The sequence below is a fragment of the Brienomyrus brachyistius genome, chromosome 3 (genome assembly GCF_023856365.1).
Source record: "Brienomyrus brachyistius isolate T26 chromosome 3, BBRACH_0.4, whole genome shotgun sequence".
Classification (NCBI taxonomy): Eukaryota; Metazoa; Chordata; class Actinopteri; order Osteoglossiformes; family Mormyridae; genus Brienomyrus; species Brienomyrus brachyistius.
In genome coordinates, this window is record NC_064535.1 from 25,393,490 (window position 1) to 25,537,668 (window position 144,179).

Here is a 144,179-nt window from a genome sequence, read left to right on the forward strand (position 1 = left end):
GTAAATGTAATCTGGTTATTATTACAAAGCAGCTGATGGTCACTGGTGCTTTCACCCACAGATGTTCCAGAAACTGAGGTCGGAAGGAGACATTCCAAACAGAATGTTTGGCTCAAAAAACTAAATTGTAACTCAGAAAACCATCCCTGTGAGTCTCACTTCGTAAAAAGACCCACACGGTCAAAATGAGATGAACCCCCGTATGTCTCATCTCAGGTGTTTTCACCCACGCTTCCACACCCAGCTTCCGCACAAGTGAGATTAAAGTCACAGTTTGACGAGGGGCCAGCGTCGGCCGCCCGCCAGATGACAGCGCTCTAGCGGTCAGTGATTTCTCCTTAGTTTTGAGGGAATCATAGCTGTTGCTAAGAGGAGGTGATGCTGTAGGTAGGATGAAGGTGGCTTCCCCATAATGTGCCCCTGTGTGACCTGTCGGGGGATTCGGGAAGTTTTGATTATGAGAACCGTGCAGGTAATGCAGACAAGCTGCGGCTGTGGGTTATGCCATTTGCCATTTGCGGGGGGATCCTGGGCAGGTGGGTCACTCTTAGTCATGACTGTAAGATCTATTTTGTCCTTCCCCCCCCCCCACTTGGGTCCTCTTTGATGGATATGGTCAGGATCTGGAGTGAGTAAGCTGATCCTAGACCACCACCTGGGTACATGTTCTGGGACATGTCGTGATTGCAAGCAGATCCCTGGCCTCATGCTTTCTGTTCTGAAAGTGAGGCAAGCAAGTCACTTCATAGGTCTTTACATACCTCAGTACACCAATGGGAATTTGAAGAAGGAGCACCAATCTGTCCCTTAGCAAGGACTGGAGAGTGGGACAGCGTACCGATTCTGCGGGCAAACTCACGCAATTACAGCCGATTTTTAACAGATAAGTAAACGTCAGCCTGCTCTGCAGTCAGACCTTTAAGGTTCCCTCGTTCCCCTCGCAGTGTCGAACTGATGTAAATGGGTAAATGTCTCCGGCAGCTGTAGCACTGAAAGAGTATCAGCACATTAAAACCATTATAAGCACTTTTTTCCTTCTTTTTTTCGTCGACCAAGGATTTTCTGGGCTGGCACTGATGGTACTGAAAAATCGCTTTAAAACAGAACTCGTTTATCTCGGGGTGACGAAGTAAGCAGAGTGTGATTCTGAATCCTTTATTGTGTTTACCAGCCCTTTCGACACAAATCCTTCCGTTGATGCGGTTAAGCAAAGCCCTCAAGTGTGAAGCCGCACAGCCTCAGGATGAAGTTGTGTTCCTGTGAAATGCACGTGAATATGTGTTCAGTAACACACCCGTAAAAGTAACATTTGTAAGTATTCTTTTGAACAAAAATTGTTCATAATGCTTTAATGTAGTAATCTATCCATTGTCGCAAAAGTATTCATCCAGTGCAGTATTGCAGAGAGTCTGGATCTTATTTAGAGTTTACTGGTCATTGTTGACACACCACAACAAAATGTGTCCTCTGCATTTAACCCACATGTGACATCGTGACATAGCAGGGGGCAGCTAATTCAGCGCTCAGGGAGCAGTGCTTGGGGGCGGTACCTTGCTCAGGGTACCTCATTGGTGCCTTGCTGGTCGGGGATTCGAACCTGCAATCTTTCAATTACAAGTGCGCTTCCCTAAACATTAAGCCACCACTGCCCAACTCATCCCAGGAGGCTTGGGGTGCAAGGCAAGGGGACTCCCTGGAAGAGAATGCCCGACCATCACAGGGCACACACTCATACACATCACAGCATAAGGGTGATTTTGAGACAAGAACTTGTGTTTTTGACTGTGTCAGGAAGCTGGAGCAGCTGGAAGGCCACGCAGACACATGAGGAACTTGTAAACTCCGTACAGAGCGTGTGCGGAAATCAAACCCACAATCTAGGAGACGTGAAGCCAACAATATAGAATTATAATAATGCATAAAACAGGACCTGTCCAGGAGAAGCAGCTAGAAGATAGATGGTTGGATAAATAAAAGAGGATATTGGATTAATAAAGGGGGATGTTGGAGACAAACTGCCTTAAGGCACGCTATAGGATTACTTTTAATTGGTATCTCACATGTACATAACCACAGAACCCAAGCTGTCCTTCTCTTCCATTCCTGTGTGGGCTGTTCAGGTTATTGGTTCTGTCTCACCACCTGCAAAGCTGATTTGAGCATCCAAAGGCTTAATTAGTAATTTAATTATCCCAGAGGCTAGGGATGGGGGTGGCACTTCAGGAATCACACGGATGAGTTTAATCCTTCGCCAGCGCCCCAGCTGTCTTGGGATCCCTCCGAAATGCGGAGGTGAACCCCTCAGCTCTTTGCCCTAGAGGGGTACTTCATATCCCCCTCACTCATTGGCTTGTTGGCATGTCGAGGAAAGATAAACACCTACCTGCGAAAATGTGCGTGCTGCATGTGGGTATAGAAGTCATGTGTAAAACAGCTCCCGTTACTGCACTACCCTTAGTCATGATGAAGGATATCTCAATTTCCTCCAGTAATGGAGTGAAAGAGACTAGTAAGGTATGGCTTTGATTGATGGCGAACTTTTTTTGGACATAGCAGGGTGGCTGGCTCACCAGGTAGCACTGTAGCTTCCCACCCGCGGGGTCATGGGGTTGATTCCCGCCTGTGGTTCGCTGGTTCTAGCCCTCCTCTTGTGCCCTGCAAAGAGCTGGCATCCATTCCAGGGTGTTCCCTACCTATCATTCCTTGAATCGGGTCCAGACCTCCCACGACCCCGTACCGGATAAATGGGTATAGAAGATAGATGGATAGACTGTAAAATTATACGCCTTCCTGTCCTCCAGATGATGACATAACAGGGAAGACTGCCGTCCAAGTCCAAATCAGGGGGTGATAATGATCACCTTGGCTCAGCAATCGCTTCAGCCATATTTAATTTATATATACTGTAGGGTATGCTGTGGAGCTTATAAAATCTTTACACCTTAAGTCGCTGTGCCCATTCGGTTAACTGTGTTTTATTACCGGCACGTAATTCTTCCCAAAGCCACTTCTAATAATCTGATTGCTGTGTAACTCCGCCTTGCCCATCCTCCCCTTGTGTTCATTACAAGCCCATGTTTCAATCCAAAGGCACTTTTATGTTCCCAGAGGCAATAATTAGGCCGGCTGAATTTCTAAACCGTGAAGGGAATGCCCGGAAAAATGGGGAAGAGAAAGAGAGAGCGCAGGGCTCCATTTTGAGTGCTATGGGTGTACGCATGTCCTTTGTCCCAAGTGGTGCTATGAGCAGAAGCTCCCCCCAAAACGGAATAGTGCATTAGCGCTCTGGGATACTGCCGCCCCACGCCATCCACCCTCCGCACAAAGACAAAGACCAGCCTCCCAGATACGGCACAGGAATGCAACTCTGCCCTGCTGCTTGACATACGCACACAGTTGCCGGAGACTCATTATCTCTCTGGCTCGGGGATAATTACCTTTACTGAGAAGGAGTTCCTCAGCAGCTTACGTCATTCTGTCTACGGCTGCTCGGAAAAGTGAGAACATTGCAAATTGGAGGGAGAATAAAGGCTAACGATAAGGCCTTTGTAAGCGCAGAAAACTTTCACAGTAATTAAGAGATCCGAGGCCTTTGTAAGATACAAGGCCTTCGAGAGGAGCTCCAGTTAATGGCTTTCGTTGAATTAGCGTGTTGTGGTGCCATGATTAGAACAACATGAAGAAGTCCTCCATTTTGGAACATAAGAGAAGCAAAATCTCCCTAAGTTGTACACAGTAATTCAATTGTTCAATTTGCAATCACAACAAAGTAATTAAATTAACCTAATGAAGTTGTAAAAGTAGGATTTGTGGTAAAAGATCCTTGTGGTATCTTGGCTGGCGCTTATTTATGATGCGAGAGCTGTGAAGTCAGAATTAGTCGACGAGTGACTTTCTCCTGTCCTTCAGAGAGCTTCTCCCCAGTACGTGGTTCTCCGTAATGGATCATTCTCCAGCAGGCCGCCACGCTCACGAGCACTGCTGCACACGTGTGGGCCTGGCGTGGGAAACCAGTGTCCTGCTGTGTCAACCCCCAACTCCCTGGTGAGATTTCTGTCTTGAAAAACGATGAGGGATTTCAGTGGGGGGAAACGAGGGGGGAATTGGCACGTTGGAGAATGTGCTCTCTCTCCGAATGCTGCCGGAAGCTTCTATCCCTAACCTTGCTATTACGGATAACAGTGGCATTGATTACAGCATTTCCCCGAGTCAGACGTATATGGCCTTTCAGAGATTCCCATAAAGGCTGCAGCTTTAGAAGAATCGCCATGGTAAAGACTGTATTTAGAAAACCCCCCAGGTGGCCCCTGTCACACTTTTAATGGCTGTTATCAAAAAAGCCCAAATCGACAGCCAGGTTGAGGAAGTTTCGCCCTGTACTCACGAGCAAGGTACCTATTTGGTGTCCTTTGCTCTTCTCAAACCGAGTGTCAGAACGGGCATGCCGTGGCACCCTCCTGGCTGTGCTTTCTGAGCCATAATGCTCGCGGGCTGGACGTCTCCCAGTCTCCGGGTTCCCTGCATTTCTGGAAGAGAAGTAGTGCTGGGCTGAACGTTATGGTCTTCATTCTCTCTAAAGGTGGTAGCTGGGCCTTGATGGAGTGCCTCAGGGGTGCAGATGTGAAACCCTCGCACACCCCCCTGGACTTCCCTTCTACATTAGCACCCCATTCTCAGTCCAAGATGGAGATAATTGAAGTAATAATTCACACAACTGTAATGCTGAGGGAACCGGGTATGTGAACAGAAGGCTTTCTGGTTAAAACCCAGGTGGTACTCAAGTGTTTGAATACCATTGTCTGCTCAAAACCATCCATCTTTCCGCCACTTATATGGGACCGGGTCAGAGTCTGCTAAACACCTCCATTAACTATTCTAGACACGCCTGCATTCAAACACAGCTAATCTATTGGTCTACCACAATGCCAGATGTCCAAGATGAAGATTATGTCATTTTTGTGGGAGAAATTCAGTTTCCTGGGGCTCTTTGTTGTATTCTGGTCTGACCCAACTGCAACCTTCAGCTTTTCGCCTGAAGCCTCCTCTGTTTCTTCTTCTACTTTATAACCTAGTTATGCATTACCATGTTCCCTGCTACTAAGACGACATTAGAACTTTTCTGTGTTCCATTCAATCTTTTGGAGGATTAGGTTAATCCAATTCTGATTTTATTATATGGTTTAATAAAGAGGTATTTTGAGTGTCTCTTCATTAGCTGCGACCGTCACATTCCTTGTTGCCGTAGAAATGAAAGCTCCACTTTCGGCAAATGCCATTCAAAAATCGCAAGTATATTGTCATTTACATCTACATCAGCCCTTTGGATTTATACCACTAATCCATTTTTAGAGTGAACTTCAGCATTTTAAAAGGTGCTTATTATGTCAGATTACATGGGATTTTCTGATTTTTTTTTTTACATAATATTAACGTTACTTCATCCATACTCCATTAAAACAGATGGTAGTATATAAAATACATAGTTAACGTAATGTGTATAGTAAGCCGTACTGTTACCTTTGGGATGCATACGCAATGTACATAATACATTATTTGTGTATGGTATTATTTTATATTATTTTTTAAGTATACGCTATATAGAGAAAAGTATTGGGACACCCGGCCATTACACTTACAGGAGCTTTTATGACATCACATTCTAAATCCATAGGTGTCAATATGGAGTTAGTCCCCCCTTTATAGCTATAACAGCTGCCATTCTCCTGGGAAGGCTTTCCACACGATTTTGGAGTGTGTCTGTGGGAATTTTTGCACATTCATCCAGAAGAACGTTTATGAGGTCAAGCACTGCAAATCAAGACTTGGCTCGCATTTTCTGTTCTAGTTCATCCCAAAGGTGTTTGATGGGGTTGAGGTCTGGGTTCTGTGTGGGCCAGTCAAGTTGTTCCACACCAATCTCACCTAACCATGTCTTTATGGGCCTTGCACTGGGGCACAGTCATGCTGGAACAGAAGAGGGCCTTCCCAAAACTATTTCCACAAAGTTGGAAGCATAGAATTGTCCAAAATGTCTTGGTATGCTGAAGCATTAAGAGTTCCCTTCACTGGAACTACTAACAACCCCATACCATTATCCTTCCCAACTTTACAGTTGGCACAATGTACTCAGGCAGGTAACGTTCTCCTGGCATCTGCCAAACCCAGACTCATCCATCAGACTGCCGGACAGAAAAGCATGATTCGTCATGTTTCCATTGGTCCATAGTCCAGTGGCGGCGTGCTTTACACCACTCCATCTGACGCTTGGCACTGCACTTGGTGATGTGAGGCTTGCAGGCAGCTGCATGAAGTTCCTGGCACAAGGTTTTTGTGCTGGGATTAATGCCAGAGGAAGTTCGCAACTCTGCAGTTACTGAGTCTATAGAGTGTTGGAAATTTCTATACTGTATGCGCGTCAGGACGTGCCGATCCTGCTCTGTTACTTAAGTGACCTGCCGTTCCATGGCTCAGTTTCTGCTGCTCCTAAATGTTTGCAATAATACCACTTACTGCAGACCATGGGATATCTAGCAGGGAAGAAATTTCACAAACTCACTTATTGCAAAGGTGGCGAGAAGTTCTTCAGAATGACCCATTCTTTCACACATGTTTGTGAACCTGACGGCATGTCTAGCTGCTTGATTTTATACACCTGTGGCAATGGGTCTGAATGAAACACCTGGAATCACTAATTAACAGGTGTGTCCCAATACTTTTATTTTTTACACCATATAGTGTGTGTTTTCTTAACATTGATTCCAGTGCCCAAAATAAAATTAATTATTGAGTTATTTCTTCTCTTCAGTGACAGAAAACATGTACCAAGGTTACTCCTGTAGTCCATCTGGATGTCTTTGAAGGTTGTGGCTGTTTTCCAATGAAAAATTAGATTCCTTTTTAAGCCTACAGCCGATCACTGGAGAAATGTCTTTCTGTATCTGATCATATTGAATTAGCAGATGAAAACACATGTATGCATTTCTGATATTGGTTTTTTTCCCAATCATAAGCATTGTGGCTTAATTTATACTGAATGAAAAGTGCAATATGATAATGTTGTCAACATTGGTTGGGATTCTGCCAGTCAGTGTTGCTGTTTTTGCTAGTCGCTATTGTCATTTTTGATTGGATAATGAATTTCTGTGGAAGGGGCTATCCCAGCTGAGCGAATGTTGAAAGAACCTTTGGTGATGTGTGAAACTAGGGAAAACCTAGAATGTACCAGTAATGATATCCACTGGGTCTTCCCGAAAGAACAGAAAAATGTTCTCTCTCTTTCAGAACATCTGCAGAGCTAAATCCGTGTGTCAGACTACTTCTTTTTTAATCTATTGTCAAACTGTCTTCCTCGCTCTCAGTGAGGCATATGCTTCTGGCAGTAATTAATTTTCCATTGATTCCTACCTCAGTTACCAGTATCATGGCTCAGTAGTTTGTGGCAAAGAAAGAGATGTTTTTTTTTTTTTTTAATTGAAATACTGATATCTGAAATCGCTTAAGGACCATCGAAAGATTTTCTTTGGAGGCTGAATTAAGCCAGTGAGTGGGGAACAGATGTACGACGGCTCTTGTGTGCGGTGGGGGGGGGGGGGCAGTGAACCCACCCCCAGAATAGTGATTCTCGTCATCCAGTCACTAATCCCTATTCGCCTCTTCCTGGGTCTTCCAGAAACTGGATTTGAGAACACAAATCAAAACGCACAGCCATAGAGCAGCCTCTTGCCTCTACTCTCAAGCATCTATTTCAGTTCTTATCTCGATCTGCTTTTGTCCCACTTATTCACTATGTTGCACACTGTTTGTATAGAAGAATGTTCTAGAATGCTTCCCCTGTTATAATCTTACAGGTCAGTCAGAGGTGGTGTTTTTTTTAAGTTATAACGCTACCGGACTCCCCTTTGGGGCCCCAAAGACCCCAGATAGGGGATCACTGTGAGTTACATAACGGGTAACAGGTTATATAAACAGATTAGCTACAGTAGCAAGTGGGCAGTAAGGCGGCTGCTTGTACTCTGCAGGTGATGCCGTCAGAGTTTTCTGCTGTGTCTGTATGAGGAAACAACAGGGTGCATTATAGCGATAGAGCCCCAAAACTCACTCGCCTATGCAGTGCTTCCAGTGGTCTTAGGCAGTAGAAACCACAGCTCATTGTAGAAGAAACTATGACAGATTCTTGCACATGCAAGAAAGCAAAGGGCCAGTTTTACAAACTAAAACAACAGGAATGTACTCAGTAGCTGTATATCTTGCGTTGACATATAATTTGTATGTGTCCCTTTAATGCAGAGTGAATCAAACAATCTTATTGGACTGGCCCATGTTGATTTGTCATCCCGTCTAGCATGTACCGCCTTGTGCACTGTGGCGCCTGGTATAGGGTTAGGGGCAATTCTAGGATTTTTTTAAAGGTGGCGGCCTTAGAGGGGTCATAGGTCATACAGAGAGGCCAATCTTATCATTAGCTAATGATGTGTTTTGTATCGGTGAGTGACAGAGGAGGGGGCACTGTGGGGACCAATCAGCTTTCAGTTGGGGCCAGCATTCCTTTTGGTGTCGCCTCAGTATATGCACTTGCATAGCCCCCTCATGTCCCTGACCAGGATAAATGATTGGACAATAGATGGCTGGATGGATGGATGGATGGATGGATGGGTGGATTGTTTGGGTTGAGGCCTGGCACCCTGCTTCAGGGGCACCTTACCTAGTCTGTGTGCCCAGTAATAGGCTTGCTTTGGCCCTGCACTGGATAAAATTTAGTAGAAAATGGATGGATGGATGGATTGATGAATAGGACTGGAAAGACAAGGTGTAGAAGCCCTAATACTGGATATGTGGAGAAAGGTACCTGAAGCTTACACTGCATTATGTGCTGCAAAGTGGGCAGCTTTCTGCTTTTGGTCGACCGTAGTCAATGGCTTTCTTACTGACTGTCACGCTATTGTCGTGGCCTATAATATAACCGACTGGAAAAAACCACATCGGCGCGTTTTCTGCCACATCTGCCTGCAGTTTATCAACGTCTCAATTAAAAGCGCGCTCCCTCCGTTGTCTGCGTGGCGGCGTGTTTCGGGGACGCGCCGCGGATGGGGCCCGTGTCTGCTGATGTGTGATCCCAAGTAATGAGACAGGAGTCTTACAGCTGTCATCACTCTTGATGCCAGAGCGTCTCTGCGGAAACGGCAGACTTTCCGGACCTGGCAGATTAATTGTCAGCTCTAGATTAAGTTCACTCGCGTCCGGCCCGCGAGCTTGGAGACGCCGTCTGGGCCGCTCCGAGGCTGGAGAATCACCAGCAGGACTGTCAACCTCGCTATGGATCAGAAATGAACTCACTGGTGGGGCGATTCATTTCATCTGCTGCGTGACAATATGTGAGCAGCTTAGCGCTATTAAATTTGGAGAAGGTAACACCTAGATCTAAGCAGACTGCAGGAAATAAACATGTGCTGTTGGGTGCTGGAAAAGAATCCATCAAACTCTTTGTGTTCAAACAGAAAGGACAGTTTTGCAGTGATTATATGCTCAATGACTAGTATTATTACATACACATACTTTTGAATGGAAACAGGCTGCTCCTCTGAACAGCCAATCATGTAGCTGCAGCTGAATACACACCACGCACAGATAGGGCCAGCAGGTTGACTTACTGTTTGACCAGGCATCAGAATGGCTAAGGAGCCTCAAATAAGTGATTCTGAACGTGGCGTAATTGTTGCGCCATATGTGGCAGTTCCACTGTCTCACAAACAGCCGCCCTCCTGGGATTTTCACACATGACAGCCCCTAGAGTTCACAGAGAACGGTGCAATAAACAAAAATGTCTAATATGATGCAGTTCTGTGGCCAATCTCACATTATTAACAAGAGAGGTCAGAGGAGAAAGACGAAAAGGGAATTAAAGTTAAAAAGAAGACCACATGTGTAAAACAGTTCAGTACGACGATGCTGTGCAGTGGTTTTCTCTGAACAGTCAACCCGTGTACCCTTGAACGTGAGTTAATACAGGGGTGGGACCACAAGGGCACTGCCCCCAGCTGATTGGTCGCTGAAGTTCCCTGTCACTCACCAATTCGAAACATATCATTGGTTAATGGTAAGGCTGGTCTGTCTGTATGAATTATGGCTCTGTTTACACCCCCCACCTTAAAAAATCCTAGGATCTCCCCTGCCCTCGAAGCAGTTCTAGAGGCATTGTGAGTGCATACATACATATGCACACATACATACATGTAATCTGATGTTTTTGTGGGAAAATACTACTATGTCAGCTGCATTTTGGGAGTCAGTCTAATGACATTTGGCTCGGTCTCTGGAGAATCTCTTGGCTTGTAGCATCGCTTATGGGTATAAAGAGAATCTGTTGTGTATCTTTGATTTATCAGGGTTTGGAGGTCCCTTCTGCCGCCGCCCTGGTAATAAAGTACAATAACAATAAGAAAATAACTCATTCCCACCATCCATACCCCTGAGATCTTGGTCTAATGCGATGAGCTGACAGTCCCCCCCCCAGTTCATGTTAGGCAATGCGTGGATGGTTGGTGGGGGCAAGATAGATGAAGTGCTGTCCATCTGGGTGGTAGGAATGGGCTTTCAAGCTTTTTGAGAGGGGGGGTGGGGGTCCCTCTCAGTAAATTGTTAATGATCAGTAAGTTTGGCAAGTGGGGAAGGGGGGGTGGTTCCTTTATAAATGTCAGCCACCAAGGTAGGGGGTTCGTAAATTTTGCCTGAGCCACCATCCCCCGTCGAAGGGGGCCTGACTCTCGCATTTGCGTTCGTCTGTTGCACGGCCTGTCAATCACTTCGGGATGGTGGGCAGGGCAGCCGTGGTAGACGGGAGGAAAGGCGGACGGTCACAATTTCGTTCACCCCCCCCCCCCCCAGTGAGACAGCCAGGGACGGGATATGCATCATCAAACCTCTGATGCCATTTTTTTCTCTTTAGAAAACATGGCCTGCAGTGACAGGTGAGATGTTGCTCATCCATAGGAGTAAATAGAAGAGAAAAAGATTTTAATGGGTTACACAGCACCTGATGGATGTCATGCAGCATCACTGGTGATGAACTTGTCGTGGGTGTGTTGGGAAAAACTACGACTGAGTAGGGGGTTCTGCATTTTTATCACCAGCTGTTCAAATATAAAATTTTAACTGAAGGTTTATGGCTTTTTAATGAATCATAACTTTCGGTTGAAGTTAAGGGGGATTGAAGTACCTGAGTTCATTACTATACATTGAATGAAAGAGCGATAAGAAAAAGCATCATGTCACTTAATTAAACTCACTTGAGTATGAAGCCGTGACATGCTACTTTCGTTATGCTCTTCCTTGAGCCTTGAAATTTATGGCTTTTCATCACCAACAGCACTCCCCCCCCCCCCCCCCCCAAAGGGCAACATCCCTCATGAAGAGAAGGGGGATATATATATGTTACCAGGGAGCACATCAAGAAAGACTCTTCCGATGAGACTGCTTGGGTCATACTGAGGTGGCTGCCTTGGGTTGGCCAGGGAAGGGGACGGAGCTGATTGGCTGGCAGCAGTCGAGTGGAAAGAACTACAGCATGTGGAAAGAATTTCCCATTTCCCTTAACTTGGGGAAAATGAGCTACTACATGGAACCTGACATCGATTACAATGGAGCATAACAGAATGGTCACAGAAGATTGCCTTGTAAGCTGTCCGCCTGGACGATCTTCTGAAAACAGACGAAAAAGCGTCTAGCTGGCTCTTCTATAGACGTGTCTATAATTACACACACAAGAGGTACAATAACGAAAACTCAGCTCATTGGTATACAATTGGAAACAGATGCTTTTAGTTGAATAACCAAGCATTAGTTGCCCACTCCTGTTAGAGGCTGACCTTCTGGTTCCTTGTAAAGTTGTGTTAATTGTTCCCACTTAACCTTGATTGCTTTGAAAAACCAGCAGTCAGGTGGTTTCACTTGAAGTCAGCTGACACCCTTGACCTCATTGGAGGCCCATGAAGATGGTGGGCGGAGTCACAGTGAATTTTTCTATCCTGCGCTATTATCGCTGCTAATACCTCCCTTCCTCCCACTCTTTCTTGTTGTCCCATTTCTTCATCTTGCTCTCATCTTCTGTCTCTTTCTTTCTTTCTTTCTTTCTATGGCTTGCTCACTCCCTCTCTCCCCTGGCCAAGCTGTCAGCTCAACGGGAATCGCATCACGCCCCCAAATGTACTGACAGATGCCCCAGAGGAGGGATAAGAGGTACAACAGTGTGTGTGTGGGGGGGTATTTTAAGTGGGCTAAAAATCGTTGGCTCATCGCTGTCCCGTTGAGCCCCAGTTTAGATCCAAACTAACACTGACGTGCTGGTCTTAGTTTTTGTCTCCGCTGTGGGATGTGATCTTGTGATGCCACAATCTGTTGGTTACAAATCCTGGGAGCCCCTTATTTAATATAATAATATTTAGTAACACTTTACATTAAGTGCACCTTCATAAAGCATTCATTATGCGTTCATAGAACATTCATAAGCAGCATGCAAGTACACCTTAACATCCAAACATCCCTTAACAGCTTTAATATACTTTAGTAACAAACATTATATGATTATACAATTATAATGTTTGTTATTATTATACAATGTTTGTTATTAATGTATATTGCAGCTATTAAGGGATGTTAGGATATAAACGTATACATACATGATGTTTATGAATGTTTTCTTAAATACTTAATGAATACATTATGAAGGTGTACTGAGCGTTTTACAAATGCAATTTGAAAGCATTATGATGGTTCAGTGGATGTAAAGCGTTAACTAATATTTAATATATTATAATGCTGTGCATGACTGAGTTAAAATAACATATGTGGGGCTCCTTATGCAGAGTCACGGCATCACCCTCTTCGAAATCTTGCCGAAAAGAGCCAACTCACAAGGCCCTCTCTGTCCTTGGACCCTGCCAGCCAGGAAATACATTCTGTACAAGCCCCCGTCTGGCAACATCACCCCCCTCTAGTAATAATCGCAATCACATTTCGATTCACATTTCGATTTGCGGGAAAAACAGGTTACGGCGATTCCGTCATCCCTCCTCTTCACATTCACCAGGGGTAATATTCTCAGTCCTGCCGCTCTCTAGAGATCGCCGTTATTTCTCGAGGCGAATTGCAGAACTGTGGAAATGTGACCTGTCTGCTTCCTGGGACGTCGCTCGAGTTTCCAGCTTTCTGTCCTATTACATGCTAAACTTTATTTCGGCCTTTAAATCTGGAGTTTGGTGGCTGGTAAAAAGTCAAAAAGATTGGTGACCAATACTCTGAGCTGCAAGTTACTTCATTTAGCGGGTTGTTAGAATCGTAGCGGAGCACGGGCCTCATTTTATAGGAAGACGTTTAATTTAAACAGGACTTTAAGTCACGCTGAGCACCAGCATTGCTGGCCACTGACTCTTGAGAAGCAGTCAAAGGGTTTTTGTTTTGTCCCATAAAAAAGGAAAAGAAACGGGCATTGAATTGGGGCGACATTCCAGGTCCCGTTCCTGTGAATTATCCCGCACCACATAAAATGCAAGTGAGGCCGGAGAGACACAGTAACATGGCGATGGAGGAAACAGATGGACGTAGTGAATAATTCATACACGGAATATGAGAGGGAAACACGAGACAGGCGGCTCCACCAGAGACCATGAGTCACGCCGACGGCTCCCCATTACATACATTCCTGCCCTAATTAATGTTTGGAATCTGCATGAAAACTGCGAGAGAAGTGCGACATAGCAGGCCTGTTGACATGGGGGATTTTCTTTATATGTTATACGCGTGATCCATCTTTTCATCCACAAGCGCGATCAATGCTCTGGCAGTCGTGCTTGGACCTGAAGACGGGCACGGCCAGGCAGGCTGGGCCAGCACTATATACGGAGCCTAAAATGAGTTTTTTTTTTTCAAAATTATACTGAAAAATAAATTCAGAAGGAAAGTGATGAAAACAGACAGTAAACCTCATACTAGGGGTTATGGGCAAAGGCATCTGACTGGAATAAGTCTCACTGGAATATAGATGTGTGTGTGTGTCTGTGTCTGTGTGTCTGCGTGTCTGCGTGTGTGTGTCTGCGTGTCACAAAGCAGAGGAAGCAACAGCATTTTGAGAGATGAGAAGTACAGTGTGTTCACCGCTGATGCCGACGTGGTATGTGAACAGCTTATGGAAGCACGTATCGATCAACCAAGCTGTTCATGGCCTCCTGTCATCAGCCACAGTACTGGAGTAATGGTCATCTGCACTTCTCTATGTAGAGGTTATATGTTCTCCCCATATTTCATGTGTTCTTTCCAGGTTCTCCAGTTTCCTCTTGCGGTCCAAGAAATGCATTTAGGCTACCTGGTACCTCTGTGTTTTTCATACTTTGTGTGTGTGTGTGTGTGTGTGTGTGTGGGGGGGGGGGATATGGTGCAGTGTTTTTACCACACTGTGGGGATCAAATATAGTAAAACCTCTTAAACCTGTTACTTTTTAGTTTGTGGGACATGTTTCGACTTCAATTTTATAAAAATCTCTGAATACAACCAAAACACTAAAAACTTGTATTTTGTGTATTTTGTTTGGTTACTTATGATTAAGGTTAGGGCTGGGTAGGGGTTGTCATTTTTGGGATTAGGGTTTTGCCCCTAGAAATTGATGCATGGCTCCCACAAGGATATGAGTAGAGGTGTGTGTGTGTGTGTGTGTGCCCTGCTTTGTGCCCTGCTTTGTGCCCTGCTTTGTGCCCTGTGCTTCCCAGTCCCTGTGCTGTGGCCCCACATTTCATAAGCGGTTGGAAAACATGATTTTCATTACTGCTGCCTGAAGCATCTACTAATTGTATGTAATTTATAAAATTTGCAGATCTGGATATTGGAAGCATTCTGGGTACTTTTGTTATAGGGTACAACTGCAGATCCCGGCTGGGATTTTTGCTGGTACCCCAGTTTTCGGTGTTAATTGTTAGGTTCCTTGTGCTGCCTAAGAGCCACTTGTAAATCCAGACGACGTGGCAGATAAACATGGCCATTAATCCCGCTCATCTCAGCAGCCTGGCAGCCGTCCATGAATTTGTGGTTACCCATTTGCGGATTTTTTTCCCCACTTGCTTCCTCCCCCCCCCCCCCCCCACATTCCCTCTCATTTCTTGGCTGTCACACCCTAGCCCCACCCCTTCTTTCCCCCCCTCCCACTCCTCCTGACACACCTCTTCCCAAGCAAAGTGGGGTGTCCCTGGAGTGACCTTTCTGATAATGAGCTTCTGGTCACGAGTCGTGCTCGGTGGGGGGTGGGGGGTGGGGAGCTCTCGGCACGCCGCGCCCCCGCCGCCGAAGAACAGCCCCATTCCCAGAGCCCCCGTGGAAAAGGCAGCCGAGAGGAAGAGAAACTGAGGGGGGTTAAAGAGGGACGAAAGCGGCAGAAAGGAAAAAAGAAGACTTCCACACGCAAGGCGCAGCTAGCGGACCTCTTGCCCAGAGTGAGTACCTCGAGTCAGGGAGACGATCGACCCGGGCGGGAGGGAAGGAGGGCGGGCTTCCGTGGCAGTCGTCGAGTCTTGCTAAGTTCCATGACCGGTGCAGACGAGAGTGCAGAGGTGAGACTCAGGCATCCTTGCATAGCCCCAAGGCTGCAGATTCAATTTCAGTCACGATCAGCAAGAGAGAGCAGCAGGATGCTGGAATCCTCGGGCCGATTCAGGTCTCCACAGATCGCTGTTGGGTCCAAACCCACCGTATCTTTTATCCCACAGGTGCTACCCGGCGTTTTCTTTCTGGAAGTCCGTTTAATGTCTCAGACCGAAGGGAGCGTGCTTTAGAGAGTTGAGAGAGAGCTGAGGAGAAACTGAAAAGTTTCACTTTTTTACTTGATAAAAAATCCCGCGCCGTTCTGAACATCTGAGCTTTACTTGAATTTTATGAACAAAGACATGATGAAAAATTTTTTTTTTAATAAAATCAGTTCCATAGAGATATATATTTTTTATTTTAGCCTCACCACGTATTTTTCTAGATTTTAAAACAAAAATATATGAATCGTCTTAACAGAGCAGTGGTCTGGAAATGTACAGAGTTATGACATCTTGGAGATCGCTGGAGATGATTTTTAAACAAATCATTAAAAACTACCAAACTTTTCTTTTGCACCATCATGTGTAGCCACACAATGTCTCAGATAATTTGGAAAGTTTCTGCGAACCTGACTAGTCAATCTATTATATTCTATTATAATTCTTGTCAAAATTTCATAACCCTTTGCTTTATTGCATTGGTCACTTTCTGGAAAGAGTACATTATTTAAGAAGATGGTGTTAGCATTATGCATTTAGGCAAAAGTATTTTTTATGCTACCTGTACATCAACATGCGAGTTTGTATGCATGTCTTCTTTAAAAAAACAATAAATGTCTCCACAAGGAGTGATACAATTTGTGTCAGGCCGGACTGGAATGAAAAACTAACAGAATCTGTATTGTTGCTTTACATTTGTAATGGGGGAGACGACCTGTGGTTGTGTTGCTATAGTTATATGTACCCAGGCCACAACAACTCAACCCTGACCAGCAGTTACCCTCTGCAACCGTGTTCCTACTGTGCAGTAAACACACTCGATGGGAACAGCTTTGCTTCTTTAGCTCAATGCCCTCTGAAAAGGCCAGTAAAGAAGATTAGGGGCTGGTGATTCAGGGAAGAAGTGAACAGTGGAGTCAGCGATAATCTGAGCAAGGTTGAGTTCACTAGAGATGCTGCTGGCAAAAATCTAGGTGGAAGTGTTTTTTTTTTTCTCTCCAAACATTGAAAATTCCAGTATAACAGAGTTAATCCAAACTCGGTTTCCTTGGGTAAACACATCTTCCTTATTGACTGTTCGCTGACTGCTTACAGAAGCGTTTTTGATAGGGCTGCTGTAGGACTTTGCCGCGTATATCTATAATGTCTTGTGAGATCCCGCGAACGTCATGTCATTTCCCAATCAAAAGGCCCTTCTGTGCAGGAGGTGCACCTCTTCAAAGGATGACCGGAAAAGGAGCCATTCGCCAACAGGGCTGTGGGCACGGCTACCCTGAGAGGCTGCTTTTGGGATGCCGAACGGCATCCGGCACTATTCACAAAGCCCCAGAATTCTCCTCCGCGGACAGGCAGACGCGCTCGTGTGCGAGGCTTCGGGGACAGGGTGCGCAGCGGGTGGGGGGTGGGGAAAGCCAGTGAAGACAGCGGGCCCCCGAGGAAACAGGGGGACCACTGTCAATGGGGGCCCATTCTGAACATGGCCGAGATAAATCGGGGGTCAGGGGAGAGAGAAAGAGAGTGGTGGTAGGGTAGGGAGTATGTGTGTGGGGGGGGAGGAAGTGCACAAAGACTTCCACATTGAATTGCTGGTTTCTTCTTGTGCTGGAGACATTGACCCTCTCTCATGTGAGCGGAACAGAAAAGCCCTTGATGGTTCTGCGGCCTCCTCTTGGAATAGAGCCAGTGGCGATGGCTGCCAGGGATTGGAATCACACAGAGGAACAGCTAATGTGGACCACAGGGAATCGCAGGAGTCTCACCAGGCTGTTAGCATAGAAGCAACATAGCAGCAGGCATAGGGTAGCATTTCTGCGCACAATATCACCAGCCTGAGAAGTCCTGCAGCACTGTACCGCATCAAGTAATGGCCTGCTGTTAGAAACATTACCATTTTCGGCTGTAAATTTAACCTGCGTCTGCATAAGGCATTCAATGTTCAGCCATTGCGGAATGAGAGAAGAAAAAAAAAAAAGGTGGATTAGGAATAAGTGATTCCAGATTCCAGATGGTAACTCAACCACGCTCACGACATTTAGTGCACATGTCGTATAAAATGCCGTCCACATGCTACAAGTGATGATGTCATCCCCGGAACCACCATGAGCTGTATCAGAGCAGCCCAGTGAAAGAGACTGAAAGAGTGAGAGTGAGAGATTTACCACTCGGGGTGACTGTGGAAATCTTCTCCCTATTCACTGAGGGAACAGTGAAATCAGTCAGGCTGATGCTGAAGCAACCAGAACAATTGAAATGTGTTAAAACTTCCCCAAAGCAGTCCTGGGTGGGGGGGGGGGGGGTTTGGAGTTGCGTGATGTGTGTGCAGCCTTTTTAGAGCAGAGAATGACCTTTGAGTACTGTGGAGGGCCCCCCTTTGTCAATGGAGTGCCGAAAGCTCCCTGAGTCCCACCTCTCCATCTTCGCACGCTCTCACCGATCCTGCAGGTTCTCATGACTGAACGTCTTCCGACGAGACATTGCAGTGACTTGCACAGGCTATGTTCTTCAGCCAGTACCAAGCCGACCCTCCAGAGATGTCCCAAAAAGAGGACTGTTCTAAGTACAATCGAGACAAATCCGGAGTCTGCACCAACCAATTTTAACCCACACAGGACACAGCCTGCAGTGCTTGGCACCGGTCCTCATGTCCCGGGTGTGAAAGGGCTCCTGTTTGCACACGCACAGCCTTCTGCTCTCCGCCCAGGTGCTCTTCCTGGCAGGGGGCCCTAATTGTCAGAATGGACTTATGTTCCCAAACACACCATCATGTCCCTTATCACCTCTTATCTTTCTGTTAAGCCTATCAGCTTGCATCTCTGCAGGGGCCCCGAATCCTATTCACGCATCGCAGAGAACCCAAGATAAAAGGTCAGGGGCAACATACCGTGCTCTGATTGGCTGATCAGATAGAATGACTTCAATAGAATGTAAACAGTCCTGCATACAGTACTGTGCAAAGGTCTTAAGCACTCAAAGAAAAAGATGCTTAAATGATCTTCATATTGGCGTAAAACTATAATATGTCTGTCAAAGTTTAGCCGTTTTGAAACCTCTCTGACAGTCACCCCAGTGTTTGCAGTGACCATCCAATACACCCAATTATTCGTTGACTTGACTGCTACACCATCTTATTTGGCCAATCAAGACCTCATTGAGTTATTAATCTAATTAACTTAATTAATGAAGCGAGATGGTGGTGGAATTTAACAAATACGTGGAATGGCTGAGGTGCCCCTGAGGAGAGGTTTGGGACCTGAAGCGGTGATCAACTAGTCATCCAGCAAGATATCAGTGATTTTTTTGTAGAACAGGAGAAATTATTATTATTATGTTGTTATGTATAGTTTTTTGTGTTACTTCTTTGCACATATTCTAATGATAATTTGTCTTTTTTTACGCAAATATGCACAGATAAGTGGCTGAGAAACATAACCTTTGACTGCTTAAGACTTTTGCCCAGTACTGTAATACTAGATGCTGCACGTGAAGCTCACTGGGCTGGGTAGCAAAGGTGGGCTCCAGTTTGTTTCTCCCATAGGTTGTTCTGGATATGGAAGCTGTCCCTTCGCTTCACACTCAGCCTGGTATGTTTGTGTCTGTGAGCTAGAGCTTAGTGACCTGGGTGCTGTCGAGAGGGTTGGGTAGGGAGGGGGGGCTTGTTTTTGTTTTTCTAATGAAGTCAGAGGCACCTGAGTCATCAGGGACCAGCAGTCCTGGGTGCTTGGAGGGGGAGGGGGGGGTGGTAGAGAGAGGAGCAGGCGAAGGGGGCTGCAGCAGGGAGATAAAGAACCGCACAGCTGTGTTTGCAGTCCGCCGTTCCGCGAGGTGCTATGGAAGAAGAGTGATTATTCATAAGCTAAATTATTTAATGTGCCTGTCTCTGCGAGGACGATTCAGACACATCTTCAGCGGCTCGTGATTTGTAGGCAATCTGAATGTTTTAGTGGCTCAATCTGAGGATTTACAATCTATCTGAAAAGAACTATGTGACATTGTGATATATCCCCACGTAATATAACACAAAGCTGTACAAACATAAATGATAATCCTCTGTGACGGATCGCGATGAGTTAATTTATGCGCGGGTGCGCGCGTGAATATAATTTCCTCTTTTAATATTCAGTTATGTAGTCATATATTCCAGTTTTAATTTTGTAAAGACCGTCACATATGACAGCAACATAATCACTAACTGAGGAAATCAGTATATCAGTCATATGAACACAAAATAAACACAAACTTTATCATGTATTTTAAAATCGCACATTATATTTATTATAGCTTAGCTAACCCTGTTTATTGAGAAAAATATATGAATAGGTATTATGTACGTATGTATATATATGTATATTTAAAATTTATTTATTCTTTATTTAGGTTAAGCGCATGAGGATTCTGCTGCAGATCTTCATGAGATGCAACCTCGGTTATTTGTCAGTGTCAGTAACTGCTCAGTAACTTTCAGCATCTCCACTGATCCACCAATACATGTTTCCCCATACATACATGCATTCATATATTACTGCTGTTGCAGTGTAGGGTCACTGCGACCCTGGAACCAGTGTCCGGAAGTACAGGGCACAATGCAGGGGTCACTGGATGGAATGAAAGTGTAACTCTTCATGTTTATTTTCGAAAACACAGTCCTGACTAGCCTTGGACTCTCACTTTGGCAAACTGTATGCTGTATTGGTTATATGCAATAACACAATACTTAAAACTGCAAATAACATTTATAAACACAGATGCAGATAATGGCTACATAAGTACGCATTCATCTTTAAAAGTGATACATGCTGCAATTCATTGTTGTAACAGCGCAAATGCGTAGTTATATTATGTGCATTTGGGCTGCTGTGACTAGATATTACCATACATTTTAACCTTAAGTACGAATTAGCATATAAAAGTTAAAATGCAGGGTAATTTCTTGTCATACAGGTGAGAATGCACATAGAATTTGCACTGGTACAACAATCGTTTGTTGCATGTATTGCAATTATGAACGCATACTTGCGTACTAATTATATGCATCCCTGTTTATAAACATTAAATGGATACTACAATGTACAATAACAAAAGAAAGTATCTCATATACCTTTGTAGTTGCACCAGAAGTTAGGCAACTTTAAAATAACATAAAATAACTGAGAAGAAACTGAGTGTGTTCAGATCTGTGGACCTAATGAATGTAGCCTGAGTTTTGATTCCAATTACCAATCAGCTGCACTGGGACGGTTCGATCTACCCCGGGGAGTGGGATGCATAGAGGTATTGAGTTTCTGTGTACGAAATAGCAGGCTGTCTGTTAATCAGCAAATCGGCCCACTAATGGGCGTGAAAATCGTATAGTGCAAACTGAGGAGAAGTGTAGATTCTGTCAGCCATTTTGTTCCTCAGAGACGACGTATGGATCAGGAATGACTCAGTGGTCTGTAAACGGGCTGGTAAATCGACACGCAGCTCTGTTACTGGAAACTTCCTTATGCAGTCGCAGGAGCTCGTGTGGTTCTAGGCAAGTAATTTCATAATTTCACCATGCAAAATTGCAGGGTGGGCGGTGGAGGGGTTAAAGGTGTGGATTCGGGGGGGGATGACAACAGTAAAGGTTGTCGAATGGGAGGAGGGGGTGGCGACGGTTAAAATTCACGACTGGGGGCGTGGACAGGGGGGAGGCAACGGTACAAGATGTCGACTGTGGGGGGAGAACATAGAATCTGTCACCGTCCTCACGGATGCCAGATGGTTACACTAAGCTAGTAAACAAACACCCACAAGCTGCATGTATTTCCCCCGTTTCACAGGAAGGGATAGGAGAATGGGCCAAACTCCACGCGACCGGGCCCGCCACTTGATCCGGATGCTCGGAACATATGGTGCGTTGACATGGAATTGTCTGGAATGACCGAGAGTCGCTAATGATGTTGCTGTGCGGTTGGTGCTCAGCCTTCAGTGAGACTCTAATATGGCCAGGCGCTCAGGCGCAAACCCCAAACTACTTAGTGTGCTAATTGCGGTCTTTGTCATAATGGGCTAGCTAATTGAAACAGTGAGGGCAGCAGCACGGAATAATATCTTAATAGCCCCGTGGAGCTCTGCTTCCAGTGAAGACTAGAAGGATGTGCTGTGATGGCTTTCTCATACATACGTAAACTTATCGAATAAACTTATGAACTTATAAACTTTTTAAAAAAAATCAAGTCGAAGGATTGCCGCAGTTGCTACAGGGGAGGCTTAGCTGATATGAAATTTCCAGTGGGATGTAATCAGGTCGTGTGACAAACTCATTCTCCTTGTTTTTAGGCCGCCCTCTATGCCTCGGGGCTAAAATCTGCCGCATACGCTTTGATCTGACCCTGCTGCCATGAAAGCAAGCTGAACATAACTGTCAAAACAAACTATGCAAGGAAGACACTGGCGGGAATGACCGGAACCTAATTCGTGTGTTAAACCCGTGTTTCCCAACCCGGTTTTCAGGGACGAGCCATGTTTTTACTCCATCCCAGCTCCAGACCCATCTGAATCAAGTATTGGGTGTTTGTGATTGGCTGGGAGCTGGGAAAGAGCGAAAACATGGACCGTCTGGGGGTCCTGAGGAACCAGGTCACAAAACACTAGAAGAAGCTGCTATGTTAAGTTTGGCGCTAAGATTCATTATGACCCGGTGTTCTAAGTGAAAAACAACTGTGGGGGTGGAGGGGGGGTCTCCAATACACAATGACAAATTAGCATTAGGTAAATTAGCATTAGTGTAACATTAGCTTGCTGTTATTGGGGGTTGCCTCCCTCTGTTTTTCAACTATGCCATTGAGTAAAAACACACATTGTTGCAGGGGCACTGTAGAAGGGATGGGGGGATTTAGGATGATTCTGGGGGGCCCTGAGTGACAGGGACTATAACCCTCTGGAGTGGACAGCAATCATATTGTAGAAACCTGAAAAAAAATGCTGACTAAATCTGTAATCTGTCTTCCTTTCAAAACATCAGTTGGCAGAAGTATTAAAGTTTCTAAAATTAGGTTAAATCGGCAAAAAAGTAAACCATGTCACCTTTCTTTGTTTTACCTGCATCGGGGGGCGTGTAGTGCCACCCTCACCTGAAGATCGCTATTCGCTTTCTAAATAGCTGCTTCAGCGCGTATTCAAACCACATTCACATGGTAATTATATGAACAACGCGACGTTGAAACGCGATCCTGATACATCCCCATCAGCGCCATAAAAGGGGGGCGGGGGGATGTGGCCAGGTGTGAATGGCTCATGCATATACATGAAAGATGCTACATATTCAATGAAAGGAGGCCAGAAATAGTGACATGAGTTAGGTTTTTCTTATTTATTTATCCAACCGAATGTTGCAACTGCACCATTTAGTCATCTTCATGTAGCCAAGACTTTGGTGATCAGATATCTGGGATCAAAGCAAACTTCCACCATTGCTTCCACTATGTACTTTTATAATGTTTCTGCAAGTGTTCCAAACTGCATTTTGCAATGTCTATACTTTGATGTCAAATTACAAACTTCACATAAATCTGACATATTTACAAAGTACACTAAGATTAAGATGAGTTTAATGCCAAAAGAAATACATAAGAAATAATTTATTTGCCATAAATTAAGTTTATGATATTGAATGAAATGTGTGACCATGCCCCAGTCAGTGAAAGTGTCTTCCCTACCCCTAGACCTCAGAGGGTTAAAAAACTGGAACATAATTGGGTTGGGCTGGGTTTGAGGCTCATAATCATATGCATATGCTTTCAATCTTGGGCGGGGCCCCTCTGCAACGCACAGAAGAAACACACGTCAACAGGTCAACATGTGGTCCTCAAGTCTGAAAGGCATCAGAATGGAACAGCCTCACACAGCCACACAACCTCGGGGAGCTCAGAGCAGCCTCACACACCCTCACACACCCTGGAAGAGCTCGGAGCCGACTCACACATCCTCACACATCCTGTCCTTCCCATTCTTTACCACACTAACAATGGCCTACACTGTCCCATGTCGGCTGCAGCCATTTCACACTGTTTTACATGCAGCCTGGCCTCCGGGAGAGGCTCTGGAGCGCCGAATCGAGAGGAATCGCAGCGACACCATTTAATCCCTGGCTTCGCCCCCTCCGATCCGCTCGGTTGCTTGGTGACCCAGCAATGCCGCAGGATCGCGAGGCCCGCGAACCCATCTCGTTGCCCGCAGGCGTGGACGGGGCTTTGTGCTGGTCAGCAAAGACCTCCCGGCTCTGCTCCCACCGAGTGTTGCCCCTCTTGTGCTTGCACTGCCCTGCAGCCGTGAGCCGCACACTAATATGATGCGATGCATGTTCTCGCCAGTGCGATGTTGCAGTGCCTCCCATCACAGCAGCCGTGCTGAAAAAAAGAGTGAAAAAATACCACAGGCATGTGTTTGGACACCCCACAATGACGTTTAAGTTTTACATCACGTTTACATTATGATTCATTGATAGGAATTGGTTTTGTGTTTGTTAGATTTTACAGCTATTTAAATAGCTGATTATTTCCCCCTCCCCCATATACGACAAGGTGTTTGCTGAAGTAATTATGCTTAAGTAGGCTGATTAAGAGCATGTCTCCGGGTATTTGAACCCATATCCCCCTGTTCCCCTGACCACCGGCAGTCATTAGCTCGCTGTGGCAGAGGTGAGGATTAACGATGGACGTGGCAGTAATTAATTTCACACTTTGCTGGCGCAAGGGGAGCAACTTTTAAGTACGTGCAGGACCGGAGAGGCCCAGTAGGTGGCGTGCGGGGGAGACTTGTGACTGGCATGCATGGCCACGGCCGAGAGGAGGTAGCAAATGTGAATTAGCTTCAGCGTCCGTCGCAGCTGTGGGCTCACACTTATCCCCAGGGAGTCACATTAGCGCTAGCATCGCAGTGAAACGGGTGTATCTTTATTTAGATGTAGATCAGATGTTGCTGGAACTTTAATTGAGATATAAACAAACAAAAAAATGGTAATTTGGTTTGCGCACAAACAGGTCTCTAAAAAAATACGATTTATGCAAATTTATACACACGCTCACAGAAGCAGGTAATCCTCTTAATGGAGATTGCATTCCCGGGATAAAGGGCCGCAAATTCCTTGAACAGGAGTAACAATGAATGGAAGTGATGGGAACAGGAAGCATGCGGGCAGGCGAGCCGAAGGGTGCCGAGCTGAAAGGTGACCGCTCTCATCAGGCGAGTTTACCGCGCGTCCTTTTTTGGTCCCTCGCAGCATGTCGGGGACAAGACGTGGCGGGTAACCGTGCACGGCAAGCGGGAAATTTGGCGTATGAGTGTCGGAGGCTCCGCATGTAACCCTGTGTGACGATGAGTGACTCTGCCAATCTGGACCGGTGACGATCCCCCCCCCGGTAAGAGAGATGAAACGCAGGATTCGTCAGGGATGTCAGGTAGCTGTACTGAAAGACGGCTTTGCTTGGGTTGGCCGATTTACGGCGCGGCTGCAAAGCAAGGGCGTTTACTGACACGTGCCACTCGCAGCTCGGAGGGTCGGCAGAGGCACCGTGGGCTGGAACCACGGGCAAGTCGGAGGTCCAGGCACATTATCGGTTGCTTACAAAGGAGGGCAAACACACAGTATTTTTACCTACAGTTGGGGGTGATACTATGGGCGGCATAACAGTGGCCATAATTGACACAGAGAGGCCAACCTTATCATTAACCAATGCATTGTTTTAAAATTGAGTGACAGGGAAAGGGACCTTTCAGCTGGGGTGAGTGTGCCTGTGTTCCCACCCCTATATATACCCCTACCTGCAATCATTTCTGTCACCTGTGTGTTGCTGTTTTTGCAAATACATCAAGGCTTACCGTGTGAGAGTGACAAACACGGGATAATTTGACGCAGAACACCCAAAACTCCCTCGACCCGCGCGCCTAGCTGTGGGAGGAAGCGAGGCTTCTGTCCGCATGCGTCACAGCTACCGTCATGGCTGCCCCCGTTACCCCACCGATACCCGTGGGCGTCTGCCAGCTTCAGGGAGGTGAGGTGTCTTCAGTACCGCACCTGGCTGTTTCGGTAACCCCATGCAGCATAACGAGGAGAAACACGAGGAAACAAAATGAACAACCAGGAAAGGCGACCTCCCGGACAGCTGCCGGCGTGAGTAATGGGCGGCATTTGGTGGAACTGGGATGCTGGTCTCAGCGATCCGACCGTAACGGCAAACGCTGCTCATTATAAATGATGGGCAAGAAACCTGTTATGCCCAATTACCGCGATTACCGCATCACAAAGACGAATAATGAAACGTGTCCGATTTGCATCGGGCTTTGTGCAAAGCCGAACCAGATTTATGCAAGATGTCAGAACACTTTATACTATATTGGCCGGCTGTAATTTATAACGATGCTGCCGGAGAGGGAAGTATTGATGAACAGAGAGCCACAAAGAGAGGTGTAAGTGAGGCTTTGGGACGCTCTTCATCACACATTGTTCCTGAGCTTGTCCTTCCCTAACAGCGATGCATCACATCACGCTGCCATATTTGAAGCTCTTGAAGTAAAACCACATCTGTGATGTGGCCAAAGCTTTTTTTTTTTTTGGTTTTGTTTAGATCTGACTTCACAGGAACTCTTCAGAAAATCATCCGCGGTCTCGCTGTGAACACGACACAGCTTTCGTCCAGCCTTCCGGGGAGGACACCTCGTCCAGAATTTATTCGGAAGCTGCCCGGGTGGCAGGTTCTGCCTGCTGACGCTGTCGGAAAAAGCGAGACGAGTGGATGTCTGCGCACGGCTCCTCCACAGCTGGGCTCACTTATGCGGGAGTGGCGAAGATGGCAGGACTTCACAGGGAACCCTGTAAATCGCTGGAAGGCAATGGAGACGTGACCGGGGCACAGTGCACAATAACAGACTGGTCCTTATTACCAGTGACCAGCAGAGGGCAATGTGCAGTAGGTCTTCTGCGAAAAAAATGCATGTATAAAATATGCATAACCTTTGTTGAAAATTAGCATCTACTTAGCAAAATACAGTGGCATATCCGCCTGTATATGGACCATCTTAGACGCCAATCAAACAACGTTAAACCTGAAGTTCAATGGCTTTTCTAGAGGCTTTTTTTTGTGGACAAAAAAAAAGTAATTGTAAACTGCGCTCTATTGATATGTTTTGTTCTGTAGTTAGAAAACATTTCGGAAGCTTATAAATGCAGATGAAAAATGAGAATGGGCCCATCTGAGACTCCGGAGAGAAGCGGTACAGCTGCATATTCCTCCTTATGCGCCGTAGGATTCCCACGACGGCAATCGCAAAGGTCGTAAAAGTTTCTTAATTAATTATGTCCCAACTCTCACTAATCAGATATTTCCATCCTTTTCTTTGTGTTCTAACAAGCAAATCCCAAAGGAGATCCAATTATATAACAAAAAGGCAGTGTTAAAAGTGGCCGCCTGGCATTGTGAACATATGATGTAACATATAAACGTTGTGTTTGTGGCATGTTAAGTGATTTTTTTTTTGTGGTTAAGAAGCATGATGAATTATGGGAGAATAAATATATCGCTGGCTGGAGTGACGATTCCAGCTCGTCCTCTTACATAAGGCCACCGGCGCTCCTGAGAAACTGGCATCACCGCTCTCCTTTCGGCCCGTTCCATAGGCCTGACAGTTCATACGTATCCCAAGGGGTGTCTTGTAATGAACTTGCTTTGCGTGGGAGGAGGGCACGATCTTTGGGGCGATTAAGGCCTCGCAGGGCCCGGCGGGCCGATTCGCCCGGCTTAAAAGAGTTACGGCCGAGGTGGAAATTAATCACGGGCAGGGGGGTTTGCCAGGAGCGGGAGTGCGGCGGCAGGGTGGTGCGTTCTGGCGCGTGTGGGCGAGCGGGTCCGGCGGGTTCGGCTGACACTGCGACGTTTTGATTGGAAGGTATGAGGTGTTATGTTTCCGTGCCGACGGCGCCGGGCTGTCACCGGTTTGCTGAGCCGCAATTCGCATTCTGTTATGGGGGTGCCACAGTTCAGAGCCCCCCCCCCCAATTCGCATGCACCAGCAGAAACGGAAACACGGAGGTGTCCAATTAAACTCCACAAAATCATAGGGATATAAATGCCGAGGGGAGGAGAGGTGCAAACGTGAAGGAAGGGCCAGTGGTACTTCTGCAGAATCCTGGGGGGGGGGGAGGGACAGGGTGGCATTGATGTTAAAAAGGTGAGGGAGGGGTGCTGTAGTGGGGATGTGAAGGTTCAGACATGCATGTACCATACCAGTGGGGTGGTGCTGATTTGGGAGGGATGCTATAGACGTCAGTCATCTTGCCTGAACTGGGACGTGTTTATCTGCCTCTCTGGCATCCCCGCCAAGTTTGATTGTCAGAGTCTCCCTTCGCCTACGTGAATGTCAAGGCCGTCACCTCCGGGTTTCACGCTGCGAGTCTGGGGACGAGCACACATTCAGAACTCCCCTGAAATCCATGCGTTGGAGCTCATAGCCGTGCGAGACACCGACCCTCACTCTCAGAAGGACGCTTCTCGGATAGATTGGAATTCAGCCGTAAAGGGTTTGCCTCTGCCTCCGTGCTCGTTACTGTAGGGTTACGTCTAGAAATTCAGAGCCAAAAGAAAGTGAGAGAAAACAACATAATTAATATTTAATGCCATTTACTGTCCGCGCTCCTAGGAGGAAGCTTTGAAATATGCAAAGTGGGAAGACGTATATGAAGCACTTTGTGTTACATGTAATACATATTTATCAGTGTCTCGAGTCCTTCAGCCTTCCTCGCTTGTTTCGGTGGCTTTTAACAGCACCGAGCCAGCTGCCTAATCTGCCCGTATAAATAGGTGTGAAAGCGCTTTGGGATTATGGGTCACCAGGAGCATCAGCTGCCGGCTTTGCACATTTACCCCGCAGCTGCGTGAGCCTCGTGCCTCCAGTGTGAAACGCCGAGCCGCGTAACTCCGCACGCCGCTTACGCACTGTCGAGGGACCGCGGACCCTAGCAGGGAGGAGTTATACCGGTGATCTGCAGAACGTAAGGTGAATGGGGGAAAAAACGGTGGGTGTGTTTGCCGTGTCGGACCGTGAGGGCTTTTCCATCTCGTACCCTCACGGTGGGCGTGAAAAACAATAATGGCGCTGATGTCTGGCATAAGTCCCCAGCATCAGGAGTGAGACGTCACCATGCTGGGATCCAGATTGATCGTGAAATGATGAAGAAGTGGGGGGTCAGTAAATGCTCATCCCCTGTCTCTGTTTTGAAAAGGAGTCTGCAGAACATTAAACATTTAAACTGTATTGATATGCTCGCCAGTACCCTGACATGCGGGGCTAGATTGGGATTAAATATCGGCCCTGGACTTTGGGCCCCCCCCAGAATAAATTTTGCCGAGGTCTTCCATGACACGAGGTCTTTTACCGAACAGGAAATCTTGCCAGTCCGGCTCTGCTGACCAGGATAAGTGGGTAGAAGTTGGATAAACAGATGGATGGATGGATGTAATGATGTATTCGAATCTAAAGGGTTCACAGAAGATCACATTGTATCTGTAAACACAGAAGAATCAGCCGATGAAGGGTTTGACACCAGGGGTGAGTGAGGTAGCATCTCCCTTCATAGGGGAGGAAGATCTCCTAGCTGCCAAGTCCTCAGACTCCACACTCCTCTGCACATTTCCCCATCTCGCCACTTTCAAAGGCAGCAGTGTGGTATGAGAGGCAGGGAGTTGTAATGAGAACACTTTTAATTAAAACAATTCAATTACACGACAGACAGAAGCGCCCGTGATGCGTGAGAAAAGCTCTTCCACGGACATACTTTAATGAAAGTGTCCTGCTGCGCTCTCAGTGCAGGGCGGCCTGATTATTCGAGCAGGCCTGTTTGGATGAGAGGCCCTAAAAGGTGCTCAGATAAGGGAGAGAAGGGGACAGAGGCGGAGAGCGGGGAGATGCAAGAGCGCAGAGGGGGGAAACGTCATCATGGCACCGCGGAGACAGAGACCGGGAAAACGTGCCGCTCTTCTGGTTCAGGGATTGACTGTAACTCCTTGCATCACGCCTCAATGGATACGAGATTAAACGGGGCAGGAGAGAAAATGAATTACCACATTTTAGCACCTTCAAAGCTTTATTCAAAACACATTTTTGTTTGGCTGTTTATTTTACGTTCTTTTTAATCTGCGCATCAGAGAGTGGCCGTCCCTTGATTAGAATTGGCGAGAAGAGGATCAGACAAAAGCTTAAATGTAAAATTTGTTCAGAACTCTCCCGTATTTGGCCCACGATGGTATATTTAGCATGCTGTCTCAGAAATCCGTAACCATATTCATTCTGAATGATTATTTGTGGGGCCTGTGTTGTTAGACTAAATTCAGGTATAATTATCCTATAAGCAGATGTTATAGTCACGCCGTGGGTGCTGCTGCCATTCAATTGGAACGAGTACCGGGCCGGTCTGGGCCACTGGAGTATTCGGGCCAGCTAATCTGCAGACCTGTGACTGACCGTGTTTAACCTGTGACAAAAATACATTAAGCAGGACCAGCCTCCTGTTCTCACCTTTTACCGAATTAGTCACACACGGCCGATTTTGCATTCATGAAGCAGGGAAGCATTTTTAGGTTCGAGGGCCATCTGCAACGCGATTGGCTGCGACATGCTCTTATAGCTGAGCATGGAGGCCATATATGGTGAGTCACCTGGTTCAGTCTCAGCAACATCTCCTGTGAAAATGCGAGCGTGTGCTCTGTGGCATACGGCCCCTCTCACACTGGTAGGAGTGCAGTACCATAGTGCCAGTACCAGTGACTCAAGGCTTTTCCCCCAGGGAGTGCAAGGTGAGAGAGCCCAACCAGTCATTCATCCGGATAAATACATCTGTAAAAAAACAGTAAATACATTGACAACTGTTGCCTCACACCTCTGGGACCCGGGTTCGAGTCTCTACTATGGCTTTGTTTGTGTGGAGTTTGCATGTCCTCCCTGTGTTGTCTGGGGTTTCCTCTGGCTGTTCTGGTTTCCCTACCCAGTCTACAAGCGTGCTGAGGTTAATTGGAGTTACCAAATAGCGTGTGTGAGTGTGCCCTGCGATGGGTTGGTGCTACATCCTAGGTTGTTCCCTACTTTGTGCCGATAGGCCCTGAACCCTCCGTGACCGAGATTAGGAGAAGTGTTTACAGAATATGGCTGGATGGATTATTACTCAATGATATGACTAACACAAGCCACGTTTTCAGATATAACTTTACAATGCAGCTTAATTTTGATGAACTTAGTATGTTCCAATACCATTTTCATCTGACCAGTAGGGGGTGCAATTGCACCCCTGCATCCTCGGAAAAATTGCCTATGTACAGTACTGACAGAATGACTCACTGCCGGGGATTAGCTTTGGAATACTCGGATGTGTTGTCCGGACTTGAAGGAAAGGACAATAGTGAGCTTATCCACGTTGTGTCAGCCACGAAACGAAGTGACGTCAACCAAAGGCGGCCCTCGTAATTGTCAGGTTGTGTTTTTTTGAGCTGAGTGACGAGCACTTTCCTCAGGTGTCCCCCATGCCTATGAAGGTGGGAATGCTTGAGATGCAAGTGGGACCTGGAGATGCAGGCCTGAGACAGGGTGTGGGTGTTTTTTACGGCACCACGCAATCTGCTGAACGTAATGGCAGTGCTTGTGCATAATTTGATGTTTGTGATTTCAGCTTTTATCAATAAGCGGATTCTGTCTCCTCGGCAGTGCTGTAAAAATGCCGTCGCTCTCTGCTCAAGCCCCTTCTCCCTCTCTCTCCCTCGTTTCCCCTCATTAACTCCTCCATTATGAATGTGTATACACCCACTTACCTTTTCATGCAGTGATTTTTCAGCCTCTCCTGCACTTTACCAATTGGAGACCCCCCCCCCCCCAACCCCCACCCCATAACCTTCACAAACTTCCTGTGGCCTGACCTACATGCCTGGATCTGGCTTATTTCCCATATATGTCAGATCTATCACCCAAAGCCTGGAGACTCCAGTTATAAGATCTTACATCTGTATACTTGCAGTTTATCCATAGTTAAAGTATTTTCCAATACATGGATTCTGTGCAGGTGTTAAAATGACATTACTTAAAGATGGGTCAATGGGATGATACATTTTCAAGGTCAATACTGAGAAGTGCATGGTGAATATAGTCCAGTACAAATTATGGAAAGAAGACTCTCTGAAGCATGGAAGGAAAGCAGGATGCATTACAAGTAGCAAAGTGACTCTACTCCTGACCAGTTAACAAAGTAATGCTGTCAGGACTCTCTGGCAGGGATGACATGAGATCAAATTGATTGTTTACTACAGAGGTCAGTCCTGTTATGGTATTACTATAAATCATAATGACTCCCAAAGACCTCTTTCTTCGCTCATTGGCTACAGGCACAGATATTAACTGAGCGATTCAGATATATCATGGCTGATTTCTGACATCTGTGCGATCCCAGCTTGATTTGACAGCACAACAATGTAATTCTGTTGAGTATTGGGGGGGATGTAAGAAATGATAGATGGTTTCAGAGCAGCTGGCAAATTTCGTGGGAGAGGGATTATGACTGAAGAGATTCGATTCTGTGGCTTTCTGTCGGGCACTGCTGGGCAGCCTGGGGGCTACAGAGCAGCCTTTCAAGATGTCTGCCTGACTCAGAAGTGCTAAATGCTAAAGCTGAAATGGAATTTCAGCAGCTCCTCGTACTCACTGACGACTCCCCGGCTGTCAGGGCGCCAGAAATTGTCCATTAAACTTTGCAGACAACTTCTTCATTGTTAATATAAAGTGGCAGCAAAACGCACAGCGGCAAGACTAGATACTTAAACGGGGTCTCCTAGCTGTGCATGTGTAAGGCAGTACTGCAGTTATAGAATTCTTTTCGCTTATATTCTTTGACTGTAGGGGGGCGTAGGGGTTAGTGAACAGCCCCTGTAGCCGAGCAGAGTACGGAGTGTCATTTCCAGCAGTGGATGACATTGTTCCTCCCACCAAAGTACTGAATTTCTTGAGTGAATATCATCGGGAACGACAGATGGACTCCTCTGCTTTTTTTAAAACTTTTCTTTTAAGTTGTTCTGTTTAGAACTGTTTCATTATTGATCTGCAGCTTGCCTCAATCTGTCAGAAAGGGCCACATGCGGAATATTCTGGGTTAAGTTGAAATTTGCATCCTCAAAATAGAATGTTGCCTTTGACTTGTACAGTTCATGCAGATGGTAGAGTTTTTGAACATAGCTTAGTTCTTGCCAATATTTCACTTCTTGACTAAAGTACAGTTCATGACTATAGTACAGTTCATGACTGTAGTATGGTTCATGACTATAGTACAGTTCATGACTGTAGTATGGTTCGTGACTATAGTACAGTTCATGACTGTAGTATGGTTCGTGACTATAGTACAGTTCATGACTGTAGTATGGTTCGTGACTATAGTACAGTTCATGGCTACAGTACAATTCATGATTATAGTACAGTTCATGACTGTAGTATGGTTCATGACTATAGTACAGTTCATGACTGTAGTATGGTTCATGACTATAGTACAGTTCGTGACTGTAGTATGGTTCGTGACTATAGTACAGTTCATGGCTATAGTACAATTCATGACTATAGTATAGTTCATGATTATAGTACAGTTCATGACTGTAGTATGGTTCATGACTATAGTACAGTTCATGGCTACAGTACAATTCATGACTATAGTATAGTTCATGATTATAGTACAGTTCATGACTGTAGTATGGTTCATGACTATAGTACAGTTCATGGCTGTAGTACAGTTCATGACTATAGTATGGTTCCCACTGAAATCTTTCCCCAGACTACTTTCTTTTCTACACGCAGCCTTAAAAATCGAGAACAAATAAGCACTGAACAGCAGATGATGACTCTTTTAAAATCAACCCTCAGAAAAACATCGACTGGGTTGAGTAATCATTCTCAAAGTCATTTTTTTTTTTACAGAAATACGGAGGAAAGCCAGCCCTTATTCCTGTACATGAATTTCATTTTCCCCTCCAAGCTAGCACTTTAGTTAACCAAAGAAACATGAAGGCTGAATTACCTGCACTTTAAACTGTGTTTAACTGTGCTTCATTTATCTGCCGTTAAAACCTGTTTGCTTATACATGGAATTCAAGTTCTTTTTCAATAATAATCATTTGTTCTTGAAACTCATTTTTGTCTAGTTCATTCCCTGAAGGAAAGAATGGGTGGTGTTGAAAGAGATGGGGGCGGGTTGTTATTACCCTGCAATTATGGTAAGGGTAGGTTAGCCAAAATATCATGACCTCCTTATTTGTACGGAAAGAGGAGTTCACACGCACCGCTAACGTTAATTGTTGGATTCTGAAACTAATCAGCAGCAGCTCAAAGAAGAGCTACAGCTATTGAATGGATGCAAAGTCATTATCAGTGTACTGTTTTACCGCAGCTTTATTGCTGTTCAGGGTTTTAAGGAACTCCTTAAGAATATGACACATTATGAAAATGCCTTAATAGCTGAAGTGGGTAGTTAGCCATTAGCAGCCTACGTGTTTTTGCGCTCATTTCCACAGGGGCCTCTAGGGCTTTCGGGCCCCATGAAAGCATATCGTATGGGGCCCCTAATCCAGACCTATCCAACCATGTGCAATTACCATAACCATTCACCCCAACTTCAAAACCCATTTAGTCTATTCAAAGCTTTTAGAACTTTAATTATTTCATGAAGCCTTGCTGAATCTGCATGTGTGCATGACGCACTGGGGCAGAACTGATTTAGATAGCAAGCATGAATTACGTTAGCGTTCTCCAAGTTCAAGCTGAGTGAGCAATTGTTGCCCTCTCTTTTTTCTTTCAACATTTTGTTGTCTTACCTTCTTTCTGATAACCCGATTATAGCTGTGGCATTTAACTCACACGCTTGGATTCACGCTGACTTCTTCGAACGTGGGTAGGCTAGCTGATATTGGCTAACCAGTGTGTGGTGAGGGTGAAGGCAGGCCTGAATCATTCCAGCTAAAATAGAGGGGGAGTATGGAAGTTGTCTGATTTGCTTCTTTTGCGAAAGAAAACAAGAATTTCTTACGTGTAAATAGTAAATAACGTATTCTGCAAAGTGTAATGTTGATATCCAATAAAAGGATCCAACTATCTTCTGTTACTCAGAGGTCCTTCCAATCATCCTATCTCCACCCCCCCATCCCCTCCACCCCTTTACGATGCCCTAGATCAGGGGTAGGGAACCTGATCCATGGAGAACCGGTGTGGGTGCGGGTTTTTGGGATGACCTCTCAGTCAGCCAATAATAAAGCAGCGATTCTCAACTCCAGTCCTTGGAATCCACTGTTATTGGTTGATTGAGAGGCCATCCCAAAAACCCGCACCCACACCGGCTCTCCATGGATCAGGTTCCCTACCCCTGCCCTAGATTATTGCTCCTGGTCTGAATCCTAATACATGAGATTGCAAGGACCGAGTGAACCATTGATGTTAGCAAACGGCCTCTTTGTCCTTTTGACCTTTGACCTTTTGGTTCCGGTGAAGGCCACATAATGGAGGTAGACATACTTCAGAGTGGAGAGTTCCAACGATGCTGCTTCTGATGATTCTGCTCAAAAAAATTAACAAGCATTAATGAGCAAAATTAACTGACTTTAAGAAGGAAAGGTAGTTTATATAGGCCTACTATTTACATAGCAGAATATAACTGAGCAATAGGAGGCGGGACCAAGACATCTGATTGGTTGATCCCACCTCCTGTACAATCTGATTGGTTCAGAGAGACAGCCAATCATTTTCCTTCTGTCCACAGAACATTTTTGTGTAAGTAAAACTACCACAACCGGAATTCTCAGAGAGGCCATACGCTGCATAAATTCACCTTTAATACTACATGAGGTTGGTAACAGAGCATTGGGAGGGTCTTGTAGCCTTCTTCCATTCTGAGTGGTCACTGAAGGGAACTTTATACATGAGTGGATGAGGGCAGCTTGGATGGGAATCATGAAACTGGAGTGGGGAGCCAGCTTTTGTCAACCCTAAGGGACTCATATTCACAGATCACTTCGCTCTTCGCTGCATCGCATCCTGGACGGTCGAAATGAAGCTAAGTTTTGAAGCCCCGGACTAAAAATCGTGAGAGTCTTTGTGTGTGGTTGTGAGGAGAGTCAAGCTGGCACTTAATTAAAATTGACAAATAGAAATGATTCCTCTCTGGGGTGAGCCTTAATGGGGGTTTGAGCGCAGTGGCACAGTGGGTAAGAGAGTGAGTCAAAATTGCTCAAAACTCCTGCGGGGTACTTCTTTGGTGTTCCTGAGGATATCTCCCAGTTGGGGGGTAGGGGGGTACAGAAGGTATACACATATGCCAAACTATCGCCCCTCTTGGGACTCGTCCATGCACAAAACCGGGCTTGAAGTACTGAGGCATGGTGGTGTATGATTACCCCCTGGGCGCTGACCGAGGATTTATCACTGTCAGCAGGCAGTGTGCCTGAGTAGTTCTCAGTCTCTGAGTAAACTGAAGCTTACCTTAAGGCTGTTGGTTTGTGTCCATCTCACCCTGCCCCGCAACAGCATGCAGACACAGCGGGGCTGGACTGCAGTGGTCATAATGGCCTTCCTGGTTCTGACAGCGGTCCTGGCTGAGGCGGGAAAAGCAGAGAAAGCAGGTGAGCCGTAGGATGACTGCAGAAACTACTACTACAGCATGATGATGACTTTGTTGTTTGGGAAATATACCTCTTTTTTTGTTAAGCTGCACTTTGATGTTCTCTCTACATAAAAATATTAGTAAGTAATTTCCTTTCTTAAGAACAATGAAGTATATCATACCATACCATACCATACCACGCCACACCACATCATACCACATCACATGATACTGTACCATACCATACCACACCACTTGATACTGTAGTGTACCATACCATACCATACCATACCACACCACATGATACTGTACCACATCATACCATACTGTACCACACCACATGATACTGTACCACACCATATCATACTGTACCACACCATATCATACTGTACCACATGATACTGTACCACACCATATCATACTGTATCACACCATATCATACTGTACCACACCACATGATACTGTACCACATCATACCATACTGTACCACACCATATCAAGGCAGTTTCAATATAGAGATGAGGCCAGGATCTAACTGCTTGTTTAAAATTGCTATTTTGGGCAGTAAATGTTAGTGCCTTGACAAAGGTTGCTGTGCTGAAATGCAAAGCAGTCATACAGTATGGCCTGCTTGCAGGAAAGAAGGAGCGCAAATCAGACTGCGGAGAGTGGCAGTGGAGTGTGTGCGTGGCCCACGAGGGTGACTGTGGCGCGGGCACCCGGGAGGGCACGCGCAGCGGCACCAACTGTAAGCAGACCGTCAAGACCCAGCGCTGCAAGATCCCCTGCGACTGGAAGAAGCAGTTCGGGGGTGAGCTTCTCTAGCTGTATGTATGTGTGTGTGTGTGTGTGTGTGGGGCGGAGCGTAACATGCGGCAACTGTACAAAACCCACACCAACCCAGCCTTTGTCTTATTGATGCCTTCATGGTGCTGGGTGCTCACTATTAGTGCTCACAAGTCCATCACTTCGACAACTGCCCACATCCAAAGAGTCTGGTTGGTTCAATGAGCCAGTGACCTAATTGTCCTCTGGCCAGGTAGTTACAGAGGTTGTGATGACATCAGTATAATCTCGTGTAAGCAGTGCTTGATCCCCTCTACTGACAGGAGTCGGAAATGCAGGCTGGGAGATGTGAATGCAGCCTGACACAAACCAGGAATCTCTGGAAGGATTCCCAGGACAATGCTCTGGTCTTTGCTTTCCACACAGCCTCCCCCCCCCCCCCCCTCCTCACCTCTAGACCCCCCGCACCCCCTATTGGGCAAGGAGATTACAGAGCCACACAGCTGCCAGTCGATACAGGAGCAATGCTGCAGCGAGAGCTTTTAGCCGGGGGCAGACAGGAGAGCTGGCGGGGGGGGGGGGGGGGGAGTGGGGTGGGGTGGTGGGGGTGTAGAAATAGCAAATTATCTCTGCCCAGCGGGAATGACAAAGTGACAAAACATGTGGCGGGATGGGAGGGGAGCTGGGCCTGTCTCTCTTTTCATGGCGGCGAGAATGATGGCGCGGTGTGTGCGTGAGGCGGAAACCGGAGAGACACAGTGAATCCGGCCGGTGGAGGCAGAGAGAACCAGCCAGAAAGGGAGCTTAGGGGACAGACAGGCAGGGAGCTTAGGGGACAGACAGACAGGGAGCTTAGGGGACAGACAGGCAGGGAGCTTAGGGGACAGACAGACAGGGAGCTTAGGGGACAGACAGGCAGGGAGCTTAGGGGACAGACAGACAGGGAGCTTAGGGGACAGACAGGCAGGGAGCTTAGGGGACAGACAGGCAGGGAGCTTAGGGGACAGACAGGCAGGGAGCTTAGGGGACAGACAGACAGGGAGCTTAGGGGACAGACAGGCAGGGAGCTTAGGGGACAGACAGACAGGGGCCACTGCCACCAATGAATTCCGTCATCGGTAATAATCATTCACTTGTAAACACTGCATTTCATGATTGTTCATGAACAAGCTCTGCTTATTGTTAATGAATTCGAAATCTTTTACGATTAAGGACCGTGTTTTATATTTGGAGTTGTCAGTGGTGTAGGAGTTGGAACCCCAAGAAAACAAATCAATCTGTCTCTTGATTCGATTTGAGTTGAGGGAATATGCATGCAAGTAAAGGAAAAGGATGCTGTAATCTTCTGGAACAGTGATGGAGAGGTGTTGTGGGGGGCATGGCGTTACAATTGCGCATGTCTGGTTCGAGAAAACGAGGAGGAAGGGAGACCGCGCTGCCTGAAAAGTGGCCCCTCCGCCCCCTGCAGGCGAATGCAAGTATGATTTTGAGGCGTGGGGGGAGTGCGACGTGGCGACGGGAGAGAAGAGCCGCATGGGGACGCTGAAGAGGGCCCTCATAGACGCCACCTGCCCCCCCACCGTCACAGTGACCAAACCCTGCGGAAAGGCGAAGGCCAAGACACAAGGTGAGCAAGCGGCCGCAGCAGGACCCTGAAGCAGGACCGTGGAGTATAGCTGAGCAGTACATCGAGGAGAGGAATTATCTAACGGTGATGTTTCTGGGAAAATGGCGCATGAGGGACTAAACCATAGCAGCAGATCGCCCTTAAGTACAGGCCATGACATTTTCAGTATGACTGAACTACAGAATATTCATTTTACCATTGAGCGACACACATTTGCTATAATGACAATGCTTTACGCTTTATGTGTTTGTGACAGGGCACAAATAATATAGTATTTTGCTATTGCTTTTGTATTAATGAACCACAAGCTAAATCTTAGTTACGTACTGTTTTAGTTACTATGTTGTTACTAATCCTTTGTAAAATACTGAAGGAACTGCTAAGGAGCTACTGAAAGAACAAGTCATGAATATTGCATGAAATGCTGATCTCATGTTTGTTCATCATTAATGAATCGTCTTTTATCTCGAGTAGCGACTATATTTGTTCATGATTTGTTCCAGCAGACACTAAGATATTGCTGAGTTTTTGTGTCCCGTCACGTGTTACTGGTATAATTGCAAGCATCATCTTTCACAAATATGACAGACAGAATACCGCCTTAAAGTCTACATTTTATATGTAGTAAGTTATTGTGTGATGTGTTTTACATTAAGTAGTAAATGTACTACTGAATGAGTGCCATACCTTAGAAGAATGTAAATTTTTAACTATATAGATATTTCTGCTTCTTTTGAAATGACTCGAGGGAACATTAATTTCCCCAGGCTTAATAAGGTAAAGGTTTGCAGAACCTGGATATATATAAAGTTAATTTCAGTCTAAAGACATCCAGCCTTGTGCTGCAGAAATGGTTTAATGAGTGAATAAAAATAAACCCCAACCCTTATAATTGGATGGGACTAGAATAGACATAAAATCAGCAAGAGAAAGAAAATAGTTTTTATTTTTTAAATGATGACCAAAGGCTTAATGCGATTATTAAGCATGTAAAAAACAATGGAATAGAAAATGTGGCATTATATAAATAGACAAAACTGCCTTGATTATGATTCATTTAGTCTGTTCTAATGGAAAGTGTACCATGAAGAAACTATATGTGTATAATTACACTTTATTTTGAAGCAAAACCATTCGTGTGAATGAAAATCATTAACATGTTAAACATTCTGAAAAGGAAAGCGTGAGTTTAATTCAGCGTCAAAGGCTTTTCTTTCAGTCATTCCATCTGCATTATTAATAATAATTATCATTATTATTATTATCTCCTGATTCTTCTCATGGTATGAAAACAGAGGATTCCGCTGGCATTTGCAAAGCTATACTGCACACAGCAGACAGACACAGTAACTCATAGTTAGACTGACACCAGCAAGGCCAAGCAAAGGCCAGGCATTGTTAGTCCGCTTGTTTAAGTCAATGAACTGATTCTGAGCGAAAAGCAGACGAGAAGGTTCCTCATCAGGCATTGGTGAGTGACGTAACTCACGCTAACTTGTGTTAACTCACCGGCGCCTGCATGTACTACATGGGGAGAGACGCAGGCCCGGTGCACAGCATTGACACGGGAATGCATTGCACGCAGTCAAGAGCTAATTTATACAGCGCAGCAAGATAATTGTTTTAGCTACATTTGCATGCATTTATTTAGTTTTGGTTCAAAGGGACATAAGGCCTGGGGGGTTAGAAGTAAACAGACATTATACAGTGCCAGTCAAAAGTTTGGACACACATACCCATAGAAAGGTTCATTTGTACTATTAGTACTTACTACTTTTTAGAATAATTAAAGAGACATCAAAATGATTAAATAACATAAATGGAATGATGTACTTACCATAAAAGTATTACACAAAAAAAATAGTTTGTTTGGGGGGCAGGTCTGTGGGTTGGGACTCCAGAAGGTTGCTGGTTCAAACCCCTGGGTCAGCAGAGTGATCCCACCATTGGGCTCTTGAGCCAGGCCCTTAACCCCAATTGGGATGGTGTTCCAGCCGTCCTGCAGGAGGCCCCACATATATGCTGAGCCCTCATTGGTTGCTTTTCCTTCACTCTCTGGTCAAAGGTGGCCAGATCATGTGATTGCGACACTGTCGCTCTCCTTTGTAGGCTGCTTGGCGTGCCCAGGTAGCGTAAGAAAAAAAATTGTCTTCCATTATCCTGGAGTTTATCCATGGGACACAAGGCAGGGGACACCCTGGATGGATTGCTAGTCCTGCTCAAAACTGGCAAGTCATAGACTGCAGCTGAGCTCATCACCTCCTCTTCTTTGAGTGGGGGAAGAAACTCATGCAGACAGGGGAAGAGCATGCAGGCTCCACAGACAGAGAGCCAAGGGGCAGGAATTGGACCCAGACCCAGCACTTCCAGTGAGAAATTCCACAAAATGAGCTCCGCTATGAACATTAGACAGTATAAGAGGTTTTGCTGGGTACAGGATCTGGGATAACATAGTGGGAGGCTGAAGAGTGTGGGGCTTCAGCTGTTCCGCTGACTGACGTGACAGTAAGCCATTCTTAGCACTTAAGAAGGGATTGAGAGCGTGTTCCGGAGCCAGACTACTGTACGTCCCGAAGGACGGCTGGACACGGACTGCCGACTGCAGCGAGGAGAACTGGAGCCCCTGGGGGGGGCGGGGCGGGGTTGCTGTGAAATTCGTGTTTGTTTCAGTTTTAATTTGTGTTTATTTTTAGCTGAACTCAGGTCGTTCTCTAATCCAAAAAAAAAGCAGAGCCTAGATGCGGAAGCCAGAGCTGGAAGATGAAATCGCCCAGAAAGATGGGGGATACATTCTATACTTACACCCCATAAGTTCATTGTCAACAAGATTCTGAATAGCATGTTTGTAAAATAGGAGGGTGCCCTGAAGGCCTAATCTGGATTGTTTTACTTATTGTCCTGAATTATTCAGTTCTGTAATGCAGTAAATATTCTCAATGTCACTGTCCACCCAAAAAAGGGGGATTTAAAATGTCAATATAATCTTAATAATCACTAATAAACATGATATTCTGTTTCTCCAGAAGCAGTAGTTTGCAGTCTGTTTTTGGCTTGGCTGAAATTGAGTGATACTTCTGTTCCTCCAGCTAAAAGTCCCCTCGAACCAAGGGTCTAGGGTTACAGTCACGGTTTGTTGAAGCGTAGTTAATATATTTGCAATAACAAAGTTTAGCGGACCGTTACATAAACAATATAATTTATAATGTAGACATGAGCATCTGTTCTGAGAATAATATTAGATGGAGATCAAGCCTACGGGTGCGTTTGCCTGGCTGTGTGTGTAGGCTGGAAGCTTGGCTGAAGGAAAAATGCGTAAAGACAGAAAATGAGCGAAGCCGGTCTCCTTTCAGGTTAGGGCGGCCTCTGGCACGAAGTGAAGAGAGGTTAGGAAACAATCGTAGAAAGAGGGAAGCTGAGAGAGCACTTTAATCCACAGAGGGCGTGATTCTGCATGCCTGTCAGGGGTGTGATAAGCACAGGTAGACAGGAGAGGGGTTGCAAGCCAGCGGGTTTCGCTGGTGCTCCGGCGTGGGGGACGGTGCAGTGAATCTCCACACAGCCTTCTCTCATTGTAAATACCCTCCGGTGATGGACTCCCCCGGCATGGTGAAGCCAAATATTTGTCATAGTTATCAGGGTGTCCCATAGTGTGTCAGTAGAGAAGCCAGATCTGACTGTCACTAAATGGAAATTTACCAGAGAGATACCAAAGTAATGGTCTGAAAGTGAGAGTTACGCATGGTTCGCCAGTTCAGAGCCCGGTGGAAAAACTAAATAAGAATAGTAGCAAACATGGGCAGCGACTCCATCGAGTGGGATTGTGGGAAACCAAACGATTTTGTTGTCAGGTGGTGTCCTGTTCCATTCACACAGTATCTATCAGGTCCCGTGAATCTCGGAAGATCAGAGAGGAAAGAGAGAGGGCAGGTTTGAGAGGGAGAGGCTCACCAAGAACAGAAGGAACTTGAAAATGGTGTCTGACATTTTTTTTTTTATATTTCCAAGTCCAAGTACTGGATGGAGTTGAAGGATGGGTGGATTGATGGATGGATTTTTAATACTCTGCAGCTGCAATGCTGCATGTGGATGAATGTCCCTGATTCCACATCTTTGCGAGCTGGAGCACGCGCTCTGCATTTCACGGTACGGGAGAGCGGGATCCACATCAGTGAACAAAAAGCACCTTCTTTTGCCTTGCGGGAGTTTTTGTGGGACGAAGAAATGGATGCCTAATTGTCCGGTTAGCTGGGGGAAGGAGGGCGAGGCGTCTGCTTTTGGGGCTGCTGCGGAGGTGCCCCCCTGTCCACACCTTCACCTAAATGCTCGGACAGGCAGGAAATCATCATCTGGGGCCTCATGGCTGCTCAACCGCACCCGGAGCCCCAGGCCGCCGCCCACGGCGAGTTGTCAACGTCGGCGTGGTAACCAAAGTGTCAGCGTGGCAAATGGCGTCTCGGGGTCTCAGGGGTTTCCACGCCGTGGATGATCGATTGCCGGCACCAGCAGGTCCGCCTGGTCTCACCCAGGCAGGACTTAAAGAAAAAGGCAAAATATTCATCCCTCTGTAACAAACAAAGCTGGTCCACTCAGCTCAGCTCATTTGCTTTTTGTGCATTTTCCAGTCCCAGGAAATGAATGCATGACATCCATATTAATTTGCGTGCATGCGAGCGTTCATTTTTTAAAATTTAACCTGACTAAAAATCTGGCAAAAACAGTTTAAAAGGACTTTAAAATAGTAAAAAAAAAAAAACAGTTCTCAGTAGAATGACTAGCAGGAATGCAATTAAAACTCAGTGGCTGGAAAAGAAAACAAAGGTGTTAATTAATTCATTGTGACACCTGTGTCTTGTTTCCATTTTCGTAATGCTGTACACTTTTCTGAAACAGCGGGGTAATTGAGCGATTGCGTGCATTGGCAGAAATCTTACATTTTTTTGGCTGATTTTCAGCACTTTCCTATTATTGCTACGGTGCACTCTGGAGGCCATAGCGTGCACTCTTGCATGCATGCATGCGCCGCACTCGCATGCATGCAAGCTCATGGCTGCTTCGTGTCTATCATTGGGTGGCAGGGGGAGGGCCTAGGAGCGTTTACTCTAAATACAGGCAAGACGGAATGCCTGTGAGGAGCAGGCCTGTGGAAGACACACCACTGTTTCATCGATGCATGGTGCTCTGCCTTGACAATAAGGAGATGCCCTCGATTGAGTCTTTGGCACTCTGTCGTTGCCAAGACTGCTAGCGGTGCGTGAACAGATGAGTGAACAGTTTGGAGAGCAAAGCAGGGAATGGCCAGGATCCACTCATAACTGAACTGCAAAGAAATGCTAAGTACCCAAGACAAAGAAATATGGTACCACGCTTGTAAATCTGCTAACCAAGCCAGACACCAGCCAAAACCCTGACATGCTACTTCCGAAGACTGCTATAAATAAGTGATGCTGCCCTCTAGTGGATGGAGGAACACTCCTCGCAATGCTGACTTAGAATGTACTTGGAAGTGGATTATAACCAAGAGGGTAGGAAAAAGTTTCATGCTGGTTCAATCAGTTAAAATATAAATGTAAAGCTCTATTTCTAGGGGGATGGGGTGGAATGAAGCCCAATTAAATATTGGGGGATTCATGCCTCCCCCGTCCTTCGGTTCCTGTGCCCCTAAATGTAACAGAAGTGTAATCCTGGGTAAAGGACATGCTTTATGTGAGGTTTTATTCAGAACCTACGAATGCAATTATATTTGGAAAAAGAACGCATGACTTGCAGATGCATCTGACTTGGATAATTCTCTCTGGCGGCGTTGACAGATAGCGATCTGTGGCAATCTGAATCTCTTTGTGTGACAGGCTTTGTGTCCGGCCCACTTAAAAAGCCAGCAATAGGGCTTTGATTCCTTTAATCATCTGAAAGTCGAAAGTGGTCAGAAGGGAGGCAGGAGAGTCAGAAAGGAGCCATCGAGGGGGGCAGTACTGAAAAAAAAGGCCAGGGGGAAGATTTGCAGACACTTAACCACTTAAGGAAAACGGCATCACACAGGGAAACTGTTAATAGTAACGCTTCATATTAACTGCACTTTCATGATGCACTCATATAAGATTCAGCGCACTTTCATAATGCATTCATGAGCATTCATAGAACGTTCATAAGCAGTATGGAAGTATACCTTAACATTATCACAGGTGGAAAGTTCCCGTCCAGAAATTTAAAATCCAGAATTTGTTTCAACTAACCAGTTGAGTACTCTGTAACTGCACCATATACTTAAGTGGTTGGTTTAAACAAAATCTTGATCTGGTTTTTCAGTTTCTGGACCTGAATGGTCTACTTCTGTACATTATGAAGATGCACTGAATGTTGTACAAATGCATTATTAAGGCATTATGAAGGTGCACTGAATGTTCTAGGAATGCATTATTAAGGCATTATGAAGGTGCACTGAATGTTCTAGGAATACATTATTAAGGCATTATGAAGGTGCACTGAATGTTCTACAAATGTATTATTAAGGCATTATGAAGGTGCACTGAATGTTCTAGGAATGCATTATTAAGGCATTACGAAGGTGCACTGAATGTTCTACAAATGCATTATTAAGGCATTATGAAGGTAGACTTTATGTTCTGCGAATGCATTATTAAGGCATTATGAAGGTGCACTGAATGTTCTAGGAATGCATTATTAAGGCATTATGAAGGTAGACTTTATGTTCTGGGAATGCATTATTAAGGCATTATGAAGGTGAGGTTAATGTAAAATGCTACCCTGTTTTCATTAACATTACACCGTTCAGCACCAGGCACTGACAGCTAAATGAATTTCGTTTGATTGCCCGCTTGCTTGTTTGTTTTTGTCAGTTTGTTTTTATTTGGCAGAGAGTTCTATTAGCAATTTATGTGCTGTGCTACTACCCTCAAATTGGAACATGAAACAGAACTGCTAAAAGCAACTAGAAGGAGTACCGGTACATAGAGTAGCAGCAAACTGTGAAGAAGCCATCTCAATGAAAATAACGTAAGTGAGACACTGAAATTTAGGCTGACTAGGAGCAGGTGGGGAGGGTGTGTCTGATGACAATCTGATGCTGGAGCTGAGGGCTGCAGGTCCGTCTGTGGGCCTTTTATAGAATGATGATCAGTTCTAACCTGTGCCAGTTAAACCTTCCAGGTAGAACTTGATTAATATAAAGACTCGGGCATTTACAGCTTAATACACAACAGGAGCAGCCATGTATTTGTGTTTTTGCGAGGCAGAAAGAGAGGAAGAAGTGTGAGATGTGCTGCGTGTGAACCACACCATTCTTCGTACTCTTTCAGCTATCTGGAAGTGTGATTTATGAGTTCATTTTGCAAGCCCACAACTGCGAAAATCTTATAGTAAATCTTGAACAATCCCGCACTGTTTTACAATTACGATCCCACAGCACAAAAATAATCACTTTGAACTTCACTGGACCTCAAAATAGCGTCTCTTTCCAGTCAGCGTAACTAACGAGACCTATTAGGTAAATAACAAAAGCGACCAGAACATGAAATCAGAGAAACATAATGATTCTTGTGGTCCTATGCAATCACGCACATTATCTTAACATCCTGTGTAATGGTTCTGACAATTACACTTTAAGGTTCAAGAAAACCCACTACGCTACACTCCAAAATCAATAATAATCATTTAAAAAGAATTAGACTTATTTCTATCATTTTTCAAACTGTCTGTGAAACGACTGCAGTTCCAACGGGATTTCAAAGACGCCATCTTTCCCCCTAGACTCCAAGAAGCCAAAGCGGGTGGGACGGAAGAAGGACCGCGTGCCGGTGGAGTAGAAGTGTGACATCAGCAGCGAGGCGTAGCCTCCCCCTCCCTCGCCACATCCCGAGCCCCGCAGCCTCGCTCACGCGCATCACCAGCCAGGAGGGAGAGAGGCAGCGGGGAGGAGGGGGGTGTTTTAATGAAAGAATATGATGTGTTTTGTTTGTTCTCTGATAGGAAACAGCTGTAGCGCATTTTAGGTGCTTTGTAACTGAACCATATAAAGACTACAAAAGGGAGTCGGTTTCTACTAAACTAGTTTTATTAGAATTTTGCAGTAACTCCAGTCTTGTAAATTATGTAAAGAATAGATACCAAACTGCAATCCTGCTCCACATAGGTGCTGGAGCCTCTCAGTAATCAGACACAAAACTCATTAATTTTTGTGCATTTTCAGCTGCGCTGTCTGACCTGCCAGAAGAAAATAAATCCCTGGATTTTTCGTTTAGCCACACTCATCGCCGTACTGGAGCTATACGCTATTCTAAACCGTTAACTCAGGAGTTTCCGAAAAGCTTTTCCTTTTTTTTTCTCCCGAAGACTGGCGATGTCACGCATCTCCACACTGCCGGTGGCGCGTCTCGATATGTCGGCTCCCGAGCTTTCGAGTGCAACCTGAAATCCCCAAGCCATATTCTCCACGCCCGCCGGTATAACGTATACCAGTCAGTGACTTCCTCTACATCCTCTACACAGTTTCTGACAACGGGGTGTCATTCTGACAATGGACAAGAAATGAATTCTCTCACATGCGATGGACGATTATACTTAGGTTGGTTATAATTACCTTGCTGTTAGTTATTTCTTTAGCTGGCTTTTAGGAAAAAAAATGTTAAAATCTGCAAAATAAATGACAATATTAAGTAATTTTTTTTTAATGATGTAACCGTCCTATGGGTTGGTCTGACTCATGGTTTCATAAATAAAGTTTCACACTTCAAAGGCTCACCTCTTCTGACTGCACATGGACCCTAATGGATGGCTGCATCCGAAATGGCCTCCTTTTTACTTAGCCTTTGTAGCCCCTGAAACACACCACCTCATCTACCACTGATATATCTAAAACAGGCAGGCCAGACATTCACCTGGAGGTTATATCTGCTTTCTGATTTAAATTTCCTTTTTTGTTAATAAAGTTGGTCATGAAGTACACTAGTGTGTGTATAGCTTTCAGTATTTTATATTGCTGATGTGAATTCGACTTCCCAAACGAAACAGCATTTAGCCACATGATCGCAATCAGATCTTTTATAATTAACATGGATACTTCTGTCCAAAGTGACTTACCCCTATCCCTGTATAAAAAATATGACTTGTGTTGCACTTGAATGCAAGTAATCGATCCCAGGTGATAGTCCTGTTTTCCGATTATCGTATTTTCTTGTCCAATGCACACCCTGTAATGCTTCCAGTTGGCTATCATGAAGGGCTACGATTTTTTGTTGGAATGCTTATATTTAAACACTGTTTGATATTTTCCAATAAGTAATATAAGGCTGCTCCTTGCTTCATGATTGTGTGATAGTGACTTTTGAATTTTAATCTGTTCCCAGACTTACTTATTTATTTATCATATTCATATTTGACATGATATTTTTCAATTTATGATGGATTCATCGGGACATACCCTCCTCACAAGTAAAGGACCATATCCATAGATAAATGGTATTATAAATTACTAAATAAAGTATTATGATCGTATGGTAGACATTTTCGACACACCCAAACAATAAGGGTAATATGTAATACAGACCTAGGCTGAGTGACCATTCACGTTTACTTTATTGAGCATTTATGACTTGTCGACAGAGCCGGGCATTTCGACTCGCGGATGGGCGTGCACTGACAGAAATAAACACCCACAAATACTCTGCATTTAATTTTCATCGGGCTGAAATTGTTTTCCAAAGAACATGGTACGATATATCTATTGAGTGTGATATATATATTACAGGCTTCTTGATGTGCCGGCCACTGTCTGGGAGGGAAAGCCAATGAACAAAAGCTCGGGAAAACATCGGAACGAGTACTGAATATTGGGAGGACATAGCTGAGGGTGAGATGGCTAAGGAGCTGGGGAAAGGGCTTCAAAATAAGTAGGAAACACATGTATATACACATCAGCTGTACTTTTTAGGCATTACAATTCTTATATACTCTATTTACAATGCAAATATGTGCTACTGACAGTTTTATACAGCATAGGGAGCCACAAGTTGTAAATGAGAGAGCATGATGTCATCTACAGCCCTTAGGCAGATCATGATGAACGTTTTGAACATTTTTGACTGGAAGGGGAAGTAAAACGCCACACATCTTTTTTACAACTTGTTTCCTGGCTTCGGAAACATCCGGAAGAGGAGAGCGGAGGAGACCGTAATTCATGCGCTCCGTCCACAGACGTTGGCTACTCAAATTTATGGTCCGTGTAAATGTTTTGACTGTGTTCAAAGTACTTGTCTTGTCCTCTAAGGGCACTTGATCCGTAGTAAATGCTGAATGTCTCACGCTGGACGTCACAGTCTGTTTTAGGAGAGCGTTTCTCGAACTTTGTCCCAGTAGTCCGGGCGTACGCTGATGAATTTACCATCACAAACGTTACCCTGTTTTACAGTTTTTTTCTCACTAATTTTACTCCGCAGTTGAGCTTCTCTTTAAATACGAAGGAAGTGAGCAAATGCTTTCTTCCCAGCGACAGAAAGTGTCATATTCTCGACAAAAATTAGATTAAATATAAACGTGACCGCAAACAAAACGGCCTCAGGGCTCGTTGAGCATCGCCCGTCCAGTCATTTGTCCTCAGACCCTGTCACGTCGACTCCGTGGAAATGACAAGTTGGCCCACCTTTGGCAACACTCCTGTCACTGGGCATGACAGCGCATCCTTACAGGGCAGTCAGTCTCTTTCCGGAGCCGTTGCGTCTTTTCAGTTTGATTCTTCTTCACTGGCCTCAAACGAAGCGACCCCTACCCTCCTCAGCCCAAGATCTGAATCCCCTCCAACCCCATGAAACGTTTCAGTTTGTCACACACGATACTGTATATTACATGCTGTGATTTTGAAATACTCGTACACTATACACATTTCTTTTCTTTGTGCGGCATAATATGTATATCCATAAAATTTCATACAAAAGGGAGACGTCTGTCCTCACTGCTCAGTCTTTGTGTCGCGGTTTGAGTTCAGGAGGAGACAAATGCTCGGAATACAACTGACTGATGACTTTCAGACAGTAACTTGTGTCTTTGGCAACCTGATTATAGTTCTGTGTGCCTATTGGCCGTAAGCCGTCGTCTGCAATGGTGGGACACGGGGATATGTGTCCCATTGCTTAGGGACCCCGGAAAGGGCACATGATGCATCTTTCTCTCATCATCTTCCTTAGTTTCATTTATTTTTGCTTGTTTTTTTTTTATATCTGATTAATTCACATTCAAATCCTCCACATACTAAGCACTCTCTCTTCATCCTAAACTCTTCTCACCTCTCTCTCTCTCTTTAATCTCTCTGCTTGTTTTTCCATTCTCACACATAAATATACATGCATGCAGGGGCATCAGTGTCACACACTCACACACACGGTCGCACCAAAGCTAGCAGTGTGGCTGGCAAAAGGGGTTACTCGTGTCTCCCAGGGATGACTCATCATGGAGATTTCGAAGAGACATCGATCAGGGCATTATGTGAGTACAACCACGTGAGTCTGTCAGAAATGTGTCAGTAACAACACACGTACAGTATAATGACATGAACAATCGCAGCCGTCCGTTGAAAAATAGCACTCCAATGTTGCATTAATCAACGTGCCTCTTTTGTCTGAGTAGGGAGTAGATAGTTCTCATGGTCTGAATGGCAGATAGAGGGCATGAGCAGTCATGGGCAGTTTAGCAGTCGGGAGTTTTTCAGTGCTGGTCTAATGTGCTTCCATTAGCTTCATCGCAACAGATTATCAGTTGTGAACCATTGCTTGTGAAGCCCTAAAACATCGTGATTATGATGATAGATGGTAATCGATTCACAAAACCCCATAACACATATAATTTGAAACAGTCTACTGATGGAAAAAATGTACAACCTAGAAATTCAAAGTGAAAAATAAAGATCATCAATATTACATGTTCTATTTTCAGATGGCTGAGAAACGAAAGGCACTTATTTTATGCAATACAGAGACTGGCTAACTGCTTTCACTTGGGGGAAAATGTCAGAAGGTTTGAATAAACTGAAGGAGAACATTGTAATTATAAACTATGTCAGACTGGAGCACAGACAGAGTGTTTTTACAATCCCTTTGATGGAATGATTTCAGTTAAATTAAAATAGCTTTTCATTTCGGTTCTGAGAATATTCCTTTAAAATAATCATTACTCAGTTATAGAACCAACAGAAAGAAGTTGGTTCTCGATTTTCTGTAAAGCATTGTTCACCTGACCTGATCCTGGACAGCTGGTTGGTTATTTGAAGATTAAAAACACCTGCTTATTGATCATATTAAAACCAGTGGCTTGTTCCTGTTAATTGATGTCATTGATATAATTAACTCATGATTTAATGTTTGATGCTGAATCTTGGTTCTCCTCCCTGGGGCGATTTTGATCTTAGCAGTTATATTACCGCCTAATGTCACCTTTACAGGGAAGCTGACTTGACAGTGATCAGCAGATGCTTCTAGCCTTGCAAAGATAGGATCTGCTGCCATCGGCATATAAAGCCACATGGACGGCCAAAATGCACTTCTAAGAGCTCCCAGGGAACTGCTGAAAGCCTCACTTCGGATATTTCTCCCACATGTTTGTGAATTAAATCGCTTTAGCCTCCATGGACGGTTTTGTAACTAAAAAAAGATGTTTTTAGCCCTTGATGCTCTTTGTTTGATAGATTTGCACTCAATTGAATGACATGGTTGAAAGGTTGATGCAGGACAGCGATTTTGATTTGATGAATGGAAAAAATTAGCCAAGAGTAGACTGATTATGTACGCCTAGAGTTCTGAGACATACGGCAAGTAATCCATGTCAGGGGAGACACTATGAGCTACATCAGGTTTAACAGGCTACTTTAAAACTGAAAGACTCCTGTGCTCGACTAATTGGCTCAATTCTTCTTGTGCTTTTTCTGGTTTGTTTCCTTGACTGAAAGACTCATCCGGCTGTTTCACATCAACATTAGTGACACATGTGATTATAGGAGACTGACCAATCGGCACACAGCAAGAACTCAGTGCTTAAGTGAAACCCAGGTCCTGGATGGTAGTTTAGAAACCCCATCGAAACTCATAGTGTCCCTCCTGACATGGATTAAATGGTCACCCTAATGTGTCCCTATGTCAGTGTCATATTGAATGTCCTTCCCAAAGGATAATTGCGTAGAGAAGGATCCAGAATCCTCAGACAAGCTCTCTGAAACATGCAGAGTACCTACCATCCCACAACAAGAGCAGCCTTGAAGGGAAAGCAGACCCGCTGCGTCTCTAAAAGATGAAACGGCTCCCTTTCGTTATGTAACTACAAAGGCTGGCTTATCAGAACCACACAAAAGTGGACTCTGTGTGGCCTTTGACTCCTCTCCACACGAGCCACTCCACAAACACCGCGATCCGCCCCCACTGAAGGTGATCGCGGCACAGCTCATCTTTCATCACACTTTCATTAAGCTGGTGTTCACACTTGCCAAGCTAATCACCAATGCACCCATGAGATCTTCTGGGGGGAAAGCCTTCAACAATCGTCAGGTTCTTGAGAAATTTGTTAAGTGGGAGTGGGGGGGGGGGAGAGGTGAGTGGGCGGGGCATTGTAGCCATACAATAGCTTCCCTCAGAACTGTAATAGATCGGGAGTCCACTAGGAGCCCACGTTTAGCCCACAAATTCATGAGAAACGCAATTCATGGCCATGAGACCCTCTGAAGTGCACTGTGAGTATGTGGGCTGAGCTGAATGAGGCCTGGCAGGTCTTTAAGACCACTGACCTAGGATTGTGTCTCCCTGTTGAGAACACGTGGCCCCCTGCCGTCTGCGTGTGTGCTGGCGGTGGTCCCTCTTGGGTCATGTGAGTCTCTGCTCCTCGCTGGGACTGCCTGTGCTCTTTTCCTTTCCAAAAGAGCTGTCACTTGTCACCCGGCACCGAGCTATCGACACCGGGACAACGCAGCTCTCCAGTCATGTTGGAATGCAATTATATTCCCCTGGTGGCTCTCCTGCGATGGTTTAGTCAGAGATTAATCAAAAACGTGTGAAAGCTCTGAAGCCACTGCCAACTTCTGAGACGTCTGACAAATGATGCCGGGAGACAGGTCCACTTATCACGGTGACAAATGGCTTCGACACATACTTGGATAAATGCCCCTCGAAGCTAAGAAACCGCACTACGCGTGGAGCGGCATTTCCCCGTGGCTACCTGCCCTAGACCGCCAACCCAAGATCTCAATCTGTGTGCATTGACTGGTTCCCAGTATTTAAACTCTCAGGATGAATTAACCTTAGGCCGCTTAGCTTCGCCCACCAGTGCATGAACATGTTTTCTAATTAAGTTAATGATACTTTGTATCTGAATACATTCTCACTTTATGGTGATCAGTTTAAAGTGTTAGTGATATGTTTTTATTTTGCAAGCACGTATTGAATTTTAGCATGCTAGCACAAGTCAAGAGTATAAAAAGAAGGGCGATAAAATGGTTGCCCCTCAAAACTGTGCTTGGAGTCTTTTGTTTCAGGATGAAAGTTTGTTCCAGGCCTTTCGGCACCTGGGTCCTTTCTGGACAAACAGCAGAGAAAAAGATTCTCAGGGCCAAGAGGTTTTGTTCCTCGTCGTATCATCCTGCTCTATCTGCCATCCATTTTAACTTTTCTTTATGTACTTCTGGAGAAAATGACAGACTGATAATCATTGCCGCTGACTTATTTGTTTATAAAGGACTCAAATGGAAGCATTACGTGATACAACATGGCATCTGCCGTCCTTATATATCAACTTTAGTGGCCATTAGCCGCTGTTACATCTTTATAGCTCATGGAGCATCGAACGGTAAACTGCGCACTAGTGATATACGTGATGAGAACACATGTGCATCCATAATGCCGTAATGTGTCATAAAGGCTCACGCCAGTCATTCTTCAAAATCTCCATGAAGTTTCACGTAGAACTTTTGATTTACAAATCAGTTGCCTATGATTGTAGCTTGACATCTTCCTGCAAGTGTGACCAGCTGCACTGCAACATCATTCATCTTCCTACCTATGTAATTGCAACCCAACCACCCCCCTATTTCGAACCCCATCCCAGTCACCCCCCCCCACTCCCCCCCACCAAACATGCCTAATGTGCACACCTGCAGATAGATTCCCAGAACATTCCTCTCAACACGCAGATGCATTCTGTACTGCAGCTGGCTGCGTGACTCAAGATGTGATTCTTATAGCGGGGAATTTCAAAGCCCAGTACAGACCCAATCCATGAATGCTCAGTTGGGTCCAATCAATACATCCAGTGTTAAGCAGAATTAATTTCGGTCTATTGTACGTAGTACCTATCTAGCTTAGGACACAGATGTTATTTTTGATATAATTTATAACCTCGACACCATTGATTGTACTTAGCATTAACCAAAAGATCCACCCCGGTGGCATGATTTTGATAGCATCTTTAAGTTCTTTTTTAGGGAGAGTTTCGGCACAGAGAGAGTGATTTCCTGTCACAGATTGCACAGCTGAGAATGGAACTCCTCTCCTGAAAGAGGAAATTTGGGGGGGGTGTTATCTTGCTGTCACTGGTGGTCCCCGTGACGGATGTGACTGAGCCATCCCTGGAGGTGTTTGGGGGCACTTCAGCATAAATACTGTATGGCCCCCCCTTTCTATTGTGCTGTCAAGCGGCCCGATGGTACATCACAGGAAGTGTTCAATGCACTCTGTCTCCCCGCTTGCCCTGGCGCTTGGTACAGTCCTCAATCACTCATGCACACGTAGAGGCTTTCAGGCACGCGCAGACATCCAGGCGTGCCCGCAATGTATATTTACAGTTATGTACATGTATGTACAGGTGTATCGTTTTATGCTGAATTACAAACACAGGGTTTGTATATCCAATCAGCCCTATTTTCCCATAGAATGTATGGATTTCGCAGTGCAGAAGTTCCCTCTCAGATTCCTAGGAGCACAACCTACACTGTCTGCCTTCACCTCTTAGCCTCCCTTCCAATCTGTGTCACTGGGCCTGTGTATATTGTCAGTCTTCATGTCAGAGTATGTCATATTTCATAGTGTTTTTCAGATTTTATATGTTTGTTTACACAAAGGCCAGTTTCCACCCAGTTCCAAGACGACTTGTTTACCCTATTACATCATTCCCGGATCTTCTGTGCACTGTAGTAGAAGAGCAGCAATGCGTGACTCCTCACCTGGTTAGGATTGCATGTCTGTAAAGTGCTACAACAGGTTATATAAATTAAAAATAGAAAAGAAAATGTCACATATGTGTCTATATTCATCTAGCCGACCTAATGTTTTTGTACTGGCAGAGCAAGAGATGTTTGAAGGTCTTTTTGAAGGTGACGTTGCAGAGAGCATAGCAGGCGGGGTTGATGGTGCTGTTGATGTAGCACAACCAGTAACCGATGGTCCATACTGTGTTGGGTATGCAGCTGGAGCAGAACGTGTTGATGAGCACCATGACATTGTAGGGTGTCCAAGTGACCACGAAGGCCACCAGGATGGCCATGATGGTCCGTGTGACCTTCTTCTCCCTCGATGGTGCTGTCTTCTTTTTCTTGGGAGGCTGCTTGGTCATCTTGACGATCTTCTGGGCCACCAGGTTCTGCTTCTCTGCCCCAGGGACAATCTCCACAGTGGTACTGGAGGCAGCATAGCAGTCCCCCTTTGGCGACTTGGTCACGATCTTGATGCAAGTGAGTTTGGAGCCGCCGGTCTTGACCCGGTGACGGCTGGGGGGTTGACTTGGGCTGGTGTGGCAGTTCTTTTTCGGCAGCACCTTCTCGTCATCTTTAAGGTTGGAGGCTCCGGCACTGACCGATGAGGATTCGTTGGAGCTCTCCTTCTCCTCTGTGGTAGGTGCACAGTTGTCCGTTGGGGCGTTTTCCCCCTCTCCCTCCCCTTCTCCACCAGACGTGGATTGGGCTTTGCCATTCTGCAGTTTGTTGTTGAGACGGCCACCTACGTCACATGCCTCCTGGTTCTCGTTCCGGCTGGTGTCGTCGGCCATGACATTGTTGTTGTTGGGCTTACTGGCATGACTCTGCACCTGACTGGGGTACTCTTCCTGGTTGGCACCTGTAGGCTTATGATTGTCTTTCTTCACACGGCTCTTGCTCGCCCTGGAGATCTGCCAGTACAGGACCATCATGGTGATGACCGGTAGGTAGAATGCGGCAATGGCTGTGCCAAAGGTCACAGCGGCATTGGAGAAAAACTGAATGTAGCAGTCCCGCTCAGGTACAGTCCGACCACCGACGATGAACTGCCAGAAAAGGATGGCTGGAGCCCACAGGATGAAAGACAGGACCCAGGCTGCTGCAATCATCATTCCTGCCATCTTGGTGGTCCTTTTCACTGGGTAGCTGAGCGGCTTGGTGACACAGAAGTATCTGTCAAAACTGATAATGAGCAGGTTCATGACTGAGGCGTTGCTTACGACGTAGTCCAAAGCTAGCCACAGGTCACAGACCACCGGCCCCAATGGCCAGTAGCCAATCACAATGTAGACTGTGTACAGATTCATAGAGCAAAGCCCGATGATCAGGTCTGCACAGGCCAGGCTGAAAAGGAAATAATTGTTGACGGTCTGTAGACTCCTGTTGACTTTAATGGAGAGCATGACCAAGATGTTGCCAGTCACGGTGACCAGGCTCAGAGATCCGGCCACCAGGACAATAAATACCACCTCCACCGTCTTATATGGACTCTCCGGAACCAGGGAGTCTGTGGTATTCCCTTCAGAACCATTGAAGTATGTAGAGTTTTGCATTTTTATTTCATTGGGTCTTGAGTATCTTTCTGCAGATAGCTGGAAACAGGACTCAGAAGCATCTACGCCTGGAAAGAAAACAAAAGAATATTCACGTGAAGTTTTTATATAATTTCTATGTGAAATAAGTATATAAAAAAATAACAGTTGAGTGTAAAACGCAATTTTAGAATTTTATATGTTTACTTTAATTGCATACTCATTTTGTAGTCAACCTAAAAAATATGGGTGGACACAATTTTTTATGTGGTCAGGATAATCACCAATCTCAGATTCCTGGGAAAAAAAAAACACCTCTTCAGATTCATATTCAGCCTGGTTGTGAGATGCATTGCAGTAGTTTAGGGGTCACCTTGCAGTGCTTTGTAGCTCCCATGGTCATACATGAAGTACACATTCCCATGTGTCCTCAGACGTTGCCTCACTGAGTCACCCTTTTGCTCCGATTAGGAACAATCCTGACAGGTAATTCAGTTACCGACAGAGGCGGCCCAGACCTGGCTGTTGGCAGAAGCTTTCAGCTACTGGCACACGTCCCACTCTGCCTTTGAAACGGCAGGTCACTTGGAGAGCCATGGCACAAGACAGTATGGACAAAAACAACGACAGCACTTCTGTTTCCATGTCAGCATCACATCGGCCCGGCACAGAGTATGCTAATGTCTGTGCACTCCCACATGTACATCTCTGGTCACGTGTGTTTGTGCATGTGCGTGTTAGCAGCAGTATGTGTTTGTTTGCACGTCTGTCAATGCCAGGGCTTATGCTAACCCCAACAGTCCACTTTTCAGCAGAAGGATAGAGCCTCTCGGCCCCGATAATCTCCAGGGTAGCCGTGCCCCAGTTTCCATGTGCTTCTGGGCCCTGTTTAATAATCCAGATAGCATAGATGGACCGTGTTCCATCTTGATTCCTCCTTCTCACACTCTCGGAAGCATAGTCGAGTTTTGCTGGTGCCCTTGATTACAGCTCCCGCATTTCCATCTTGCAATTTGGGGGCATGTCCTCTAGCTCCTAAGCACTTGACCACTGGCACTGCAGTCCCCAGCAAACATACCCGTGTGAGGTATATTTGGACCTGAGGAACTGCCTTTTAAAAATGTGATGGTTCACTCTTGTAACCATGTTTCTCCTCCTATCTCAGCCTTATCAATGCTGCCAAACAAACAAAATGGAAATGAATGTCGCATTTTTTTTCGCGATGCCATACAGTAACAGAATTTTCAAGCATGCTGCTTTTTTGATGTTATGACAGCCTTCATCTGCAGCTGATAAACGCCCCCCCCCCCCCTCCCCAGCACCCCTCCATTGCAACTTGCATCACAGCTGCTGTCCAGGTGCGTCATAACACATTATATCCACGGACGTGCCTTCGTGGCCTTGAAGAGTCCTGTGATTAACAGGGGCTGCTGCATGTAATTTCGTCATTAGGAGAGGGGCTGGCTAATGGGCAGCTAATGAGTGGTAAATTGCACAGGGGCCCTAGGGGAAACATCCGCTAATGCTAGGCTGGCTTGCGGCAGCTAACGGTCCTTACCGAGGACCTCAGTTGATGGCTTGGGTGCCGTTTATGGAAACAGAGCTGGCAGACACGCTCGCCGGAGGCTAGGAGTGTGACCCGCGAAGTAAGCCTTGTCACTATCAAACAGACAGACAGGCAGGCAGGTGGCACTTCCCCAAAATGCTAATGTCGTATGGAAAGTCCGCGCCCGGTGCATGTTTGTGTGCTTACGGCCTTCGCAGTCCAAAACTGACTGGCGCACAGAGAGTCCAAGAGGCATCGTACACAAGCGCCAGGCCCATGGGGCTCCTCAGTTGACCCAGATGCCACCGAGATTAAGGTTAGTGTCCTCCTTGGTGATGTGAGTCTCCTGAGACACGAATACGTGCTGGGCGGCAGTCGCCCACACTGCAAGACGCATCACCTCATCAGCTGGACTCCTCTCCTGCACTGCTGTGCAGATCATCATGACTAATAGCCAGCAGCTGACAGGAATGGCCACCCTCTCTGCCCTCGATACTACTTGGCATGTAATGGCCGGGGGGGGGGGGTTATAAAAGACAAAATACATTTACAAATAAAACAATAAATGCGGAGAAGTAATTTGAAACAAATTGCACCAAGAAGAGAATCTCAAATCCTCATTTAAACAGCTCATCTGAAATGTCCATAATGACATCACACATGCTGCAAAAATGCCATTGTCCTAAATTTAAGTCTAGACTGAAAATGTTTTTTTCCACCCTTTCCCAGTTTTGACCTGATATCGGTGAGGACGCTGACAGTAGGTTGCTGCCAGACGAAGAAGTAGGATTGTTATGTTGTATCATGTTCAAGATTTTGTTCATTTTACTCCAAAATCATTTCCCAGCAGAAATTCCCAACCCAATACCTGATTAATACGGCGATATATCTAATGAAGAGCTACACAGTGTAAAATGTCTTCTGCCCAAGTTTCACCAGTAATAATGCAGTCTGCTAAATCTGCATTGTACTTATCCAGCTCGATATATATCTGCCATACTCTGTGATTGTTATGTAGAGTCATTCAATTAACATACCATCTAGGGGCATAAGAGGGGTCATAATTCATACAGAGGGGCCACACTTATCATTAGCCAATGATATTCACTCAAACAACTCCCCCATGCCTCCCCCATGCCTCTTAGGACTCTGGACACCAGGTTCTTCCCCATATATCAGCCTCTATTAAGTAGCTTCACTTAATGATGACATTACATCTTTTTCTATCTATTCCATTCTATACTTTTCAAAAAAAAAAAAAAAAATAATAATGTGCCGAATGGCATAATGCCCGCATTTGTCTACATTTGTCCCCAAATGAAAAATTGCACATTTTATTTGTGTTGTTAGATGAGCTGTAATTGTGAGTGTGAAAATTACGGTTGGGCCACTGAACAGACCCACAGGACACATGGACTGGAAGACGGAACAGGGAGATCTTATGATCATCCTTGGGATATTTCAGGCAGGCGAACCGAGAAACTGACAAAGCACCGCTGTGACTCTCTGATTTAATTGAGCCATCCATGAAGCCACTGCACCCCCACTCCCCATCATAAAGTGAAGAGTAGCTTTTAATATATTTTAACATATTTTAGCCTTTTTTGTCAATGTTTCACAACACTCTTCGGTTATTTTTATTGACAGACATCCCAAATAGCAAAAATTCCCATTAGATATTAACAATGGGTCTTTTTTTCTTGTGTTATATGCAGAGTCGCATATAGACTTAAATAAGAATTATTAAACAATAATTTCAAAACTCAGACCAATTAAAATCTTAACGCAACTGTGGCGTGATTCTGGAATCTTGCACTTTGCTGAGATGCCCTCCTGCAGTTGGATCCCGTCTTTAATTAGCGCCCAGTGTCTCCCCGCGCGCCGCCTCTGATCTGCGTGCTGTAGTGAAGGCGAACGGAAAGTTGTGATCCTTGGCTGACGAGCACATTGCATTCTCGCCCTCTCCCATTAAAATATGCCATTATCAAGTGAGAAACACATTAGTGGTTACGTCTGGTGGGGGGGGGGGGGGCACGGCCGAGGGCCCGCATGATTGCCAGACTCGCCTTGTGATTCTCTGACACTAATGGTGGAATGCAGATAGAGTCAAGTACCGGTAAGATATCCTCTGACCGTCTTCTTAAAGTTTGAAATTTATTCAATTTAAAATTACGAAGCAAAGAGGAGTCTGAAAAAAAACCAATTCAGGTCACAGTACCTCTTTTCGGATATTTTACGCAACACGGTGACAAGTAACATTTTTGGATGAATTCCTAGCTCATATATATGTGCCATTGGTACAGTAGCAATAATTTTCACTTCTTTGTTTTTAAAGCCTTTAACAGGTGAGTACTGGCCACAGTGCTGCATAGGTGTGTGGAAAAGCTGAAACTATTTTTGGTAGCTGTTTTATCAACTGTTTTTTTTTTTTTTTTATTTTTCTTAAAAATCATCATCACAAAGTGAACTGCATGTTACCCTGTGAATTCTCACCTCTGCGTGGTCTAATTATCGAGGATAATTATTATAGAGATTTCTCCGCATTTTTACAAATTGGCAGGGAGTTTGGCTGGCTAGTAAATATAAGTTTACTCTGTTAAAATTGCTAAAAAAGTCGAGGTTATGGGTATTTTTATATAAAACAATAAATCATCTCAAAAATCAATCAAAAAGTATTGCTTTTTCAAGAGAAAAGGTCGGTAAACACAGGGAAATAAACAGTAGCTTTGTTATCGGCAGCAAAAGTAACAGGCAGTGTACGTGCTCTGGATTCACCCGCATCATACTCAGCAAGGCCTCTGAGAGTCTGACTTTCTCATCTTTCCTAGCTATTAAAATTAAAACACAATTGGGACGTGGTGACATTTCTCTAACTTTTCTGGATCAGGGGCCGTAGCAGTTCCAGCTCCTTGGATTTGAGCGCTCGACCTTCCGGGCTCATCCGCAACTATAGTTCATTTTGTCCACAGTCTGCCTGTAATCGTGGCTAAATATGGAATTCCCATTGATGGCGCAATCTGAAAATTTTATCCAAATAACTAGTTAACTACTTGAAACATACAGTACATTTTCAAACACCCTTAGCTATGGTAAGTGGGAGGCAAGTGGTTCAGCTGGCTAAGTCTTGTGATCGAATGACTACTTGTCCGAGCCCCGGCCTCAGCAGAACAGTCACCTGTCTGTGGGCCCTTGAGCAAGGCCCTTAACCCGTTGGCTGACCCTTTGGTGTGTCCCTCAAACTTATTCTTACCTCCTTGTATGTCTCATAGAGAGCAAAATTCCACAGGCAAAAATAAGCATTCCAATGGACCTGCAAATGGCAAACAAAGGATCATTTCATAACCTTACACCCCTCCCCATGTGGAAAAAAGGACTGTGAAGTGAACTTCAGTTGAGAGTTCTAGGTAACCTAGATTCCTTGGCTGAGCTTAAACTAAAGGGGTATAAGGGTGGAGGAGTGTCTTTGTTCCTGTAGTAACACCAAAGCAGCTCTTTAGATTAGAAGTCCACCATCGATCTTTCTTCCAACCACTTACATGGCACAGGGTCACACTGAGCCTGGTAACAGAGGACAGGGGACACCCTGAGTGGGATGCCGGCTCATCGCAGGGCACAAGTGTACACTCTACCCGAGACATGTGCAATTTAGAGACACCAGTTCACCTAAATGCATGTTTTTACGACTATGGAAGGAAACCCCCTGTAACGCAAGGAGAACATGCAACCTTCAAACGTGCAGAGAAATAAAGGACGAGGTTGAAGCACCTGGCCCTGGAGATGTGAGGCGGCAGTGCTGCCCGATGTGTCACCCTGGAATCTGCCATCATTGACTGAAATGCCCGACACTGAAACGCCAGTCACAATATCGCACCACTCACTGAATGCTGCACACTTTTCAGACTCTCAGTCTAGACAGGCCCTTGCATTTAGCTAACTTAGACGTGACCCAGTTCGCTTGTTCGTTTATTTCACGGTTCCCTTTTATTCAGGCAGTTTGGCGGACGGCATCTCCGCGTTCTTTATAAACTTCACCGACACTGAGACAACAGGAGGCTTCCCAGACACCCCTGAACGCTTGAAGAAAGGCACAATTAGCAGCATCTAGCCTGCCTGAGCGCCACGACCCCTAGTCCTGCCTAGCGCTCCCTACATATGACTGTCCTCCTTCTTTCGCTACGTCGCGAAACGCATCTCCTCTGATATATGGCTCGCGCGCCGCTTCACGCTCTATTGATGGAATGCTGTGGTGCTCATTAAGATGCAGAAGATAGTGGGAATTGGGGGGGGTGAAGAAGAGGAGTGAGAAGAATCGAGATAAAGAATGTGCTCCTGGGATTCGTTCTGCTTCATTGTTTCGGCATTTTCAGACATTTGAATCAGCTTTTCTGCCTCTTTTTTCCTCACCTTTCTGTTGCAGTCATCTAAACTGAGTGTAGCAACAAAGACAACCCAAGGTGTCCTTGAAGAGGCTTTCATTCTTACTCAGACGCATGCTGCATGCTCTCCTTTGGTTTTCTCCCATGCTTTGGTCTTCATGGCTTTTGAGAAGCTGCCATCTAGTGCAGCTAGGTGCCTCCCATTACTCTGTTCCACCGTTTGCCAGATAGCAAGTCTGGGAATACTTTACTTAAAACATGATACGTTATAGATACCTTCATAATGCATTATAATGCATTCATACAGTATTACAATAGTATATAACTATTTATAAGGAGGCATAACACATTATAGCCATGTGAATTATGTATTATGAATTCTTTATGAAGTTCTCATCTATAATGCAAGATATATACTTTCATGATGGATTATAATGTTCAGTATAATTATAATCCGTTACAATTACTGCAAAAAAAGTATATATGTAATTAAATGACAGTTACTAATCAGTATCTTGGTGATTACAAATGTGTTTTGGTAATAAAACAATTATATATAGAATACAGCATTAATTTTGTTGCTTTGCACAGAAATTCCTTCTTTTGACATACTTCCTAACAACGTAGGTCAACTAAGCCATTGGGACAAATTTGACTTTTCAGATTTATTGCCTAGTTTAAAACATTTCTTAGGAAAGTAATCTAAAAATATCAAATGTAGTAAGTTACATTACTTATTGCAGGATAACTAGTGTAACCTTACATTTCGAAGGTTCGGACCTTCCCAATATTGGCGCTCAAAGACGACAGCCTTCTTAAGCAAACACTTTAGGATGTGATTCTATTTCCCTGCCAATGGGTGGGGTTAGTGGAGGGGCAACTGGGAATTATGCTCTTGGATTTAATGGTGTATAAGGGCAGTTCTGTCGCCCAGTTTAAGACCTTGCAATGCGCCTCTAAGTTAAAGCATTGCATAAATACACACTTGACAGTCTTCCAAGCATTCAAACGGAATGGTGTCTTAAATGATGCAAGCCTGTTGGATTAAAATGTGATTCAAACATCATGCCCCCCCCCCATGAGTGAATCTCCATCACGGCACAGCATTGCCCCTGCCCTTTAATTCAGACCCACATGTGATGGACTAGCATCACATCAGCGGCAACTTCAACGGCAATCAACAGCGCGTTCAGTTTCTCATCATCAGTGCTTCAGCGCAATCGGTCTCTCATGGTGACTTCATACTGCGACGCCGCTGAATGGGAACGGAATGACGCTTTACAATCATCGCTCGTTTTGCTCGGCCCTCGGCTTCCACGAAAGGGTTTAATAGCCACAGTTTATGTATTGATGACAGAACTCGAGAGCCCATGAGCTGAGGGGAGCAAACGCCAATCATGGGTCTCTGACCTGCCAACTTTATTGCACAATGGAAATCTACGAGCATAAATTTTGACTTCACATTTTCCTATTAACCTATTGTGGCCAGTCAGTGTAGTTAAAGGGCTAATCTCACTAACCAGCGCACATAGTCTTCATATGTCTCAGCCTGGCCATTTATTCTTGAGAAAGAACAAACTAGTCCAATTATCTTCCGGTCCCAATTAAAGAGCCTTCCCAGTTCACTAGGCATGTGTTTCATATATATTCCATACATATTCATACATATTGAATGCTCAGGCATTTCTCCTCTACTGCCTTCTACTGCTTAAATGTGAGAGGTACACTCAGCAGGATATCCTTCCACAATAGTGCCTCTTTAATTAGCCAGTCATGACTGACTTTGGTCCTCAGATATGAGGAGCTATTAAGGGAACGATGACAGGGAAGCAGTCCTCCTGATGGAGAAATGTATACTTCTGTGTAGAATGTACACCCTTGGTACAGCATTGGTACGGCCATGGGTGTACATTAAGGAGGGTTACAACCACCACAATAATCAAAACTAGCCAATACAACCCTCTGAACCCCCTTAAATGGGTGGAGACCTCAACCCCGCCTCCCAATGCTCAACCCAAAGTTATGCCCTTGGGTACAGTGTAGCCACGTACTGCGTACCATCGCCTATGCCATAGCCTAACGTGCATCCAATCAGGCTACAGCACAGAGTACGGGGATACCAACGGCGTAGATTCTAGGCAAGACTATAACTCAGCCTTTAGGTGGCACCACTGAGCAATGTGAATCTCACTGGACAGCAGAAAGGCTCTGCAAGAGTTGCAGTGATACAGCTTTCAGCTCACATTATAATTACTGCCTGATTTGCATCTTAAACAGCAGGAGAGGTGATTTACTCTGCAAATAATTACATTATTAGAGCAAATAAGGCTTAGGTAAAGGTGCCAGGTTTTTAGCACTGACCAGCAACCAATAATAATAAACAAAAAACAAGATTTGTTGACAGTGCCCTTTATTGTGGCCTGTGCAGTTAATGACAGAGCTGTAAGTCAAGACCCGAGGAACGTATTTTTTTGCTAATTCGTCATCAAGTTCGAAAAAAGCAATACCTCGGCACTTCTGAAAGCTGGTTGTGAAGGCTGTGGTCTAGGTTTCATTATCGCTCTATTGAAAGTGACAGTTTTTGACAAGATGAGATTGCAACTCAAAAGACTGATGTAAGCCCACCTGAAATGGGTGAAATGTTCACATATATGTCTGTATCATTTGTGTGAGAAACCTTTGGTTGGCTCTGCTATAACATCATCAGCCTATCATTGACATGTTAGGACACCCAGGTCATATACCATTCGGCGCGACCTCAATCATATGTACCCTTACCTGACTTTCTTACTCAGTCTGTGCTTATTGCTTGGAGGTGCCCCGAAGGCAGGACTTCCACTCCAACCTGATCTGCCTTAGCTGCCGCAATGTGTGGAAGGGTCGTGCCCTCCAGAGGCCCCCTGTCCCATTACACTAACTCCTCATGGCAGCTTGCCGGGGGGGGGACTTGTGGTGGAGATGTGCTTTGGTGCGGATTCAAGGGCATGTTGGATGGTATCCCTGTGTGGCCGCCACGTGTCCTTGTAAAGCTTTGATTCTACAAAGTCGTGGCACGTTCTACCGCCCCAGTGGGAAAGAGCACCTGGTTCAAAACAATTGTTTTTTTTCCCCCTGCGTTTTGATTGGCTGTTGGCGTCCACGTGTTATAGCTGTCGGATCCATAATTATGACAAGTATGGTTCAAACCTCGGGAGGGCCACAGCAGTCCTGGAATTGTTTTGTTTTTCTTGTGCTTCTCCTCATGTGCTACTGCCAAACTGGCTCTTTTGTTTGCTGTGTCTAAAAAATCCATCTCACCCCCCCCCCCCCCCCAAAAAAAAATCTCTATCCCTGCCCACCCACACGTCACGTGCCTGTCTTTGCTATTGCACCTGGAGTAGGAATTACAGATATATAGCAGCATATGTCGTTCCTGATAAAGATAAAAGGTGTCTACCAAGGAAACGAATAATGTTACAGTGAATACCGCTTTCAAAGGGCTACGCAGCAAACAGGACGGTTAATGTTAGCTCCCTTGGGGGTTGCTCTGCTTCAAGGACGCAAAGGATCCTCCACTGTGGTGGAGTGGTCACATCTGCCACTTGCTAGGCTCATCACGACGGCAGACCGGCGCGGCTGTTAAACAGTGGGAAAGACGCAGCCCATGGCGTCAATTGCATTGGAGCTGCAAGGGGATTTGGAGACGAGTTTAGTGTAAAATTAACTCTCTTTTCAGGACTAAGGGATTAAAATGGACTAATCGGATTGAAAAAACAACCAAATGCAACTGAAATGCCGAAGAGAGGATCTCGGGGAATTGCAATCCCTTGATGTATAAATCACACATATTTCAAAAGTGGCTCATTAGAGGAGGACATTTTCCCCCATATCTTTTTATTTTATGTCCTAGAGAAGTTGGCCTTGAGCATCTTTAAGCCTAGTAAACAAACAGACATAGAGGTCATGACCAAGAGAAGCTCTCGTATCTCACACTGCAGGTGTAATTGGCCTCGCTTGGCGCGTGGCACACCAACGACGTGTCGACTGCTCGACGAGTCTCCCACGTGCCAAGGGTATTCGGAACACAGGGGCGTCACGTGATTGGCTGATTCCACGTCTCCATCGCACCCCAAAAACCCCGTTACCCCCGACCATGGAAGCCGTGTCTCCTCAGCTAGCCGAAAATGTGCGGGAGACAGGCGAACGAGATAACGGACCTGACAAGTGTTGGGGGATTTATGGAGTTTGCCTAGTCAAGCAGAGAATCGGAATGAGCCTGACAGGAAAACGAAGGGATTTTAAAAGGCCGAAGAAAAAAGAGAAAACAAGAAGAGGCAAATTCGATAAAGGGCTGAACAAGCCTTGGGATGGAGAATGAAGTGTGTGATCCAGTTTAACACAAAACAAGCTTCGTATAGTAAAATGCTATTGCACTATTGACCTCTACATGAGAGAACATAATTCTTTCATTGCTACTGGTGACAACATACGTTGAAAATTTCTGCCGTTGCCCTTTTCCAGCTGCATATATTTCCAAAAAATTCCGGAATTTACCCTGATGCAACATTTTTCAGCTTATAGACATTTGTATAGTTGACCATTCAAGGAAATTTAAATTGCACACTTCTGATAAATGGTACAACTGCAGTGATTTCAGTTGGAAATTTTTTTGTTTAGCCGTCTGAAATCCTTGGCCATTATGCTGACGGCGATTCCCGTAAATCTGCTATATCGTTGAGGGCAGTCGACACGGAGCCAGGCAGACATGCTCGTGATGGATTGTGTCGTGTTGCTGGTAGTACATCTTTTCTATGCTCACCCCAAGCGATTGATATCTCAGTTCCATAAAATGTGGGTCTACCGCGTCACCCGTTTTCCCTGTAATCCTGCAGAATTTGCAGCTCCTTAACTGCAAAGAAAGTACATCAGGATGTGGAGACATTTAAAGAATATTCCTGATAGACTCGTGACTGAAAACTTTGACGGCCTCTTACTTGGTGTGCCTGCTAATTCTGATGTTGGTCTCAGAGGTGTGCAGAGAAAAGAACAAACAGATTGAATGGCCTTTGAGAGGGTCCAGTTCATACAGAAAGATTGAATGATGTAAACCCTCTTTCAGTGTGTGAATACAATGCTTATTCAGTTGCATTTAAATTTAAATGAAACCAAACAAAAAACATCTGTGGGACTCCCTCCCACAGATGTAGGCCTATATCTAGACTTCAGATCAGCATCCAGTTTCTCTATAGATGATTATACTAATTATGAATTAGGCCTGATCCAATCAGTGCTACTCAGGGCACTCCTGAACATGAACAGGTTCTCACCTGTAATTATACAGTATTAACTCACCGCTCTCGTTATATTAAGTGCAATCTTCTGTAAGTACAGTAAGAGCATGTTGAACTCACATCCACTCAAAGAAGAGAGCGTCAAAGTGGACCATTGAATGTGAGACCCAGTGTAGTGGCTGTGAAATATTTTTTTGTCCCTCTGCAACAGATATGAACTGAAAATGAAAAACACATATCAGACTTCTTGTTTTTTTCCCAGTTTTTTGGTGCAAAAGAACAGGAAATGGTTAGGTATCGGTGAGGATGACCATGTGACATTGGCTTAGAATGAAAGGCAGCGGTGTATTATGGGAGTTTTGTGGCTCAACAGGTTAGGATGCTGTAACTGTGATAAGATGGTCACTGGTCCAAATCTCTGGGGTCCCTGTTGGGCCCTTGAGCAAGATGCTTACGAATTTGTTCAACTGGGGTCTGCAAAAGTTGCCTGCAGAACATAAATCTCACCAGGCACTCGTAAGGGGCCTTGATGTGGAGGACATGACAACATTCCTCTGCTTTTTTCAATTATGAAAAAGGCAATAGGTACACACTTAAATGATGGTTGTGCTTGTCTTTACTGGAAATTAATGGGCTTTTTTCAGCTAATGACAGGCTTCATGTGTAATCAAAAGGCCTCAGACAGATGCAGATGCCATTGAAAGATCCATCATCGGCAGGCCTGGCAAGGTAGGCATGTTTTAAAAGCAGGTGTCTCTAGAAATGAAAAGTATGATTAATCTGAAAGCAAATGAGAAATCTGAATTGAGATGGGGAATAATGGTCTCCTGACTGTGCAGTGTTGTGGTTATACATGAAGGAAAATGAAATGTCACTCTGACTATTGTCTGCGATGGGTTGGAACCCCATCCTGATTTGTTCCCTGCCATGTGCCTGTAGCCTCCAGGATAGGCTCCTGACCCCCCGCAACCCTGAATAGGACAATTGGTTACAGAAAACGGATGGATGGAGGGACTTTGACTACTGTTGTTGTGGTCGCTTCCGAAAAAATCAGAACATGCCATTGAAACGTACACAGGCCAAACCCAACGCCTATGGTGATCTCACACACCTTCCCATGTGGAAAAGGAAACTTTGAAGTGAGTCTACTTTAAAGTTGAGAGTTCTTTAATCTCAGAGACATAATTGGTTTTGGCAAGAGCACGGCGGCCGTTTCATCAGGATGTCGAACCTCAGAGGCCCGTAATGCGCACATGAAAGTTCTGCCTGCCAGGCTTGTCTCCATCTTTTAACGTCCCACAGCGGCAGTAGGATCCTTAAAACATGCCCTTTCATTATGACGGCGAATTCTTCCCCAGAAATTCCATCACTCTTCCATGTATTTGCGTATGATGGTATGTATCAAGCTACTGCGAAGCGCTCCTTTAGCTAACATCGATGAGTCGTTATGTGCCATTATGGCTAGAGATATGAACCTCTTTCCTACACCACATTTTCACTGGACAAATCATGAAAAGCAGCTGTGCATTATGGGAGTGGTGTGTGGCTTAGCAGGTTGGGCTGCTGAACCCATGATCAGAAGGTCACTGGTTCAAATTTCAGGGTCTGTAAAATGAAATCACTATTGAGCCCTTGAGCAAGACCCTTAAAAATTTGCCTGCAGAGCATAAATCTTACGCATTTCACAATTTCTCAATACGATTTTTCAAGGAAGTTTCATGGTTTTCTCTCCAACCTGCCATGCCACTCCCACTTCAGTCCATGCCGCAATCCTACCTCAGGTACTCAATGTGTCCCCTGGAGTTTGAAGTCTGTCAAGCACACGGCGCTCATGCTAAGGGCTCTACCACAGCTATGGGAATCTACTGGAGTAAACACATCATAGACGAAGACAAGTGATTTATGAAGATGGCGTTTAACGTGCGAAGCGAGCGATGAATAAGGAACAGAACTCCCCTGGTCCCTCTCTCATGTTCCCTACAGCGTTATGATTTGTTTGTTAATTCACTCATTACATCTGGGGGATTCCCCCCCACCATAGCATAGTATGGGGCTGTCAGTATCTTCCTGCAAACTTATGCAATGACTCCCCCAGCTGGCTCCAGCCTACACATTGAGCCTATATGTCAATTCGTTCGGCTCGGCCTCGTCACGCAGAAAAAGCTTGTAAAACATGTAAAGACTGTCAGGTCAGTGCTGGGGCGCCATTCCCTGCCTCAGGTCTCCTATAAAACGCCTGCAGAATTTGTAGGCAAATCCCTCAGAGATTAAAAAGTGTGACGTAGTCCTCACTTAGGTCACACTTTAGGATAACAAGGGGCTTGAAGTTACTGTGGACTGCAGTGTATGCACATTTATTTTCTCGTATTTCATAGCTATTTCTTTTGGTTATATAGTTTCTGAAGGACACGCCATGCATTGCAATGCTGTCTACATGGTTTTATATGCTTGTGTCCATGTATTTTTGCAGTGATATACGCTTGCATTTCTTTTTCTTTCATGTATAGGTATTTAATTAAGCCTCCATCCCCCATCCTTTGCGGTGCAGAGGACTATACTTGTCTAGGATGTACAGTGTTACAAATTCATATAATCCAAACCCCTGCTTCGTGCCCTGTGTTCTCTGGGATGAGCTCCGGGTCTCCCCTGTGAAGTTTCACTGAGTAAGTGGAAGCATATTGTGCAAAACCATAGATTAGGCACCCATCCTAACCCTACCTAAAGGTTCTCAAATGTTTGTTGCTGTCTGCTGTTACAAAGAGTTAAAATCCCACTGCTGTGCTAAGCAGCTCGGACAGACTCGCTTAATCTTTCGAAATTCAGTCACCAAGAATGCCGTCCTAGAGCTGCAAGCCCTTCTCCTGCTCGGTGGAGTGAAAAGCACCGTCTGCCGCAGCTTCGGAGCTGCCGGCCCGCCTGCCCCACGTGTGCCGCCACGGACCAGAAGAACCAGGCGAGAAAACGTGACTTCCTCAGACAGTGGGCGATACATCAACTTCAGAAGAACATCATCATTACGGCTTTGATTCGTACATCCTAGTTAACCATCCCCACTACTTTTCTCTCCTTCCCAGGGTCCCTAAACCCATAGATTAGCAAGGACTCTCACCCATAATCCTTTTAGGAAATCACATTCCAAGTTTGACTAATCAACATAATAATGAGATTTCTGAACTTCCCTTCCTTTTAGAAGATTCGAATCAGGACGCCTCTGAAGAAAGAATCCAGGATAAAGTTCCTGAGATGTAACCTCCATATCATATGTAGACACCTAGGCCAGTACAGTCATCTCAACATGTAGTCCTATTAGCAGGTGGTAAAAAAAGGGACAAACTACATGACTACTGTATGCTTTGTTATTTTTTCAGACCTTCCAGTGCATGTTGGAGGAGATGCTGTAGCTACTTAATTACACATAATGTGGGGTGTATCTTTTTTGAGGAGTCTAACTTTAGAAGAAGCCTGGGAATTACTAACTGGAGTTCAGCTGCAGTGGCTGACTGTTAGGGGTCTGCAGGCTGTGTGAGGAACACAGCCTTTAATAATACGTTTTTAAAATTTGTATTATTAAGATTGACGACACAGATCAGAAAATTTCAAAGGAGAGGAGTGTAAAAAAAGCCAGGATCTGGGAAGGCATTGCTGCTGTTGAGATATTGCGGCAAGGTACTGGGAAATGAGATTATTTTGTGATGTGTCTCGTAAGAAATATTGAATTATGGCGTGCATTCATTCTATCCGGTGAGGGAGCTTGGAGTTGGTATAACCCTTGGGCGTCTGGGCGTGTAACACGCCGAACAGGTGTTTTGTGTTAAAGCTCAGGGATGCAAATGTTCGGACAGGATGTCAGCTGTGCTAGTCCTGACTCTTTAAACTATTCAGCCATGCGTACCCTAAATGAGACGAGGGACAAAGAGGCTGGAGGGTAATCTTGCAATCTCATTCACCACAACTCAATATCGCTACAGACTCAAAGCGGGTACAACCCTGGCTCCAATAGAACACCCCCCCCCCCCCAAGAGTATGACGCCTCCCTCAGCACAGGCAGGCTGACACACCCTTCCTCAGTCAGACATAGCCCCTCAGTCAGACATAGCCCCTGAAGGCCCATTACTGCTGACCCCCTGCAGTAATAACTGACCCGCAGTGTGTGTGAAAGGATTCCAGTAACAGTCGTGCACAAACACAGGGGTCACGATTTTGGCGGTGGGTCGCCGCCCACTTTTAAACGAGCTCTATCCTGAGACCTCGTTTCCATTGTCGGGAGGCACGTTCACTTGTTTTCCTCCCGCATCAGGCTTTCTCATTGCGAATAATTTCAAGAGATCGGAAGTGCAAATGCAGCAAAGGGGGTGAGCGGAAAATCCGGAAGCTTCCTTTTCTGCTGATTCTTTTCAAATGATCAGAATATGTGGCTAATATTTGGGCTTTCAGTCATTCAGCATGTTAAAAAGCACAGAGCTAACGATTTCGCCCAGGCAAGAAAAACGAAAAAAAAATCAAGCTGTAATTCTGTATTGCATTGCTTGAACCCGCATGTGTCTGTCTGCACGCTAACAATCCGACAAACAAAAAAAGCAAGCATTCAAATGGACAAATAGCCGAACAAACAAACAATCGAACAGAAAAACAAACAAACAAACAAACAAAAATCCTGGCGCGAGCCTTGCAGAAGCCTCAAAAGCGATCGGTGACTTGATTAAAACTGACCATCACTTTCTCAGTCTAATTTATGCCTAGAGTTGACAGTCACATTAGAAGAAGAAGCAGGAGACGTCTAGGAGATTTATACCATTTTCCTTTTCCCACTTGTAATGAGTCCATCAAGAGACGAAGAATAATAGTTTAGCTGGAATACCCACTCATTCAGAGAACGGAGATAATGGCTTTGCTGTGTGTCAGAGGGTGACGATCAAGGCCAAGGAGGACCTACGTCAGGAAATCCAAGTGACAATTCAGGCATTCATACTCAGAGGAGTTTGTTCATGCTTATAATCATGACATCCATACATTCCTAGTGAAATAAATTACATTGTTTAAGCACAAACGTTCTCAACCTTCTTTGTTCTGTGCATGCTTAATAATATAACCAACTTAAATGTTGTGGTGAAATACTTATATATGTATGTGTATAATTCAAATTAATATAAGGTTATGCTTGGACAATTAACTCAATGTTTACACTCAGGAATAAAATGCTGCCTGAAATACCTTTAAACTGGATTAAGCAAGCAAGAGGCAGAATTTGCATCCGAATAATTAATAATAATCTTATAGTTGTTGCCTTGGGTAGGGTAACTCTGTTTCCATGCCGATGCTCCACTGGTGTCTTCTCATGCTGGTTCGTCTAAAGCACATTGGTGGTCTGCTAGCATTACGAACACGACGATGTCATGATGACTGCTGCACTGGTGAGAGTAATAAAGGGCAACTAACGGATTATGTCTCAGTGCCCCCCAGCACTAGGATCGTTACATTTCCCTCATACAGTACATCACATACGGACCATTGCACGCACATGACTTGATGTTTGCTTACAAACATCTCACATCTCCTACGTAAGCCCCATCTTAGAGGGATGGGCTGCGCTTTGTTTAATTGTTCTCTAGCTCAAAAACAATCAAATCAAACAAAACGATTGACAGAGAAATGTAATATTTATGACCACAGAGTGCCTGGTATCCTAGTTGGAGCAGCATGGACCAAAGCAGACCTGAGAGTGCCCTAATTCCTCTCCTCACATTTCTCTGCACGATGCATCCCGCCGACAAAGATCCCTCCCATATTTCCCACTTCTCTCTCTTGCCACTTTTTGACTTTGACACATTATTTTTCTTTACAGGCAAGAATAATCTTATATCACCCGAAAGTGATGCAAGCGTGAACCTATTTTCTTTGTGGAGCCCACTGGGTATATTACAGAAAATGGATTTGCATCTCAGACACTGATGAAAATGTATTCTGTTTTAATGAATGAATAATTCACTCCTAGATCATTTTGGAACATCAACACAATTAATTATGCTTATTCACTCAAACAAACATTCGTGTTTTGTTTCCAGGAACAGCTTCTAATGATCTGAACACGTTGACTTTCGCAATTGTTCTAAGCGCCAAAGAAACCCGTGTTTCTCTAAAGAGCATTTTGGATGTTATGTGAGTTTCTTTTCTGTAATTTCAATTCATTTAACTGTACAAATGAGAGCCTTCAACTGTCATGAGCACCAAGTCACCTCATTTGTCAAGCAGGGGGTCTGGCGCAGGTGATAACGTAACTGATCCTGTGAAATTCAGGCAGGGGATGACACCAATGCACTATGCTTATAAAAGTTTGACTAGTGTTGGCTACATGCTAAAGGATTAGTTAACCGTCTTTGAGGTTTTTGTAAGCTTCAAATTTGCCAAACTGTCTACTACTCTCAATGACAGTCTACGATCAACAGTCACCATATTCAATATCAGTTTGACATTTATTGTTATTTCCACTTAATCAGAGACAAAAGTGCTTCGACTGAGGATAGAAGAAAAGGAAGTTCTACAGCAAATAGAGAGTTCAGGGCAAATATCCCTGTGTGCGCCACACCACTTGTTAACTTTAGATTGCCAATCCTCTGGGGGAGTCGAACAACGGTTCAGGGCTTTGAGTAATAAAGTTCTGTCACTGTGGACTTTTTACAGTGAACTAATTTTGCACAGTGGACAAATCAGCTGGGAGGTTCAAGAGATGTTTTGGATTCCCCGCTTCTGCACATCTCTACCAGCAGTGATTAATGGCAGTCTGGCTGCTGAGCGGAGCGTCGATACGGGACGGGATATCACTCGTTCTCTTCCCAGAGGGCAATCCCGATGGGGCAACATTGCCGAGAATTTGTCACACAATCAATCATATGTCGCCAAGCTACGAAGAGTGTTCCCCGCAAGATGAAAGTGCGCTGGTCAAGCACCCGGTGCCCCCAACTCAACACAGAGAAGCCCTTGTTGAATATTTGCGAGAAATGCTTTGGCACAATAGCTCCAGGCTGTGCAAGATTAAAGTGTCTAAATCCCACCAGATTCCCTCAAACCCCTTTAACTCCATCAGGTACAAGGCATGTATCAAAGGGATGCTCCCTGGACAGTACTGTACTTTTACAGCAAAGACAATCTCTGCTGACCATTTTCAGGCTGATGTGTTTGTTAGATGGAGCTTTTTAGGTGCTTGAAGGAAATAACAATCGATACTTGAGATACTTGAGTCACTGGCTCACCTTCTTTAGAAATTCCAAGTTCTTATTTTTATTGATTTTTGGGCGAAGGAAACCCGTACACAGTATGCTTCTCTCATAGACGGCACTGGATTACTACAATCCTTTAGTATTGCTGGAACATAAAATATATGTGTTTGTACTCAATCACACACACACAAGCTACAGATGTTGGCCCAAAAAAGGACACAAACCCTGGCAAAATGCAAGGCCCTAAGAACTACAGCAGGAAATGAGGTAAGATAAATGTCACACTCACAAGACCTCCTGATAAAATCTTTCATTTCTGTATCTGCTACCTGGGTGAAGGAGAGAAATGAGGCTTATCGTGTAAACAGTCAGCAATCCATCAATGGTTCCTCTCGGTTTATTAGCCTTCCAGACTATGGTTCACATAAGATGATGTCAGGCATTAATCAAATTGTGACAAGTCACATTCAGGACTCTAGATTGGGCCTTTTGTTCTGTCAAAGAATGCACAGCGTTGACTAGCCTGGCGAAACTTTTGACAGGAATGCCCCCCCACCCCCCCCACCCCAAACCCAGGACTCCAGGCTGTGCAGGCTGCGACCAGAATGGCTGGATTTTCATTCTGAGTTACCGTCTTTGGCTATATCACTAATGATTTCTGACAAAAAGGCAGTAGAAGAGTATATGATTGGGACCTTCAAGACATCTTCATGTCTTCATGAGTGGCAGAACACCAAACATGCATCACTGGTCATAGTCGGTGAAATTTCAGGGAGAAATTCAAGAAAAAAGTAAGCCTGGCCGCATGTTGTTGTTTGGTAATTCCCAGTGTTATATATAAAGAATGCATTTTGCAAATGCCAAACATATAAACACACACAGATACATACTTTGTACATTTTTGACATTTCGCAAATGTATTTTTTAATGTTTGACATTTCCCAGGGGATATTAATGCATAGATAACGACCTGCTTGTAGCTTGCTACATCGTAGCATTATGATAGATGAACTTTGGGAGCTTTTCCTGGTGCATCAAGTAAACATTCTGGTGCACAGCCCTGAATGCTAAACAAATATGCTTATAAAATATGTCACATGGACTACGGCAAGAGGCTGTCATTTGTAAGAGGTGGAGAAGCTCGCATCTCCGTTTTCCACACCCAGAAGTGATTCAAATGTTCCCAAACATTCTGAAATTTGGATCATTTAATGAATGGGACCCTCCTCACCGTAACCAAGGACCCAACTGCTGCATCAATGGAGCACAGTGAACCCCAGGCCTAATTTACTGGTAAGAACATTTGAGTCTCTCCTTGTAAGGGCATAAGCCTTCAGTTCACCACTCGGTGAAAATCTACCATAGCTGGAGGTAGGGAATAAGACAGGCCGTGTCATCAGGGTAACTGCAATGCAGGGGTAATTCTGGACAAAAGGTGGGAGAGCGAGGATGGGGCTGCTGTGATTAAAGGATTCGTTGCGACGGAGAGTGGTATGTCCCTGAGACTCAAAAGCAGAGGGGTGCTGGGGTGGTTATAATGAGCATGATGGAGGGGCTGGCAGGCGGCTGGCAATCTGGGAATCTGCTCAAAGTATGGAAACACCTGCTCCACGTAATGACAGCAGGGAGGCGGGGACAGCATTAGAATTTTCTGCACCATCTTGGTCTTGAAGGCTCCTCCCCTTCTCTGTACTGCAGATGGGGGAGTTTGTCTTTGGTGGGGGCGTGTGGAGGTAGGGGCCAGGGAGCCTCGCTGCCTGGCGTCGGCCGTGCCTGGATGGAATCGGTCACTCATGAGGCAAATTGTGAAATGTCTTGGACCTCATTGATAACAAGGCTTCGGATTTATTGAAAAAGCTTCCTTTCTCCCTTAATAAAACACTCACTCCGAATGCATCAAACCGTTTCAAGGAGCAGCAGTAGTCTGAAAACGTGCCAGAGAGTCAGCCAGTAAAAGTGTCCTGTTAGGGGCGTATTAAGTTGGCCTGTCTGCCAACGTCCACTTTGGGCCGAGGAAGGGGGTTGAATTATTCATCTGGTTGGGGGCATCTCAGTGCCGCCGGAGGGTCTGCTGTACACGGGCCCCCATTTCCTCCCCTCCCCCGAGGAGGTGCATTACTGCTACCCCTCTCAGCACGGATATTACAGCTCATGGCCTGTCTGCTGGTCTGTTTAATCGAAATCCACGTCACCGGGCTGTAGGAGTACCTCGGTGAAATGAGGAGGAAGACCGACTCGGTTTGTATCCTGGGTGTCTCAATTTTCGGAGCTGTCCACTTGTCGTTTCATCCATATTGGAGACCCCAGCCCTGAGGGAGAAGCCCCCATCTGAGGGAGGTGGGGTAGGTCGCTGAGCCTCATTGTTCTGTAGGAATCCTGGTGGCTTCCATGTCACTGATGTGCCTTCATTCATCTTCCAGAACCGCGTATCCATGGATGGCCAGTCTGTGGCGGGGGGGGCCTGAATGTGGCGGGGGGGGTGGGGGGGGCAAAGACGATTTGCTTGGTCTGCTTTTAGCCGGATTGAGGAGTCACATCAATAAGGCCTTCGGTAGATGCACAAGGGAAATAATTACTGAAATATTTAAAGAATGTTTTTATCAGGCAGAATATTAACGGAGTGTACAAGTTAAAATTCAGCATGAAGTCCAGACAACCTCCTGCTGGCAGTAGCTAATTTTAGGTGGTAAACACGTAAAGTAACAAGCCTGATATTTTTTCTGGCCTTCATAATGTACTGAATGTCACAAACTCTCACAGTACTTATTAATATCTTATACTGCCAGTCCTCTCAAATTTAACTTAAAGTAAAACTCTCAGCCATCTTTATGGTCTTCTGAAGTACTGCACAGATGATTTTGAAGTGTTCTTTAGGGGGAAGTGTTCTTGTGATTCAAAGGGCACTGGTTTGAATCCCTGACCAGCAAGGTACTGCCCCCCCCCCCCCCAACCTCCTGAGTAATAGCTGCCCACTGCTATGTCACATATGGGGGAGATGCAGAGGACACATTTCATTGTGGTGAGTCAGCAATGAATGAATGGAAGTTACATTTATATAGTGCTTTTCAAACACCCAAAGCCCTTTACAGAGGTAAAGGGGAGCCACTTCAACCACCACCACTGTGCAGCCTCCAGCTGGATGATGCAACTGCAGCCATTCTGCACCAGTACAGTCACCACACAACAGCTAAGGTGGTGAAGGGGCAGGAGAGAATTCACCAATCAGATATGGGGGATGATTAGGAGGCCAGATTTGATAGGGCCACAGTGGGCAGATTTAGCCAGGGCATCGGGGTACCACCCCTACTCTTCCGGAAGATGCCCAGGGATCTCAGAGAATCAGGACCTCTGTTTTACATCTCATCTGAAGGACGGCACCATTTTTACAGCACAGTGTCCTTGTCACTGCACTAGAGCATTGGGATCCACACTGAGTACAGGATGAGTTAGCCTGTTAGCCTTCAGAAGTACTCAGTAACCAGTAACTCAGTAATTAATCACTTCGCTTTTATTAATCCTATATTATATTTGTTAAAATAACCCATGGCTCCTGAATGCACATACATGTCATCGGAATGTACGCATATGTACATGTTAAACAGCCCGTCCCCCTTACCAACAGCCATGTGACCACCAACCAATGAAAACGCCTGTCCAATCCTGAGCATACCCACTGCTGATAAGTATCACGATAAAGCAAGCAAGCTGACCCTTGTAGCCATGTGACCACACTGGAGTAGCCATGTGAAACAATTGGCCCTTCCTGGTAATTACCATTCACCCGTGGCCAGTTTTGCCTTGAAGCAAGGTTCTCCATCCTGCTCCGTGTGGGATATAGTGAGCGCCTAATTGGCTGTTGCCTAGCTGCGCAAAGCTTAATAGCCTTGAAATTCATGTTATAATGGAAAGGAGAAGGGAGAAGGAGTCTCAGCCAGGTGCCCCCGGTGGCACCCAGATTCAAGCTTTTAATTGTTGCCAGGGGTCACCGGTGACAAAATCCGCACGTTTCCTGGCATGCTGCGGCGGGAGATTACGGACACATGATCGGCATGAAGCCGACCTGTAGGAGTCTGCTTCTTGACATTTGGCAACCTCATCGAAAGTGGAGAGGAGAATGATCCGGGCGGGATCAGGAAGTCATTACGGCACGCTGTTGTATAAAGATGCATGTGTGTGGACCTGCTGTGGCAGATTTGTCCTTATCGGTGGGGGGGCAGAGCTGTAAAATACCATGTCTCATGAGTCACAGACAATTGGCTGTCCTGAGCAGCTTCTTTATAGCTGCCCGGTCTGGTACAGCAATGATTTGGTACTAGTTTATGGGGGGGGGTTCAATGCTCCTGCTTCTGAGTAGGAACATTATTGGTTCAGAGAGATAACACCTGACACGTGATTGGTTGGTCCCACCTCCTCTAATTGCTTGGACCCTCCCCCTCTACAATCTGATTGGTTAACTCCATGAACCAATAATTTTTACTTCTGCCCTCAGAACATTTTTTGTGTAAGTAAAGCTCCCATGAGGTTTGTAAGTGGGCTACATGATTTACATCCACTAGCAAAAGCAGAAAAGAATAAAGAAGGTAACAGACATTAAACCAACAGTGGGACGAGAACCACGAGATAATTCTAAGTAAGGATAAACACATAATGTTCTGAATTCCTGAGGTGAAAAAGGCTATCTGAGATATCTGAAGTACAATGGCACCTTTTACCTCACAACCTGGAGTAGACCTCGGTCTTAACTGTTTCCTAAACATAGTCACGACGGCACAGCTGAGGCAGAGATGTGATAGTCAAAGAATCGGAGGTACCTTCAGAACGCCCTGTAACGCATTGGGTCCAATGTCAACACTCACCCAGTGTTAGTGGCAGATGCCTTCAGAACCTTCTCATCTGTCGTCCCTTTTTATTCCGAACATTAAACCGGCACTGTGACCTAGGTGGGGAGTTAAATTCCCCTTTCCTGGCTGGGGTGAGAAATGGCGTTCAACTTTAGCACAAGCGGTTTGCAGTAATACCGTTTTTATAGCGCACTCCATGATAGGCCAGGTTACCACTTCAGCCTCACTCTCCTTCACTCCGGCACAGCGCTCTGCGTTTCCTATACCGATACAAAATTATTAAGAGGTTTATCCGCCAGCTTTAAGAGAATAATAAGCGAGATTACAATATCCCCCAAAACGGGAAGCAGTACAAGGTTTTATATAGCGCAGTATAGCATAAAATTCCCTTTCTATGTATATATTTGTAAACATTTTCGCTGTTTCACATGTCACTATTCCACCCTGCGTTTTTTCTGTTTTACTGAAAAAAGCCTTATTTATGTCTGGAGATCTCAGAAAATCACGGCTGCCGGACCGACATTTAGGACGCGGCAACTACGATTGTGGCACTGTCTTTCCAGAGTCCGGTTTAGCGGAGGCCACGCTGCGTCACACGCATCCAGGGACCTTCTTGCATCTGTCCTGGTGACATGTCACAAGGAAGGTGCTGGGTTATCGTGACAGGCAGCCTGTTGCTTTGTCGGCCGCAGCTGGAAGAGCAGCGTTTGATCGGCCGGTATTAAGCACCCGGGGGCACTATTTTATTTGCTAAATCACTGTTTTGATCCCCAGACCACCTCCATCCATCACCCCTCATTCTTTGTTGCCGTTCCTCCTCCCCCCAAACCCCCCCCCCCCCTCCCTTGCTCAGTCAGCCGCCCACTTCACTCAATGTCGTTCCGTCTGTCACTGGGACAGAGGCAAATTCCTCCATGAGATTAAAACAACGGGTACCTAATCCAAGGCAGACGTCAGTACTGGGATAGAGAGGCGCTGAAAATGCGGGTTGCAGTGGCGGGGGGGGGGGGGGGGGGGGGGGGCGTAGTGCGATTAATGTTCGCGTAACGAGTGCGGATTGATGCCAGATCCTGACGCATGAGCCGTTCATCAAAATAAATTTTAAAATATATGTGTGTGTGTGTGTGCATATATATAAACATTATATATGTAATTATCGGAATCCTGCCTTCTCAGTTTGAACTCTATCTCTTATTCTGCCTTATCAAATCCAGCCTGTGGAAGAGCATTTATCAATATGTCAGTCGCTGACCATCAGTGTGGGGTCCAATCCAGCTTTGTCCCACAGTCCAAAGGCTATGTATTCTCCATGATATGTGTGTATGTGTGTCTTGCAGTCAGAGGTGGAAATTTCAGGTCCAGAAAGTGAAAGTCCAGACCAAGATCTTAATTCAATCACCAGCTGAGTACTCTGTGACTGTGACTTTTTACCCTCAGCTGGTTGGTTGAAACAAAATCTTGGTCTGGATTTTCAATTTCCACCTCAGTCTGCACCAGACTGCCATCCCGTCCAGGCAACCATCCTTGTTCCCTCTGCTTCCTAGGATTGACTTCTGGCTCCAAGCACATATCAGTCAGTATGAACCGCAATCATGTAGTCGCCAGGCGCCCTGTGTATCACAGAGGCTCAGCCTGAATGACGCGGCATATTCCAGCCACCCCTCCCCACCCCACCTGCCCCCACCCTCCTCTGACCAGCCACTTAGCCATCAGCCTTCTCTCCTATCTGACATCACCGAGATGCACGGGCCTATCGCTGAGATGGAGTCGCATGGGGCGATGGACGGCGAGCAGACCCCGCCAACATCTATGAGCTGAACGCCGGCCCCGTGATGAATCACAGCCGTTGACTCTGGAACAGGACCCACACCCTGCTGGTGATAAGCTTAAGCCAATATGGCGGCTTAGTAGTGCCGTGTTGTGTTTCTGTGGTGAAAAGCAACCCAGCCCAGTACAACCAGTTAAAACGCTGAAGACATGCGGACACATATAGAAACAGATACAGCCACCCCCAACCCCGGCAGCAGAATTATAAAGCTCTTGCTTTTCACATGCCTCATTGAACATTTCGATTGATCCAGAAGTTCAATAGGGGATCAACTCTGCGATAATGATGGGTGGCAGGGTAGGGGTGTGTGTGTGTGTGTGTGTGTGTTAAACCAGTGCAAAAGCAATAGCAGTTCTGTGTAACGACCAGCTAATGGCAATTAACAAAATTGACGATCCAGATGCTGCATTTTTAAATCGCTAAAATGCACCCCCCCCCCCCCATAAAAACATACTGTCATTTATACTGCAAACCAAATCATGCCTTTTTTGCTTTCCTCAGATAGACAGAAAATGTAAAATGTAAAACTGAGAATGTAAAAGCGTTTCGTTGTTGCAGATGCGGAGCGGGATAAAGTGTGTGTTTTGATTTCGCCGTCCATTAACAGATCATTCCAACACTGAGCGGCATTCAAAGCAACGCTGTGTGCCTTTTTCTGATATGCAGAATAAAAGGCTTTCGGGAAGCAGCTTGCCTTTGGTTCTCAGACCTCTTGTCTCGAACAGATGGATGCATGTTTATTTTTGTACTTTATGTAGACAGTAGGTTTTAGTGGATGTCTTTTTTCACACTTGTAATTCTCTCGCTAAAGGCAACTCCAGTGCAAGGGCAGCCAACACCGCGCCATTATAAATCTTCAGTATCTTTACTGTTAGGCTTTAGCCATGTTGCGTTTTTTTTTTTTATCCCTTTTAAAGAATCTAACTTCAGGTTCTAGAAGAGAAGACCACTGGCTTTGATTCTCTATGGTCAGAAATCTGAGTGAAACAAGTACAGAAACTAAAGTGCAACCGATGCCTGAACATTGCTGACCCTTTGTGCAGACAAGCAGACGTGCCGAGTGAGTGCTACTTTATGACTGCGGCACAAACCATTCGGCATCTCAGCCAGACGTCGGCCATCCCTCTGCTGAAATATCCTTTCCTGAGGCAACACCCCTAAGCATGTCTGGGCAGGAGTTAACGGCAGTAGTAAATGGTGAAACACCAGGCAGACTATTGTTAACAGAACAGGAGCCGTGTTCGTGTTCAAGCTTGAGTGGATTATGGGCACTTAGTTTTTTGTGATTTTCAGGGTCCATGGGAGACTTGAAGCACCCCACCCCCCCCCACACCCCACCAACATCCATTTTCAGGTCTACCCTTTTAGGACCATGAGGCTGTGGATTGCTTTGGCTTGGCAGGGCTGAGCTACAGGCCCCTGACAGCCTGCTGTGATGGCATGGCCTCGGCTAATGCAGTCACACAGGAGAATGGCTGGCCAACCCCCCCACGCAACCCCACCCCCCTAACCGTCGTTGATGTTTCCAGCTGCTCACCCCTACGCAAACTCGTATTGTTTGCAGAAGAATTAGAGAATCGCCTCCATAGAGAAAGGGGGGAGGTGACATTATCAGGCAACAGGAATAGAGAGAAAGGTGTTTGGCTGCAGTTACAGGATATCTCAAGCCCTCGGATTGGACCGGTATCTTCTATTTGCAGGTTCCCAATAACGAATTTAAAAACTGGATGGGAAAGGTATCAATGCCAAGTAATGCCAGGGATCGCAGCTCAGAGGAAAACATGAAACAATATGTATCTTCTCTCCAGGGGTAGCAACATGTGGCGTTCCTCCTGCTCCTCGCCTAGACAACCAACTTTTGAAATGCGACCGACTTTGCGGACCCTCCGTCTGTATCTTAAACAAGGGGAAGAAAAAAAAAAATGCGACCCTGGTTTGCCGTGATTTCAGTTATGAAGCTCCGCCACGTTCCATTATGGTGGGGCGCTCGGAAAACATGAGCAGGACTGCTAACAATTGTGCGCTAAAAACAGATCACGCGGAGCAGGCAACCACAAGAACAGTCCGGCTCAAAACCAAGGGCGGGGGGGGGGGGGGGAGTAAAGGATATATGAAAATACTGACAAACAACAAGCTGCATGTTCCCCCAATATCAACGCTGGCACAGCGGTTAGCATTGTAGCATCAACGCCCGCAGCTCTGCGTGTGTACAGTATGCATGTTCTCCTCGAGTTGTCGTGGGTTCCTCTGAGTACTCCAAGCATCCTCCCGCAGCCCAGACACACGTTTTGGTGAAACTCTAACTTGGCATAGCTTGTGCCCTGTTGATGGACTGGCATCCTATCCATATCACCCCCTTCCTGGCGGTTTCTGGGATAGTTACAAAGGACGGTATAATGGACCTGGATAAGCAGCTGTGGAAAGTGAATGTAGTGAGGCAGTATCACTACTTATAGTTTAGTTGAGATAGCAGTAGGCCCACTAAATGCAGGAGGAGCTTCTTTTGATTACAGGTCCTACATGCAGGAGGACATGCATTTCAGAAGCCCAACAGCAGTGAAAGGAATGGTTAATCCTTTGTCTTTTCATTCTTGGATCAAGGAAGAGTGTGAAAAAGTGGCTTGTGTGCACAGAACTGTTTTGGTCTTACATTTTGCACGCCCCACCTCAAATAGTTCAATATTTCACAGATCTGTCTCGTGGTGCACAAGTGAAGAAGTTTGGAGCTGTCAGAAAACTCCTAATAGTATCTGCATGTTGGTACTCAGAATTGGTGGCAAAATGTAGCACACCCCTTAATATGCTGGGTTAAGCGTGAACCTGCCATATAACGATCCTACTTCAGTTCTGTAAATAGTGAACACGAGTTAGCTACTAGAGTTGGGGAGTTCATTGCATATATGTTCAATTAGCCAATCAAATCAAAAAGAAAATGGTGGACCTGTATACAAATGAGGGCGGCATCCATTCATTAGGAACGGTGTGTACGCTGTGCACTTTTTTGTGGAGGTGCAGCCAGCCCGATGTTCGTGTGCTAACTTTGCGTCATGGTTGGTATGGCGGCAGGAAGGGCTCAGAAAGCATGTGGTGAGGAGGGGGGGGGACACAAATAATTATTCCCAGGACAGTGGCCGTGCTGTAAACTCCATGCCACTGGCACCACAGAGAGGCATTTTTCTTCAGACAGGATGCTTGACTTATTTGACGTCATAGCGAGCGCGCTAGCGGGAGCGCTGTTACCTTTTCCATCATTCGCTCGCAATAATGTCGGCGATGCGGAACAAGCCGGATTTAGATTATAGATCTGACGGAAGAGGGGCCTACAGCTGCAGAACGAGAAGAGCGGGGGATGGGCTGGGGGGAGGATTGGCAGAAGATGCAAATACGGGAGGGGGGGGGTGAGCTCTGGGCGCCATGCAAAATGACGCATCGCGGCGGGTCACGGCGGTTAGCGGTCGCGCCGGCGGAGCCTCTCCTCCGGCGCTGAAGAGCCGCTAGAAGGTATGCCGTCTCTGGGGGTCAGGCCGAATCCGTCTGGGTAACAGGGGACAGTGGTCGGGTAGAGCGGACATCTGCATGTGGAGAGCAGGACATGTCCTGTCTGAAAGGATGCTTAACTCCCCCCAGAGGACCCAAACGAGCCCTCGATGCGCAGCCGAATTCAAGAGGCGGCATTTGGTTTTCCTGATAAGGCCTCGCCGCTATCTGCAGCGCCTATGTAGCCTCCTCCTCCTCTTTCTCCCTCCTGCTATTGTCACTTAATGGACCTGGCAGATGACTGGGAGGTCGTGATACTGCGGCCCGGAAGGGCGGGACAGGCTGAGAATGCCTGCACTCGGTGCATTCCATTATTCAGTGCAGAGTTCTGCATTAAGAAAAAATGTAATGAATTTGTAAATAGACGTGTGAATGTGGAGGGCAGGATGGAGGGCAACAGAGCGACAGTCAGATTTTTACGACCTTGAGAAAGTTTTTCTGGTCCTCCCCCCCCCCCCCCCCCCCCCAAAATAACGCCAGAATTTCCAGAATATTCCAACCACAAACCTGGCACAGACCCAAGGCGAATGCAATGTCAGACAGGCCTCCACAACATTAACCTACCCTGATATGCTATGCTGTGAGTGAACCTTCTCTAGCCCTCCTGCCCAGCAGTCAGCTAAATGCAAGTTTTGGGTGATTTTGCTGTTACTGTGTGTGCGAGTTTAGGGTTTATAAACTGGAAAGCTACAGTAGGCGCTCCAACAAATTTTGTTTGGAAAGGTAATACTTTTTTGTGTGTCTGTGGAACGTGTTAAGAACTGGAGTTGTTCTTCAGCAAACTTGTATAATGCAATAAAAGTATTCTTTTCACGTTATTGCACACATATGGCAGAACTGAACGGGACTGCTGGACACGTTGTGGGTCTTTTACTGAAGCGTCACAAATATTTGCAGCTTTGAAGTAATAAAACCAAGACAGGTGAACAGGACCATGCAGATCCTTTCTGGAGTGTGGCTGCTCGAAGCCTTTGACACATGCATTAAAGGGGCACCCATTACCATTAAAGAGATGCACTTTAAATAGTCATGCCGATAGTGGCTTCTCTCGCCCTTGACACGTGTCTGCAGGTGAAATAAGGAACACGATAACCATTTAAGTCTGCAATTATTATTTTTATATTACTAATAAGATGTATAGGATTGACCCAGAGCCTATTTTTGTTCACGTAAAAGTATGCAGTATAGATTTGTCTACCGCGTCCTTTAGTGTTCGTGAAAAAAAAAAAAATCACCATTTTCCACCATTTTCTGTGTTTGGTTACTGGTCTCCACATGGTGTTATAGCTGGGCCCCATGGTTTACTGTTCACATGTACTGCTTACCGGGCTGGTTTCAGTTCACTATGTCATTAGTATTTTGTAGACAGTGTCAGAATAGAGTTCAGTTTTCTTACCCAAACAGATGAATCTTCCACAGAGATAACAAAAAATACGCAGTTGATGTTTAAGAACCCGGGGGATGTTTCTGGACTGTGAGGATGGATGCGGCGAGTTCCCTGGGTCAGTGGCATTCAGGAAGGACTGCGGAGTGGTGAGGTCGGGGGCTCAGCATGAAGTGATCCCACCCGACGAGCATCCGACAACCAAACCTAATGGCCAGCCTCATTAGACATGTTCTGCTAGTTCTTGCACTGTCATGACTCTAGTCTTTGTGTCCCTTTTACGATTTAAGTCTAGTCAATGTCTAAATGTAGCATGTGATGTATACTGTCTAATCACTGTCTCAATGTAGTATGTGATGTATACTGTCTAATCACTGTCTCAATGTAGTATGTGACGTATACTGTCTGATCACAGTTTCAAGCGCGGTGCCCAAACTATGCTGCGATGACGACGCTCGACCAGCCACTGCGAGTAGATAACAAAACCTTCACATAAATGTCTGCTTTTCAGCAGCTGAGAGACAGTCCTCTGTGATATTTTTCACACTGTGTCTCCAGCAATTGCGAGTCTCCTAGGTCAGCTATGTTTCCCGGTTAAAAATACATACAGTCTACCATCATTGCTAAATTCTACGCCAGCAAACTGCCTCGGCTTCTTCGTAGAACATGATTTGTATGTACATTTGTATGTAAAACCTGCGCATACTGTTCTATCTGGTTATAAGTTCGGATACATTATATTGGTTCCCAGCTCTGTGTAACCCCATTGTGTCTCAGTGTGTTATTTTGAATATGGCTGCTAACTGCTGGCACACTAGAGTGCTGTCTCTGTGTGTGTTAGGGAGGTTGGAGCAGCCTACATGGGCTAAGGGAGGGTCACTGTGACCATGGTGTATTAGCCACGGAGACACTGGCCTGGACTGCAGAGACAGCAGCTCTGAAGGAAAACCGAGACTTTCAGGCCAGGGAATCAAACTCCAATCCTAGTAGCATGAAGCCAGAAGGCAGAAATATATATATATATATATATATATATATATATATATATATATATATATATATATATATATATATATATATATATTCATGCAAAGAAGGAGAGAGTGAGAGAGAGAGCAAGAGAGAGAGAGAGGGAGGGACCTTGTTTCATTGCAGTGCTACGGAGTAAGGGCCCCCCAGGGAAATGTGATTATCCGTCACAGAGGCCTTGTTCATTACAACCCCCCCCCCCCGCTCCATTTGTCCAGATTTGTAGAAAGTAACACAACTGTGGGTGTAAATTGCATGCTGAACGAGAACCACAGCTGACTGTTGACTCCTGATTACAAAAGGAACACTACGTTACAACATACAAATCCATGTATCACCGAAACACCTCATATTCCTCAGAACTGGATCAGAAATGAGGAGAGATAAGTTGTTACTTTCTTTCACACGCAAACTTGTCCCGACTGGTACGAAGCAACTCATCACACACTGTAGTCAATATCAACGGTGTGTAGTTTAATAGCCTCACTTGATTGATGCTGAAAACCTTAATCATGTGGCCGCAAGTGGCTCTTTACGGAGGACAAATAGACAGTATCTGATGTAAGCTACAAGCTCAAGCTGTCGGGGTTTGTGGGCTGCCACACGCACGGCAACGAGGCCTAATTAACGAGAAACAAATGTGGCTCATTTAATTAAACCGCTCCGTCTTTATTGATATAAAAACATTGGGAATTTGCATGTGTAATTTATTTTGTGTCGCCCCGGATATTATTGAGTGATCGTGTTTCCCCATCGTTTCCTGCATCAGGCCATGGGTCGCGGATTGTGGCCGGAATTTTAAGTGGGAATCGGGGCGAACCCGCCTGCTTTGGCAGTGTCCGACCTCCAAACCGACACTCACCGTCTCCAATCCCACCCCATCCTGGAACCGGGATATATTTCTCTGCAGTTTGCCAATATACTCAAAGCCACGCTCATCTCCATAAACCTGCTGTTCATGTGAACTCGTGCGGGGGGGCGGTCGCTGAATCCGATCTATCGCTCTCTGACGGCTGCAGTGTCCCGGATACTTTCCTCACATTCACTTCCTAACTCTCACGAAAAAAAATTACATCATTTGCCACAAAAAAGGGTTTATGATTGCATTAAATCAGCCTTATTGTCAAACATTCTATCACTCAGCAAAAAGAAAGTCCCGTCCTTCCCCATTTCCTGACTCCCGAGAGTACAGCCAGATAATCTTAATACTGGATCCTGGATCCTACTTAGATCAGGGTGCCAGACAGTCCGAGGTGCCAATGGAAAATTCTTGCATGGTGGCATAGTGCCAACTGAACACAGAAACACGCTCCTCACATCTGTCTGATTTAGCACACATTCTGTCATCATTATTATACTTTTTCCCATAATGCATTTGGAGTACAATATTTATCTTGGCCTCGCAGAATAGTCCAGTCCTGGACTGGACTGCTGCAGGAAGTCGATGGAGCAGCTCTCCGGTGCCGGCGTGATGCCGAACAGCGTGTCCACCTGACTGCTGTAAAGTGCTGATAACGACTCACTTTGACCGGGAATTGTTTAGACGTAACCCTCCCACCACCAGCCCCTACGAATGAGGTAACCTGGTGCCTTCCTCTCCGAAGGGAGATTCAAAGACTGACACCTGCTGCTAGGACTTCATTCAGTTGGAGTAGGACCACAAACCCTCCAAAATGGTATTTTTCGTTGATTATGCGACTTGGCCTTAGTCTCTCAATGCTTTTCCATTCAGGTGCTTTTGTATAGATATTTGAATTTCATCTCATGCAACGACGAAGACAATTATATTATGAGACGTCTCCATGCCTCAGTGATTTATTTATTGTACTCTGGAAATTTTTTCGACACATAGACAGCATTAACATGCTTTGAAAGGCAAAAGAGACGGAATTTTAAAATGAATTTTGAAAGCCGGAATTATAGGGAAGGTAGATCAGTAGTTAGTCGCACTGCTGCCTGACATCTCAAAGGCTTGAGGATTTGAGTCCCCACCGGCTCTTTGTGACTGGGGCTTGCATGTTCTCCTGTGATCTCTCAGCCCTGGTGGGTGAACTGGTGTCACTAAATTGCCCATAGCGTTTGACACCCATCATAGATATCATAGATGTCCTTCACCTTATGGCCTTTGCTGCCTGGGATAAGCTCCAAGCCCCACCCCATGATCTAAACCAGCTTACAGTATGTGGTTAGGTGGAGGGACAAGTTAACACATATGGATCTAAAATTAGTCAACCATTCAGTTTTTAAAGGAAAAACTACATTTTACTTACGGCCATGTTTTTCTAAACATTTATAAACACATTCATAATGCATTATAATGCATTCATAAAGCATTATAAACATGGCCGTAAATATTTATAAAAAGGCATAACACATTATAGCCATGTATATGCACTATAAATCCTTGATAATGGAGTAGAAAGCATCCTTAATGCTTATACCAACCATTATAATGCATTATAAAGGAATGTATAGCATTATACTGTAGATGAGAGCTTCATAAGGCATTAATAATGCATTATACACATGGCTATAATGTGTTATGCCTTTTGATAAATATGTATAGCCATATTTATAATGCTTAATGAATGAATTATTATTTTTTATGAATGTGCTTATAAATGACTAAAACATAGCCTTAAGTGTTACTGGAAAAACTTTCAAGAGATGTGGGTGATGGGGAATTTGATGATTAACAGGGTCATCTGTCCAGTGGTGAAGCAGGTGTGTCATGTCTTTTAATGGCGCTGGATGGTATAACCAGTGCATATGGCTCCTCAGAGCCTCCAGACCCACCTACCAGGGATTCCTAGTCTACTGACCCAGCATCATGCTATTCCTGTTGGTAGACCCACAAGCAAATCATCCACCGGTTCGCGGCACTGATGAAATTTATGTCTCTTTATTGTGCAGTAACAGATGGCTCATGAAGGGGAAGGGGAGCTGTGATTGCATAACTCCAGATAGTTCACAGATCCGAGAAGAGGCAGGTAAAGGCTGGGAGAGCCGGCGCTTCAGAAAACAGATGCCTTACTTCACCAAAAAAAGACAAATTTCCGATTTCATTTAGAGTGAAATTAAACTTTTTGAGATGCCGAACAACAATCCAGATTACGAGGCAGTCACGTTGGGCGGAAATATTCAGTGCAAAAACACATCTGGTTTTTATTTCTTTTCACAGTGGATGCTCAGGAAAGCTAAACTCGGAGCGGATTAGAGAGCTGCTCTGCTTGGTGAGGAAGAGATTGAATAATGAATAATTCATGCAAGCCAGTGGAGGAAGACTATAAGTCCCTGAGCTCTCCGATACCAGCCTGTATGGCTTTCAGTGGCTAGAGAGTCATTGGGACTGAATCGCTTCTGATTTTAATGCATAAATGAGGTAAATGAAAACTGTACTATTAGGACATTTCTCAATAGGAAAATTGTACTGTATCTGTGATGCAGTACAATGCATCACAGATCAAAAAAAAAAACTCTTCTGAGTTTTGATTACAAAGGCGATTGTGACATCATAATATGTGATTATGACATCATAATATGCAAAGCTTAAAGGGGAGGTCACAAGTAAACATAATGTAGATCTAGTATGTAAGGAAATGTGATTAATTTTCTTTAACTCCCCCATACCCTGAGACTGTGCGACAGGGGCAGATGCTGGCTAGTTTTAAATGCCCATGGAAGTGGCTCCCATGACTCCATGGTCTTGTCACGCCAGTTGCAAAGTTCTGAGGACATTACAGCGATAAAGCTAAGCGGCATGGTTCAAATCCCAGTTTGCACTTCAAAGTGACTGGGTCGGTGGACGGGCTCTTCCTGCCTGTCAGCCTCGCCAAAGAGCCAAACAGACTCATGTGCACTGGCTACAGCTGTATTATATGAAGGATATGCAGGTTAAGGGGAGGTTCTCCTGGGGTTGGGGGAGTTCTCTTCAAGCTGTCAGACGTAAGGGGAGGGGGGTTCTGTCCATGTCTGACATATAGGGGGTTTTCCTCATTGGGAACAGGGGGATCTGTTGCCTGGGTGATGATGACGTAAATGGAAATAACTCAACCAGCTGGAGTGCATCTGTAGATGGTCAAAAACAAGAATCGCTGTCGATGTCGACACAGAGTACATAGCCTGCCAGACTTCCTGCTCCCCATGGACAGAAACATCACCTCCCTTCCCTTTAAACCAAGCTGAGGAGGTCATGCAGGGTCGGCATCATGCAACAGCAGTGAAATGGCCGCGTGTCAGGGAGTCAGACGGTGGGGGACACACACGCTTTGACACCAGGGAGAAGGTCGGTCTTTGGTGCTGTCAGGGGGAAGGCCTTCCACTGACACCGATGCGATTTCTGTTGTCAGAATCAGAATCAGGCACTCTTCTGCGTAGGCATGCGGGCCAATTAATTTGCCCTCAAACAAAAAAAAAACAGATTGAATCGCTGCAAGTCTCTCGGCACCGAGGTAGCGTGAGTGGGGACAAGCTAGGGAAGATCATGAGGTAACGACAATTCAAAGAGGAATTAGACAAGGGAAATGAGCCCAACACTGAAAGGGAAAACAAATAAACAAACAAATGAGGAAACAAATGAGGAATCAGAGGTGCAGAACCAGGTCGATTATCTGGAAGGTACAGCAACAGGCAAGGAGTAGCAAATATTCACGGAGAGAGGAACTCGATACCTCAGGGACGATCCTAGAAATGTGTCACCTACACAGCACAAACTGAAAGGACACGGGATTAAATGGCCCTCATCCGTTCCCAGGGTTCTTGGCAGAATGATTATTTTTGAATTAAAAGAAAAAATCTGTTCCCTGGGTGACATCGACATGTTTAAGCTGACTTACGGTAGCGCAGGGGTCCATAAAAGATATGCGAAATGTGACTTACAGTTAAATCAGCAAATAATAGCCTGAATGGATAGCAAGGAATAGAGTTAAGCTGGAAAACTTTTCCCTCCTAGTTTTTTACAGTATTATTATGCCACTCCATGAGCCTTGTTAAATACTGTGGTGGGTGTGGCCAGCACAGGATGGAGAGTCACGTGACTGGGGTTTTTCGTGCTGATTGGTTCCACCTGTCTCTTGTTCCCAGAAATGGCTATAAATGCGTACGAAACCTGTTTTGTTTCAGCCAGTGAAACTGTACATAGTTAAAATGTCAGAACCCAAATTTCCTTCCCGAGTTTGCAGTCTTTATTGTCTTCTTATACACGGAAGTGGCTTTTTCCTTTAGACATTTGCGTTTTGTGGTGTTCAATGTTCCCCTGTCCCTTTGTAACCCTCATTTCTCCGTTGACCATAATGAATAAAGAGATTCTCAGCAATATTCATCTCACAATGAATTATTACATCACCATTTATGTAATACCTGAAATAGAAGGCGACCTATAACGTTTTTCATAATGTGTTTGAGAGGCACTTGGGATTGTTTTGAATCACTGTTCAGTCTTCAGATGGCTTCGGTTTAGATTTTAAAACATATTAATATGATACTAAATATTGCAATCCTGTTCACAATTGGGAAATAGTATCAGCTCACTGCCTATCTGTAATGTGCCTTGAATCATTCTCATGACCTCCATGCATCTACACAAAGTGGGTGACAGATCTTTCTGGAATGACAAAAAAAATTGGGGGAAATAATGATGCAACATGCACACGCTTCGGCACCGCCGCTGAGGACACACGTGTTCATCCAGTTCACATCTGAGCCCTCCTGGAGCGCAATCAAATTTTTAAAACACCGTGAGTCACTGGCTGGATGGGTGAAATGTTCTTTCAACAGAAATAGTGATGAATGCACTTTCAATGAGCTGACAGGCAACGTGAGTCAGTGCCCACCGTGAACGCCAAGCGAGACGACAAAACACGCATCTAAATATACATACCGCTCAGGCCCAAACCCACACATGCGGACACTTTGCAGAGGTTAAAACGAGTGGTTATTTGAAGATGTGAGGAACCACATTTAAGGTTAATTTGAAGAACAACAGTGCTTTGTGGATTTTATTGCACTTATTGAAAAGTACGGGGATTTTTTTGTAACTAAATCCCTTGCTTAATGTTGTAATTAATATTTTTTCAATGATTTTTGTGCTACTGTTTGCTGGGTGTGTAATTGATTGCTCAGCTGTGGGTATTTGAAGGGTATTTGATTCTTTTGCAGAGAATATGGTAGGAATCGCTGCATCGTGGAAGAGTACTAGATCTGAGCTAGGCACTGCATCCCAGTCCGGCTCAGCCACATTCGCTTTGACGCGTGTGAGAGGTGACAAGCCTGTCGGGCCTCTGGGATGAATCTCCGGCCCTCGTTCACAGGGGCAGCTATGGACGACAGGATACCACTCGCTGTGGACCGAGGGGGGGGGGGGGGGGTTATGGGAGGGGGAGATGGAGGGCTAAAGACCTTTGAGCGACAAAAAAACATAGAAATGAGCAGAAATTGGAAAAGAAACAGCGAGGAAAGGAAAGGGGGAGAGACGGAGATGAAGAGAGACAGGAACTGCAATCCTGCATTCTAATAGCATCCATTATTACCTGCATGGAAGCAGAACTGCTCTAATTGGTTGCTGTTTTGTCTTATTGATTGCATAAGAGGCAGGGAGGGTGAGCCCTTGCATCATGTCCAAACATATTACCCTCTCCTTCAAAAAGACAGAATGAGCGCTAATCGTTTCTCGCATGTTCATTTACCATCCCGCAGATCTCCTGGGGATTCCACTATGACCAATACAGAAATCGGTAACAAAGGCTTCTTTCAATTAGCAACTAACGGACATGTTGACGTTCAGGGCTTTTACGTTTCTTTTTTTGTTCCACGTTACCTGGCAGGAGTTTTTTCTTTTGTTAAACGATTAAAGTTCAGCACTTTCAATAATATCCATTATTGACTTAAACTGCACACCCCAGAAAGCACTTTCTTTTTGCACCTCTGTGTTTCTGGCTGACGTATGTTTCAAAAAGAGGTCATTAGGGTTTGAATTTTTTCTTCTTTTACACTCTAATTTAAGAAACAAGCATACAGTTTTATTGAAAGATAACATACTTCACAGTTCAATACCTTTCAGATAAAGTACAGTTACCTGATAGACCTGTAAATTTCACGCCCTTGTTGTACTGCAGGTTTTCCACACCAGTGCTAACTTAGTATTGACTTAGTATTTGTATTGAATAAAGCAGTATTGAATAAAACCCATAATCAACAGATACACTTCTCATATTTCTTTAACTTTGTTAATTTCTATACCACCTGCTACTTATTGTTGGTGTGCATGATGGGGTGGCACAAGTCCTACTAGCAAATCACCATTTGTTGCAGAACTAGTGATGTGATTTTATGTAGACTGCTCAGAGTAGAGCTGTCTGATTTTTTTTATGTAGACTGCTCAGAGTTTTATATCACTATCTCTGATTTATTTTTATGTAGACTGCTCAGAGTTTTATATCACTATCTCTGATTTATTTTTATGTAGACTGCTCAGAATAGAGCTCTCTGAATTTTTATGTAGACTGCTCAGAGTTTTATATTACTATCTCTGATTTGTTTTTATGTAGACTGCTCAGAGTTTTATATAGATTTCTCTAGGATTTTTATGTAGACTGTTCAGAATAAAGCTCTCTGAATTTTTATGTAGACTGCTCAGAGTTTTATATTACTATCTCTGATTTATTTTTATGTAGACTGCTCAGAGTTTTATATCACTATCTCTGATTTATTTTTATAAGGACTGCTCAGAGTTTTATATGGATTTCTTGGAAATTTGATGGAGCGAGTACCTGGTGAGCTACGGCCAGAGGCAAGGTTGGGGGGGAGGGTGGGGGTGGAGGAGATGGGCACCAGTGAAGGGTGGCTCACTCCGAAAAACATCTCCTGAGCAATTTATGTCATACTGACACACTTTAACATTGGAATGGGCTCCCCCCCCGCCGTCACAGTCAGCTTGAGACGCCGCCTTCTTGGCAAGCTCCTCAGTTGACGCGGCTTTCGGGAATAATGTTGGCAGCAAAAGGAGACAGGTCAAAATGCAGACTAACAAATAAGAGGCCAGCAGATTACTTAAATTACAGGCAAATCTTACACATTCCGTAGCTACAAACAAGCAAAGAAATGGACTTTCAGAGTGGCATTTGTTGTAAATGTCAAGCCTTTCACCATGAAAAGAACTTGTAGTCAACCGAGCACACAATGGATCCCTCCTGAATGTCAAGAACTGCAACTCGATTCTGCTTGACATGTTTTCAGTGGTACGTCCGCTAGGCTGCGTTTATCGCTTCCCTTCAAGAAGCAAAGGCACGTTAGCGTAAACCCCAGCAGAGATGCTGAGCAAACGGAGGATCCAGCAGCCGCTCTCGGGCTCTGTGTGCAAATATTTCATTTCTTAGGTTAAAAACCTCCTCAAAATTCATTTCTGTAAGACAATATAGGCTCTGTGACTGTAAAAAAAATATATATTCTTGAAATGAGCGAGCAAAAGAAAAAAAAAAAGCTAGGCAACCGCGAAACAATTCTGCCATGATGTGCCAGTACTGCCGTAACCAATGACACGTCGGTGACACGTCTGCAGGGCGGAGCTCCATGTGCCCCTATTTGAGAAACACTGCTTTCTTCTCAGCATTTTTTACCGCAAGGTATAAGATAATGAGCCCACTACTGGCGACAGCCAAATCCATCTCATTCCTCTCACACCAAACGTGAACCAGGTTCATCCCGACATCCTCAGCGTCCACCAATTCTGTTGCCGTCGCAGAATACATCCACGTGCATCACCCGCCCCTCGCACTTCTCCACACCCGTGGTCTGTGTTTGACTTCGAGAGACCAGGTGCTGTTGACTCTCAGCTCTCATCTCCCGTCACATTCCCCTTGGACACAGCCGCTTGGGGGCACTGCCCGTACATGAGAGAGAGAGAAAGAGAGAGAGAGAGAGAAGAGAAAGAGAGAGAAGGGGGGAGAGAGAGAGAGAGAGAGAGAGAGAGCAGAAACAGAGAGAGAGAGAAAGACAGAGAGAGAGAGACAATTGCCTTCGAAATCCCGAATGGAAAGAAAATGGCCACCACGTGTTAGGGGATCAATTTTCTACGCAGGTATTTTGTCTGCGTAAAAAGAATTTTAAATGCCTGTCTGCAATGTATCATGACTGGCCTGACAGTAAAACTTGATAGATCTGTCTCTGTGTGGGAGAGAGAGTAGGATTGGGCAGGGGGACATGTGGACGAGGGCCTGCAAGTGACAGCAACCTGAGAGGACTGTCAATGTACCTTCATGCCGTCCCCTTTGAACGTCTTATTAGTGACCCTGATGGAGATTCCATGCTTGTAGGTCTATAGCAAGATAGTAAGAATCCCCAGCGTTGAGTCTTCCTGAAGATGCTTTATTGTCTTAATTATCTTCCGCATCTTCCTGTAGGCTCCTTCGCTCATTACATCTCCAAACAGGGTAACAGTAATAGGCATCATAATTATTATTATTACTACTTTGTACTGATACTACATCTAAGAATAGCAGTCATGCTAATGGGCTTTTTGCTGTCCCCAAAAAGGCTGATTAATTAAGAACCGCCTCTCATTGCTGTGGAACGAATCAGCAGTAGCCACACGGCGGTACGACGACGCAGACGCATCCCCTCAGACACCCCCCTCAGTCCCGATGGGCATCTGCCCAAAGCCACGACTCTGTGTCAGACTTACGGCAACCGCGGTACAGCGGAGATCGGTGTTTTGAAGGCCAGCGATGAGGCGGCTATCCCATGTGGGTGTTTACCACAGCAATGGCCTGGGAACAGTGGTGGGACTAAAAAGATGCTGCTAGACAGTGGAACTCTATTGGAACTAGGGAAAGAGCCTCGAAAGGACAGCAGGACGTCCACAGTGACACGATAATGTAACAATAGGGCTATACTTATGACGGCACAACTGATTATTTTATCCAGAGCTTTCTGTATTTACGTCATTCCGTGCAGCAACCTGCTCCTTGTAAGTGACAGGATTAGCCAGCCAAGATAAAGCCACCAGATAAGAGAATCAATCAGACTAGAGAGCGTGGAGGTGACATTGTCTTCATTGTATTCTCACATAGGCTCAATTATGCTCCACTGCTGTTGTCACTAATTACAGATTTCACATATGCAATTACTCCAAGCCCCGAGGTCGCACAGCTCACACAAGATCATCCTTGTTAACTGAATACTGAATATTTATTTACGTTTATGTATACATTAAAGCTTTCTGTGCCGGAGGTTTGCAGAAAAATTCATGCTTGAGTCGCTGTACAATGGCAATTTAACTGAGGATGAAGTTTTCTTAATTTATACCATGCTGGTTCAGTGAGGAGCATCATTCCCTTGAAGCACTACTTCCTACCTCCAGGTTTGGGGCTACATAACCTACCTAAGGTCTGTGTGTACGGAGTTTACATGTGTTGTGTGGGTCTCCTCCCCCAGATATGTAAACCGGCCTCTCTTGATTGCCCAGCGCATGCACCAGCCTCCCTCCCTGTACTGTGTAAGCAGTTGGAAGATGGGTAGCCCATTGTCACTATCTAAATGCCCTCCCCATTTTACTTTACACTCAAATAACAGCTCAAAATATCACAAAACATTGCCAAATCCCTTATTTAAAAACATCACCTACTGTATGTGTCCATCTCATATATAGATGTGGAACATTTATTCAAAAAAAAAAAAAAAAAATATATATATATATATATATATATATATATATATATATAATGTTTTTACTTTAAATTTGGGTTATTTATATAACACACGCTACATAAAATGTTGGAAACATGACATAATGGTAAAATAAGAGCCAGGGACATAAATAAGGAAGATTAGACTATGCGTTAACGACAACGGAAAGCCTGTTAGGATGAAGTGCATGGCAATTAGGCAGTTTGGGAGCTGGCTGCCAGGTCAGATCTCCAGTGACAGCATGAGCCATGGAACCTGCACCTTGACAGCCGTATAGCTGTCATATGAAGGGGATGCGCTGGCTAAATTTAACTTAAAGCGCTGCTTCACCTTATTGCAAATGTTAGCACAAGCAGAGCACCTAATGTAAATAAATGTGTGATAAGCGCAGAATCATGCACTGTCTCTAATCTACATACAGGTGGTGGTAACATTACAGCAACAGCTACCTGAAAATGTGGAAGGTTTATAACTTTCTGGTATTTTGTCTATAAATAAGAAATATATACATATATATATAAATACAATTTTGGCATTGTTCCGTTCCTTCAAATTTTATATTAAAATATATAATGTATACAATGCTGGGATTATAATATTTCATGCATGTTATGTCTATATTGCATTTACAGTCGAATTTTCATGCTTTAAAAGAATGGAGATGACAAAAGGGTGGGTGAGGTAGTAATGGCAGAGTTGGGTATTTACAGTCCGGAAAATAATAATCCAGGCCAAGATTGTGTTTCATCCAACCAGTGGAGTTCTCTGTGACTGTGACTATTTAACTCTGAAACTGCTCGGTTGAAACAAAATCTTGGTCTGGGTTTTTACGTTCTGGATCTGAACTATCCACCTTGGAGTAATATATAGCGTTCGATTGTGTTTATGTTATCTCTGACTGCGAGTGACCTTGTTCGCTGAGGGGTGGGGGGGGGGGGGGGGAGGTGCACACCCCTACTGTCTTGGCCAGCTCGTTCCCTGACACTGGGTCCTCTTGGCAGTACTCACACGACAGGAGACTGTCAGCTCCTCAGCCGTACTTACATTACATCTCACTCACCACTTCAGATACGATGGTATCTGGGAAGAAGCCGGCATCGACATGTTCGACAGGGGCATGGGAGGGAAAATTCCAGAACAGATCCGCGGCTGCACCAGGCATCTGTTCTGGCACTAGGCGACAACCTCGGCCCAACTAACTGAGTTTGAAGGTCGAAATCCATCTGCTATCGCCACATCAGCTAGCAGTGGCTGGCCAGCAGAAGAGACACCTCCCTTGGTTGCACCTGAAGCCCCTCTACACCCCCTACTTCAGCTGTTCATGACAATTCATGACCATCTCTTGTGTAGAGGACAGAAGCAACACCGACCAAGTGGGCATAATGGAAGCAAATGGACCATATTTCTGACTTATGTGATGCAAGAGAGTAACTCCAGTTTCCCCTATCGTGTTCCCAGAAAAAAGGTAAACATTTGTACCTTTTCTTGTCATTGGGGCTGTACCCTGTTAATTCTATGGAACATCCCAAAGGTACAAACAGCATCGATGTACCATCAATGGTACAGAAATGTACCTATGCTAAAGGGACAATTTTCGCCCCAGTGACAAGCAAAGGTACAAATGTTTACCTTTTTTCTGGGAACACGATAGGGGAAACTGGAGTTACTCTCTTTTTTTGTTTTGAGTGCAGGAAACAGGGAAGATACAGGTATGAGATCAGTCTAGATCAGGAGGGATGTCCCCTATGAGACTAAATGAGTCTGACTGCTTGTCTGGCCACATGGGTCCACTTAACTTGTATTGAGTGTGTGCAATATAACTCTTTGCTGGATCAATGAAGAGGCACATAAGCTCTCTAACTGCGCATAACCTCAAATTCATAAATCTCACTGATTTGCAGACCACTGACTGCCGGAGTACGCAAATGGATCGAACGACTAAATAAAGCATTCTTTCATCATTTATTATTTAAGTAGGAAAGTTAAAGAGGCACCCTGAAAGAACCCTCAGGGCCTTCGCCATTTTGAGACGTGGGCACCATGCACATCATGTTTACTGCGGTCCTTAGGGAAGGAGGAATTAATCCAAAAACTTCTACTTTAAAATTCCTCTAACATCTTCCGCTAGCTGACGTGTTTGCTTTATACCATCGATTCTACATTAATCTTATTCATACAGACTAGGTCATTTTGGTAATGGTAGATAGATAAGATATACGTAAATAATAAGAAATCGCCCTCAGACCTGTATTCCTTCTCCAAGGTCTGGCACAAACAACGAATGCATCCAATTTATAGTATTAACAGCGTCTCTTGAAGAAACGTTAGATTTACTAGTCAAGCATGACATTATAAACACCGCAGCTAAGTTATGCAAGTAATTGCACCCGTTTTTCGCAACAACAAGAAATATGGATAACTGTTTTAACTTTTGTCTTTTTTGTCCACTGTATACGTCGGCGACATCAAATTAATAGGTGAAACAAGATCCGTATAATTTCATTCAATCTGATTATTCCCTTCGCACGTCAGAAATAGGAGAAGGTATGTCCGTGACTTGCAATTAAAAAGCATTTAAAACCATGAACGAGCTTGAAATCTAATTAAACTGCTCAAATGATTTGTCCGGACAACACGTGCAATTACTAATGCGCTCATTTAAAAAGGCGAAGACCCAAAGCGCGGTGGACGTTAAGTGCGAGATGGCTGGTTGCCACGGCACAGGAACATCCCTTAAGATGTATGGAAATGATTTTTACCTTGAGAAGTGTAATAGTTGGCTACGAGGCATCGGAATTATCTCGGTAGAGCCTTGGAGGTCCTGGCAAACAGGTAGGATTTGGTCCTTCGATATCCGGATGGGAAAGCTGGACCCGAGGGAGTTAATTTGCAGGTAGGTCTAATAGTGTCGATAACACCGAGACCAAAGCCTCTGTGTATGTTCTTGGCCACTTCGGTTATCAAATAGTCGCCTCAAGCTCGGAAAGTCAACGAGCAACCCCCACACTCGTTCTCCACCCCTTCTGTCTAAAAGGATGCCGAAAACCCTGTTTGCGAGCAACGCCTCCGAAATAATTTAGAAATAGGATTTCATCCTGTGGTCTGCGTTGGGCAAAGTTCGAAAAATGAGAATGAGTACTTTCATTTAGATCGTTGCAAAGAAGCTGAAATGTGCAGTCTTGTGTACTTGTGCACAAAACGTCCCATTCCCCCGCCCCCCCCCCAGCTTCTACACTTCCATTTTAACCTGCCAGACATGCAGCGGCATCTGTCACTCCACGGAATGTCCGTGTAACAGAACTAGGGTCGCCCGTGTCGCTTTTCTAATTTGAGGACAATCAACCGTATCGTAATGGGTCATTTAGGCTTCTCAAATTCTGATGTAGAAGTGCAAGTGATGGCCTGACTTCTAAGACTTTATTGTTAATGAAGCATTGGGTGTGCAGAAGTGTTTGGAATGCGACAAATAATTGGGCACGTGCTTATTAATTGCCCACAGTTATCAGATTGTAGCAATATTGTCTGTCATATGTATTACGAAGGTAAAGGACATTGCCATACTCTCAGATGCTTTAGTTTAGAAAGTACACTGCGCGCACACGAGAGGGACGCATGTAGCACAGATCATGCTGAAAATCACTTAAATATATCCAGCTGCCTAGCGCGTGCGCAGGCGATACATTAGACCAAATTAAGTCTGAGGCGTCTTATCTGTGTTGATTCGCATCTCCTTTTTGTTCTACATGCCTTGCATGGTTTAGAGTTCTGAAAATTTATGCTTTAGGGTGTTAGAAGTAATTAAACTCGGCTGCAATACTTCTGTAGCGTTCCAACCGTCCTCTCGAGGACCTGATCGTGACCCGTTCGGTTACGACTACGATAGTCTTACCGTAATCTCTTCCACCCCCAAGCATGCAAGCTTATGATATTTCTACTTTTTAATTTTGTTTTAATGGGAGGGTTGGGGAGGGTTGCGATGCCTTTCTCGGATTTGTTTTTATTTTTTATTTTTTTTCTATATCCAGACATGAACAATGCGTAGGATATGCACAACACGAGCACATGACCTGCTATGATTTCTTTTGCCATGTCACGGCGATTAAAGCAACAATATTTGGAACTGACAGACGCGCAAAAAAGCGCGTAAGTCTATAATTTTAATACTAAGCATTGGCTGCCCCCCCTCCACTAAATACTGTCTCATCACCTGGGTAAACAAGCACAAAAGCGTTTTAAATGGAGCAGGCGCGGATTTAAATAATGAACCACTTTAAGCAGTAGAATCATTCATCAACCATAGGAGGCTTATTACACTTACATCTGTGATACAAAACGCTAACAAAAATCCAATTATTCCTATTCTTCTAAGTGCAACTGAACGTACCCACTGGCGACGCGCACTGTTCCAACGGAGAATTCTTTTGTGGTGCAGTTTTCGTTTTTTGCATGCAATTTATAAGAGCTGCATGTCACACACAGCCAGGACAATGATTCTTTAAGTGAAGAACTATATACATTTTTTATTATTATTCATTAGATGCATGGAGTCACGTCTGCGGTGTAATCAGACTTAAGATGGAAACGCGTGAATAGAACATACTGCAATTCATCACGCAGGTGAAAATGTGACTCGCGCTAACGAAACGGTTTGAGTCGAGGTGCTATATCTATTGTGGTTTTCGCGGTTGGCTTTTAATGGCATCGCAGCTCGCCCTACGCGTAGGTAGTGATATTTGCGACAGATCTGATGTAATGTATTGCACCAGTACGCCCTGTGGGAAAAATAACGTGCAGTCTACCAAAACCAGTAACTGAAATTCTATCCTCATTGTTGTAGGCAGAAACTAAACCGCACCCTGACTTTTTTTTTGCTCCGCAAAAGATTCGTAATTGCCTAAAGTTCGCGTTGCCTCGCATAGCAATAGTCATAAATATAAGGTCTAACTCTGCAAAATCGTTCTGGAAGTGTAGTTTCCGATATCATTGTTCGTTGCGTTGCTGGAACAACATTCAGTCCATCGCAGTAGATATGCAATGCAATGCAATGTGCAGTATAGGGTAACACCTGTGGAAGGTGTCGAGCTGTCCGCTATTTTCAGGTCCGCTAAGATCAAGAATCAAGGTCCACTTAAGCCAGGGGCAAAGCGCCAGGACTGAGAAACAGAATTATGCTGGATGCCAAAGGATCTGTCGCCTCTCCATTGACGACTATCCCAAGGGACACCAACATTTTTAATAAATGCTTGTAATTTAGTTGGATTAATTACCTATCAATTACCTAAAGTGATGTTGCATATTGAATTTAAATATCGAGGTAATTTGCTAATTAATGATAGCCTCGGGGCAGGTAATTTTGGCAGATTACTATAACGGCAATATCAGTAACTACAGCGGACCGACACGCTGACAATGGGTTTTAGTGGCGGTTTCAGACCGATGCTCTCGTGTGTCCGGGGGCGCAGAAAATGCGCCATCTAAGGATAAGGAGATGGTCAAGCAACCTTTCCACTTCTGGAAGTAGTTGCGTTTCGGTGTGCATTTGCTGGGGGGAGATGTCAATGGCGGAGGCGGCAGTAAAAGTTGCGCCACATAACGAATACCTGCATCCAAATCTAAGCATCCGAAGCAAAGCGTTAGGGGGGGAAATAATGGATGATATAATCCATATGAAATAATTGGCAAGATAGACATGGTATATCTCAACGTATCGATTTTACCTTATTCTATAACTGTGAGGGGTCTCGATATCTACCAGTGTGTGAGACAATGCAAAAAAGCAAATATTCCCACATTTTAATCCAAAATTGGTTGTACTCGTTTGCTGGAGCACGTTGTCCCGGGGCCAAACGCTTCATTGATTACAAGTCAAATTAAAACATTTTAAATAATTCAGAGCGATGGAGTTAGAATATTTTGCAGGCTACTTTAATAACCACGAATGTTTCCATTGCTTTTTCCCCATTTCATTGTCCAAGCAAAGAAAATGTAAGCAAGTTTTATGCAAAAGCGAAATATAATCTAAAACCATGAGAACGAGGTTAGGACGCATGAGTTGTCATTTCGTTTTTTTTTTTTTTTTTTTGTTTAAAGTTTAAGTATTCCAACGAAACCAATGCAAACCCATAACATGCCCATGTAACTACAGCGGTCACAGATCTCTTCCTTTTGGGGGTCGGTCGGTATTGTAAGATTGTACCACAGAGTCACAGCAAAATATATTCGCGTTTGATCTCAAGTCATACATAAGGCAGTGAACCTGCCTTCCGTTCCGTTGATAATTACTTTTATTTCCATGGGAAACGCAGAAACTAGCACCGATCTTGGTTGACATGAGCAGGAATCCATTTTACTAATTAAATTTTCACGACCGAACTGCTTCAAACACCAGCCGCAAAAATACAGATCAAACGTTTTTCAGATATGTGGTTATGGATACGACCGCACTCATGCAAGGCTTGCTCTTTTGTTCTTACTGTAATATTCGATAACATCCTATCCATTGTAGCGATATGCAATTTATCCTATACGGGAAATTACTTGTCTATTAGGTTCTCGTTAACATTTGTCTTTGTGTGTTATCAATAGACGGTTGCCGATAGTCGGATTAGTCGCCGCATCTGTCTTCGTTGCGTATTGGAAATCTGAGTTTTTTTTCATGATTTTTTTGTTTTTGTTTTCCAGTCGTCCAAACGTGTGCAAGCACTTTAACGCAGCACAGAAAGTTCGCAGTGATGAACTTAGGTACTCCTGCGCACACTAACGGATTTAACAGAAATCATGGCAGTCCGGATCATCATGCTTTCCCGGTTTAATTACCTTTCTTTTACACTTCCGCGGTCCACCCCCTTTCATTCTCTTTCCTCCCGGGGAAGCATGCGGTCTGCTCGTCCGCTTCATCGGGCAGCTGCTCGTCTGAGGACATGTTTATGGAATAAAGGCTGCTAGAGATGGGGACGCCTCTTAGATGGGGAGAGAGAGAGGGAGAGAGGCACAGCGACCAGGGAAACGGGGGGAGACTGAACGATACTCACGTAGAATATGGAAAAGCCCCTTTCTCGCTGATGGTGCCATAGAATATTCTCATGTTATTGCTTCAAGTTGGTGACACACTTAAAATAAAATCTCATGCAAGCCTGTTCTCTGTCATTTACCGCTGCTATGGCTTCTTGCAACTTGTAGGCTATGTTTTTAAGGAACGTAGGTAAGAAATTTAACTTCATACATGTAGGCCTATGTGTTTTTATGTTCTATATTATAATATGCCAGGAACCATATGCAGCACCATATACAACCTCAATTGCTAAATGTTCATTCAATTAAAGTTTATATTCATACATAACGCTTTTGGAAACTAAGGCGTTATGTATTATGAGTGTTAATGTAGTCTTTTGTAAAGTCATCATGCTTAGCGATGTCTTACAGTCGTATTTAGAGCGTGTTAGAATAGTAGTGTTGTCTGCCCTTTGTAAGAAATGTGGCTCCTTTAGTTCTGTTATGCACCTTTGTTGACTAAAGTCTGTGTAATGCTTTGGGGGGCATCAGATTATAAATGACATATGTTTTAGCCTTTTTTCTTTCCTCTAGGTCCAATGCCCGGATATGTGTGGAAAGTGTGGCCCGTTTTGTCTCGTCCCGACTACATGCAGTGTTGAATAAATAGGGCTGTTTGATTTCAGGACCACGGACAGCGCACGGGCTGCGACGTCTTTGCGCGCGCACATGGGTGCGCTTTCTAATCCTTTCCGCTTTAACTTAATGATTTGTTTCTGAAAAGAGGTTTAGCTCTTCGACTGCATCTGATGTTCTGTTACGGGGATAAAACTGTTAATCTGGATAATCACCCAAAGAACAATGTTTCTTAATGTCCTTTTCTATCAGCGCTGACTATAAACAGGAAGTCAATTCAGTTCTGGAGAAACAGGTGAATTAATGATCTCTGGTTATTTTACTGAACATGTTTATAAGAATAACTCGATGTAATATTAGACCTTAACTGGAAAATGTATGGTTTCGCCAACATGATTTATAATTTTTATTTTTTTTTTACGTTTTTTTTGTCCTGAGTTAATGCTCTGGTGAGGGAAATGTGAAAGCGATATACAAAAAAGTAGAAATCAGTGCAAATGGCTAAGAACTGGCATTTATATCTATCAGAGGGCTCACCTCCCTATCTGAGGCCATCCAATCAACCAGTTCAACAGGACGTAGTTTTAATACACCCCCACTGCAAAGTGAGGACAACTGAGTTTTACAACGTTCGTCAAAAAGTAAATATGATCAATGTTTCATGCTATAAGTTTGCAGCCCAAAGCCCCTTTCTTTACTGGTATAATAATATCAATTACAACTTTCACAGGTGGAATGGCTTGATGTTTTTGTACGTGAAGTCTTTTCTGGAGGAAAAATATTTCCAGAAAACAATTTTGAAATAACAGGACTTTTTAACTGTAGTAAAAATACTGGTTTATGCAAGTTCTGCTGACACCTACTGGGGAACGCTCTTAAACAGAAGTCTTCCAGTAGCTTGCATTTCCTCTGACCCCTGCATCATATTAAATATATTCATGCTTCCTGTGTAAAGGATACAAAGCAATGCTAAAGATCGAGTCCAATAAAATACTTCCAGGAAACGAGAAGTCGCCAATATCAATGCACTAAATACATGCACAGTTTAAATATTTAATTTGTAATGATTATTTATTTATCAGGTTGTGGGAGCTAGTGACTGGTCTGTTGCCTCTTAATGTTCTAGTGCTGCTACTTCGCACCCACAAGCTGGGCCCTCAATAAGCCATGACTGCTGTAGGTGCCTCGAGTGTTTTGGGAAGCGTATGGCAGCTTCAGAACTTTCCAGAACATTTCTAGGAATCCAGTTTCTTCACTTGGGCCTATTTTTCAGCTTGATTAAGGTACTCTACCGAGAACTGATCGGGAGGGTGAATTCACACTGCTCTAAATTTAATGTGCCCGCTGAGGCTGTTGATGGAATTCCATGGTGCCAATTAAACAAAACATTACAAGCATTTACCTTCAACGCCAATGCGCAGGCATACGGTGTGCGGGGAGGGGATTAATGCAGGCCGGACAGTCAGGCAGGCCTCCATTAGAAGCGTGCGTAGGTGGAGATTACATGGATGCTAATTCCACCTTCAGTCAGCAGCCTCGAAAGACATGGGGCATCCATAATGCTCCTCTCTGCACGTTTCTACGCATGTAAGTATGTATTAATACATGAGGTCAAAGGGCAGGCTTTTTAGGATGTGGAAAGATGGGTTTTTTTTTTCTACTTACTGATTGCTTCTTGGGGCGGCATGGTGGTGCAGTGGTTAGCACTGTTGCCTCACACCTCTGGGACCCGGGTTCGAATCTCCGCCTGGGTCACATATGTGTGGAGTTTGCATGTTCTCCCCATGTCGTCGTGGGGTTTCCTCCGGGTACTCCGGTTTCCCCCCACAGTCCAAAAACATGCTGAGGCTAATTGGACTTGCTAAATTGCCCGTAGGAATGCATGTGAGAGTGAATGGTGTGTGAGTGTGCCCTGCGATGGGCTGGCCCCCCATCCTGGGTTGTTCCCAGCCTCGTGCCCATTGCTTCCGGGATAGGCTCCGGACCCCCCGCGACCCAATAGGATAAGCGGTTTGGAAAATGGATGGATGGATGGATGATTGCTTCTTGTGAATAGCTGTGGAGTTGGACTTTATAAGAGGATGATATTGTGCCAGAATGTAAGTTAAGCACTTTGGTAAGGAATGCCACATCACAGGTGTTGGTGTGCAATATGACAATCTCAGATTGTACCCTCTACTTAAGCCAGTCAGATCCTGGGGTGGGGTGGGGGGGAATATGATTCTGCAGCATTATTGTTTTGACAGTCTGTTGCCAATTACAATAAGGGAGGAGTAAGGGCCGAGGAAATGGAAGTATTGTTGACTACCCTCTTTTGGATGGCTTCCTATATGTGAATAAGTGAAATGGCATTTATTGATATTCATTTAGATGTATAATGTAAAATTGGTTAGGTGATACTGACGGGCAATGAAATTGGGCGATTTATCTCCATAATGTGAGGAGTTGCTCCTCATTTCATGAAATCTTTGCAGTGTTATCAGAAATTAAGTTGTATGCAAATGCAGTGATATGTAAATTTTAAATTTGGTGCACTCATTTAGTGGTCTGCGGTCGTGAAATCAAGGGGGCTGACTGAAATCAGTAGAAGTGTGAAGTGCATCAGACTAAGAGTGTGCGTTGTTATAAATTTGCAATGTCACATTGGATAATGTCTTATCACCTGTGCTCTTGACTTCACAACATATAATTCACTTCTGACATCACAAACGATCGGCACACTTCTTCATTAATGCCATTGTAAATGATCACTAATGCATCGTGACATAAGAGATGATTTACTTATGGTGAAATGACAACAGATGCCTGGATGTTGCACAGAAGGCAGACAAACTGTATATTCAAATACGGGACTGAAGCCTGCTGGTGGAAGTCTTTTCGTAAGTGCCTCTCAGCTGGAGAGAGCAAATAGAAGAGGGGAAAAAAGTTCAACGATCAAATATGCAATCATTAATCAAGCATTATCAAGCATTTAGGTTACTCCTCGCAGTCTCTGCTCCTGGTGAAAGACCATATGGTACTCTTAACTCAAATGTTAGCATTTTAAAGACCAGGAATGGTATTCTTGAAGAACATAATTAACCTGAGTGGTTCCAATATAACATTTATGTATAATAGTGCATTGCTTTGGGTTACAAGATTGTGGTTTGTGCAAGGGTTTTAAATAGGGGTGTAGTTAGAGATTAATGGATGGGGGGCTGAGTCTTTATTTGGCGTAGTGGGGGGGGGGGATGATGGCAACCTATTCATGACTTCTAAACATCTAAGAGGGCTAAAGCCCGACGCAAGTGGCAGTATGTCCTTTAGCTCTGTTCTTTACAAGAAAGGGCAGAGTAGGCTCTACTTCCTTAGGAGGCTGGGGTCCTTCAATGTCTGCAGCAAACTCCTGCTTATGTTCTACCAGTCTGTCATGGCCAGTGTCGTTTTCTATGCTGTGGTATGTTGGTGAGGCAGCACTAGGAAGAGGGATGCTGGGTGACTGGACAGGCTGGTGAGGAAAGCTAGCTGTGTGGTGGGCATGGAGCTGGAGTCACTGACATCAGGTGCAGGTAGGAGGACCGTGAGCAGACTGCTCTCAATGCTGGACAATGACCGTCACCCTCTGCACACCACCTTCTCCAGACAGAAGAGCATGTTCAGTGATAGGCTCCTGTCTCTGTCATGCAGAACAGACAGGCTGAGAAGGTCCTTTGTCCCAAGGGCCATACAGCTCTTCAAGGCCACATGGAAGGGGAGGAGTGTGATGGAGTTGCGTGTTTAGGCCTGTATAGCACACTGCCCTCCGGATATTTTTCCTTTGTTGCAGTATGTATGTGTGAATATGTGCACTGTGTATAAGCCACTGGACACCTAAATTTCTTTCTGGATAAAGTATCTCTATCTAAAATAGTCCTAATGATGCACCTAATTTTAAACATTAGTTTACCTCACGTTTGTATTTATTGTAGATTTGGGGCTTCTTTGCTCTGTTACTGAGCTTTGCAGGTTAGCCTTTTTAAACACCCCCCCCCAAGATTTCAGCTCCTTGTTACTTGGACCATGTGAATTTTTTTTTTTTTCTGTAAATATCCACAATGATGCTTAAGCCTGGCACTTAGCCGAAATGCTAATGCTGTTACATTGCAGTGTTATTGCAGTTTCTTTGCCTCTGCCCAGTGTAACTAAGAATGTTTCCCAATTTTGTGGTGTAATAAATGGAATTAACAGGTGATCACTGATGCAGTAGCTGAAAGCTGATTATTGATGTCGTGAAACAGTGTGCAGAGTTAAGTGAGGGGGGGGCGGGAGCGGGACTGCCCCCATGAAGATGTAGGTAATGGATTGACAGGTGTTGCAAACAAGCAGATTTTTAAGGGCAAGTCCGTCTGGGGGGGTCAGGTCATTCGAGCAAAGTGACTAGCAGTGGGGTCTCGCCGTGAAATGGAGCCGCAACGGCTCTTGCCATTATTTCACAAAGTATGAGCTGGTAAGACAATAGCAGCATTCAGGGCGTCCATAATTATATCTTGTACTGCAAATTGTGTGCAGGACGCTTGAAGTGGACAGGGGTAATTTTAACTGGGTAATTGTTTATTGGCTACTGGGACGGGCAATAAAGATTTTACTGCCTGCGTTACCTATCACAACATGTACTTCTGCCTAAGACATAATAAAAACAGAAGAGCTATAACGATTTACAGAAGATAAACCCCCCCCTCAAACTTTCTACAAATGATTCAAGTTGCCCAGTGTTTGACAAGCTATATGGGTCTTTGCAGAGACCAGGGCAGACGTTATGGTGATCAGAATTTTACTGCTGTTTGACTGCAATGGATAAGTGGCAAGAAGGGAGTGCGTTTAATGAAATATTAATTTGTGCTCTATCTGGGACCTGAAGTTGCTTGCAGGTTGTAAGTAGGACCGGCACTCAGCTTGGCCTCTCTGACATATACAGAAGATTGAACTATATGTGGACGGACCGTGCCATTCCATGCCTTACTACTGACTAAGAAATCAGATAAGTCAGTGGCTTCTAAATTTCCCTGGGACAAAATGCTTCGACCTGCAGATGAGGACAGCATTTAAGAAATACCTCAAGTGTGTCTGAATGTAACTATCTCCCTAGAGCAGATGGAAATTGAGGGAAATTTCCATAGCAAGTTTTGAGGCATAAATTCCTACTGCCACCAGAGGTGAGTAGAAATGGTTTGACATTTCATAATGACGGAGCTCTACCAGCTGTCCCCGGCCTGCTCTTTGACCAGTATATCCTTTTTTTTTTTTGGACTTTACTTTAAGTTGCACCTCGAGCTGTATGAATTCCAGTTATGCTGCATATTTAAGCACATTTAAACATTTTAGTCAACAGGGAAGTGGAGAGATCTTCCATTGCATCTGAAGCGTTTAGTCATAAGGGGACGTTTTAAATACTCTCTCTGTTGGCTAACAGGAAATAGATCTTGTCCCGCAGCATCTGGCACCAGTAAAGTAAATTTGAATCCTTTTATTAAATTCAGGATATATGTAATAAAACTGAGGAAAGAGGTTCTTATTTGGAGGAAGAATTTTAAAATGTTTTTTTTTTTTTTTTTATCCATCCGTTTTTTTTATTTATTTTTAATACTTACTTGTGATCTGCAGGGTTGTGGGGAGCTGTAGCCTGCTGCGGAAGCTATGGGTACAGGGCAGGGAATAAACCAGGCCCGGTGCCAACCCACTGCAGGACACACACACCTTCTACGGAAACCTATGCCTTTGTTCCATGACTACTGGAAACTCTAACTTTACAGGTGTTCGGATCAGTGGACCTGGAGGAAAGCCCATGATCACATGGAGAACACGCGTACGTGTACCACTGCTAACCACTGTGCCATTGTGCCCCTCCATTGCAGTCATCTGAATTCCGGCACTGTGATGAAGCTCCGCACCTTTTAGGGCCTTGTTCTGTGATTACTGGAAACTGACAGTCTCTGCTTTCTTCTCACTTCTTTCCCTGAGCTGTGGGTTCTGCTACCCTCTAGGCATCCTCAGCAAAAGCAAGTGCGGAGATTTTACCGGGCGTGGGCTTCTTGTGGGTGTTGGGAGCGTCCCTCCGGATTCGTCCCCTCCCCACATGCATATAAGACTTTCTAAGTGTCGGGGGGGTGTATGTCTCACCCGCGCCCCCAGACTTCCTAGCCTTCACCCATGAGGCTGGTAACAGGTTACAGGATCCACGCTGGTAGTCGGCTGTAATCGGGGCTGACGGTAAATGACACGTTAGGCCCAGGTTCTCGGCTCACGGTCCTTCAGGGAACCAGACTGAGGCGGGGATGCAAGAAGCAACAGCTCAGCGGACCCCTAAATGACATTTGGTGCATGTGAACTCAAGGGCTTTTTTCCATTTATACCCATCATGGTGTGTGGGTGGTCCGGATATGTATATTACATTGTGGTGACCGAATATCCCCACAGTGTGATAAAACTTGCTATTCTGACATTGTGTGGACCATTTTTTCAGTCTCCACAAGGGGAAACTCAGTTTTATAAGAAATAAAACATTGAAAAACTAAAAATGCCCAAAGTCTTTCATTTTGTTTGATTACTCGTGGTTTAAGGTTAGGGCTGGGTAGGGGTTAAGGTCGCCATTGTTGGGATTAGGGTGTTCCCCATAGAAATGAATGGAGAGTCCCCACAAAGATAATTACAAACCTGTATGTAATGGTTTTGGACTGTGGGGTAATAAAGCAGGCATACTATGTATGTGACAAATGAAACAAGGGCCATTGTTTCTCAAGGGGTAGAATAAATTTACTGATGTACTGGCCTGTATTTCAGGTGTTTTATTGTTGCACTATACATGCTAGGGGGATGTTAATTGTTTCTGTGAGGCAAAACCACTTTCACTTGGCCGATGCTCATTGGTGGCTTGGCTGGAGTGGCTTGGAGTGCAGCCAATCCTGTCCCTTTATTACCCAGGCTAGCCAATGAGGACCCTCTCGGCCCCTCTGAGGCCCGGCCAGACACGGTCCGTTTCCCGCCTTTCACCATGCCTCATTTCCTCATGAATAAAGCAGACATTTCTTGCATCAGTCTTTGGAATATATGGGCACAGGTAACGATGCGATGAGAGGGGTCCACTCGCGACTGTGATAATCAGCCATGTCTACACAACACTGCAGGAACCAATTTGGCCTTGACTGTTCTATTCTGTTGATGACAGACAATGTCCTGGCAAATGCAAGAACTACCTTCTCTTGTTGTTATATTACAATGTTATAATGTGTTCATGCATGTCTTGTTGCCTTTTGTTTAAACTTTTGCTTTCCTGGTGTTGTGGTAGGATGCTGATACAGTACCTACCTTGTTCTCAGATTTCCCACTGAAGGTGTGAGGACTTGCCCCTCTGATGGCCCAGTCCATGTGGATATCGGAGCCTCAGCTGTTCATTTGTCTGTCTGGCCACCTAATGCAGTGTGTTTGTAGGTTTTCTAGAACATGAGCCCTAAATACGTCTCATGTTTACTAAACCAAGACTCCTTTTTTCCCTCCCTGTTCCACAGTCTCTGCCATTTCAGCACCATAATTTACTCTTGGACATGCTGGAGAATTGCTTTTTTGAAATTTGACATTGGTTTGGTCAGTAGAGACATCTAAGCACAGTCTTTCATCAAGGATGGTGCACTTTCTGCCCTGTGTTCCAAGTGGTGCATTACACAACTCATTATCAAGGCTCGACGCATGTCTTCATGTTTCCTAACCTAAATTTTGAAGCCTTCCATTAATTCCCTGGTAAAATTCCAAAAGAGTCAGAATTTCGATATTTAAATGCCGCACAGGGACACACTTTTGTCATGTGCTTGAATACAATAAGTTTGGATACCCTGCACGTGCATCATGTAAATATATTCATTAAAGAAAAATCTACCTTTGTCATTCCTGTTCATTTTAATTGACCATTTTGTTTGCGATTAAGGGTTTCTGATGCAGGTGGGTACTTGGGCTCACGCTTTCCATTTTTGTTCTTTGTGCCTAAATCGCCTTATTAGCAATTCCTTAGGTTATGTGGCAGTCTATTGCATCTTAATTGAAACAAATTAACCTAAGTGATCGCACTAGAAGGGTGGACAGTGTTGTCCAAGTAATAAAGGGATGAAGCAGAAATCTGTAGCTAATAGTCATAGAATAATGATCCGAATATATTTTTGAGTTTTAAATTTCTTTTAAGATTTGTCTACACGTTTATCACACTGCCTGTGTTGCCTTTTTGCGCTACGATTAAAAGATTGTGCATTTTACCATCCTTGTATACTTCTTGCTGCTGTAAAATTATTTCATGGACCAATGCAAATTTTCTTCTCTCCTTTTTTCATACCTCAAATTTTGTAAAGCCAGTTAACCCCCATTTTATCACATGGACACTTACCCAGGTAAGAAAATGCTCAATATCGCCATGTAATTGTTTTCAGTGTCTCATTCTGCTTGTTTCACATTTGCATAATGTACCTTCAATCAGTGCTCCTACTGCAACGGACAAACATCCATCTGGTTTGCTCGTGCTTATTGGTGAAGCAGACTAAGATAAATGCTAACTGTGGATCTCAAAGTGAAGTGAGATGAAGATCTTTTGCGCCGCTTTTAGCCAAAGGTCATGCCCTTAGGACCAGAGACCTGGCAAAATCTTACCCATGGATGCAGTTTTTATTGTCCTAGTTCTATGCACTTACGTTGCACAGAAGGCAACAGGCAGCGAAGTAATTAAGGAACTAGATTTGGACCAAAATATTATGGATGCCAGTTAAATTTATTTGGCACGGATGTAGCAGGTGTGTAAGTATATGTATTAATAAATCAGTAGAAATGTGTGTATCAGTCTCCTTGGTAAATGGATATGCTTACCTTTTCCTGTAGTGCCCATGATCTCAGACGGTTTGGTTGTGTTTGTGGAATATATCTCGGCTCACCAACACAGGTTTCTAACTGGATTATAATTTACCACAACTGGAAGATTAAGGCAAATCTTTTCCTTTTTGAGCTGATTTTAATTGACTAAAATCTTAAATTTTAAGCAATTTACTCCATGAGGCTTTGAGCTGTTGATTAAAGACTGAGGCTGATCCAAAAACCAGAGCACCTTGTCCCCTAAAGACCAGTATCAGGCAGCTCTGATCTAGCTAGACAAATATGCGCGATAGGTTGAGCGCAATAATCCAACTAATTCGGGGATTACTATTAAACACATGGTTTGTGCAGTTTCATCAAATTTGTGCTGTCTTATATATCTGACCTTGTATTGCTTTACATTTTATATATGTAAGAAAACAGAGCTTGACATTCACATTCTGTAAATCATCCCACCCATAATGTGACTGGCCTTTTTTCCAAAGTGGTTATGGCATGGAAAGACCCCTCATTGATCCATCTAGAATATCATTTCAGATGGGTTGGAGGGCAACATCGTTGCCGAATGTTAGTCATCCATAGATGCCCCGGGACCTGGAGATACCCTGTCAAGTGTGCATTTTATTCCAGTGTGGATTCATGATATACCTTTTCACTGCATTTCACTGTACATTGTCTGTTTTGCAAGATGATATCTTCTATAGCAGATGGCCTTAGCTAGCTGGCTTGCCTGATTCTTTATTCCCAAGATGATCTCCTGGAGCCCCTGTGTCCGTCTCTTTCCTATGGAACGTTCTGCTTAAAACCGTGATACTGAAACGAGGAGATGGGTTCCTGACATACGGCATATGCTGGATATCCACACCAGACTGCTGTTACTGACTTATTTTTATTTTCTTCTGGACCTGAAGGTCCACATCATTAATGCTAGTGGTGGAGAAGCTCCAGAGTGCTGCCATGGTTTGTAAAGACGCCTGGGCCTCGGATGGATCTGGGAAGAGGATCCTCGCCGCTGTTCTTCCTTCCGGTACGGAGAAGCTGAGAAATGCACTTCCATTTTTAACTTTGCATATTTATGCCTGTAAAACTGCACGGTCTCCAAGCTACAGTTGAGAGAACATGCCGGCGGCCCGAGCAGACAGCTGTCTCGCTGTAGGCTGGACGTTTCTTTGCCGCCTGGCCAATTAAGAGCCGGCTGTCACATGAATGCAGGGATGGCTGCCATATTGCTTTGTAGAGCACTTATTTACTTCCTGTTAGTGCAATGCAGGTGCAATGGATTATTGAGTGCTGAGCTCAAATGTTAATAGATGGATAAATTAAATGTCTGGTTGATTATTTATATTACTCCTAAGTAGGAGTGAAGTGTCGCTTAAAGTCACAGTTATGTAGGGAAAATGATTGCTGTATGATTTGGTCTCGATGGGCACGATGACAATGGCTTAAAGGGATTTTGCCAAGCATGTTCTGGAGATTCACAATGTGGAGGTTAATTGATTGACCAACCAATATCCTCTTTGAATATATATTGCCTTGCCTAAAATAGCAGAAATTTGAGTCAAATGTTAACCTTTGCTATTATTACCTTGTTGCCGTTCAACTGACAGTCTTTATGTTGCATAAAACATGGTGCCTGTAACGGTGGCCAGTCTTCAATATATTCTAGCATTATCTTTGCCAGAAGTTTTATAGCGGCCCTGAACATAAACTAGATTTTACCACCAATGGGGAAGGGAGCAGCTACGACGACACACAATAGGGAAACAAAATAAATTGTCTATTATGAGAGGGTGTTGTGTAGAGATGCCAGTATACGGAACTTTTCTGCAGCCCGGTTTAAAACGCTTGTAAATCATCGACACAGCTGAACAGAACGGAAGGACACGGAGTCGTTTTCAAAGATGAGTTGTTCCCATGGCTGTTTCGTGTGAGGCCGGTGCTTTCTGAAGCCGCTTTGTACTTCCTGGCAGTGCTGCAGAGTGAACACGCTGCTTTTTAATGCATATAATCCAATGTCTCCCGGTTTGCTCCTCTGGGCCCCACAGACAGTCCACATTTTTGCTCCCTACCGCACACAAATGTGGGCCGTCTGGCAGGGAGCTTGGAGGAAGCAAAAAACGTGGATCGGCTGCGGGTCCCCGAGGGACGGATTGGGAAACGCAGCTATAGTCTTATAAACCAAAGCCTACTGCGATGTCCATTCATTTTCCGTTGACGTTTACCCAGTACGAAGTTGACGTGAGCCTGGAGCCTATCCCAGAAAGCTCAGGGAATGGGGGGGGGGCACCCTGGGCGGGATGCCAGTCTATTCAGATAATTTTTTTTCCCCCCATTTTATTATTCATCATCATTATGTATCGATTTATTCATTAGGCGATAATACTATAAGACTTGCTCCAGTAGGGAGGAACGAAAACGGAACGTAGGAAAACAGGCAGAGGACCCGAGTTGCTTCACGCCTCGATGCGCACGCGGCCATTCAAAACGAAAGGGCTACCCCCCCCCGAATACTACTGCTCATATAACCTATGCACCCTAATACCCATGGACCCCGGAATCCTGGGTAAGTTTTGGAGCTTCGTGAAGAATGCAGTGATGAACAATCGCAGAAAAATAGCATGGATGATGCTGGTTATTTGTTTTCGAACAAAAGGCTATTTCTGTGTTTTTTTTTTTTTTCCTTTTCCAAAATCTAACGCACAAGTAGACATGTCCATCCGCCACAGTCCATCCTCGTCCCATTCACTCTTATTTGCCAACTATTCTCCTTTCAGTTGCCATGCAAGGCACTCCTATGTGTTGTAGCTGGCTGTTGTGTTAGCTATCTATTAGCCAATGATGTGCGGACACACACGAACTTCCCTTCAGATGCTCCAATAAGGTGTGCAGATGCTCCAATAAGGTGTGGCGGTATATTCCCCATTATTCTGATTCCTTTTGGGGAATGCAGAGAATCGGTGTGTCTGGAGCTATTGCTAGAGCATTGTAATTATACGTGATGACATTCTGCTCCCATGGTTTGTCACATTTTCAGATACCAGCATAGTATTCTTGTGGATGTAACCACTGAGAAGCTAGATAAAGGCAGTGGACACCTCCAGACCGTATGATGAAACCACCTTTAAAGCTTTGCGGCAAATACATCGAGTGGCAGATGGGATATTTAAAAATAAAAAAAGCAATGATTGCTTTCATCTTTCATTAATCCTACCTTGTACTGATATGAATCGGAGTAGCATTTTTTTTCCTTGACCTCATTACAAAGTCTCAGCTGAAATACGCGGTCCTAAGGTGTGTGTGTGTGTGTGTGTGTGTGTGTGTGTGTGTGTGTGTGTGGGGGGGGGGGGGGGGGGGATCCTCGTCATGTATATATTTCCTTGTGGGGATCAAATGTCCCCAAAATGTAATACAAACTTATTTTTACCTTGCGGGGACATTTTTCAGTGTCTACAAGGGGAAACTTACTTTTTTCCTTTTACTTGCGTCTCCTCTCGGGTGGCATGGTGGTGCAGTGGTTAGCATTGTTGCCTCACACCTCTGGGACCCGGGTTCGGGTCTCCGCCTGGGTCACGTGTGTGCGGAGTTTGCATGTTCTCCCCATGTTGTCGTGGGTTTCCTCCGGGTACTCCGGTTCCCCCCCACAGTCCAAAAACATGCTGAGGCTAATTGGTGTTGCTAAATTGCCCGTAGGTATGCATGTGTGAGTGAATGGTGTGTGAGTGTGCCCTGCGATGGGCTGGCCCCCCATCCTGGGTTGTTCCCTGCCTCTTGCCCATTGCTTCCAGGATAGGCTCCGGACCCCCCGCGGCCCAGTAGGATAAGCGGTTTGGAAAATGGATGGATGGACGTCTCCTCTTGTATTTCGTTAGGTTACTCATGGGTAAGGTTAGGGCTGGGTAGGGATTAAGGTTGTCATTGTTGGGATTAGATTTTTCCCCATAGAAATGAATGGAGAGTCCCCACAACGATAATTACAAACCTGCGTGTGCGTGTATGTTTGTGTTTTCTGTTGCTAATAAATTAGTCATGATTGCACTTTCTTTTCGGAAACCCACTGCAGGAGGAACTGCAGATAACGCTGCTTGTAAAAATGCAAATTTCCTTAATTAAAAATGTTTTTGGGTCTGGTATCTAACCAAACATACAAACAGCATGCTGAAGTAATATGCAACTTTATACTCAGTCACGTCCATTTATGGCTGTACATCTGTATGAAATGATCAGATTTTGAGTGTCAAAAACGAAGAATAACGCGTCGGTGAAAAGCCTTCAGACGCAGTCAGAAGCAAACCTCACCCAGCTAATTTAAATACTGCAGATTGTGAAATGTAATAAACCCGATTTATTCCACATTTATCTTAGATACGCGGCTCTTGCATCAAAAGAAGAAAGTAAATTGTGGTTTGGGGGGTGGGGGTGAAATAGATCAAAGAATTACAGCCAGCTGAAGTCTCCTTTTTCTCAAACTACATAAAGAAGCACAATCGATCGCGGCAAGAGGTGCAAGACAGCCGTAAGGAAATCGAAAATTATTCCCAGTTCGTGTGCGAGCCGTCCGCAGTCAGGAGTCATTCATCAGCCAGTCACACTGATTGCAAGAGCTGCAGCGTTGCTGTATTTGCGCAAACTTCCCTGAGTTTAGGTCACCGGCGATACGTGCATTTGCTTCACAGGCACTTTCAGGTATGATGTGGAGCATGAACTCCATGGCAAGGGGGAAAAACACATTTATAAAGAGATGATTGATTATCTCATCTGTGATGACACTGGCGCGTGTCAGATGTAATTACGTAATTTCTCAGTCTGCAGGCGCATACGTAATTTTCATTCGTCATTTACTGTTGATTTGTAAATGGTGCTTCCTTGTAAAAACCGATTCTAATAACTGTTTAGTTGCCATACTATCCCTGGCTGCGAGTTTTTTTTTTTTATTATTTATTTAAAGGGCTTAAAGATTTTGACAAACGTCGAGCTGATGAGCGTTTTACTGTAGCAGTCGCAGTGCGCGGTGCTGTCAGGAGAGCCAGGGAGGCGCGCAGGTAGGTGTGAGCGCAGAAATGAGTAATTCCAGGATGCAATTTGAATGGCAATCAGAACCAGCCAGGAGTGCTAATCACACATATTGAAGAGTGCTGTTTAAAAAAAAAAAAGAGAGGAAAAAAAAGACGACCAGAGGGAGGAAGACTAATGACAGTCCCTCTTATTTTACGTTAATTACATCCTAAATCTCGCTGGTACACTTAAACTTCCAGAACTAAGTATTAAGGGAAAGTTTCTGGCAGGTGATGCACAAGTCAGTTCTTGTATATCATTATCACTATTATTTTTACATTCCTCTTTTGCTGGTGGCCACTAGGTAGTCTGTGGTCCGACCAGGGACCTAAGGCATTTAGTCCCGTACTTTGTGGAGGACGTGAGCAGTTCCCATCAGTATGATCTTCTGCACTTCTTGGCCTGTATGGTGACCAGGTAGCTTTTGAAGGTTCTTGAATTAATCCTTTCTTGAGCTCCGATCCTTATACCGACCTAAACTCTGCTCTTTGCTTCCCACATCCTGCTGGTCTCGATCTCCACATCTTTGTATTTGCCCAGTTTTTCCTGCCGATTTGAACTGAAATTGCTATGCTGATCAGCAGACATTGCTTCTCCTTTTCGAAGTGGACCACTAAATCTGGACGATTTGCCGAAATGGTTCAATCAGTGTGTACTGCCATGTCCCACATGATGGTTGTCAGCCATTTTTTGACAGTTTCATGCACATGTTCGTACCATTCCTGAGCCACCTAGTCCACTGCAGATCAACCAATGCAGATAGTTGGCCACCTTGTGTCACCTCATGTACTCGGTGGGTACCAGCGTTGTGCACCCAGCCACAACATGGCTGATGGTTTCACATTGAGCACTTGCTGCTTCATGATGTTCGGCTGGCACCAGGCTTTCGGCTCTCCCTGGGGGCTGGAGCTGCTCAGCCATGCCACACTTGCATCTTTATTAGTAGTGGTGGTGGTGGTGCTATATCAGACTGATGGAAGAGGGGGTGGTCATCACTGTGGGGGAAGGGCTGCTTTTGCAGATGGCCGTAACACCGCCGCAACATCCCCAAGGATCAAGATATTTTGGGAGCGCTGGCTGTGTGAGCCTGACACCCATTTCCTGTCTCTGTGTCAGTGCGTACTGTAAATCCCGGGGCACTCTTATTGAATGATCTAGCCTCTCCATAGCCCTGGCACTGGCAGCGGGCACGATGCCAGCTTCATGGGAGGGGGACTTGGCTCTCACGCTTCAAGTGCTGGGTTATGAACTTTCTGGCCAAATCATTTGTTTTTTTCACTCCTCCAGAAAAGGTTTAACACTTATCTGGGTGCCCCAGGCTGACATTGGCATGGATACTCAGGAGCTTCCGATTAAACTAACTGTTCCGATTTTGCCAAGGTGGGGCAGGACCCTGGTGCTTAGCAGGGCCCCAGGCTGTAGCGTAGGATAGCCTGCACATTAATCTGTCCCTGAGCACAAGCGCGTGACTTTGCTGTCTCAGCTGTGTTAGAGATCTGAGCAGCAGGGCACTGATGTTTTCATGAGCCGATGTCAAGAACAGCACCTACGCCCGGAGAACAGTTCTCAGCCGTGCAAAATGACACTCTTGTGTATCTTATACGCCAGGGCTTTCTGTTGTATCTGGACACTTCTCAACATCAGGAAAGAATAACTCAAAGGTTATCCTCTGCGCGCTGGGATTTCTGTTCTTTGCCTGGGGACTTGCCAAATCGACCGTGTTTAAGGCAATAATCACCGATTTTCACTATATAAAACATTCACATTCTGCTACATATGTGCAAGTTATCCTTTAGGGGTCTTATTCTATGAGCCCTTTGCGTCCAGTACGGGGATCATGAGAGAGGCAGACGGCCCTGGTACTGTACGTTCCCTTGTGACATTTTTACAGATTTTTAGATTAGTGCCGTCGTGTCCCGGGGAGTGACAGTGCCTTCACATGGGCCCTGTCCCTTTACAGTAAATGTCATTGGTTATTGCCCTGTTTGGCATGGCTGCAGGTGTGTTTGGTGTGGGGGGGGGAGTGGTGGTGTCCGGATGGTATGTTACAGTAAAATTAGCGCAGTGTTTTAAGCGGCCGACGCCTGCATCTCTGTAACTGTGCTGACGGGAATCGAAGCACTGCATTGTGAGAGAGAGAGAGAGAGAGAGAGAAAGAGAGAGAGAGATGCTTCCAGCTGTGTTTTTGACTAATTTTTCAAGTATCAGTAAATGTTAGATAGATAGATAGAAACTTTATTAATCCCTCGGGTTGATTCCTCTGGGAAATTCGGTTTCCAAGAGCACAGCACCGACAGAAGTTACACAACGTGAGCAAATGTTTTATATTTATATATATATATATATATATATATATATATATATATATATAGATACAAAGACAAATAAAGTATACAAAAGGGATAAATAGAATAAATAGGAATAAGAATACCAGGGAATTGCACATTTCCAGTATTGAACCAAAAGTATTGCACAAAAGTATTGCACAGTGAAGTGAAGAGGCACTACAGCTTAGTTGTCCCCCCCTCCTTTGTCCTCCTGTTTCCCCTCCCTCTCCCCTCCAGAGATGAGTTAAACAGCTTGATGGCGTATGGGACAAAGGAGTTTTTAAGTCTGTTGGTTCTTGTCTTTGGGAGAAGCAACCTGTCACTGAACAGACTCCTCTGGTTGTTTATGGCCGTGTGCAGAGGATGCCCAGCATTGTCCATAATGTCCAGCAATTTTTTTAGTGTCCTTTTCTCTGCCACTGTCGCCATAGTGTCCAGCTTCATGCCGACCACAGAGCTAGCCTTCCTGATCAGTTTTTCCAGCCTGGATGAGTCCTTCTTTGCTGTGCTGCTCCCCCAACACACCACAGCATAGAAAAGTACTCCAGCAACCACTGACCGGTAAAACATCCTCAGGAGCTTCCTGCAGATGTTAAAAGACCTCAGTCTCCTGAGGAAGTACAGTCGGCTTTGGGCTTTTTTATACAGGTGCTCTGTGTTGCATGACCAGTCCAGTTTGTTGTCCACCCACAGCCGAGATACCGAGATATGTTGCCCTGCACAATGTAACTATATGAGTAAATCGATAATTTTTTTTGTTTGTTAATGTCTGCATGGCTTATGGTCTGCCCATAGGTTTCCAAAAGCATTCGGCTTATGCTGACTCCCGTAAAGTTTCTCCAAGTGCGGTGTTTGCGCACGTGCTCTATGATGACCTGACATCCCACCTTCTTCCTCCTGCAATACACTCCAGGCTCATCACCACCCTGAACTGGCAATAAATTATGGACGTTGGAGATATAGAATGGACTGGATAAAAGTAGATGCATACCGTGTACAAATGTTTTAAAGCACAATCTCTTCAGCTTTGGCGAAGTCTTCTAGTGGTCTGTATTTTCTTTATTTCTTTGTGTCCCTTTTTTCCCAGTATTAAAGGTCATAAATTCTTGGAAAAGATGTTAGCTGAATGCCTGCTTAACCGCAATTCATCTTGTTCCGTGTCATGAAAAAAGATAAATTGGTGGTACGGTACAGGCGTTATGTTGAAAAGCTGCGTGGAGGGTATGGGAGGCATGCTGGTATTTAATTGGTCCAGCATGGCTTCACTGGTCCATTCAGAATTCGAACCGCCTCCCCTGTCGATAGGAAACCGGAGCCTGGAGTCAAGCTCAGAGGAGATCCAATAATTGCCGTGGATTACACGCTGGAGAAGAGCGTACCGTGGAGCGGAGAGTCGGAACAACTAGGAACAGCCCAGAGCTCATTTTAATAACCCACTCGCCTGGCAATGAGCCCGAGGACGAGGCCTGGAGCGGGACATCCTGCGAAAGAGCCATGCGTCACAGGTGGCAGTGAGACCAAGTCCTCCTCCAGAGCTTTGCTGTCTCATGCCTGACTCAGGCCTCACCCCCCTAGGTGCGAAAATTCAGACAAAAAGGAAAATCGAGAGCCCTGAAGTAGGCATAAAGCCTGGAATAATTCATCAGGCATAATGAAACCTGCAGCGATGTTCTGTTCTCCGCAGGACAAAAAACACCAAAGGTGGATGCACTGTATATATTACCTTGCGCACTACTCCTTAAATAATGCTGCCTTCTGGAATATTCCAGGGTATTATGTGCATAACTGGCACGTCTTTTAATCCAAACCAGGCATGAATTGTTTATTTTCTTATTTCAAACCGAATGTGAAATACCTTAGGTGTTTTCTAAAGTATTCCTTCAGAAGCGTGAGCACCACCTCTGAGGGGATCCTTCTCGCCAACGATTCTCCGACGCGAGGCGTACATCACTTTTCCTAACCCCCACCCCCCCGCCCTCACGAGTGCATGCGGTGTGTGTCGTGTCAGCTCCCAATCAGAAACGTAGTCGATGCCGGCTGTTAAGAGTTTGATCACCCATGCTGGGAGCTACAGATGGATTTTCAGGCGTAGCGTTCTGACGTGCTTCTGTGAGGTCGTCAGCAGGGGCTGAAGGACCTGCCAGCTTCGCTTAGGAAGGAGCTGACAGACGGGGTAAAATGGGCCTGTGATGTTAATCACGGGCTTCACCTCTGCTGATGAACGTTTGGCACCCTAATTCCTGCCTGTGCCACATTAAGAGTCTTCAGGTGGCAGTAAGCCGTGTGAGATGCAGAGGAGGCCGATTTGCTGTCCTCTCTCTGAAATGGTCTGTAACAACCAGATGTTATTTGAAATATATTACTGCATATGCTTTTGAATTATTTGTCCAATTAATGCCTCCTGAAATGAGCTTTGGCTCTCCGTACCCTGGACGATGGAAGGAAGATGCATGGGAGACGGTGAATTATTTATGAGATGGGTGGGAATTTAACAGGGAATTGGTTCACTGTCGCAGAATTTGGCCAAAACATTGCAAAATTGCATTGATTTTTCTTAAACTAAGCCTGGTTCTTAATGAAATGCATCTCAAACTGCTTTAGGATCAGCGGATGGGGAGAGGGAGAGCCGCGTGACACTTCACATTGAGTCAAGATGAGTCATATGCAGTCGTTTGCAAGAAAATAACGTACCACCTTCATAATGCATTATAATATGCTATACTATATATAATATAATATACTGACCTTTATAATGCATTATGGGGGCAGCATGGTGGTGCAGTGGTTAGCACTGTTGCCTCACACCTCTGGGACCCGGGTTCGAGTCTCCGCCTGGGTCACATGTGTGTGGAGTTTGCATGTTCTCCCCATATCGTCGTGGGGTCTCCTCCAGGTACAAAAAACATGCTGAGGCTAATTGGAGTTACTAAATTGCCCGTAGGTGTGCATGTGTGACTGAATGGTGTGTGAGTGTGCCCTGCGATGGGCTGGCCCATTGCTTTCGGGATAGGCTCTGGACCCCCCGCAACCCAGCAGGATAAGCGGTTTGGAAAATGGACGGATGGATAATGCATTATGAAAGTACCTATAATGCATTTCAGATGAGACCTTCATAGAGCATTCATAATAAAGATGGCTGTAATGTGTTATGCATTTCATAAATGGTTATAGCCGTGCTTATAATACTGTATGAATGCATTATAATGCATTATGAAGGTATCTATAATACATTATGCACAAGTGCTCTAAGTAAAGTGTTAACGCATTGGTTTTTGAAATCAAGGTGCTCTTCTGAGGAAAATGGCTTCTGAAAAAATGGGACCATTAAATATATTATTAGTACAGCTAGTTTTATTAACATCAGTATTTTTACAGTCATGCGCTGCATACTGGCATTTCGGTCAGCGATGGACCGCATTCAGGACGCCGATTCCATAAGATTATAATGGAGCTGAAAAGTTCCTGTCGCCTAGCGACATTGTGATGTCATGGCACAATGCATTACTCGGGTGTTTGTGCTGATGCTGATGTAAACAAACCTACTGCACTGCCAGTTATACTTTTTATACATATATCATACATATACATAATACTTGTTGATAACTGTTACTGGTTTATGTATTTACTATACTGTACGTTTTATTATTTAGGCTATAATGTATGTAGTCTAGGCGTACCCTCTAGGTTTGTGTAACTATACTCTGGAAAGATCGCCAGAGGTAGACATTTCAGGTCCAGAAAGTTAAAAATCCAGACCAGGATTTTGTTTCAACCAACCAGCTGAGTACTACGTGACTGTGACTCTTTATGCTCAACTGGTTGGTTGAAACAAAATCCTGGTCTGGAGTATTACTTTGAGGACCTGAAATGTCCACTTCTGATGATCGCATGACAACAAAATCGCCTAATGACACATTTCTCAGCACATATCCCCATTAAGCGATGCATCACTACACTACGATAAGTATTTATTTAAATCTCTCTATTACCATGAAGTATCCTGAAAATGTTCTGCCGTGATAGTCGGAGGTGGCTGCTTGCATGCTGGGTATTCCTTTCATGCAACAGTAGAGGATCACATCCCTGCATAGTCATGGAGGAGAGCCCCGCCCGGCACCAGCTTGTTTCTCTAAACCCCCCCCCCCCCCCCCCCCCCCCGGTCCTTCTAAGCTGCCGTTATCAGCGCTCACACACCTCGCTGGCGCGGGATTGGAGATCGATGCAACAGACAGTAGTGGCAGTGCAGTAACTCGGCGAGAGTGAGATCATAAAACCACGAGAAGCACACTTGTGTTTTTAAAGCTTTTAAATGGCCTGAGAGGGAGATGACAGCCTGGTGCCACAAAGTGTGAATCTGCTGCATCGCTCTGACGCCGTCTTTTCAGATCCCGGATTTTTATACGCTCTAAGATTTATCTCGTACTATTCCACAGAAAGTGTCCAGGAATGCTCAGTTACAACACGTCGACTTTCATAACGGTGCAAAATGAGGCCCATCAAATTGATTGATCTACCCAGAATGCCAGGCTTTCTACCCAGAGATCACTGGGTAACACACTGTAGGAATCGGATGCTGATTGGTTGGGCAGTTCCGGGCTGAGGTCTTGGGGAAGCAGACAGGAGTGCAGTTCACCGGGAAAACCAACGAGACGGAAACGTAAATGCAGGACAACCTCAATGAACGTGAAAGCAGAGTGCAAATTCCCACCTGAGCATTATAATGAATTCTCAGAGTCAGCGACTTCCAGTGCAGTGCAAGGTCACACGGACTTTGTCCGATTGCACAATCGATACACGATGTAGGTGCAACAGCATGAAGCGTAAAGGGTGAAAGGCCCAAAAGGCCCAGTCTGAGTGCATGGAGTTGGCATGTTCTCAAGTCATTGACCTTTTCCAGGTGTTTCATTTTCTCTCTGTAACGCAAAGATGTGTCGGTAGGGATACCATTTCATCTCGGTAAGGCCATAGAATGCGTGTGTCTGTGTCCATGTCTGTATGTGAACATATTTTAACCCCACAAGGTAATATATACGTGTCGCCACAATGTGATTAAAAACCTGTTACTTTAACCTTGCAGGTATCTTTTGGTTCCCACGAGGGAGAACTCAATTTCATTAATGAATGCAATCAAAAAAACCAAAGTAGCCAAAAGTCTTGTATTTCATTACATAAGGTTTGGGTTAGGGCTGGGTAGAGGTTAGTCACCATAATTGGGATTAGGGTTAGGCCCATAGAAATTAGTTCCTACAATGATCTACAGTAGATACCCAATCTGTAGATAGCCTGGGATACCCAGTACTGTGCCGTGGGATCGGTTCCGGAACCCCAGCATGACCCTGTCCAGGAAAAGTGGCTATAAGATGGATGTGCTGCTGAAATGCGACATCTTGCATCAATTCCGAATCGAGGGGAGTGGGGAGAATGAGGAGGTTCATCACAGTTCCTTGGTCCCTGAGTTTGCAGAGTTTGGGTGATGCTGGTCAACAGCGCATTGCTGTGGGAAGGTTATCTGTTTTAAGGCTGTAATGAATCTCCTTCCGGGCTGCGCATCTCTCCCGGCCCCTGCAAACACACTATATCCATCACCCTTCACTCCAGCCTCTATCTCTTAGATTTCATCCATCCATCTTCTAGCTGCTCTTGCCCTGCAGCCCCTCTGTCAGCTTATCTTAATACCTGTATGGCGCCCATCTTTCTCTCTACTCTATTTACCCCCCCCCCCCACCATGTATCCGCCCCTCTCTATGAAAGCACATCCTCCTATCGCTATCAGCCGCCCATCTAATGTCCGTGAGGCCCTCCTGCCATGATCAGCTCCATCCTCCGACTTCCACGAGCGCTCTCTCTCTCCTCCTCCGCCCTTCAGTTCCCACTCATGCCTCTAACGGACCCTCAAAGGAGTGAACGTCCACAAACACAGCAACAGGTGCACTGCAGGATTAAGGATGTAACTCTCAGCACAACATTACACAACATTTGCATAAAAAGAATGGCCTAACAAGAGAGGGATTGCGTTACTGAATTAACAGTGATATTCTACACACCATCACACAGCCCATTAATGCTATATGATACTATAGCACGCACACAACTCTAGGTGTTATAATTGTGCGATATGAACTCCATGGGGCATTAACCACAACCCATTGTTTATTAAATGACAATCATGGAGTTATACTCGCACAAAAATGTTCTGAGGGCAGAAAGAAAAATGACTAGTTCAGAAAGAGAACCAATCAGATGTCTTAGTCTTAGGTTTCCTCCGGTTCCTTGGACCCACCTAATCAACAATCTGATTGGTTCAGATCGATAACCAATCATTTTTCGTTCTGCCCTCAGAACATTTTTGTGTAAATAAAACTCCCATGAGCCAATCTCACAGTGTACTACACACACAGTGGAACAGCCAACTAAAACTTTGAAGGACACTTGTTCAAGCGCACAGCATGCGACTTAAATAACGTCCACACTCTATTAGACCTCGCTTTTCCCACTTGAGCCCATGGTTGTTTTTTTTTGTTTAAAAAAAAGACCCCGGCGCCCTGAAGTCAGCCAGCTTGTTAAGGGAAAAGCTTTCTCAATTCGATAAGTATTACTTCAGAGGATTGTCCTCTATAGCGAGCATGAGGCGGGGAGCGGCGAAGCATGCGAACCACGCTCTCTTCCCACCAGTCTCACGTGGTTACCTTCAGATCGATAGAATACATATATTATGTGAATAAACAGGAAGATCCATAATGTTACCGTAACCACCTACAGGGCAGCTGTCTGAGAGAAGCTCGTCGGTGCCGTTGGGTACTTTGCGGTTTTGATCGTTATGGGCGTCTTTAATTTGTGCCTCAAAGCAGGCTTTGACCTCTGTTGGCAATTCCCAGGAGCTCTTCTGCTTTTATTTGCCCATAATTACTGGGTTTATCGACGGTCAGTACCCTCACGGGACCCCAAACAGCCGTCCTCCCGAGGGAGAGATGTCGACATGATTTTAGTTCCTGAGACTACGTTGCCCCTTCCAGTTAAAGAGGAGCGGTTGCCCTTCTTTCTGGCGACACATTTGGGAAGAGTCCAGGGTTGCCCGTCCTGATCATACATAATGAATTGTGTTGGAGAGAGAGACAAGAGTCAACAGTCAAGGTATCTAGCATAATGGCTTTCTCCATGTCTTTCCATCTCTCCACCTTTCTCTTCATATATCACTCCACCTTTCTCGCCATCTCCCTCCATCGCTTTGTCTTTCGGCGCAATCAGACTCGTCTCTCTCCTTATGTTGATGAGTTTTCAGATGCAAATGTCAGACTAAATTGTTCTATTAACATGACAAAAGCTGCCTCTTCCCCGCAGCCTATATTTGGTCCCATTAGGGCACCATTGACTTTCCCTCCGTATAGCTTGACGAGGCAGGGAGCAGCTCTGCTTTCGGCGGTGACGCTCGTCGCTTTCTGGCAATCTGGTTACGGCGAACATGCGCCAGGCCCGTTTCCACGGTGCTATTCACCGAGCCTATCGCTGCCGAGCTTGACGGTACATCCCGTAATGCGATTACTGCATCCTCTGCCCCGCATCAATCCCCCTGATTGACAGTGCAGATGAAAAAAGAACGACTGAAGATGTTTTTTTTTTCCCCTTCTTCTCTCTGCTCATTTCCTATGATAAGACAACACGACGTAATTATAGCCCAGAGTTACTGGTTCGACATGAAGAGCTCAGCAGTGTTCCGTAAAAGAAGAAACCGCGTGTTTTCTAGCTGATTAAAATTCCTATTGGGTTTCAGTTTTTCAGGCTCCCAGCTCGGTCTTGCTCATATTTCAACGCGACGGCGTTCGGCACATGCACTGCGGCGTACGGGAAGGGAATACATTTTCCAGAGAGAGAGATATTATTTCTCGGCGGAGGGAAACCCCACTCCATGTATAAAACATGTGCCAAAATGCCTTAGTGTTTTATTACACACGCAAGCGCTGGTAGCTACTATTAAATCTAATCTAGCTGGTGGATTATCGAGAGCCCTAATTCAGGCTTCTTCTGCACCATGGGCAATATTTAAGAACGGCTCTGCATTGAAAACATCAACTGTACGATCTGTATTATAAACAATTATTGTATACAAACATATCCTGACTTGTGAAGCCTTGACCCATTTAACTGTGACGTAACATGAGTGTTATAGAGTTGTGTGCTCCTGCAGTCCAGTATTAAATATAATCCGGATGCCATTTGCTGTTTGTGGCGCTAGCAGGTCGCTGCTTGGACACGTCGATTTGACTCTCAAGGCATGAAGTACACTTTATGGAAGGATACCTAAATAAAGTGCTTTCTGACCCAAAACTGGCGTTTCTATAGAAGAGAGTGAATTCTGATGCCTCATCCATTTTTGGTACATTCACCAATGAGAGAACCTCTCTCTTTACACGTGCTCCGTCCTTGTTTCCTCCTATAGAGCAGCATGGCCGTTGTGACCAATGACAGCATCACACCGGGGCCGCCGCCTTGCAGTCTCCACCTATCAGCTCTCTCCTTCAGACTTTCATCTCAGAAGCGTCCGGCTTCGGCTGCTTGTTTCATCAAATGTTTTAATTAGCACCAGACTGACAGCCGAAATGCCACATAAGCTTATTCGCTGTCCAATTAGGAGAGCTGTTGGCTGAAGTGAGACGTTGACATGCTTCGCCCCTCTGCTGTGTTGACTTATGTATACCATCAATATGTAATTCAAGGTTTGGTGTCGCCACTCAATGTTGTTACTGTGCCCGCAGAAGGTCTTGGGGTGCTTGCCGAATTCCGAAAAAAATATTGCAAATTTACTGGTATCATGAGAAATCATTTCTTCATTTCAAAAAAAAAAAAAACAACATAAACATAACATAACATAAAACAACAAGCGTTTGTGCTTTCATTAGTGTCCCTTTGGGAGCCAATGACTACAATCGCAATTAATAGCAAAATGGCAAGAACGGAACGGAATGAGTCCGTCAAAAAAATTATGACAATAAAAAGCGAATGTCTGTGTGGAAGAAATGTGCGGATACGTTAAACATTACTTGTCAATGGACTTTTTCGTTATGAGACCAGTAAATTTGCAACATTATTACGGAATTAAGCAAGCGTCCCAAGACTTTCCGTGAGCAATATAGAGCCGTTAGCTTATTGACACGCGCAGATCCTCCTCTTCCACTAGTGTCTGCTGTCTGCACGTCCTCCTTGCTGCGGGGCAAAGACGCCGCCTTCCAGTCAGACCGCGCCCCCGTTCTGAGACGTGATCTTAAAATCTGCTGTATATCTTGATCTTCTGTATCAGCGGGGCCTCGCACGCTAATACACAGCCCTGTTCATCATCTTGCTGCCTTAATGAAATCAGAGACGCATCAAAGACATGAGCCAGATCCATATTATTTTAAACACGGGCTGTATGTAAATGTATTCTTTCTCATATAAACATACGAAGGCCTGACAAGAGGAGTGTGGTGAAATAAACATGTCACAGAGAAAGGATGAGCGTCATTTTATGTTCCGGGCGTTTTTTTTGGCCCACAGTAATCACCTGAGTGGATTGGAACAATGAAAGAACAGCATCGGGGGGGGGGGGGGATTTCATGCTTTGTGTTTAATTTTTTTCATTCCTTCCTCTGGATTGATGAGCCTGGCACATTCCTGCAATTTGCATTGTCAGTTTTGCTGCATTACCGCCGTGAAGGGCAACACGCTATGGGGAGAGAGAGTATGCACGCATGCTAATCGACTGTTAGAATGCCCTAGTATATTCCGGGAAATTGAACAGATTTGAATGGATGCATGATAGCGACCGGTAAGTGTGGACATCGAGGTTCCAGGAACAAAACCTCTCCTGAGTCACTCCCCCTCCCCACCTGCCCCAGGTGTCCTGCGCAGCCAGTAAATAGGATCGCCATCCTAGTGGAAGTAGATTACAGCGCCGTGTTGAATTAATGGCCCGTGCCTCCCAAAATAAGATGGGGAATATATGCATGTCTCATTACTGGGGAATAATGAAAACAAAGAGCTGTACGGCGGACGGTAATGTTATCAATCGCGCTTGGGAAACGGAATCGTGTTCGCTTTCGTCGGGAGTCCTGATTATCTTGCTCCGCAAAGGGCTCCTTATCATACAGGAAGGGACAGGAAAACCCCCCTTATATCCGCCTGGCGCTTAACTCTGTTCTGCGTTTGACCTGCTTCATTCGTTGAATCGTGGATAATCCCTGCATGAGCGAACTGACCGGACGTGCGGTCGAGTGGGATGGTGAAGGCCTTCGGGGGTTCCGGACTTGAGTCGCACACCTTTTTAGCCACGAAGACGGACTCGTGTGTGACTGTCCCCGGCAACTGCTACAGGCCATGTTTCCACAGGGAGAGAAATCCGGCAAACAAACCAAGCAGGTGGGGAAGTTGGTAGTGGTTGGCGCTCGCAAGTGTAGGATGCAGGTTTCTGGGTGTTTTCCTCGCATCGACTGCGCCTGTTCCTCCTGCCTTTTGGGTTCGATGATGAGGATCGCATGCGGGTTGGAGGCAAGGCTGCCTGATTAACCAGTGGCGTCAGCCTTTGATAGGAAAATGCACCTGCAGGGGAACTGCAAGAAATGCTGTGAAATGCAAGGCTGAGAACGGGGTGTTTGGGGCAGATTAGTGTTCTGTTCAAGGTGGGCTGGTGCAGAGAATCTCTTGGCCTGAAAATGAGACGGACACCTCAAGCTGCCGAGATGAAGAGGGAAGTAAGAGTGAAGGGTAAAGAAGGGGCTTCGCACTTGGGCGAAACGAGCCGACCACGGGCTGCCACCTCTTTGCTCAGGCATTCGAACCCGGTCAATACTAATGACCTGGGATTCCTACTGCAGCCGCACGTTGACGAGTTGCCAAATACTGTTAAACTTTGTGTTTGCTTAGCAGCATTATGATCAAGTCAAAAAAAAAAAAGTCAGTGGAACTTAGCAGACGACCCGATGTCGTGTTCGGTAGCGGTGGCTACATAATTTCATGGGTCATTTTCCCCCCCTTGCCTGAAGTTTTCATTCATTTAGCATCCCCCCCCCCCCACATATCCACATCTAACTGTAACAGCACTTTACTGAAACTGGAAGAAGAGTCCTTGTCAACTTAGCTGATCACTGGAGCCAAACGATAAAGCCTATAGATCATCTTTTTGCTTTTTAATTAAATCTCATAGCATGAGTCTTATGCAGCTTCATGTCATTTGACTCACCCCCAAAAATCACCCCCACATCATCCCAGACGTGGCCAGTGGTCCAGGCCGCACCTAGACCTCTTCTTCCCGCCTTTCATCCCTGCCCAGGCTCCTCCAGGGCTGCCCCATCGCTAGCGGCTGCGCGGAGCCCAGGTGACATCCGGATGGCGCCGTTCCCCCAGGATCGCCCCAGGCGCGCAGCACGCGGCGGGTTCTCGCGAACGGCGGGATACTTTCTGATGAAACATGCTGCAAAAGGGGACCGCTAAGAAATCCGCCAATTAGCATTCAGCGCTCAGACCCCTCCGCCTCTACGCTCCGTATTCATAGGTATTTTTTCTCTTCCTTCTCCCGAGATCATTCCCGTACTGCTCACTTTGTTTTTAATGACCTGTATTAATCAGAAAGCTGCTTTCTTACATACAGACAGACAATTATTTTGCACCATGCAAAATAAATTTGCAGAGAAATACAGTTTTATACCGTTACAAGGATTAACACTCTTTATCAGTCTTTTCACTTGAGACGCTTGATTGAACTTTTTCCCAAACTGCCTTCCTACAGTAGCATGGACTTCGTGGTCTGCAGCTACGTCTATATTGCACCCATCACAATTTCATTTAGGTCAATGTCAAGGTTCTCTCTTCTTTTCTTGAATAACCTCATCTCGCCAGCGTTTATCCTAATTTTGAAGCAATCCCACAGGTAACAGGGCATTTCCCCGTGAACAGAATTGCACTGAACACTACACTGCTTCACAGCTTGAGTGGTCAGGATCCAACATTATATGGGGCACCAGGAGGGCGGGCTGCTGTATGATGGCAGTTTTTTTTGGCAGATATCAAGCTGGCTTGTGCCGTTTCAAGCTTAAATTCCAACTGTAGACCTGTCATATACATTATATATTTTATATACATAATGAGGGAGGGGATGATGATAAGCAATTGATGGAAGATGGATTTGTTTGATAGATACATTATAATTCTGTAGAAAACACTAATGGTTCCTGAGGACAAGTTGCATTAAACCAAGAATTTAGAACCCAAGATCTGCAGAAACCTTTTTTAAAAAACTTTGCAAAATGCATTGTCTTACAGTATGTGTTTTATCAGTATTATAAATATTAAATGTATGTTCCATGGGCCAGGAGTGGAAATATTCAAGGTGAGCTGATATTTTATTTTATTTTATTTTATTTAGCGAGTCCATCTCTGGTTCTTATTTATAAATAATGCATTTAGTTTTTTAATTTTATGATGAGGGTGTGGTAGGGGGGTCCTTAGCTCTGGTCTATTTTGATCTTGTGGTTCCCTGCATTAGACAACATTAATGGAGCCAGCACAGATAATCCAGTTACGGTCAGAATCATTTATCACGGGGAGAATTTATCAACCAATCAGAGAGGCATTCTGGAACCAGTTTCATTACCTAAATTATAGTGTATTCAAGTGTATATTTTATTTATTTTTTGCTTACCCAGAGCAGTTTTTATTGTGCGGCCATGATTTGCGTTCTGCAAGTATACACTCGTTTTTTTAAATGGTTTATTTTCCTCTCCGGTCTCTGGATAGTAAAATGGACGGGCGAGGCAGGCTTTTCCGGGCTAATGGACTATGGGGGGCTTTCTGTGTAATCAGTCTCACCCGCAAACCCTGCAGACAGCAAATCAGTCTGTTTGATGTTTTGCAAACTCTGTGGTCTTTTAAAAAAAAATAATAAAAAGAAACACTGAAAACGCCACAGCAATACAAGTCGTTGTGACAGGTATTCCGAAGGCATCAGTTAATGGTACTGATTACTTGGATTAAGTGCATCTGAGTGGATTAACTGTATCTGTGAGATAGATTGCTGTATCATATTGCCTCAGGCTTTGTGTGTCTGCGGTTTGCAGGAACTGTCTGTGTTGGCCTCCTCTTGCAGTGCATAAACAAACCCTTAGGTGATTTGGCGTCTGTAAATTGCCAATAGGCTGGATGAGCGTGTGTCCTGCGATAAACCGGAATCCCATCCAGGGTGTCCCCCCGCCTTGCGTTCTGCGTTGACTGGGACAGGCTCCAGGTTCCCCCTGACCTTGGATGAGCAGTTATGGAAAACGGATGGATCGATGCATGTGTAATACTTTTTATAACCTAGATAGCTGTGCACTTGTGTTTTGAGCAGACAGTCTCCATGGTGGTTGGTCTGTTTTTTTTTTTTTTTTTTTTAATTCACAGTTGATTTGCTGCTGTATTTTAAACATCCATCTGTGCCTTTACACAGTCTATTGCAAATGTAATGAACCATCTGCATCCAAACAACCACCTATATCAGAGACTGGGCCTCAGCCTGTCAAAGACTTGGGCACGCACCATGAACTAAAATATAATTTCCCCCAAAATTAATAAAATCCAAATAATATACTTCCTGAGGCAGAAAACGGAAGGAAAATTATTTAGAAACTAAATGTGATGAATAAATTATAGTCCTGTGACTACAGTGGCATTAAATGCTAAAGCTGCACTGTTGGGTCCAGGGTCACCCGTGGATGTTCGGGTTAGGGTTAGGTTTATTTGACAAACAAACAACTTGCAATACAGCGGGCGGACCAACGAGAGCAGGCCAGAGGATGTTAGACAATCAGGTGATCAGAAATGGATATAAGCAAGGTCGCCCCTGGCCAAATTTGGGCCCTAAGCAGAATTTTATTTTGAGTCCCCACCCCATTTACAAAATGACTGTATCATGAAATGCCATTTAGGTTTACAACCTTTATTAGTAGGAACCAATCAAATGAACAGCCTCTTTCAACAATGGAACAAGCCTTTTACAGATGCACATATCTGCAAGACATGGCGACATTTTACCTATGGGGGGGCTATACAAATAGCCCAAAACGTCTATTGATAGCATAGATTGATGGGCTATAAACCTGAGACAGCATACGGCCATCAACTGGTCAATTAACCACCCCTTTTTCAACAGAGGTGAATGTATATGCAGTTAACAAGACATTCAATAAATAATATTCAGGGTCGCTGGAATATTTAATCTCCAGTCCACATGTAGAATGATCCTCTCTTCTGTCTCATGATTAGCAGGGTGGCAGCTGAGGTGTTTATGACACAAAGTTTTTCTTTTTTATTTCAGCAACAGACCCACCTTCACGTGAAGCACGAGCCTCCTCTTGTTTTGACATTTTCTTTCTTTTGCTGGCTCCGGATTCATATTGCCGTTTGGAAACCATCTCTCCACCTGCATGGATCCAACTGCCTGCCGGCGCATTTGACCGCTGATTGATCAGATGCTGCCTGCTGTCAGTCATCGCGGCAACGCGTGCAGTGTCAGATTACTCGTGTTTTTTTTTTTCCTCTCCTGCCTTGGGCTGACTTGGTGCTGTACGCACCTCACGGCAGCGACACATCCTTTGCGCATTTGCAGAGAATGCGTCCTCTTGCGGAAAATGGGGCCCCCCCACGGAGGGGCGGCGCTGGGTACAAGGCATCCAGAAATGAACCAATGGGGGTGAAGCGTAAGCGGAACAGGAGAGGGCTTCCGTCCATATATGGATCTGGGAGTGCGATGCTGCTCTGGATTTGTTATTGCGAACCGAGCGAGACTGGGCGGACAGAGTAACAGCGTGCCGGATAAGGAAGAATTTTGCTGGATGTCCCCCAAGGTACACACAACCACAAAGTGCTTCGCAAAGTGAAATTCACAGGGCAAATATTTTGAAGTCTTAAAATAAACGCATTTCATCTGATTAGATTTAATCAAAACTAGTTCAACAGTGGCAATTTTCAGGCGATTTAGCACGTTGAAAAAGCATTAGTGTTTAATGACCAAGCCAAGTCGGATTTGCTGACGGATAAAAAAAATTTTCCACAGTCCAGTTTACTTCTAGCCAAAGTTTATAAAAGTGAGTTTGTTTCCAGTTATTCCTTAAAAAGTCCCTGAAACCCATCAGGTTGTTTGTGTTGCACTCACACCCACCTGTGCCTCGCATTGCTGGTGCTGGTGGAAATCTTACTGGTAAGCTAGTGTGTGTCTTTTTTTCCACACTGAGCTACAGATCCTGGCAGCCAGAATGTCAAGTTTGATTAAAGGACGTACAGCAGAGGGGAAATTTTATGGATTATGGATCATTTAATTTGTTTTGGCTTTAAAATATATCGCCAGCTAATGGCGTATTTCAGGAGCAAGCCGTGTGCTGGTGTGCTCAAGCGGGAGGCGCGCTGGGAGCGTGCGAGGCTGAAAGTGGGACGGGGGAGGCGTGGATGTGGAGCATCTCCTCCGCCACGTTACACAATGGAATATTCCGTGTGTCATGGTTTTCGGAGAAGCGCTCTGGGTGTCAGGACTCGGCTGGAAAGGCCATGTGACGGGCATTGCTGAGTGTGGAAACGAGTGATAACGGCTGTAGCCTGTATCTGTGTTCGGGATCATGCCACAGGGTTGCCAGATCTCAAACATCTGGCGTGACACTCATACTTTCAGACTCTCACACTCACGCAAGACATCTTACAGCAAATCTATATTGTTTCGTTAAGCCTACAATTAGCTACATCAAAAGCTTTGGGGCAGTTGGCAAACCCTTAGGATTATTTACAAGACAATAAAACTCACGAGTGTGTGTGCAGACTTGTCTCAAATTGAAAATATCAAGCCAGCCAGCTGACCAAAGTTGGCCGCCCTGCGCCGCTTCTCCTAAAACTTCCTGAAGTTCCCGTGGCTCCTCTGGGAATTATTCAGAGGTGTGAAGTTTTGGGAAGAAATGATCAGTATAACAATCCAGTTTCCCCCTGAAGTATCTAGGAAACAGCTAAGGAAATGTAAAAATAATGTGTGTGCCTGTGAGGGAATGCGTGAAAAGACACACATTGGTAGCTTTCCTCTCATCTGTCACCAAATCCACTTCCACCAGCTGCTCTGCTATATGAATGTCAGCCATCGATAGCTGGTATAGCATTACCGCTGGCTCTGCGCTCTCTCTGCCTCTGATGCTGCTTTTGCAGGGAAGGGAATGACAAGGTTTTCACTCAGTGTCTGTCTTATCTCTTTCTTCCGTCATTGACTCCTGTTTCCTTCGCCGGCCTGCTGACACATCCGGACTTTTGGCTTTTTAAAATTCCGCTTTGGTTTCCCCGTCGCTATCGGTTACCCTGCCTAAGTTGCCTTTATCCTGCGCTGTGCTGATGCCATTGTGAAGCCTGAAAAAGCCTGTGATTTTTCTGAGGGGGGGGAGGGGGGCAGTAGTCACTCATGAGAACCCCCGCCCTCCCCCCCATTCCATATATACTTATTCAGGTTTCCTTTTATGAAGTGCTCTGATCTTCCAATCGTACTTCAATTTTAATGATCGATTTTGCCTTTTAATAAACCACAGACTCTGTCACTGCAAGATGGCCACGATTTGTTGAAAGTAGTTGCATAGTTCTTATGTTTTTTACTTTCCAACGTTCAAATTCTGCTGGCTTCATGTACTGTTGTTTGGCTATATGCATTCATTCAAGTGGATGTTTATTATATCATAATTATCTCATTACGCAACGCCACTCGCAGATCACTGATACGGCGGCTCCCGTTCACGCCCCCCGTTCACGTCCCCTCTTCACACTTGCCGCTCACGTTCGCCCACCTGTGCACGTCACGACGGGGAATCGGATTCGTTCGCCACTCTGAGCTCGGCTCGCGGACACGATCCATCAGTTCCCTCAAAATGGAAACTGCGGTAATTGATGGGCCAGTAATAATTATAAGTTGAAACACGATGTAAGCAAGTTTCCAGAACATTGCCCTTAAGGGGAGTTTGATTATACTTAATAAATTATCAATGCTCATTAATGTATTTTGATGTTTTGACCAAACATAAATGATTTAGTTCAGCTGTATGAATAAAGTTGCATTAGAATGGTGACTCACACTGTGATGTATTTCACTGCGGGTAATGCAGGATTATGGCTGGTGTATTTCATATAGATACATAGGATAAATAATAAATCATTACCAGGGAGCATGTTCCTGGAAAATTTATGTCTAGATTTACTTCCAATGCATTGTGTTTATGAGCTGGAAATTTACAAATAAGTTTACTGTTAGTTGTAATGTGGCGCAGTTAGAAATTTGAAGTCAGGCGAGTAATTGTGTGATACTCCCTAAGGACCGATTAGAAGAGTGTGTGAGTTGGGGTCATTTGACACCCCTAATGATGAGCTGAGCTATACCTAGCTGTCTGGGAGATCTGTTCGGGGGAAATGGCCCGCGTCCTCCATTCCCGCTCGCTCTGAACAGGAGTGTGACTGCGTTCAGTTAAGTTTTAAAAATGCTCTGAATAAAGGGGGAAATGACTCATCTCTATTGTCCCTGTAAATCTAAAAGCAGGCCCTCATTCTGTGGAAGCGCGTTCGACAGAAACGGCACCTTTAAACTTTTGGCCGATTTGGTGGCTCAGTGGCTAGGAAGCCTGGTATCGGGGACGTTTGGTGCAGACCAGGTCCAAAGCCAGTCTGTGGGGCTAATTCTTACTGGCCTGCACAATTACTGAAATAAAAATGGATAAAGTGTTATGTTAAAGTCTCATGAATAATTTGCCAACTCAGCAGTTGCTGCCACAGCAGCACGTGAAGAAGCCTGTCTGAGAAAAGAACATATAACTGCTTAGTCCTGCTCTGTACATGGGGCTGTATAAGTTATAATTACCTATGTGTGTATGTGTGTGTGTGGTGGGGGGGGGAGGTATATATGTATATGTTATGTTGTGGGAACATTTTTGTGATTAAAAATCTGTTATTTTGACGTTGTGGGGACTGGTTTTCCAGGCCCATTGAGGGGAAAGTCATCCATCCATCCATCCATTTTCCAAACCGCTTATCCTATTGGGTCGCGGGGGGTCCGGAGCCTATCCCGGAAGCAATGGGCACGAGGCAGGGAACAACCCAGGATGGGGGGCCAGCCCATCGCAGGGCACACTCACACACCATCCACTCACACAGTCACACCTATGGGCAATTTAGCGACTCCAATTAGCCTCAGCATGTTTTTGGACTGTGGGGGGAAACCGGAGTACCCGGAGGAAACCCCACGACGACATGGGGAGAACATGCAAACTCCGCACACATGTGACCCAGGCGGAGACTCGAACCCGGGTCCCAGAGGTGTGAGGCAACAGTGCTAACCACTGCACCACCATGCCGCCCCCGAGGGGAAAGTCAATTTCAATAAAAAAAAAATTGTGAATTCAATCAAAAAACTAAAAATGCCAACAGTCTGGTATTTTGTTTGGTTACTTATGGGTAAGTTTAGGGCTGGGTGGGGGTTAAGGTTGTCATTGTTGGCGTTAGGGTTTTGGCCATAGAAATGAATGGACGCTCCCCAGAAAGATAAGAATTCAAATGTGCATGTTTGTGTATTTGCCCTGCAGTGGGTTGGCTTCCCGCCCTGCAGTGGGTTGGCTTCCCGCCCTGCAGTGGGTTGGCTTCCCACCCAGGCTGTCCCCTAGCTTGGGCGCACTGGCTGAACTGAGCTCCAGGCTACACAGTCCTGTCCTGGATAAGAAGTTATGGGAGACAGATGGATGGATTTAGGTGACAAGCAAAGAAAAACAATGCTGACAGCAGCAGTGCAGTAATGAAAATGACCTCATTGGAGATGTTGTTGTTGTAGGTGCGTGTTTGTGAGTGAATGGTGCGTGTGTGTGTGTGTATGTGTATGGTGTGTGAGTGCTTGGTGTGTGTGTGTGTGTGTCCCCTGCAATGGGTAGGCGCCCCATCCTGGGTTGTTCCCTGCCTTACACCCGTAGCCTCTGGACCCCCCACGAACCTGAATAGGATAATCGGTAACAGCAAATGGATGGATGGATTGTAATAAATGTGTGAGGGGACTAAGCCCAATAAGCAGAACCCCTCAATACTGTATGAAGTGGGTAGTTGCGACACCAGGAATTAACCTGTCTAAGGCTGGGGGAGCAGAATGGCCCATGACCAGTCCGTCGCTCTGGATCACCAGCTTCAGCGACCTCCTGACTGGTCCTGCATGAACACCGGCGCAGCTGAGCTGCCTGCCTGGTCAGATGAGGCACGGAGCACCTCAGCTGAAAGGTAAATACCACTTTGCTTCTGTCCACCACAAATCAGCATCATAATTTGCATGATTATGTTTGACTCTCAATTTTAATAACTGCTTGTCATACCGTACAGGGTCACGGTATGAGTTTAGCGTCTATCCCAGAATGCACAGGGCACGGCAAGGGACACGCAAAACGAGCAGTTTAGAGACCCCGACCCACCTAACTGCCCGATTGTGGAGTCACTGGTGAGGAGAACGTGCGAACTCCAAACACGGAGAGCCAGTTCAGGACTCAAAGCCCTACAGCAGCCCCACCGCCCAGTGAATCACCCCACCTTCCATTTTATTTATTCTAAATTTGGTAAAATGCTGCTTTGTGCAGAAGATTTCTCCGCCGACAGAGCACCAGAGAGTGAGAGAGCTTCCTCACATGGAGGGAGCGAGAGCATCCAACAGATTCGCTTAAGGAGTCAACCATCGTGGTGAAACATTATGGGGGGGCTGCTGGTTATCGTGCCCTGCTTTTATTCCGGTGATGTCTGAAAGGCTCTCATGAAACCTGCGGAATAAGTAAAAAATTGTCAATGCTGAGTGACAATTCCAAGTCCAAGAAGACATCCTGGAATGAACACTGCCCTGAAGATCTGCAGGCTTAGGAGAGCTCAGAATAGCCTAACCCTCCCTGCATTCGTCTTTGATGACACCACATCACAGGACGACAGTCCATTCTTACTTCCACTTCCTTAATGCTTGTAACCACAGGTATTGTTAAGCAATTCAACAGCCTTGTACGTATTTAAGCAAATCCTTATTTTTTAAATGGATGCTACTATTGTATGTTATTGTGGGGGGGGTCCTTCCTAACAGGGAAAGTCAGGTAACTGCATTTATCAGGCCTTCACTTCCTATCTATGTATGAATTGGTGAATATTCATGAAAGCCCGTCATTATATAACTGAATATATGGTCTTATTGGTCTGTTCCCACTCTTCCAATCAACAGCAATATATATTTATCGTTATATCCATCCATCCATCCATCCAGGCTCATCCCTGCAAATCGGAGAGATGTTCTGCATTTTAATAGCACAGGGTCTACGGCTGTTAACTGGGCAGCTCATGTCGGCTTCACAAGAAAGTAGTCAAGTATTAAAACTAGTGTAAATAACTATGCAGCCAGTGGTATTTCTTCTGATTTGTTTCACTCGCTCTATGGCGCCCTCTAGTTTAACTGCACCCTAACCCTACACGGCCTATTGGACATCCTCCTTTTGTAGTATTGTGATTATCCCATATCTGCTCTCAGATGCCCTAACAAACTTCACGCCCCATTACTAGAGTGGCCTAAATTATCCGTACGGGTATTCGGATGTGGGCCAAGGATCTCCACACCCTAGGGGGACACCAAGCAGAGGATCACCCCCCCCCAGTCCCATTCACAGATGTCTAAGATGTTAATGCAATTTAATATCTAACATTTGTATTGTCCTTTTAATATGGCACTCACTAAAAAGCGTATTTAACGTTTTTTTTTAATTTTTTTTACGTCAGATGGATTTCTGAATTTTGGGAGCCAGCAGTCGACTTCGTTTCTTTCCGACGTGACTCATGCTCTCAGTCCAGGCCACGCTGCCGACTCCCTGCATCATGAGGAAAACGCGGCCGCTACTCCTCAGATGGAAAGCTTCTATCTGTCCTCACCTGTCTGCGTATCCATCCACAAGCTCTGTCTATATCTGTTTCTCTCTCTGTCTACCTGCTGTCACTTCCAGCTTCGTTCCTTCCCATCCGTTTTCTCTGAGGCACTGATCTATGGCTGTCCAGGTGATCCGTGACCCCCCCCCCCCCCCCGCCACCCCAGAGTGACGGAGTGGAGCCACGGGTCTGTCGCATTAACGGTGTGCTGCAGCGTGGTTAGATGGGCTGGGGGGGGGGCACTGGGGGGACACTGGAAGAGGAGTTAAGCACACAAAAAGGCATCTAGAGATACTATCGTTCACCCGTGAAGAAAACCAAAGGAAGAACGTTCTAGAACAAGTGAGTATTAATTTGCAGGCCGATTATCTGTATTTGAAATGTTTTCTCTGTGACTCAGGGCCTCTACCCTGCACTGGAGCACACCTCCTGATGTCCTTTGGAGGGGGGGTGTGACTGGCAGGAGGCAGCTTGCTTCGAGGGGAATCCCAGCCTATTTTGGGATGGAGGATGATGGTGGATGTTGGCTCTGCAGAGGCTGGGGGGGGGGCGGTGGGAGACATGAGCTCAGAGCAAGTCCATCAATCTGGAAGCTTGGCTTGGGCATGTCTGGCTGTGGGAAGCAGAAGGACCTTCTCTCAGATCTTGGCCAAATTTGTACAGAATCTGCAAACACTGTGAGTTAAGACTGGGAGATGACCGCCAGAGAGAGAGTTGCTTACCGTAAGTATAAAATGCTACCGGTTATCAATCAAAATATAGATAATACAGCCAAACATAGCGAAGACTGCAGTGCTGCTTTTATGACTTCAATAATCTCTCCTGTCATTTCACATGAAAGAAGCATGCTTCACTGGACTTAAGTGTGTCTCAGATGTTTAGACAGAAGGTAGTAGACACCTTTGAAAATAAATGTTAGAGATAAGGTTTAACAGATGGGAAAACATGTCAGAGTTTTAGCAAACTTAATACGCCCTTGAACATCCAGCTGCCTCCCAGAGAGCCTCTGGATCGGGTCCTTTTCAAGGTTCCGCAGAATCTATCCCATCTGCTTCTCGTCCCGGGTCTTTGGACATGATCTGCACAAGCAGCTCAGCGCTTTAAGGC

At 45.0% G+C, this 144,179-nt stretch overlaps 2 protein-coding genes and 1 long non-coding RNA gene across 4 annotated transcripts; 2 read left to right on the forward strand and 1 right to left on the reverse strand.

The window, feature by feature from the left end:
* Positions 1-15,337: 15,337 nt before the first annotated feature.
* On the forward strand, positions 15,338-47,773 carry ptn (pleiotrophin). The gene is made up of 5 exons (XM_049008384.1): positions 15,338-15,470; positions 36,327-36,421; positions 37,040-37,213; positions 38,657-38,815; positions 46,580-47,773. Exons 2-5 carry the CDS (start codon positions 36,328-36,330, stop codon positions 46,633-46,635), a joined length of 483 nt encoding a protein of 160 aa, XP_048864341.1. The 5' UTR covers positions 15,338-15,470; position 36,327; the 3' UTR covers positions 46,636-47,773.
* LOC125738887 (uncharacterized) lies at positions 40,087-45,777 on the forward strand. The gene is made up of 2 exons (XR_007396929.1): positions 40,087-45,377; positions 45,466-45,777. It is a non-coding gene; the product is annotated as an uncharacterized LOC125738887 (long non-coding RNA).
* A 6,156-nt stretch (positions 47,774-53,929) lies between the features above and the next one.
* On the reverse strand, positions 53,930-105,261 carry chrm2a (cholinergic receptor, muscarinic 2a). Of its 2 annotated transcripts, none has more exons than XM_049009719.1 (2): positions 105,100-105,261; positions 53,930-56,667 (listed from the first exon to the last, which is right to left on the reverse strand). In XM_049009719.1, exon 2 carries the CDS (start codon positions 56,597-56,599, stop codon positions 55,103-55,105), a length of 1,497 nt encoding a protein of 498 aa, XP_048865676.1. In that variant the 5' UTR covers positions 56,600-56,667; positions 105,100-105,261; the 3' UTR covers positions 53,930-55,102. The 2 variants fall into 2 exon arrangements, with proteins under 2 accessions (XP_048865676.1, XP_048865677.1); XM_049009720.1 differs by lacking the exon at positions 105,100-105,261 and adding an exon at positions 101,043-101,433.
* Positions 105,262-144,179: the final 38,918 nt, after the last annotated feature.

Coding starts and splice junctions, on each gene's coding strand:
- ptn (XM_049008384.1), top strand. CDS start 36,328: ATGCAGACACAGCGGGGCTGGACTGCAGTGGTCATAATGGCCTTCCTG. Junction 36,422..37,039: donor GGGAAAAGCAGAGAAAGCAG/GTGAGCCGTAGG, acceptor GCCTGCTTGCAG/GAAAGAAGGAGCGCAAATCA. Junction 37,214..38,656: donor CTGGAAGAAGCAGTTCGGGG/GTGAGCTTCTCT, acceptor CGCCCCCTGCAG/GCGAATGCAAGTATGATTTT.
- chrm2a (XM_049009719.1), bottom strand. CDS start 56,599: ATGCAAAACTCTACATACTTCAATGGTTCTGAAGGGAATACCACAGAC.